Here is a 144,179-nt window from a genome sequence, read left to right as displayed (position 1 = left end):
TCTTTACCTGGAAAACTCAGCACCAAAAGATACTTAAAAACAACTTTAGGGGGAGGGAGAAAAAAAAAACAACTTTAATTGGGGCTCGGAGAGATAACATGGAGGTAGAGCGCTTGCTTTGCATGCAGAAGGATGATGGTTTGAATCCCGGCATCCCATATGATCCCCCGAGCCTGCTGGAGGCGATTTCTGAGCGTAGAGCCAGGAGTAACCCTGAGCACTGTCGGGTGACCCCCCCCAAAAAAAACTTTAATCCCCTGCAAGTTTAAGCAGACTACTATAAGATGAAAGGAATGTTTGCTTTGGGACATCTCTAAGAAACTCTTTACCGATGACCTCCTGCATGAAAGGCAAATGCCTTACCTCCATGCTATCTCTCCGGCCCCTCTAAGAAACTCTTGAGTGACTTGCTAACTAAATTTTACCTCAGAGTTAACATCCAAAGTTTGGCCTGGTAGTAATGGGCTATTAAGAAAACTTTTACCAGTATATATTTGCATATCTTTCATATAAGTTTGTCTCTTTTATTGCCCCTTCTGAAAACTATTTCTTAGTTAAACTTTAGGGAGTTAGTTATCTGTAATAGCCCCTAAAGCAAAAACCTGTTCCCTCAGGAAAAGGAAATTTGATAGGAAAACCTGGTTTCTTGCTAAATTCCTTAATCTACATCATAATTGACATTTTGGGTCTGGCCAGAAAGGAACTGCCTTAATATGTGAAAATTTAACTTATTTTTATCCTCTGGGCTCTTAATTGAAATACATCTATTCATAAGGTCTGCAAACCACCTAGAGGCATGTGAATTGTTTTGAAGATCAAATAGTCTATACTGATAAGGCTTCTGTTAACAAGAGAGATATGTTGTACTTTACAAAGAAACAAAATGTGAGCATTTTATTCAGACCATAAATAAAACTGTGATTGGCAAAAATTCCCCATATAACTCCAATTCTTCACAATAAATCAGAACACTGTTCTCCCACTTAACCTTGTGCAGCTCATCATATTTCATAATTTTCCATTCATGTATCCACTTTCCTAGACCAAGATAATTGGACCAAGATAATCACAATATCCCTTCACTATGGACTGCTGCTTGCTACCAGATTCGTTTCTGAGAAGCCCCAGCTCATGGACATTTCCTGATATGTAACTGCTGGGAACCATTTTCCAGACTCCACAAGACCATGTCACAGGATGAAGCTGTGCTCTAGATTTTATCACCCCCACCAAACTATTTCAAAAGACTTAAAGGGACATGTATATCTTCATTGAACATTTATTTAGATATATTTCCTTAATAAGTATAATTCTTATTGTCTCTCTTCTTATGTAGCAGCCATTTTCCCATTCCTTTTCTTGGATCTATTTAGTAGGAAATTCTAATAGATAAGTCCCTCTTGTGCTCCAAGTTCATGTTAGAACTAGTATATTGGGATTGTTTGGCTTGTTATTTTTACTCCAATATGCACCAGTAGTACCATGTGGCATTGTTCCTTTTTGCATAGGCACATTAAAATGGGAAAATCTCAATGTGTACAAAAAAGTTCTTGGGGCCTGGGGCCGGAGAGATAGCATAGAGATAAGATGTTTGCCTTTCATGCAGAAGGTCATCAGTTCAAATCCCAGCCTCCCATATGGTCTCCTGTGCAATTTCTGAGCATGAGCACTGCTGGGTATGACCCAAAAACCACACACACACACACACACACACACACACACACACACACACACACACACACACACAAGTTCTTGGGGCCTTACACTTTGAACACTTGTCATAGTTTAAAGGCTTAAGCTCCAGAGGATCAGATAATGGCCATTCATACCTGGTAGAAGACTAATTCCTGGTGATGGTTTAGAAAACCATCTGGTTCCATAAATGGGATCCAAGTCAAGGTTCAGTCCTGTTATATTTGTGGATTATTTCCTGTGGAATTGCAACCAGACTCAACCAGAATACATGTCCTTTTCAGAAGTCTCTTTCCTACCTGGGGATTGTGGAACACTCAACCTACAATTTCACAGTATAAGATGCAATCTGGGGCCATTGGTGGAGGAAGGTTGACACTAGTGGTAGGGAGGGCCCTGACTTACTGTATATTTCAAATCCAACTATGAAGAATTTTGTTGATCACAATTGTTTCAATAAAATAAGATGAAAAGGGCCTGGAGAGATAGCACAGTGGCATTTGCCTTGCAAGCAGCCGATTCAGAACCTAAAGTGGTTGGTTCAAATCCCGGTGTCCCATATGGTCCCCCGTGCCTGCCAGGAGCTATTTCTTTGAGGGGGGGGGGGTTGGGCCACTCCCGGCAGTGCTCAGGAGTCACTCCTAGCTATCTTCTCAGAAATCGCTCCTGGCAGGCACGGGGGACCATATGGGAGACCGGGATTTGAACCAACCACCTTAGGTTCTGGATCGGCTACTTGCAAGGCAAACGCCACTGTGCTATCTCTCCGGGCCCAGGAACTATTTCTGAGCAGACAGCCAGGAGTAACCCCTGAGCCCCTCCGGGTGTGGCCCCCCCAAAAATAAATAAAATAAATAAAATGAAAAGAAAGAAAAGAGGTGGGGAGGGGAGGGGAGGAGAGGGGAGAAGAGAAAGGGAGGGGAGGGAGGAGAACAGAGAGGAGGGGAGAGGAGAGGGCAGGGAGGGGAGGGAAAGGGAAGAGAGGAGAAGAGTGGGGAGGGGAGGGGTGGGGGAGTCGAGAGGGGATGAGAAGAGGGGAAGGGAGGGGAGAGGAGATTCCTGCCCTCACATGGTGCTTTTATGAACAATGGAATGGTCAAGAAAAAAATGTAATGTCAAAATGGTCAAATGGTCAAAATGGTCAAAAATAAAGTAATGTTTATGTAATACATATATACTATATGTGCATATATGAATATAAATGTTTGTGTTATAGGTTTTACATATCATTATTTATTTATAACACATGTAGTATATTCTACATGACCTATAGGGATGCTGCCAATATGGCTATTTGTCAAACTACCCAATAATTTATAAATGTATTGATCCACATCAGTAGAAAATAGAACTACTACATGACTAAGCGCTTGTGTAATTTGGTCATATGATTCTGCATCTGTATCTAGCCAAAGAACACAAAAACACTAATTTGAAAAGTCATAACCTCTGTTCACTGCAGTGCTGTTTATAAGAGCCAAACTCTAAAGCAACCCAAGTGTCCCATAACAGAGACAAATGAGTGAATAAAGAGGTGCTATAGACACAATAGAACAGACTATCAACCAATAACAAAAGACAAAAATCTTGGTTTTTGCTAAAGATAAATGGAGCTGAAGGTGGTCATGCAGAGCAAAGTAAGTCAGAAGGAGAAACATTGGTCGATCTCACTTATTTGTGGTATATAAATAAAATAGAAGAATCAACACTGTCTCATGAAGCCCTAAAATTGCATCCCAAACTTGAAAAGCAGGTGGAAAGTTTTCAAGTGTTTGTGGTGGAGAAATACCCTCCCAAAATAAAAATATGTTTATTGTTCTGAACTGAATAAAACAAAGTTTTTATTGATTAGAAACTTAAATAAATAAATAAAACTTAAGCTAAGAGCATAAAGTTAAACACTTTACATTGAACAGCCCTTAGACCAATTTGTGTAGCTCGCAGCAAAGTCAAATTCTTGGCTGGAATAAATGTGTGACAAGCATGTGCTAAGATAATGGTTTCCAAGCCAATCTTGTTTGTTTGGAAAGTCTTTTTGCCTCTAGATGAAAATGGGGCAAGTGTTTTTGCTCTGGCTCACAAGTAGGACTTCCGGGCTCCTCCCATTATTGTTTGCAGACCATATTATGGGTTCCCTCAGTGGTCCTGATATGCATAGTATCATGCATATCACCATGTCTCTTCTGACCCTAGTAAATGGCCTGTGTTGCTTGCTAGCTTGTCTTTTAAGTATCTATAAAGCTTATAGAGACTTACAGTGACCCATATGGAGGTAATGGAGTAGTGGACAGGTTTGGAAGTTCCTGATTTGAATGCAGTTATGCCAAGATGCAACAAAATCTCCACGGAAAATTAGTAACTCATCCTTTGATGAACAGATTTGGTGAAGGTAGTATTAGACAGTGTTTGTGTGTGTGTGTGTGTGTGTGTGAGAGAGAGAGAGAGAGAGAGAGAGAGAGAGAGAGAGAGAGAGAGAGAGAGAGAGAGAGAGAGCAGGCACGCACACTGCATGAGAGTGGGAAAAATAGGATGGGTTATCGGAAGAAGGGATAAGATGAAAACAATGGGATTTAAAAAGTACTCCTATGAACTAAAGAACCCCATCAGACATATATATATGGTTATCTTTTTTCCCTATTTTTTTAAATTACTTAAACACTGGTTACAAGGTTGTTCATAATACAGTTGTGGGTTTTTTCCTAGTTAACATAGTTTGTTCATGATTAAGTTTCAGTCATACAATGTCCAACATCCTTTACCAACGCACATTTCCTACCACCAGTGTTCCCAGTTTCCCTCCACCCCCCCCTTGTCTTCTCCTCAGACCACCTCCTCTTCTTCCTCCTCCTCTTTTTCCTCCTCCCCTTTCTTCTTCTTCTTCTTCTTCTTCTTCTTCTTCTTCTTCTTCTTCTTCTTCTTCTTCTTCTTCTTCATCTTCTTATCTTCTTCTTCATCCTCATCCTCTTCTCTCTTCCTTTTTTTAAGACACCATGATTTGCAATATTGTCACTGAAGGAGTATCAGGCATCATAGAATAATCACATACATGTGTGAGATCTAAAAATAGATAGCATGGTAATAATATCCAGAGACAAGAGACAAAAGCCAGGAGGCCTGGTCCAAGGTAGGACTCTGCTATGTGACTATTTGTGTTAGGGTGAAGGTCCTCTGCTGGGTTATTAGTACAGCATCTGAATCTGGCAGCAGGAGAGGGAGAGAGTCAGTGAGGACACCTCAAATTTCAAGGGTTGAAGGCCTGGAGGTCTGAACTGATTTCTTAGGAAAACAGAAAAAGCCAACAAGGTTATGCCTGATGACCTTTGACTAGAGAGGAATCTTCAGCCTCTGAGGTTGTGGGGTTTCTCAGTTGCAGAAGTATAAGGGGCCATCCCAATACAGGCCTGTGTGTGTGGAACCTCCTACTCTGGCCTGCCTCAGGGACTACAGGCTCAGGGTGCTGAGGCCATTAAGTGAGAGGCCCCGCCTTGAGGGTTCCTTTTAACTCCCACTTTCAGGCTCCTTATTAGAGATGAAAAGAGCCAGAAAGCCCATCTTGTGACTTGGAGTCTATAAAATGAAGGCTTGGAAGGAATTTAGGGCCCTATGACTGCCTGCTTCAAAACAGTGAATGTAATAGAAGGTCTAATCGTGCTGTATTTTATTTCCTTATTGTGGGGTTTCTCCAGGAGTGCTTCAAGGCCAGGGGTCACTCCAACAATGTTTGATTAGCTACCAGGGATACAACCAGTGGTGCTAGGGGAAGAATGGCAGGCCATGTGCTCCGCTTCTTATAAGCAATATCCCTCTCTTTAGTTTTTTGGTTTGTTTTTTTTTTTGTCTGTTTTGTTTTATTTTGTTTTGTTTTGAGTCCCACCTGGCAGAGCTCAGGGGTTCCTCCTGGCTCTGTGCTCAGAAATTGCCCCGGCAGGCTCAGGGAACCATATGGGATGCTGGGATTCGAACCACCATCCATCTGCATGCAAGGCAAACACCCTATCACTGTGCTATCTCTCCGGCCCACCCTCTCTTTTGTTTTAAAAGAAAAAATTTTGTTTTAAAAGACAAAATAATGGGGCTGGGCGGTGGCACTAGAGGTAAGGTGTCTGCCTTGCCTGCGCTAGCCTTGGACGGACCGCGGTTCGATCCCCCGGTGTCCCATATGGTCCCCCCCAAGCCAGGAGCGACTTCTGAGCGCATAGCCAGGAGTAACCCCTGAGCAGTACCGGGTGTGGCCCAAAAACCAAAAAAAAAAAAAGACAAAATAAGCAAAGATGTTTGCCTTGCACGCAGCTGACCCAGGACTTGGTTTCGATCCCTGGTGTCCCATGAGGTCCTCCAAGCCAGGAGCGATTTCTGAGCACATAGCCAAGAATAACCCCTGAGCGTCACTGGGTGTGGTCCAAAATCAAAACCAAAAAAAGAAAACAAAACAAAACAGAAAATTTAATTTATGGGCCAGAGAGATAGCCCAGTGGTAGGGTGTTTGCCTTGCATACAGCTGATCTAGGACGGACGGTGGATTGAATCCTGGCATCCCAATAGGTCCCTGTGCCTGCCAAGGATCGATTTCTGAGCACAGAGCCAGGAACAACCCCTTAGTGCCGCTGGATGTGACCAAAAAAAAAAAAAAACAAATAAACAAACAAACAAAAAGCAAGGCACTCGAGAGGGTTTGATTCCAGGTACCTCATGTGGTCCCCTGAGCTTCGTCAGGAGTGATCTCAGAGGGTAGAACCAGGATTAAAGGCATTCACAAAATAATCCCTATTCCCACTACTTAGATGAAAATCCTAATAACATTTTGCTATGTATATATACATATACATGTACTTGCAATCTTCCTTCCAGTTGCTTTTCCCTTATGAGATTCAAAGCTTGATGGTATTTGGCACTGTTGTTGCAAGGTGCAAGATTTGCTCAAGTTACCTTCAGTAATTAAGAAATGTGTGTTTGGGGTCGGAGAGAGAGCATGGAGTTAGGGCCTTTGCCTTGCATACAGAAGGATGGTGGTTCGAATCCCGGCATCCCATATGTTCCCCTGAGCCTGCCAGGAGTGATTTCTAAGCGTAGAGCCAGGAGTAACCCTGTGTGCTGCCAGGTATGACTCAAAAACAAAAACGAAAGCAAAAAACAACAAAAAAAGAAATGGGTGTTTATTGTAGAAATGCAGGCTTGGTCTCCCAGGAACACCCCCAAATCAGGGAGAGATGAGCCCCTCTAGTCCCTCTAAGCTCAGGTCATTCAGTGCCCAGCATACTTGAACAGCCAGGTTACTTATTATTCTCCTCTCACTCAGTTAACTCTAACCGTCCTTGGCAGATTCTTTTCCAAATAGGTCGTAACCATTTCTACCAGTTCACAGTCCTTTTGAACCTTGCTGTGTTTCCAAGAGTCTATGATCAATCTCTCCCTGTAGAAAATAATCTTTCTGGTCACCTTGGCTAAGAGAATCTGGCAAAGGTGAACTCTTTGATTTCTAAGGCTCAGTCACAAAAATGTCATGTGTTAAAAAGGGGGAGGGAAGAGCCATGGCCTTTAGTTTAGTCCTTGTGGAAGGAAGTCATATCGCTGTAAGAAAGTCCTTGAAAAGACCCAAGGCTCATAATGCACAGCCGGGAACCAGCCTGGATTCACAGCCATGTTAGGGAGCCATAGTAGAGCTGTACCTCCAGCCCAGTTCCGAAGTCATGAAACTGACTTCGCTGTGCCCTGCCAAGACATGGTCGATGTGTGAAAGCCAGGGGAGAGGCTCGTTTTAAAACGGTTTGAGCACCAAGATGCATTTCACCTCTGCGTCCAATTGCTTTAGGGCCACTCCGCTTGGTGTAGTCCCTGCTGCTCATTAGGTACCTCAGAGAGTCCCTAAACCACCATCAACCTGGTGTAAATGAGTGTATGGGTGACCAGGTATATTCATGAAGAAAAAAGAAAAAGCAGGGCTCCATTTCTGAAGAATTCGACAAAATGCCCAAGAAGTAAGGAAGATAGATAGTCCCATGTCAACATGAGTGTCTGGATGCCTTTTGCTGTGTCTTTCTCTAATGAGTCGCTGACAGAAATCTGCAACTAATCTTAGTCGATTGTGACGTTATCACCCCCAGATCAGTTTCCATCCAGGCCGTCACTCTCTGTCACTTAGCCTTAACTCTCCTAAAGAAACTTGGTGGTCCCTGGCCTAGATTTCCAGAGTCATGGAGGACAGAATGCTGAGTGTTTTTACCTATGTGCCTTCTCTTCTTCCTGTTGCCTTGCCTCCATCCAGCTATCCTTTCTCATTCCTTTCTGTCTGGGTTCCTCCCTGCTCAGAGACTCCATTTACCCTATTGAGCAATCAGGCAGACTAGTCCCTTGCCATAAACAATCACCATAGTAGCTATGTACATGGCATCCCTGGTGCCCATACTCTTAATGACCTATGGCAGCCAGCCAGAGTGCAGGCTTTGAAAAGATATGCAGCCCTGTACACTTGATAAGGTCAGATCTTTTTAGACATCCTAGAAGACACTTGAATTCACATGACTGCGCCGTCCAAGTTTATGGTCTCTGCACACATCAGGCCCAGCACTATTTTTATCTTTATGAAGCATACGTATAAGGGGTCTCTTATTAATCCTTGATAATACTTATTGTTTTCTTCCTCTCCAGATCAATCTTTTGGAATGTATCAGAAGGGAAAAGTTCTCCTTCTCCACATCACTAATCAGCAGGGAGATGCAAATCAAAACTACAATGAGGTACCACAGAGGCTGGCACACATCACAAAAAACAAGAACAATCAGTGCTGGCAGGGATGTGGGGAGAAAGGAACTCTCATTCACTGCTGGTGGGAATGCCATCTAGTCCAGCCTTTATGGAAAACAATATGGAGATTCCTCAAAAATCTGGAAATTGAACTGCCATATTTTCCAGCTATTCTACTCCTAGAGATTATTATAAGAATGCAAAAATACAATTAAAACCCCCCTTCCTCACACCTATATTCATTGCAGCACTATTTACAATAGCCAGACTCAGGAAACAACCAAGATGCCCTTCAACAGGTGAATGGCTAAAGGAACTGTGGTACATATACACAATGGAAAATTATGCAGCCGTCTGAAGAGATGAAGTCATGAAATTTTCCTATAAGTGGATATATATATGGAATCTATTATGTTGAGTGAAATAAGTCAGAGGAAGAGAGATAGACACAGAATAGTCTCAATCATCTATGCATTTTAAGAAAAATTAAAGACATTACTGTAATAAGGCCCTGAGTTAAGGGCTGGAAGAGCCGGAAGGACTGGCTCACAATTTGAAGCTCACCACAAGAGTGGTGAATGCTATTAGGGAAATAACTACACTAACAACTAGCATGACAATGTTAAAGAATGAGAGAAGTAGAATGCCTGTCGCGAATACAGGCAGAGATGAGGGAGGAAGGAGGGTATTGGTGGTGGGAATGTTGCACTGGTGAAGGGGGGTATTCTGTTTATGACTGAAACCCAACTACAAGCATGCTTGTAATCATGGTGCTTAAATAAAGATTTATATAAAAATTGATTTGACTAAATGGAAAACAGAAAAGTATTGAATGTTTTATTTCATGTATAAAGATGTATGTTTTCATTGTGTCATTTCTTAAAGATGTATATTTTATTTCAAGCATGAAGATGCATATATATAAAGATAAAACATTTTTGAACTCATATTCTTGGAATAAAAATGTTTTGTATTTAAAAAATTAAGAAAAGGTTCTCCTCCTTGCCCCCTCTTTATTTTTGGCTTTTTTTTTTTAAATAGGAAATCATACCCCAACAGCAATTTTCTTATCATTCAAATCAATAAGTGCTAGTCTTCATCTCTAACAGTTAAAAATAATAATAAAGGAAAACTTGCATCCAGCAAATGAATAATTATACCCCCTTTGAATTAAATGTAATTTAGAAATGTCTCCCAATGTGTGTTCCTTAGATTTTTTTTTTGCCCCTATTCCATTTCCTGTTTGCTCACTAAAACATTGATTCTAGGATCACAGATAGTCCAGACCTTGTCCATGGGACCTCTCCCTAGGAGACCAGCACTCAACAGTATAACCAGGGTTTACAGAACTGGGGCTTAGGAATCTTCAGCTGTTCGCCCCAATGACTTGGCTTTCTTTTGACTGATTCCATAAAAGCATGAAGATTCAAAGCATTGCTCTCTTTGTCCTCTTGACAAGAAAATTTAATACATTGAAATAAACACATTGCCCATGTACCGTTGAATACAAGGTCAATTGCTGGCTACTGCCCAGAGGAATTATTTGTGTCATAAAATCCAGTTTCATCAATTATTCCTGGGTATAGAGAAAGAACTAATAAGAGATACTACCAAAGAAGAGATTCAAGAATTTATTACACTTAATTCTATAATGCATTCAAGGGTACAGTATAGCTGGTGCACTTGGTCTCCCTTTATTCCTGGCACTGGGATCCCTTATAGAATTCCCTTATAGGAGCCTGGAGAGATAGCACAGTTGCGTTTGCCTTGCAAGCAGCCGATCCAGGACCAAAGGTGGTTGGTTCGAATCCCGGTGTCCCATATGGTCCCCCGTGCCTGCCAGGAGCTATTTCTGAGCAGACAGCCGGGAGTAATCCCTGAGCACTGCCGGTGTGACCCCCCCCCCCGCAAAAAAAAAAAAAAAAAAAAAAAGAATTCCCTAATAGAATCTATGGATAGAATAATGGTGTCATGGAAGAGTGAACTCTGGTCAAAGCAGGATTCTTCCAATTAACACTGCTAATATAGTACTTATGGCCTTAAGATCTTTTCATGTTCTCTCTTTTTTTTTTTTTAGATATTGGGATTAAAATGCCAGTCTCTAAACAGCCTTCAATTGACATTAAAATTTAAGATGCTATGTGTTTTGTGAGCTTATTTTGAACACCACAATAGTAAAGTTCAAGACTGTGAACTTCAGGCTCAGACAGAATGACTTCAAATTTAAACCTGGCAGGTTAATAATTGAAAGATTTGTCTTTCTTCTTCTTTGAGCTTTGAATTCCCAATTTTTCATTGAATTGAATACTTAGAATCTCATAGATTGACTAAGATCATTGAATGCAATAATGCCATGAAAGCAGCAAATGTAATTTCTGGCTCACCACTTAAGGTTGGTAAATGTCAGCTTCTGTTCACTTAAGAAGCCAGGGAAATTTCCACAGCTTAGCATTGTCTCTGCCAGCCAAAGGCAGTTAATCATTGACCAACAAAACCAGGCCACGGAAGATCTAGGAAACAATAACAGTGTTGTCCTGAGCTTGCTGTTTTCAAGCAGACTTTGGAGTTCATGGATGACTGCATGTTATAGATATTAAAAGAAATGGATTCGGAGCCATAGTACAGTGGGTAGAGTGCTTGTCTTGCAGATGACTGACGCAGGTTTCATCTCTGGCATCCCATACAGTCTTCCAAGTACTGCTGAGTGATCCATGAGTACGAAACCATGTGTAGGGGCCGGAGAGATGGTATGGAGGTAAGGCATTTGCCTTGAATGCAGAAGGACAGTGGTTCGAATCCTGGCATCCCATATGGTCCCCTGAGCCTGCCAGGAGCGATTTCTGAGTGTAGAGCCAGGAGTAACTCCTGAGCACTGCTGGGTGTGACCCAAAAACCAAAAAAAAACAAAAAACAGTAAACAAAACCACGAATAAACCTCAAAAGCCAAAAACAAATTTGCGGGTCATCCTTGCGCAGGGGCCATGCTAATATTCTCTGTCTCATTCCAATTTTAGTATATGTGCTGTTAAAGTGAGCACCCAAAAACAAATTTAACACCAAAAGATAAGGACTAACAACAATGTCTAAAAGAAGGAGAGAGAGAGAGAGAGAGAGAGAGAGAGAGAGAGGGAGAGAGAGAGAGAGAGAGAGAGAGAGAGAGAGAGAGAGAGAGAGAGAGAGAGGTAACTACTCTGTGGACCAGTCCATGGTCAGAAGCTGACTACCATACACAGACACAGACACAGACACACAGACACACAGACACACACACACACACACACACACATTTTGATTTTGGGCCCACACAAGGTGGCACTCAGGGGTTACTCCTGGCTCTCTGCTCAGAAATTACTCTTGATAGGCTCGGTGGGGAGGCATATGGGAAACCCGAGATCAAACCCAGGTTGGCTACTTGCAAGGCTAATGCCCTTCGTGCTGTGCTATTGCTCCAGCCCCAGATATATTTTTAATTGAAGAATTCCACTTCTAGGTGTGGTTCACCATGAGCCTTTCAGGGTGCAGCCTCTAAAACAACCAAACAATAGGCTTTGAGAATTCCAGTATGCACTGAGGAATGGAGTGGGGGAAATGGGAATGAAGAAATCAACCAATGAGGAAAGCTAAAACCCAGATGAGAAAAATGACTCAACTGATAAAATGAGATTCCAGTCCAGGGAACTTCTCAGTTTCCTAGGAATGGGGCCCAAGTGTTAGTGCCCCTGTCATTGTCTTTCTTCATCTGTTTTTACTGTGATGAAAAGGGGCCCACAGGCTTGGTGGTGGGTGCAGACCTGGGTTGTGGTGCCCAGGTTTCCACTAGAACTCTGTTTGGCACATGTGTTGGGGCAGGGGCTCAGACTCATTGCCTCATGCTAGCCAGACACAAACTTCTTTGTTGTTGTTGTTGTTGTTGTTGTTGTCGTTGTTATTTCTATTTTTGGGTCACACCTGGCAGCAGCACTCAGGGGCTACTCCTGGCTCTACACTCAGAAATAGGCCCTGGCAGGCTCGGGGGACCATATGGGATGCCGGGATTTGAACCACTGTCCTTCTGCATGCGAGGCAAATGCCTTACCTCCATGCTATCTCTTCGGCCCCAGGCACAAACTTCTTCCTGAATTCTGCTCTGTTCTCTTGTCTTTCAGACCATATGGGCTGTGTTCACCAACATATTTGCCCAAATGTATAATGAAATGCTTCGAAACCAACCAAGAAGTGATTTCACAGTGAGACAGCATCCTGTCACTGCCTTTGGGTCCGGAGGGTTGCTCGTGATAAATCTGCTGTAAATCTTAAGGATGCTTCTGTATATGTAATTTTTTTTTATCTTCCTGCTTTCAGTATTCTAGCTCTATCACTGGTTTCCATCATTGTAATTGGGATGTGCCATGCAGAGTTATTATTTGGGTCTCTTTTGGCTGGTACTCTTAAGCATTCAGGATGTGGGTGCATGTAGTATTCTGTTCTGGGAACTTCTTGGCAATGATGTCTTTGATTAATGTTCTCAGGACCCCAATGATTTTTTTTTTTGGTTTTTGGTTTTTGGGTCATACTTGGCAGTGCTCAAGGGTTCCTCCTGGCTCCACGGTCAGAAATCGCTCCTGGCTGGCTTCGGAGACCATATGGCATGCCAGGATTCGAACCAATGACCTTTTGCATGAAAGGCAAACGCCTTACCTCCATGCTATCTCTCTGTATTCTAGGAACTATTTCCTTTGAGGTGCAGAAGCTTCGCAGCTTAATATAGTCCCATCTGTTTATCTCTGTTTCCACTTGTATGGAGAGTTCTGTTTCCACCTTGAAGATGCCATTAGTCTTGATGTCATGGAGTGTTGTACCAACATGTTGTTCAATCTACTTTATAATTTTAGGTCTGATATCCAGGTCCTTAATTTATTTGGCTTTGACCTTTGTGCCTGGTGTAACATGGAGGTCTGAGTTCGCTTTATTGCAAGCAGCTGACCAGTTGTTCCAACCTCACTTGTTGAAGAGATTTTCCTTGCTCCATTTTGCCTTTCTTGCCCCTTTATCAAAGATTAATTGTATGTGTGGGGGACATTTTCTGAACACTAAAGTCTATTCCATTGATCTGAGGTCTGTCTTTATTCCAATACATGCTGTTTTAATAACTATAGTTTTATAATACAATTTAAAGCTGAGAAAGGTGATGCCTCTCATACTCGTTTTCCCAAGGGTTGTTCTAGCTATTCATTGGTGTTTATTGTTCCAAATGAATTTTGGGAATGTTTGATCCACTTCTTTGAAGAATGTCCTGGGTATTCTTAGAGAGATTGTATTTAATCTATATAATGCCATTATATCTGATGTTATTCCTACCAATCCATGAGCAGGTTATGTGTCTCAATTTCCTGTGTCCTCTTTTGTTTCTTGAAGCAATGTTTTGTAGTTTTTTTTTATAGGTCCTTCACATCTTTAGTTAAGTTGACTCCAAGATATTTTAGTTTGTGTGACACTAATGTGAATGGGTTGTTTTTTTTAATGTCCATTCCTTCTTTATCATTATTGATGTATAAAGAAATCCATTAATTTTTGTGCATTAATTTTGTAGCCTGCCACTTTGCTATATAAATCTATTGTTTCTAGAAGCTTTTTGGTAGAGTCTTTAGGGTTTTCTAGATATATTATTATTTATCTGCAAACAATGAGAGCTTGGCTTCTTCCTTTCCTATATGGATGCCCTTGATATCTTTTTACTATCCTAATATCCTAATTGCTATGGCAAAAACTTCCAGCAATATGTTGAATAGGAGTGGTGAAAGAGAGGGCAGTCTTGTCTTGTACCAGATTTAGAGGAACAGATTTTAGTTTATCACCATTAAGAATAATATTTGCCATTGTCTTGTGATAAATGGCCTTGACTATTATTAAGATATATTCCTTCTATTCCCATCTTGATGAGAGGTGGTTTGTTTGTTGGTTTGGTTTGGTTTGGTTTGGTTTATAGGCCACACCCAGTGACGCTCAGGGGTTACTATCGCTCCTGGCTTGGGGGACCATATGGGATGCCAGAGGATCGAACTGTGATCTTTCCTAGGCTAGCACAGGCAAGGCAGATGCCTTACCACTTGCGCCACTGCTCTGTCCCTTGATGAGAGTTTTTATCAAGAATGGGTGTTGGAACTTATTGAATGCTTTTCTGCATCTACTGATATGATCATATGGTTTTTATTTTTCTTTTTGATAATATGATGTACTATGTTGATTGATTTATGTATGTTAAACCATCCTTGCATTTCTTGAATGAATCCTACATTTTTGTGTTGTATGACCTTTTTGATAAGGCATTGGTTTCTATTTGCCAGAATTTTGTTGAGGATCTTTGCATCTGTGTACATCAGAGTTATTGGTCTGTAGTTTTCTTTACTTGAAACATCTCTGTCTGGTTTTGGTATCAGGGTAATGTTAGCTTCATAAAAAAATATTTCAGAGTGTTCCTGATTTTTCAATTTCATGAAAGAGCCTGAAAAGGGTTGGTAGTAGTTCATCTAGAAAAGTTTGAAAGAATTTGTTAGTGAATCCATCTGGACCTGGGCTTTTGTTTTTGGGAAAACTTTTGATTACTCTTTTAATTTCCTCAGTAATAATGGGTCTATTTAGATATGCTATCAGGGGTGGCGAACAGGATTTTTACCCTCACTCAAAATGGAAAAATGCTATATGTGTTTAATACATTATTGTTAAAATTATATGCTTTTGTGTGTTTGTTTTGACAGACCACTGCGTGGTGTGGTTCTCTGACTCTCACAGTTTAAAATTTTGGCTCTTTGTGTGGAACTTGTTCACCACTCCTGTGCTAGATCTTCCTGGTTTAACTGTAGAAAGTTGTAGGATTCTAAGAATTTATCCATTTCTTCCAGGTTCTCGTGTTTCATGGCATAGTTTCTCAAAGTAGTTTCTAATTACCTTTTGAATCTCTGCAATATCTCTAGTGATCTCCCCCTTTTCATTTCTTTTTGTTTGTTTGTTTGTTTTTGGGTTACACCCGGCATCCTCAGGACTTACTCCTGGCTCTATGCTCAGAAATCACTCCTGGCAGGCTCGGGGGACCATATGGAATGCCGGGATTCGAACCAATGACCTTCTGCATGAAAGGCAAACACCTTACCCTCCATGCTATCTCTCTGACCCCCCCTTTTCATTTCTAATCTGATTAATCAAGTTTCTCTCTTTCCCTTTCTTTATGAGTTTTACTAGTGGTTTATCAATCTTGTTTATTTTTTCAAAGAACCAACTTTTGCTTTTGTTGATCTTTTGAATTTTTTTTTATCCATTCCATTGATTTCTGCTCTAAGCTTTATTATTTCCTTTTGCCTACTTATTTTTAGCTCCTCTTGTTGGTTATTTTCTAATTTTAAAAGCTGTGTCATTGGGGCCGGAGGGATAGCATGGAGGTAAGGCATTTGCCTTGCATGCAGAAGGACTGTGGTTCAAATTCCAGCATCCCACATGGTCCTCTGAGCCTGCCAGGAGCGATTTCTAAGCTCAGAGCCAGGAGAAACCCTTGAGAGCTGCCTGGTGGACCCAACAACCAAAAAAAAAAAAAAATTAAGCTATTTGTGTAGGCCACTTTTCCTTTCTGATGTGTGCTTGTAAAGCTATGAATTTTCCACTTAGTGCTGCTTTTGTTGTGTGATAGTTTGTGTCTTCCTTGTCAATTTGTTCCAGTAATGTTTTGATTTCCTCTTTGATTTTACCTCTGACCCACTAGTTAGTCAGCAGTATGCCACTTAATTTCCAGTTGTTAAAGTTTTTCTTCTGTGACCCTTTGTAGTTCACTTCTGATTTTAGTGCCTTCTGATCTGAGAAGTTAGTCTGTACAATATCTATCCTCTTGATTTTATGGAGATATGTTTTATGGGCCAGCATGTCATCTATCCTGGAGAATGATCAAGGTGCATTGGAACAGAATGTGTATCCAGGTTTCTGGGGATGTAGTGCCCTATATATATCTACTATTCCACTTTCTTCATGTCTTTTTTCAGAACTAGTGTATTCTTGTTGGGTTTCAGCCTGGTTGACCTATCAAGGGGTGACAGGGCAGTGTTGAAGTCTCCTACTATTATTGTATTACTATTGATATCTTCTTTCAGATTTGTCAACAATTGTATAAATATTTCGCTGGTCCCTCATTGGGTGTGTATAACTTTTATAACTTTTCTGCATCTAAAGTTTGTGTCATCTGATATTAATATGGCCACTCCAGCTTTTTTGGGGGGAGTTGGGGGCCACACCCAGTGATGTTCAGAGGTTACTCCTGGTTATGTGCTCAGAAATTGCTCCTGACTTGAGAGACCATAGGGGACACTGGGGATTGAACCAAGGTTCATCCTGGGTCAGCCACATGCAAGGCAAATGCCCTACCACTGCACTATTGCTCTGGCCCCGACTTAGCTTTTTTAAGGGAATTGTTTGTTTGGATGATTTCATTCAGCCTTTTATTTTGAGTCTGTGTTTGTTCTGACTATTTAGATGTGTTTCTTGTAGGCAGCAGAATTTTGACTTCAGCTTTTTGATTCATTTTGCCACTCTGTGTCCCTTAACTGGTGTATTTAGTCCATTGACATTGAGAGAGATTATTGTCATGGGATTTGATGTCATCTTTGTGTAGAAGTTTATTGTGTCTGTTGGTCTGTCTTGTCTTTTTTTTGTTTGTTTGTTTTTGGGCCACACCCGGCGTTGCTCAGGGGTTACTCCTGGCTGTCTGCTCAGAAATAGCTCCTGGCAGGCTCGGGGGACCATATGGGACACTGGGATTCGAATCAACCACCTTTGGTCCTGGATCGGCTGCTTGCAAGGCAAACACCGCTGTGCTATCTCTCCGGGCCCTGGTCTGTCTTGTCTTAAAGAAGATCTTTTATTTTTCTTTTAAGGCTGGTTTTGAGTGTAAAGTTTCTGAACTGCTGTTTATCCCTGAAGCTATGTATATTTCCCTCAAACCTGAATGTGATTCTGGCTGGGCACAGTATTCTAGGCCAAGCATTCATTTCTTTGGGTTTTGTCACTATATCTCACCACTGCCTTCTGACCTTGAGGGTTTCTTGTGACAGGTCTGCTGTAAATCTTAAGGATACTCCTTTGAATGTAATTTCCTTTTTTGATCTTGCTGCTTCCAGTATTCTATCTCTTCTGTGGGATTCGTCATTGTGACTAGGATGTGTCTTGGGGTGGTTTTCTTCGGGTCTCTTCTAGCTGGTACTCTTTGGGCATACAGGATTTGGTTGCATGCCATCTTTAGCTCTGGGAGTTTTCTGTAATGAGGTCTTTGACTATTAATTCTATCTGGAGATTTTCTTTGGGTGCCTGGTGGTAAGATATTCTGTTGGAGAGGCTTTCCAATAAGTTTTTCATTTCATCTACTGAGTTTTTCAGTCCTGTTATTTCACTTTAGAATTTTCTGATTTCTAACGTTATGTTCTGTTCAGCTTGATCTATTCTTTCTTTGAGTTCTATGAGCATCCTCCATATAACTACTCTAAACTCCTTGTCTGAGAGGCTATGTGGTTGATACTTTCTGGGTCATCAAAGCTGCCATCTTTATTCTCTATGCATGTTGTTGTCTTGCATTGTTTCCCCATTGACATGCTTGTAGTGTGGCTTTTACTGTGTGTTGTGGTAGGGTTCATGGGCTAGGAGATGTGTGCAGCATGTAGCAAAGCAGAGCCCCATGCTCCTCCCTGCTTCTCTGAAGCCAAAAATGGAGGAATGCAGAGACTTTATAAAAGCACCGGGCAGGAGTCTGGTACCATCTTGTGGACTGGGACTGCCTACCTGGCTGCAAACCTTGATGGGATTAAGTTAGCTGGGATCTTCTTTAGCAGTCTCATGCAGGGGATCAGGAACCGCCCCCCCCCCCTCAATGATTCTTATGGTGTTTCTGTTAGATTTATTCCAAAGTTCTATTGTAATCTATTCATTTATTTTGAGGATTTTTTCCATCTTCTATCTTCTGTTATTTTCTGGAGGTATTATGCAGTATCTTCCAGCTCACTGATTCTGTCCTTAGAAGCTCTTTCTCTGCTAGGGAGGCCTTCCAGGAAGGTTTTCATTTTGCTTACCAAGTCTTTCAGTTCTGTCATTTCAATTTGAAGTTTCTCATTTCTACTCTCATTCGCTTAAGTCTTATTGGCTGTGTGTTCCATGGTTTCTTTGAGTTCCTTAAAGATCTTCAACATTTTCTCTCTAAAGTCCTTATCAGAGAGGCTATATAGGTGGCTGGTACTTGTTGGGTCTTCAGAACTACCAATTTCATGCACTAAGCATGGTGGGGATCTACATTGCTTTCCAATTATGACCTTTGTGGTGGTGTTTTTTATGTATTGTGGTGGGGCTCACTGACTAGTAGAAATGCAGGGCCAATCTGCTTTGCTCTGTGGCCGTGCTTTTCTCGGGGTGGACTACCTGGGATAAAAATATCTCTTCTGAGTCAAAGAGATACCCACCAGTCTCTCTGTTTGCCTCAGTTTTTTGGGACCATTGCTATTGGAGTTCAGCTGAGGTGTCTGGAATCTCCTTTCCTTTGTCCTGGAGCTTCTCTTTCCTTTGGAGCACATTGATCTTGGGTAAAAATGGTTCTTCTGAGTCAAAGAGGACCTCACTGCCAGTCTGTTTGTCTGTCTCAGTTTTCTGAGAAGTATACAGCATACTTAAAGAAGTGAAATTCATAACATGCATTATTATATCCATCAAAAAACTTGAATAGAATCTGGGATCTTTTTTTTCCTTTAAATTGATAAACTAAATGTACTATGATATACAGTGTTTGTTAATTTAAGGAATGAGAGAAAAGATGAAGTTAGGTAAAGTTAGGCAAATAGATGATTTCACTTCAGTGAGAGATTATGTTAAAAAAAGAAACTAAAAATCATAAATTGTTTTTACAGTGCTGGAATTAACACTCAGGGCCTCATACATACAAGGACCTACCACTGAACTTTGCACCCTTAGATCTAAAAACAGAATTTTGATGTCAAAACAAAAAAAAATCTATACACAATTGGATCATCAGAATTAGTAACATCTTGGCTTAACCATATCTTTTAAAAGCCATAAAGAACATCAAAGAGAATGCATGAAAAGCATTTTGTTGAGAGTCTGTGCATATGGGTGAGCATTGGGAGAGCTTCTAACACACACTTGGCATAATGCTGTCTCTATGGCAACCCGAGCAAGTGACTGGCTAGGAAACAATCCCCTATGATGCAGACATTTATAAGGCTCCATGTATTGAACGCTATGAAACTGAAAGAAAATTTATTCTCATATTTTTGAGATGACCCCCAAGAGTTCAAACAACCATCACAGTACCCCCCCCCCCCAGTCCTTGTCTCATGCAGGATCTATCACAATCTTCAAGCTTTGGAACATCTGCCACTCCACATGCAAATCCATCCCAGAAAGAGCCTCAGTCTCTGCAGCCCTTAATTGCCTTTAGGCAAGGGCAAAGGCCTCCTTATCATTGCTCCCAGAAACAAGTCAAGAAATTGAAAAACTAAATGTATTGTGATATATAGTCTATGTTAATTTAAGGAAGAAGAGAAAAGATGAAGCTAAGGAAAGGGTCAATGAAAAGATAATTTCACTTAGTGAGAGAGTATGCTAAAGAAAAACTAAAAATCATACATTTTTCAAAGATCTTTTCCTTAGGAAAGTGTGATGTACATGTATCTACATGCATACACATCAGAATGCATGCTTGAGTGCGTGTGCTGTGTTTAGTCATAGGATTATTAAGGGATCTTTACACCCAATTCCAAATGAGTGTAGGGAAAACTCCTACCAGTTCTCAGAAACCAGTGGGGTGTGGGATAATCCATCTCAATTCTGACACTATCTACCTGGATATATCAGCAAGTTCCACAAGTGCAGGGCTTGATTATCCTAGACCATCCTCCTCTTGAGATATAAGCTCCAACTATCTGTGTTTATGATCTACTAGCTTTAAACCAGCCGTCCTGGTAACCTCCACCTCTCCTTCTTTTGCTACAGTTGCTCCCAGAATTTAGGAACCAGTTGACTCACTCGATCACTGGTTTATCACAAAATCTATGGCTCAGAAACAGTCAACTGAAAGGTATGTAGAACAAAGTACAGGGAAAGATGTAGAGCGCAAGTAGCTCAGGCAGGCCCTCCCCGAACACCTCCATGAGTTCCCCCTCCCCAAAGGTCTCTAAAGTCTCTCTTTGCCGGTTTTTATAGAGGTGCCATTGCCATCTTTGGCCATTGACTATTGTACTAAACCTTTCACACCTCTCTCCTCTCCCAGGAAGTCAGGAGGAGGAGGTAGGGGAACCCTCTTCTCCGAATATGTCTCCCTGGCATCCAATGCTTCTGTTTTGATATTTTTCAACTCATTAATATTTCAAGGGACACTTTCTCACCACTGTCAGCACAGGCAATTCCAAAGCTTTAGGGAGCTATGAAGCAGAACTGTGAACCAAACCTAATATATGTGATAAACACTAATTTGTTCATAAATTATCAGAATGTATATAAATTACAATATCATAGGAGTGCGTAGAATCATGGGTTTAGTATTTTTAATGGGAGAAATTTTATTGTATAGGCATTATTCTTTTGGGGCCACACCGTTTGATGCTCAGGGGTTACTCCTGGCTAAGCACTCAGAAATTGCCCCTGGCTTAGGGGGGCTCATATGGGATGCCGGGGGATAGAACCGTGGACCTTCCATGGCTATTGCTTGCAAGGCAGACACCTTACCTCTAGCGCCACCTCGCTGGCCCCAAGCCATTATTCTTATATCAGTAACCTATGGTCTGATTTCCTTTTGGCCAAACAGCATAGCACAAGGACTAATCCCAGCTTAGTGCTTTAAAGTTCTCTCTGGCAGTATTCAGGAGACCATGTGGTATCCAACATTGAACTTGGGTTTCCTGCAAGCAAAATATATGTTCTACCCATAAAGAACCTCCCCAGTCCTTGATTACTGTTTATTCATATCATATGATCAGAAAATAAAGGTGTTTTTATTTTCAAATCTTACTTTTCTTTTTGAACTTGGAGGTTTTCACAGGAAGGGAAAATATTTTTCCCTTCTGATCTCACTTTGTATATAGAAGAAATGTGATGTATAAACAAATGTCCCATTTACCTTAAATCAGCAACTAGGTGAGGATCTGCCTTAGAAGGAGTTGATTTTTGTTTTGTTTTGTTTTGGTTTTTTTTTTGGGGGGGTCACACCCGGCAGCACTCAGGGGTTCCTCCTGGCTCTATGCTCAGAAATCGCTCCTGGCAGGCACAGGGGACCCCATGGGATGCTGTGATTCGAACCACTGACCTTCTGCATGCAAGACAAAATGCTTTACCACCATGCTATCTCTCCAGCCCCATTAGAAGGAGTTGAATTGCTGAGTTTGTTTTGGTTTGGTTTGGTTTTTTGTTTTGGGGCCGTACCCGGTGACACTCAGGAATTACTCCTGGCTATGCGCTCAGAAATAGCTCCTGGCTTTGGGAGACATATGAGATGCCAGGTATCAAACCCAAGTCCATCCTGGGTCAGCCACATGCAAGGCAAACAACCTACCACTGCACTATCACTCTGGCCCCTGAATTTCTGAGTTTTTTTTTTTTTTATCAGACATACAAATGATTCCCAGCAGTGGCTCCTTATTAACTTTCATTTCTATTTCATTTCACAAATTAGAAAAGGTGATATTATTTTATTTTAGTATCATTTAGTGGCTAGAAATTTCAAAGGCAGCAACTCTAATAGTAAGAATGTCTCAACTGTTTACATATATTTTAAAGAGAATAAGCTTGTGCTGAAGAAATAGTACAGCAGGAAGGTAAGTTGCCTTGCAAGACCTAGGTTTGGTCTGTAGCACCTTATATGGTCCCCAAGCACAACCAGGAGTGATCCCTGAGCACAGTTGTGTGTGACCAAGTAAACAAACACATAAATACATAAATAAAAACTAATGCATAGTAATCTCCATAGTAAACACCACAGTAATCTTCTCATGAAAGTTGGCATCATGTGTATTCACTGATCATATTGATGTCACCACCAGGAAGGAGAAGAATATAAATCTTCCAGTGAGTGTCTACTTGTTTTTTAGTAGTTTTATTGCGTCCAAGTATTTCACAGTTATGTGTAAGGTACATAGTGGCAGTGAATTGGGGTAATTCTCATCACCGGAGTGACCTCCCTCCTCTCTTGTTCCCAGCATGCATCCCATACCTCCACCCTCAGACCCCTAAGGTCTAAGACTTAGACCTTAGACTTAGGTCTTAGACTGCTGGTGTAACAGGTCCCTTTTGTGTATAGTTTGTTGTAGTTTGGGTCTCGTAATTCTATTGTCATTGACTTTGAGTTGGGTATTTAGATCTGATCATTTTCTATTTCCACTCAATGTTCGTGAGACTGCTTGCCCCCGGTACCATCTACTTACCCCCCCCCCTAATTTATGAGGCAGAACAAGATGATTCAAGTTCTATGGTTCTGTTGAAAGAAAAAAAAAATAGCAGGAAGGAGGCCCTGTCTAGAAGCTATGAATATAAATTTGAAAGAAGGGAAAAAAAAAAAACAAAACAAGACCAAAAAATTAAAAAAAAAAAAAAAGAGGGGACTGGTGTGGCAAGGTTTAGGTTTTGTTTGTTTGTTTTTCTTTTGTTTGGTTGGTTATTTGCAGAGGCACCATAAGTTTTGGGGAAATTAGAAAGAAAATTTTCTTGGCCTAAGAGATATAGGGTTTCTCCACCCTTAAAGCATTAGTGTCCACTTTTTTTTTTCCTTGTATTTTTGGGCCACACCCAGAGATGCTCAGAGATTACTCCTGGCTATGCTCTCAGAAATAGCTCCTGGCTTGGGAGATCATATGGAACTCTGAGGGATAGAACTGTGATCTGGGGCCCGGAGAGATAGCACAGCAGCATTAGAGTTGCAAGCAGCCGATCCAGGACCAAAGGTAGTTGGTTCGAATCCCAGTGTCCCATATGGTCCCCCGTGCCTGCCAGAAGCTATTTCTGAGCAGACAGCCAGGAGTAACCCCTGAGCATTGCCGGGTGTGGCAAAAAAAAAAAAAAAAAGAAAAAGAAAAAAGAACTGTGATCTGTCCTGGGTCAGCCATGTGCAAGGCAAAAGTTCTACCACTGTGCCATCGCTCTGGCCCCAATTAGTGTCCAATTTTAAAAGTGAGTTCTATTGAAGAAAATTAAGCATCCTTCTTAAAGCATTGTATAGATTTGATGCAATGCCTCTCAAAATACCAATGACATCTTCCAGGAAAGAAAGGAAACATTATTGAAAATAAAACCACAAAAGGCTCAGAATAGTCAAAACAATTCTGAAAGGAACAAAAATAAAATTATTATGCTCCCTGATACAAAGCAATAATGCAAAACAATAATAATCAACATTATGTTATTGGAATAAAAGTAGACATGTGCATAAACTTAGAAAACAAAATTAAGAAGCCAAAATTAAATCCTCACATATATGGACAGGAAATTTATGGACAAAGAGTCACTAACATAAAGTTAAAAAAGGAAAGATTTTAATAATAGTTTTGGGAAAACTGAATAGTCACAGGCAAGAAAACAAAAATTTGGCACTACCTCAAATCATTATAAAATCTAATTCATTGTGACTTAAGATTTGTATGTCAGAGTTAAAACCATAAAACACAATCAAACACAGTTGTCATGTCTGCATTTAGCCAGCCTCATAGACTCACTCTGTTCTCAAAAGATGTAAACCAGCTGTGAAAAATTATGTGTGCACCGACCACACAGATGAAAGCTGGCTTTCTTGGAAGGAGAGGGTGGGCCAACTCCCCATCCTGCTGAAGCCATGACAGATTCACCCACCATCCACAGATGCCACTTTCCCTATGGCCCTGCTTCACCACCCCTCTACAACTTTCTGTAGAGTCACCAATCTGACCAAACTCCAGGTTTGCCAGTATTAGGGTGCTAGTACCAGGACTTTTTTGGAGTAAGTGTGGGCATCCTCCCCCTCACCTTCTTGTACTTCTAAAAGCCCTGGTAGTTGAAAAAGTACCCCACAAAAGCCACAGTATCAGCAATAATGCTTGGAATTATTAAACTGCTTGGCCCCATTCATGGCCACATGAAAACTCCAATTTTTTAAATACTTTTATCCCATCATACACCAATTTAGATGCCAACGTGTATGTGAAAATACCTAACATGCAAAAACAAAAGAGTAACAACATGATCAACATCAATAAGAGCTTACTACACCTACTACTGACAATGACTTAATGACCTCATTGTAAAATACAATAATTTTCACAAATTTTCTTGTATTTTTCTTCTTTTCTTTCTTTATTTCTCTTCTATTTCTTTCATTTTAACTGTTTTCTAGTCCATTTACATGGAAACAAAAATACTATGATCAACTGTGTCAACTATGTGATACATGTTCTTTAAATAAAGTAATTTAGGGGCCGGAGTGATAGTTCAGCAGTAGGGCATTTGCCATGCATGTGGCCAACCCAGGACAAACATGGGTTTGATTGCTGGCATCTAATATGGTCCCCCAAGCCTGCCAGGAGCTATTTCTGAGGGCAGAGCTAGGAGTAACCGATGAGCACCAATGAAGCCACCGGGTATGGCCCAATACAAACAAACAAACAATAAATAAATATAAATGAATAATTTATATTACAAAAGCATCAAATACATTAAAGAAGACCTGGACAAAACACTCCATTCTACTGGCTTCTGTGTGATGTCTTTGAGATTTGACTAGATCAGGAGAACAGAAACAAACAAATGCAAATAGGATTATATCAAACTAAAAGGCTTCTGCACAGCAAAAGAGGCAGAGTTGTGTTATAATGTATTGTATCAGACCATGTTTCCGTAGCAAGCAAGGAACTTAGTTCATTGGGACCAGGGATATTGTGAGCACCTCTGAAGGACAGTTCAGTTTATAAGATTAAGATTTAGCTCCTTGAAAATCTCATAGCTTGATGCCTCCTCCTCTTTGCTGTGGCTAGGCTGGGTGCTAGATAATGATAAGAACAGCTTTGTGAAGTTCCCTGAGTTTTCTTTCTGCCCTCTGTCCATGACCCTCACCACAAGTCTGTGAGGGCAACAGGTTTGTTTTCTTTCTTTTATAAAAAAAATTGCTGGGGGCCAGAGAGATAGCACTGCTGCAGATGCCTTGCATCCCTAAGCAAAACCTTAGTGGGTCAGATAATTCTCACTGGAAGAAAAGCGGGTACACGAGGCGGATGAATATGAAATATGAAATAAATTGAGACCACACAAAATGCATCGTATGGGGATCCATGTCCATGAGACGAGAGACAGATTTTACTGTTCAGCCGATGACATTTTAAGCACAAACTCTGGTATGCAAGGTGTCTTCAGGGAAAACAAAGAGCAGAGAATCATTAGGAGGGACAACACAATGGTACTGGACTCTAGAATCTACATATCAAATAACTACCCGATGTAGGTGAGAAAGAGCCCTGCTAGAGGTAATGTGAGACATGAGCTGAAGATGTTTTTGGGTAAGCAAAAAAACAGGTCTTTCAAGGAAACAGGAGGAGAGAGACAGGTTTTGGAAGAAATGTTTTTGCAGTGGCTGGAAATTGGATTTTTGGGGGGACAGAAATAATTGTTTACCATATGGAGCTAGACTCAAAAAAGCAAGCTGCTGGCGCCAGGTTATACTTGAAGTAAGAGTTACAAATAAACTAGCCAGCGGGGAGCTTTTGGCGGGCTTTCTTTTGTACCAAAATTTCTTTGTGAGTGCAGAAAGGCTAAGGCAAAATTTCTGTAGTAGAAAAGGAGACAAAAATCAAATAAAAGGAAAAGAGAAAATGTAATGTCACAGCCGTGTCAGAATTATAGCCAGTAATCCATGCAAGGGTCAATGATTGACTTCTCTAACGGGTCTTCTGGCAGAAAGCCAAAAGTCATGTCTGGTGCGTGCTTCTCTAATAAAAAGAGAAATGCATGCTGCATGCCTTGACATAGCACAATGGCGTTTGCCTTGCAAGCAGCCGACCCAGGACCTAAAGTGGTTGGTTTGAATCCCGGCGTCCCATATGGTTTCCCATGCCTGCCAGGAGCTGTTTCTGAGCAGATAGCCAGGAGTAACCCCTGTGTATGGCCCAGAAACAACAACAACAAAAAAAATTGCTCAGGAAATTTGTTACTGTGAATTATCTAAAAAGTCATATCTCCCATTCATATCCAGAATATGAAAATTTTAATCCCAGCATGGTTGCCAAGAAAAGCAGGAAGGCAAAAATCCATAGTGGGAGTCAGCTAAAAGTTCCTAGTCCAACCCCATCTTACTCCCTTATTATACAAAATGGGCAGATGAGAGGCAAGTAAGAAGAGAAGGGACCCCCAAATGCAATGTGTTCTTGGTACGTAATTTTCCTGTCTGCTTCAATATCGTATGTAGCTCCTGGGGTCCGCAAAGGGCCTAAGAAACCTGTTGAACCACATTCTGAACTCATTAAGAAGCAAGTTGAAGTGTCTAATGGACGGGACCCCCGATATTATATCTTTGATAGCTAATAAAGGTGAAGTGGGCACATAAGACTCTGGGGCAAGTTTGGGGAATGTGGGGGAGATAAATGAGTCTATGAATTGAAACCTCAATTTGGCCACATCCTACATGAGCCCATTTCTGGTTTGCTGCCTGCTGTGGGGAGAGGCACAAAGACAAGACAGTCAGGGAGAATGGGGAGCTGCTAGGCAGAACCTTTACTCCCAGCACCCAGTTGTTCCCCTAAATTTAGCTCTTTGGCAAGACACAGCAGAGTAGCCCAAGGCAGACAGTGGTGGGATGGAGGGCTGGTCCACACAGGTTTGTGGAATCATACAACATGATAAAACCCCTGAATGACTCATTTGTCCAAATTGCATCCTTGCCAGTAGGAGTATAGGACTGGGCTCTGGTTAGCAGCATGCTCTTCATTTTTCTTTTTTTACTTTTCTTTCTTTTTTTTCTTTCTTTTTTTTGGGGGGGGGGGGGGTTTGGGTCACACCCAGCAGCACTCAGGGGTTACTCCTGGCTCTACGCTCAGAAATAGCTCCTGGCAGGCTCAGGGGACCATATGGGATGCCAGGATTTGAACCACCATCCTTCTGCATGCAAGGCAAACACCTTATCTTCATGCTATCTTTCCGGCCCCATGATCTTCATTTTTAACATTACTTTGATGTAAAAAATAAACACAAGAACCAAAGAATAACTATATATGGGGCCAGAGAGATAGTTCAGAGTGTAAAGTGCTTGTCTTGCAAATAGCTCATCCAGGTTCAATTCCCAGCATCTCCTACGGTCCCCCAAACTTTCCAGGAATGATCCTTAGTTCAGAACCAAGAATAACTCGTGAGCACTGCTGGGTGTGGCCCCCAAATAGAAACAAAACAAAAGCCAACAATTTGGTCCTCAGGATCACAACAATGATAACATAAGAATGTTATTTTAGGAATTACGATGTTGCTACACAATACCCAGCCCTAAGCATTGCCAGGTGTGACCCCCAACCCACCCAGCAGTGGTGGGAAACTGAGGTTGGGGCACCACTGCCTAGGATAAGAAGTGGGAAGGAAAATGTGTGAATGCAGGTTGAGGGAGTACAGAGATGCTGCAGGGAAGATTTAGGTAACTGAGGCCCAGTGCATGGTGGGGCAGAATCCATTCTGCAGAAAGGAACCAGATTTCTGGCCTGACGTGTGTGTGTGTGTGTGTGTGTGTGTGTGTGTGTGTGTGTGTGTGTGTGTGTGTGTGTGTGTGTGTGTGTGTGTGTTTGTGTGTGTGTGTGTGTGTTTTCAAGATCAAGAACAAGGCCTCTCCCATGCAAGGCGCACACTCTGCCCTGAACCACAGTCCCATCAGTGGATAAATTTTTGCTCCAGGTTATGTCAGAGTCATTTGGGGAGGCAGAGGGAAGCCCCTTCACCTGGGAGGCTGTGAAGCCTGGAAAGACAGAGGGATAGGGACAGAAAGGAGGTTGCACTGTCCCTCTCTGTAGGTGTCCCTGTCGGATGTCCCTCCCATTTCACCTAGCTTTGAGTGATACCCACACATTCTTGTCTTCTTGTCTCTCCTTTCGAGTTTTGGCAAACTGGGGAATGCTAGGAATTTGGTGTTGGTGTCATTCTGATCCCAGCAATGGGGCCAGTGTGATACCTGGCAAGGCTGCGTTATGTCCTCTCCAGCTTGTCTTGGCCCCTGAGAGACCAGCATTTGCTGCTTTAAGTTTAAGGTGAAGCCACCATCACTTCGAGCAAGAAATAACAGAGGTAGCAAGACTAGTAGGACCAGTCTGATGACACAATTCTGAGCAAAGGGATTGTGGGAACTTTGAGGCCTTGTTGCCTCACTGCTTGCCTCATTGTAAGTCCTGAGTCAACATGCACAGCTGTATGACCATGAAAGCGTTGGGGACTTTTTCTGAGCTGTAAACTGGAACAGAAGATGTGGCTCATAATTTCTCCCTTCTAGGGACCATTGATACAATGAAAGCTGAAAATGATCACTCTGGACAAGAACTGGGTGCTGAAAAGAAAGAAAGTGATAAGTATGATACTCCTTCAGTAGCAGTATTGCAGTGTTTAAAATTAGGGGGAAGTCAGGTATGGGTTAGGGGACACCCCATGCCGAATGGCATTCTCCCTATCTTGGGGGGTGCTGGGAGGCTTGGCAGGCCTCCAACCATTCCTCTATTTCCCCCCTGGACTCTAGGCCTGGCCTGAGTGCCACCTCGGGTGGCCTGCTGTGGGTTCCAGGTGGACTCTATTAGGGGTCTCCAAGCTTCCCCCCTTCCCTACTCTAAGGAGGTGGAGCAGAGGGAGGGGCCGGGCAGATAGCTGGCTTCTGGCGCCTTGATCCTGGAGGCCAGCTCTTCCCAGGTATGGGGTTAGAGGACACCCCATGTCAGATGGCATTCTCCCTAGCTTGGGGGTGCTGGGAGGCTTGGCAGGCCTCCAGCCGTTTCCCTATTTCCCCACCCTACTCCAGGCCTTCTCTGGTTGCTGGCCCAGGTGGACTCTATCGTGTTCCTCAGGCTTTCCCCCTCTCTCTCCCGACACTAAGGGGGGACACATGGGGTGGATGGCGGGCCGATGCAGCGCTGGTGTATGTCGGGACATCACGTCGTGACATTCACTGGTATTTTTTTTTCTTCTCATTGGTCTCCATTTCAAAAACCGCATGGGGGCATACCATATATATTTAAAATAAAAATGGGAGGACTGACTCTCAGTTTGGGAAGAGACTAGTTTGGATGGGGGTACCATATATTTTCAAAATAAAAATGAGAGGATGGACTCTCAGGCTGGGAAGAGGCCAGTACTTATTTCCTATTTGTTTACTCTCAGCAGCCTCTTGGCCTCTTCCTTCTTTCATTGTGTAACTGTGTTTGCTACCATACTAGGTTTGTAATTAGTTCCCATGAACGGTGACAATTGAGTCCACTGTCTTAAGTTAGATTGTTTATTTTCCCCACTTTTCATCTTTTCTCCTCTTTGTGAACTGTTCAATAAGGTATTTTGGTGAAAGAGTCCCTCTCTATCTTTCCTTCCCTTTGTTATTTGTTAAATAAGGAAGTTTGTAGAAGTGTTCCTCCATTTAATGTTTATATAAGAATTGGATTGTTGGACTTGTTCTAGCATCCCCATAGGCACCAATCTCGCTGTGACTTGTTCAATAACGAATTTTGGTGAGAGTTCCTCAATTTAATGCTTATGTTTGAACCAGGTCACGGGGATTGTTGGACTTGTTCTTTCGGCCCCCTTATGAACTGATAGCGTCAGGTGGCATTATTCCTTGTTTGCATGGGCACATTAAAATGGAAAATACTATACATACAAATAAGTTCTTATCTAATAGAGATAGGAACACACAAATCTTGTGGTGCAATGGAACCTTACAAATCCTGAACATTGACATGATGACCTGGCACAGGCCTCAGAGATTTGGGCATTTTCCAGTCACCCCTGAACCAGGGAAGCCATCTATGAAACATCCAACATTGTTTATGACATCATCTGGAAGCAATCCTCTACCAGGGAAGACCCTACTGCTGCTCTGACATCGATTTACTCAAAAGAGTCTCCCTTAACACTGAGAAGATTTAAACAACAACAACAACCTGCTTACTGGACAGGGCTTTCTGCATTGCCCGTTAATTGTGAGTTGAAATTAGATGCCGCTCCACACCATCCTGACTTCAATGTAGGATATATAAATTCCAGTACCTCAACACAGAAACGTGGGATCAACAACAGAGACTGTGAAGAATATAACTGTATGGGCACTACAGACAATGACCGGGATTGGACAAACTAGTTTGCCTGGAGTCTAGAATTGGTCTTCTGTCAGGAAACTCCAGGGGTACGGTCTCCTTGTACTTAGGCCAAAGTTTTTCCTTTCTATGACCCCCATACTTTGGTTGGCCCATGCAAACGATAATTGCCACACTAACATTGTTTTTACAGTGCTCCTTTGACTCCAAACCTTTAAGAAACCACTAGTAAAAATATCTGGAACTGCAAAAAAAAAAATGGTTTACATTAGTGTTAACATATATGCTTTTAGTTACACTAGCATTCTGGGGGATAAAGGAGGGAGATAAGGGATATATGCTTGGGAACAGGGATGAAGGGAGGACAACACTGGTGGTGGAAAGGCCCTCATTTATTGTCACTGTGTACCTTTAATATCACTGTGTAAGATTTGTAATTCACTTTGGCCACAATAATAATAAAAAAATTAGGGGGAAGAAAGGGACTGAGGGGGGGAGAAAGAGAGAAAAAAATGTCTGACCCATAGGCAGGTAGTGGGTAGGGTGGGAGGGAAACTGGGGGCATTAATGGTAGGAAATGTACACTGGTGAGGTGGGAGGGAAACTGGGGGCATTAATGGTAGGAAATGTACACTGGTGAAGAGTATTATTTGGTGTATTACTAAAATTCAATCACAAATAATCCAGGTCATACTGAGCACTATTGGTAAATCTCCAGGCTGCCTCTGACTTCGAATTTGGTCCCTGAAGCCTTGGGCCACCACCATGTACTGTTGTGTCCTGGCACCTCCAAATGTGCTATGGAAGTTGGCGAGTGACACCAAGCAGACCCCCACATTCCTAGCTCTGTCCACGGCACCTGAGACTTGGCAGGAAGTGGCCAGTTGGCAGTGAGGAAGCCAGGGCCACCTGGAATCAGAGAGGGAATCCTAGTAGCTACTCAGAAGCAAAAGGAGGGACAGAGCAATAGGACAGCAGGGAGAGTATTTGCCTTGCTCATGGCTGACCCGAGCTCCATCCTTGGCAGAATATATGGCCTTACCCAAGCACTGCAGGCATAGCCCCTGAGCATCTCTGAGTGGGTCCCCACCTCATAAAAAGAAGCAAAAGGAAGCAAGCCATTCATGTCTTGGCAGTCCTGACGCTGACGGGCCCATGGTTGATGCTGATGGAATTGTCCCTGAGTGTCTGAACGGGGCTGTGGAGCAGGGAGACAGCCATGGGGAACAATACCATGACATGAGTTAGGCATCAAGGTTTCTGTACCCAGCAGCAGGCCTTCCCTTGATCCAAGATCTGAAGGGCTCCGACAGTCCTTTCCTGATGCACTGCTGGCCCCTAGAGGTTCTTAATCACAATGCATCCTGCATTACACCCCGATTTTCCAGGAGAAAATATATTTCTGCTCTTCTTGCAAAATGGTTTTGATGTTTGGATGTTTGAATTGACTTGGAGATTATTATGCTGAGTGAAATGAATCAGAGCGTGAGGTATATACATAGTAAAATCTCACTTGTATGTGGGATGTAAGGAAAATAAAAGAGAGTGTGTGAATGATGTACAGAGACAATAGAAATAAGGATGTGGATGACTAGTCTACAGTACGAAGCGTCATTCAATATTCAAACACATTCAAACATTCAAACACTTCAAGCAACATTCAAACACCTGGCAGTGCTCATGGGATCCCACGTGGTGCCAGGAGCAAATGCAGGTCAGCTGCATGGAACAGTCTTGCTATACCATCTCGGGCACAGCTTTAACTTGACCCACTAGAAGATTCTTGGGTTATTGATTACCTTTTGCCCAGATTCATATATATATATATATACATATATAAATCACATATTCATATATACAAGTCATATAATTCATATATATGATTATATATCTTATTTCTGCTCCGAAGAGGTAAAAAGGGAAGTCAAAGATTCCTGGGGGAGCCGGAGAGAAGGCATGGAGGTAGGGCATTTGCCTTGCATGCAGAAGGACAATGGTTTGAATCCCGGCATCCCATATGGTCCCCCGAGCTTGCCAAGAGAGATTTCTGAGTGTGGAGTCAGGGGTAACCCCTGAGTGCTGCCAGGTGTGACCCCCCCAAAGAAAAATATTCTAAAGGTTCTCTTCTAATTTCTCACCCTTCATTTCTGATCCTCTTTAAAATTTTTTAAATTTAAACACCGTGACTATAAGGTTGTTTTGTTTTTTCACAGAAAAGTTGTTAATAATTGAATTACAGCCATACAATGTACAACAACATTTAGTAGGTCGATATTTCCCCCCCACCAATGTCTCCTGTTTCCCCCTTACCCTTCCTGATGCTCTTTTACCTCCCACTCACCTTCTCCCACCTGCTTCTGATGAGGCATTTTACTTTACACACACTCTCAGTCTCTTTTCGTTTTTTGACCCATGTGGTTTGCACTCCTGTTGATGAAGGGGTGTCATGCATGTCCCTGTATCCCCTTTCAGACACAGTTCTTGTCTGGAGTGATCAACTCTATCACTTTCATAGTAGACTCTTGTTTACTCTAACTGCACTCTCTACTCTTTGTGGGAAGCTTCCTACTGTAGACTGGCCATCCACATGCTTATCTCTATTGTCTCTGTATATCATTCACACACTCTCTTTTATTTTCCTTAGTTCCCACGTATGAGTGAGATTATTCTATGTCTATCCCTCTCCCTCCAACTCATTTCACTCAGCATCATATACTCCATGTCCATCCATATATAAGCAAATTTCTTGACTCCATTTTTTCCTAATGGCTGCATAGTATTCCATTATGCAAATGTATCACTATTTCTTTTTTTTTTTTTTTTAGATTTAAACTACTGGTTTCTACATTTCAATTTTTCAGTTACATTTTAATTTTTAATTGCTGTATTTAAGCACTGTGGTTACAAAATTGTTCGTTCTTGGGTTTAAGTCATACAGTGTGCACGCTTCCTATCACTATCACGGATGCCTCCCATTTTCCTTCCACCCATCTCCACCCCTGCCTTGCTCTAGGGCAGGCAAATTGCTTCTCTCTCTTTTTCCTTCTTTGACACTGGATGTACTAGAGTTCTTTAGGAATACAAAAATAATAACTGTATTATTATATCTTTAAGATATAGCACTATCTGCTGGGCTATCTATCACTAAGGTCCAGCCACCTCATTTTGGGGGGTTAATTTCTATCCCAGTGGTATTATGGTCTGATGGAATGCTTGGTATGATTTTCAATTTGTGAATTTATTTAAGTTAGGCCTATGTCCTAAAATGTTATCTATCCTGGAGAATATTCCATGTACACTAGAGAAGAATGTATCCTTAGCTTTTTGATGGAAGGCTCTGTATAAATGAAATAGTCACAGCTCATCATTTAAGGGCTTTACTTATGTCTTTACTGATACTCTGTCTAGAACAGCGATCCTCAGACTTTTTAAACAGAAGGCCAGTTCACTGTCCCTCAGATTATTGGAGGGCCAGACTATAGTAAAAACAAAAATTATGAACAAATTTCTCTGAACACTGCATATATCTTATTTTGAAGTGAAGAAACAAAACAGGAACAAAAACAATATTTAAAATAAAGTAAAATTAAATCAACAAACACTAGTATTTCAATGGTAACTATGGGCCTTCTTTTGGCTAATGAAATTATTAATAATGAAATGGTTCCATATTTGTCACTGTTAGTAGTAACAAATGACGCAAGTGTGCATCTGTTAGTCTTGATCTGGTGGGATATTTCAAATGTTTCATTCTACAAAAAGTCTGTTCACAGACATAAGTACTGCCAAAGATAGTTGTCATTTTGAGTGCATTGTTCCTGAGATGAGGATATGTCTCAGAGGGGAGAGATGCATAAAAATTAAGAAGGCTGCTTGACTTGAATTCGTCTTTCAGAGAGCCACAATTCTGCAGTTCAGCCAATTCCATTTGGTAAATTGTATTCACATTTTCAGTGTTAATAGAAAATGGGTTACAGAAAAGCTGTATGTTTTGTTCATGGAGATGAAGCTCTTTAAATCTAATTTGGAACTCCTTTTGCAATATTTCCAGTGAATCCACACATGTTTTGTTTGGAAATGCAACCAATGGTATTTGTGCTAACAGATTTTGAGTTGTGAGGTGATGGCAGAAGTTTTCCTCCTTCACTTGTTTATTGAGGAGGGCTAATTTTACTTCAAATGCTTTGACATGTGATTGCATTTCACAGATGAGCTCCCCCTTTCCTTGAAGTTGCACACTAAAATTATTGAGTAGCTCTGCTACATCTGTCAGAAAGACAAGGTGCCATTTCCATTCTGCATCACTGAGCTCTGGTACTTCTTTGTTTTTTGAAAGCAGAAAAGTTGTAAACTGTAGAAGTAACTCTTAGAAACGTTTCAACTCTCCCTCAACTCAGCCAACAGACTTCTGTGTGATACAGAGCATCTTTGTCGTCAACATTTAGCTCAGACAAAAATTCCTGAAATTGTCCATGGTTTTGTGCCTGAGCTCTAATGAAGTCAACACAAGATACCACAATTTAAATAACAGAGTCCCACTTCAGTGATTTACAACACAGCACTTGTTGGCAGATGAGGCAGTTTATGGCTATTGGATGAGAATGATTATTTTTGTCCATCTCCTGGTTCATGCAAGCAATTACTCCTTTCTTAGACCCAACCATGCTAGGAGCACCAACAATTGTCATGCTGGCTATTTTAGCCAATTCCAGCTCCAAACCATTCACAGTTTGGCCAAAACTTTTCATAGATATCCTCATCTGTAGTTGTTCTTTTGGTGTTTTGCAGTGCAGCAAGCTCTTCTGAGACTTTGAATTAATCATTCATTCCACGAATAAAAATTAGAAGTTGTACAAAATCACGAACATCATTGCTTTCTTCAAGTACCAAGGAAAAATATGAAAGTTTTTTGGTATAGAGTTTTACAAATGCTGATGCAAATTGTCTTCCATATCTTCAATCCTAAAGACTCACTGTACTAAATAGATTGGCCTTCTCTGGACACATCTCTTTGGCAACAGAAAGAAGGCAATCTTTAACAAATTCTCCCTCCACGAATGGTTTGCAAGTGTGTGCTATTAGCTTGGCAACTTGAAAACTTGCTTGCAGTGATGAAATATTTAGCTGCTTCTGCATAACGAAAGTATTTTGCTGAGTTGTCAATGTAGTTTTCAGTTTTAATATTTTATCTTTTCTCACTTCTCTGGCCAAACAATCATATTTATCTTTATGTTGAGTGTCATAGTGTCGACACAAATTGTATTCTTTTAACACAGATACTATCTTTTGGCATATTAGACACACAGCTCTTTGCTTGTACTGCATGAAAAAGTAATCAAAAGTCCACTGTTCTTTGAATATCCTACACTCAGAGTCAATTTTTCTATTTCTTGACATCATATATATGTATATATATATAACTACAAAAACAATATACCAACAATAACTTTGCCCACACAGAGACATACAGGCTGCAATGCAGTTTCACCAATCAGACTGCAGTCCACTTTTACCTCAGGCTCACACAAGTCAGGTGCCACTAACCACTTGACATCTGCAGTATTCTGCCTCCTTAATATCTAGGCCCCTATAAGAAATTTTGCGCTCTGCAACTTTAAGGACTTGTTGCACAAACATACCAGATAGTACAAGCAATCAGGTCAATGCACTTTCCCCATTACATCTAGAGCTTGCATTTAAGACTATTTGATCACTTCTGCAAGTTCTATATTTTTTGTAAATTAACAAAAATGTACAGTAACTGTTAATTTTTTTTATTATCATTTTTACAATATGGTGGTCCCTAAGCAGTGAAAAAGTTAATTATATCTGCAGGTTTGTTCATAGATCACAACAGTATAAACCGGGGTTTACACAACATACAACATATAACATTACACAACTGAATATAAATGGACTTATTGTGTTTTAAATTGGGTTTTGCTACCCCTCAGCTGTTTGTCACTGACCAGCAGGGGAGAACAATAGATCAAGAGATCAGAGAACACTCTGTTACCCCCCATCCAGCTTAACATCTTTCCTTCTCTCCTTTTTTCCACCTTTCCTCCTTTCCTGCTTTTCCCCCTTTTTTTCTGTTCCACCTTACTTTTTTCCTTATTTACACCATAACTTCTTTCCTCCTTTCTACCTTTCCTTCTGTCCATCTTTTTAATGTTTTCCTTCTTTTCACCCTTAACTACATTTCTTCTTATCCACAATTCCTTCTATTCCTTCTGGTAGTGACCATGGGACTCACCTCTTAATAATGCTGCCAACTTCCTCCCAGCTGCCTCTGCACTGCGCTTCTGTCTACTGTGCTCTTTCTCTCCTGCTCTCTGCCCTTCACTGTCTATAAGTCACCATGTAAGCCGTCCGCCCAAATGATTCCTCTGAATTCTGGATAGGTATAGTCCGGCTGCAATGTTCGGATCCTCTCACCACCTGAAGACTGGACATCAATTCTCATAATTTCCCACCCCCTTCTCCCACTGATGCAGATAAATGTCGTCAGTGGCTGCATGTGGCCAGTGGGCCGTGGTTTGAGGACCCTGGTCAAGTGTATCTAGCTAGTTGTGTGAGTAGCATGTTGAAGTTCTCACATGATTGTGTTTCTCAATGTGAGTAAAGCTTTCAAAACTTTGCTTTTTGAGAGGGCTCTATTGGCTTATATAATTGTTTTTTCAACCTTTTACTCGGAGCCTGTGCCTATTCCGTGTTTCCTGTAGGCAGCAAATGTATTGGGTTTGTTCCCTGATCCGTCCAGCCACTGTGTGTCTTTTGATGGGGAACCTTAGTCAATTGACATTTAGGGATATTATTAATATAAAGAGTTGTGTTGTCATTTTGCTGTGTAGAGTTGCTGTTTCTACACCGGCTATTTGATTTATACAATTGGCCTTTCAGTCATCATTCATGGCCTGTTTGCTTAACATAAATATCACCAACTTTAGTTTGTCTGAGAATGTTTTTATCCCTCCCTTCTACCTAAATGAGAGCAAGGTACTGTACTCTAGGTTGAAAGTTTCTTTCATTCAGTAATTTGAATATCAAATTAGTCCCCACACTTTCCTCTTTTCCTCACCATTTTTATATGAGATCTGTTATGAGTCTTATATTATTTCCCTTATAGTTAAGGTTTCTCTTCTCTTTCACTGTCTTAAGAAGTTTATCTCTCTACTTTGTAGTTTGGAATCTATTTATTTATTTTTGCCATTTTGGTTACTGTGCATCTTGGTATTGTTCTGTTTGAGAGTCTATTTTATTTATTTATTTGGCCTCTTGAATTTGCACAACTGCTTCCCTCTAGAGAGTGGGGAGGTTCTCAGCTATTATCTCCCCCATCACTCATCTTTCCCTTCCTCTTTTTCCTCATCTGGAATGCCTATAATTCAGAGATTATTCTTCTTATCTTCCTGTTAAGTGCCTTAAGTTTTCTTCCAACTTTTTGTTTTGTCTTTTGTTTGTTTTTAAGTTTTTGAGCCATACCTGTAGGCACTTGGGAGTTACTCCTGACTCTATGCTTAGGAATCAGTCCTGGCTGGCTCAGGAGATCGTATGGTATGGGATTCTGGGGATTGAACCCCGGTTGGCCATGTACAAGGCAAATAGCCTTCCCACTGTGCTCTCACTCCAGCTTCTCTTCCAACCTTTTGTTTCTTTTTCCTTTTATGAATTACTGATCAATGCTGGTTTGTGTTTTGTCTTCAAGTTCATTTAGACTGATCCCCCCCACTACCACCACCACCATCAGATTCTGCTACTATGTCCTATGTTTTTTAACTCCTTCAATTCCATTTGTATGGGCTCTCATCCTCTGAAAAATTCTTTGAGTTGGTTGAATTTCTCATCTCTTGATTGATTTTACTGGCTAGTCCTTCCTTAATTTCTTTTGCCAATGCAGTGTGTTGCCTTCAGGTCAACCAGGCTTAAGCATTTTGATGGGCTTCCAGATTTCTCTAAGTTTCTGTCCTGATCTATAACTGCAACTGAGTTCCTTAGCTCCACCCTCAAGTTTTGTGGGTGTGAATAGAAGTTTAGATTCCCAGTTACTTGATAAATAATTTGCTGAATTTTTTTAATTCTGGATGGCTATAAAGACTGTGTGTGCTGTTCAGATTTTCCCTTATCCTGCATTGCTATTTGAGTGTGCCCAGAAAACCAGCTACAAGCTACTCTGTTGGGTTAACTGAGACTTAAGGCTGTATTCTGACTGAGAAATAGGAGTACCACAGCCCACCTGCCCCCAATATAAGATGCATGTTGTAATGCTTCTGTGAGAATGCATCAGAGTCCACATGCTTTAGGGTTTAGAAGGTAGTTGGACTGAAAAGCAGGCCAGTTCCTGACCTAGGGATGGGATGTAGCAGCATAGGAGAAAGGATAAAGGTCCCTGGGCTTGCAGAAGTGTGGGTGTTTGGAATTTTAGGGTTTGGGAAGGGCAAGACTGGACCTTTATCCCTAAGTAAAGCAGTCCCAATCTATTAGTTTGTTGTAATTAATTTTTTTAATAGTTTAGGTAATAAGGTTACAATAGTGTTCAAGTTTCTTGTGTTGATGTACAAAGTTAAGGCCCAATCTCACCACTGAAGTGTACTTGAACCCTAGCCCACCCCTAATCATCTCTGGTCTGACCTTCCTTGTCATTATGTTTATTTGTTTGAGGGCCACACCTGACAATACTCAGGGATAATTATTTCTTGCTCTGCATTCAAGAAGCACTTCTGGTGAGCTCAGGGTAACATACGGGGTCCCAAGAATTGAATCTGAAGGGGTCATGTGCAAGGTCATGTCCTATCTGCTGAAACATTGCCATAACTTACCTTTATTTCTTATTCCACACTGTTTATCAGAGAGAGCAGGGAAGTGAAAGCACTCAACTTTTTTCTCCACTGGGCTCATTCTTTCCAGAGGAATCCTGGGAAGGAAGAGTCTAAAGCCGGAAAACTCTTTTCACCTGAATGAGCCTCGGAGGCCTGGTGCTGGGTGCCGGCATATCCCTGGCAAATACTGATTCCCTCCCCTGCTCCACGAGGCTGGACCAGGTTCAGGTCCATACATCAGTGCCTGGGAACCTGGTGTCTCTGTCCACATCCATCTCATTTTCTGGGACAAGAGAACTATGATGGGGTTCTTAGAGGGGACAGAGGACCCTGGGATCAAATTTTCTTCCTAGCAAGCGATTTCAAAATGATTTCCCTCTTCTGAGGAATTCTAGGCCTAGTACCTTGCCTTATGTTTAGATAAAGGAACCAATAGGCAAGTTTAAAACTATGTGTTGAGAAGATCTAAATAACTGTGATCCTGGAATTCTCCACAAAAGGATGGTTGAGTGTGGGGAAACTCTTGGTCTAAGCAGCCAGCCTAAGGTTTATAATCCCTCTTCACAGCCTGCACCTCCCTTTAGCAAATTGACAACTGCCAGAGAAGAGCCATAAATTAAGATCCTCAAGATCTACATACCAGCCTCCATGTTGTGCCTCTTAGAACCAACTCAATTCAGTTTCATGATCCGATTCATGAGGTTGATTCTGATGAGGAAAGACACGGGCTTTAAACCCAGTAAAGGGGGGCCCGGAGAGATAGCACAGCGGCGTTTGCCTTGCAAGCAGCCAATCCAGGACCAAAGGTGGTTGGTTCGAATCCTGGTGTCCCATCATATGGTCCCCAGTGCCTGCCAGGAGCTATTTCTGAGCAGACAGCCAGGAGTAACCCCTGAGCACCGCCGGGTGTGGCCCAAAAACCAAACAAAAAAAAAACAAAAAAAAACAAAAACAAAAATAAACAAACAAACAGTAAAGGGACTTAGCCCCAATTTCTAGATTGATTTTTTTTAATGCCACAGTTAACTGCCTGGGTGGCAGGAAACTGTGGGAAAATGGGACCAAGGGTCAGAAAAAAACACAGAATTCACATGATGCCATAAAGGGTATTATTCACTGGGAAATGAAACAAAATAAGATGCTTGCCTGTAAACCTCAAGAAGGACTTCTGAGGAAGAGTGGGAAAAAGCACGATTCAGAACAGAGCCACGCCCCCCAAACCCTCACTATGACCATTTGTCTCAAAGATCAGAATGGCATGTGACCATTTCTAGCCTCTGGGTCCAACACACTGTGACTAGAACTCCACACATGTCCATGTTCCTTGGTCCTTGATAACTGACCACACTGGGTGTCTTCCCAGGCCACACTTCCTGTCAGGAGTCAAGAAGAACACATGTGCCAGAGTTTGGAAGGGCTTTTAATAGCAAGCATATGGACATCACGTTGGGAGGAGAGAGGCAGGAGCAGATGTGGATAGAGGGATACAGGATTTATACTGCAGAAGCATCTAACAAAAGGCAATAATTGTTGGCAACAGTCTTGTCATTTACAGGATATTTTCTTGGAAAAGAAAGAGAAAGGCAAAGAAAGCACAGTTTGCATGATTTCATGCTTTGAAACCAAAACCAAAACCCCACCCCAATTGTTCACTGCTGCTGCCTTTCATCAAGGTGGCAAAATTTTGCACTTGTACACAAATGAAACTAGGTCACTGATAACTTAACTATATGTGTCCCTTAACAATTTGCCATTGGTTCTCTCTCCTAAAAGGCTAACATTTCTACAGAGGACTGTTCCGTATGTTACACCTTCCTAGATATTAGAAGGTCCTTCAGAAAAAAATGGAACTTTTCAAAACCTGTGAAAAGGAAGCCTGTGAGGAGCAGACCCCTGGGTATGTTCTCTGGGACACAGCTACCTAATTTCAGGTCTGCTTTTATGCATTGCAACGCAATGGTGTGTGTGCGGCACCCTCAGCTGGCTTTCTAAAGCACACCAGAGATCCAAGTGCAGAGAAAAATATCCAATAAAACATACTGTTTAACTACTTGACCCCTAGACATCAGCTCTTGCTATTTTATCTGGCACAGTGTAGCCATGAACATGACTGGCATTCCTGCAAGTTTGAGTTATCTTGTGTAAAATCTCTGGGGCATTAGCAACCTGGTACCACTATCTGAGGGAAGACTGTTTCTTTAGGGAAAGAGGCCTTGTTCCTAAATGCTAAAGATATGTAGCTTCTGGGGCTGGAGAGATAGCACAGTGTAGGGTGTTGGCCTAGGAAGCAGCCAATCCAGGATGGAAAGTGGTTCGAATCCCAGCATCCCATATGGTCCCCGGTTCCTGCTAGGATTTCTGAGCACAGAGCCAGGAGTAACCCCTGAGCACAGCCAGGTGTGACCCCAAAAAACAAAAAAAGAAATGTAGCTTCTCTGTTCTGCTCAGGATTAGCATTGGCACAGGACTGGAGTTGAGGCTTTGGCACAGGATTGGATCTTCATGACTCTTCGTTGAGCTCTTTCAATAGTCCCAAAGGCTGGCCCAGAGGGATTGGGCCCTGCCCTGACCCACAGCCTCTTCTGTCACCACAGCCATCACCAAGACTCCAACTGATTGCCTCTTGTCTGAGACCTAGGGCCCGGTCTGCACTTTCCAATCTGCGACAAGTGCTCTCTGGCAATAGCCAGATCCATGGCTTTCGACCTTTCTAAACCTACTGAGCCAAGGCTGCTCTGCCATTGCTCTGGTATCTGTGGGCAGCGAGAAATTCCTCTACTGAGCAGTTTTGTTTTTGTTTTTTTGCTTTTTTACTCAGAAAAAGAACTACAGCAGATTTTCAGGATGCCTCTGTCCCTGTGGCTGGGGTATTTTTAAAGCCACAAAGCCACCCCCAGCCAGGCCCTGCTTTTCTATGGGCAATCAGTGCAGGGAAAGTTCTGGAAGGTTCCCTGCCCCCAACCCACCCACATAGGGCCTTGCCTGTTCTTACAATCTTCTAGAATACAGGCGGAGCAAGGTGACCATGATACTTTAGCCACCTATGAGATTGACCCTTTCAGGCAGCATCCTGGAGGATAAGCCCCTGGTGTTCTGCAGAGCCTCCATTCTCCCTCATAGAACAGAAACCAGGTTCTGGGATGGGAACTTCAAGAAACCAATTCCTCTTTGAGATGAGAAAGAAAGAACCTGGTCCACCGGATAAGAAAGGTCTGCCCTCCAAACACAGCGTTCTGGGGCAACAGAACATAAGATCTGTAAAGAAAAGACTTACGTACCAGCCACATAGAAGCTCTGAGCCTGGGTTCAGACACGGTGTACGTGTGGGTCTCACTAAGCCCAGACCCTGACCTTCCCTGGCACTGCAATGCTCCCTTGATCCCTCGAAAACCAAGGTTCGTGATTATCAGGCAGGAAGAAGTAATAAGGCAGCCATGAGAGAAAAGTCTGTGGGTCACTCAAAGCCAGGTTTTACAAATGCCACCTGAGGCAGATGCCATGGATGTATATCCTCAGTGATCACTTCTTTTTGTTTCCTCTCAGATACATACCTCTCCATTCTTGCCGTCTAGGAGCTGACTAGCAGGTACACCTAGCCCTCAGCAGAGCTGAGCCTGTCCAGTGTGTTGGCCTTAGAGTAGCTGCCTAATCTGGGGCAGAGAAAAGCCAAATCCCCACTTCCCCTTTCCCTAAGGAACAAAGCGTCATCGGGTCAAGGGTCACACATCTGGACAGACATGTACTCCATCCTCCCACAGACTAAGATTTAGCAAGAGCCATATGGTCCCTTTCTCTTGGCTCCTTATACACAGTGGCCCCAGAAGGTAGGAGTTAGTGGAAAAGTGGAGCTCAAGAGGGAGAGGGGGCCAGTTTTGGGTTGGTGAGGTACCCTATCATGTTGTTGCGGATCCAAAGTTTGGGCCACCTGCCTAGCGCATCAGCAGGTGCAGGAATATCAAAACTTTGTGCAGACACCAGTGAGACAGAAGCCATGGGCAGCCCGACTGGTGGCCACCCTATGAGATGAGAGGGGGCTGTGGGGACAAACTCACGGAGGAGCAGAAGGCTAATGTCTTTGGAGGGGGGGGGGTTGGCATGGAAAAAAGGGATTCAGCATCGCCCCCTCTACATCTGGAGCAGAAAATTCAGCCTGTCTCACTCATGTTCATAATCAAGAACATGAGCAGGTGAATGCCCAGAAGTCTAAAGGGTTTCATGAGATAAATGAAGTTTGAATGAAGCTTCGTGTAAAATGAAGCTTGATGCAAAGCCCTTGGGTTCACAATCAATCTTGGTTTATTTGAAAATGGAACAAATCAAAGTGTTCCCTTCCAGCTCAGCCCACCTTAGCCTTGCTGGCCCAAGGGGCAGTACTAAAGAAGCTCTCTTCCACTGAGCCCAAACACCCCTACCAACCCCTCAAGAATAGTGCTGAGGAAACACTCTCCTGCTGAGTCCACTCTGCCAGTCCTCAGGGACAGTGCTGACAGAGCATTCTGCCACTGAGCCCAAATACTCCACCAGCTCTGTTAACAGCCCAACTTTCCTGTACTTAAAATTAGCCTTTTGTGTATTTTTCCAAGAAAAGAAGAGCCCAGAGGACTGGGGGGGAGGCCTAAAGTCCCTAATTTCATGATTGAGGACTGAAGTGCCCCCACTTAGACCATGAGCATCCACTGCTCCCCAACATTTCTCCATCCAGCAGACAATGCTGAGACCAACCAGTTTGAGCAACAGGCCTGGGAGATAAACAAGATTCCTTCCAGCTCTGTTACTTATTTTGTTAGCGCTGGATTAGTAAACCCAACAGGCAGGTTATCACCATTCCATCCCAGATGCTACATTTAGCTGTGTAGCACGAGAGAAAGCATTTCACACCCATGGTTACTGGAACCAGGGATGGAGAAGGGATGTGACTGTCTTCAATTATTCCATGTTAGCGTTACAAAGATTCCCCTGTAAGCACGCCCTGGGAGCAGCATCTCCAGTCAGTACAGCTATTTATTTAAGTTTCCGAAAGATGACAATCATCAGAACTTCTTCTTGGAGTCAGACTAGCCCATGATGAAGAGAATCCCATTTTCACATTGCTTTAAAAATGACTGGAACCCATTCCCCAAAGTATGTGATTACTATTTTGAAATAAGTTGTTCAGTGGCATCCTTCATTTGACTTTAAAAAGGAAAAAAAGAATAAGAAGATAAAAAGTAAGAAAGATTCCATCTCTCTTTTTTAAGTGTCCTGGTTTATTTTCCTATTCAATTTTTCGATGGCTTCAAAGCTTAAGTGGCACTTGGATTATGGGTGTTTCATGATTTAATCAGTTGCCATGTTGGTATCAACAGTGTCTCCTTTCATGTGTGGGAATGAGTAAGTTGTCTCTTACTCCATCCATGTTTTGGAGACTTTGAAACAATGACTTGGGGTGAGTTTGTCTAAAACAACTGAACAGACCCGTCAAGTCTCCACTGAACCCCGAGCCAGTTGCTGCATGTCCAGGGCTCTTGGGCAATCTGAACCCCTAAGCCACTGAGCTTCCCACCTTCAAGCCTCTCAACCCGAAGCTAAGCTATTCATCATCCTTCCCTGCCCCTGGTCTTGCCCTTGTGCAGTTTAATGACTAGATATTAAAACTCATCATGCTTTATAAGCAAAAGCCTTCACATACAGACACTGAAAAGGGGGACATTGAAAAAGTGCGAACCATGTTTCTTCTCTTCCGTGCTTGTCCTCCAAAGACACCCTTAATGCTGTTAGAGCCTTCCATATACACTCCAGTGGGTGATCATTCCTGATATGACATCAACTCAAGAGAGAACAGTCAAGCAGTGGCATGGACTCTAAACTCAAAGGGTCATACAACTCCATTGAAACCCACCGACATGGGAGTGAGGTTCAGGGTACTAAGCCAAAATGCAACCCAGATGCTGGGTAGTCACCAGGAAGGTGCTTCACTTGACTCAGGGTGCTGGGAGGACATCCTGCTCTGAGTGCTAATGTGAAACACTAACCCAGGACCTCATGAAGCCCTCCTGGGGGACCCAGCTGCACTCTCCTTCTGAGTCAGGGCCCCTGAAGGTCACTGCTGACTGACCCCCATCTGGGGGTGGTCCGTCTCTGGTTCCTCCTCTTCTACGTCCGCGTTGTACTCTTCGAAGGCTGCATCATCAGCATCTGGGAGTCCCAGTAACTGCAGGGCAGAGAAGAGAAGTAGCTGTGAACACTGACTGGCCCAAAGCCCTGGTGTAACTCAAAATCCAACAACACTGGATGGGAAAGTGTTAAAGATTTTCCATGCTAGCCAACTAGCCCAACAACTGTATTTCTAAAAATTCCTAGATGGAGAATCCCATCCTTCAAGGGGCCAGTGACCAGAATGTCTCACTGGAGAACATGATGTTCTCTGCTTCTAAGTACCAAAACTCAGAAATGCTGCAAGTGCCCACGCACAACAGCATGTACCTGAATGTAAGTAGTAATGGCAGCAATTCTGATTCTACCATCAAGGCAGCTGGATTTCATTCCCTTCTTTATTGGCATCACCCAAGAAGAAGGCCTATTATTTACACACATGCAGAAACAATCAAAGTGTCCATCAATAACATTAAATCATGATACATTTGTCACACACACATCCACTGAAGAGTAGAGTTTAGGGCCACACCTGGCAGATTCTGAACTAAGGGTTCACTCCTGGCAGGTTCAGGAGACAATCTGGGGTACTGAGAATTAAAGCCATGTCTGTCACATTCGAGGCAAGTGCCCAACCTGCTATACTATCTCTATGTCCCCTAAGACTACCTTTTTATTTTGATGTGTTTTTTTTTAAGCCACATCTGGTAATGTTCAGTGTTTACTCCTGGCTCTATGCTCAGGAATCACTCCTTGAGGGCTCGGGGGACCATATAGGATTCCAGAAATTGAACCTGGGTTGGCTGCATGCAAGGCAAATGTCATATCTGCTGTGCTATCGTTCTAGCCCTGAAGATTGTTTTTTAATTTGATAAGTTTAAATAAGAGGAAAAACATGATAAAAATGATTTTTCACTGTGACATAGATGTGCTTAAATATTTATGCCTCACTATCTAAAAGAGTGATATCTAGGAAAGGAAGAAGAAAGGAAAATGGGAGGTAGAATGCTACTTTCATGTTTGATTCCCTGGTCCCCAGTATCACTAGGGCTGACTGCTCCTCCCAGAAGGCGGGGCTGGAGAGACAGTGCTTGCCTTGCACTCAGCTGACCTGTGTTTGATCCCCAGTACTACATAGGTCCCCATGAGCCAGGCCAGGAATCATTCCTGAACACAGAGTCAGAAGTAAACCCTGAGCACCGCTGGGTATGGACCCAAACCAACCAAACAAAAAGAAATAACTTTAATGAAATCTACCTGCATTTTGCCATTATTGTTTTCAACAGTAGGATTGTGGGTACATATTTTTCCTCTATTTTCCTGTATTTTCCACATACTCAGTAATTGTCACTGGGGACGTTCACAATGAATTGGCAGTGCTATTTGCTGGGCCCAGCCAATAGGGAAGTAGGCTCAATGTGGGTAGGAAGCTGTGGCTATGGGTACCTGTGTCTGCCACCCACAACATCTCTAAGTAGTGGCCTGTGCATCGTCAAAAGGACTCTGCTTGTCCAAGGATGCAAAGGTAGTCAGCTCTTGAGGTCAATCAAGAGATTGACTTTGTCTTTCTGGAGAGCTTGAGTAGCACAAGTGGGGTTGTTGGGGCTGCTGGAAGGGAGCGTGAGAGAACAGTGATGGGCACTGACCTTGCATACACCAGATGCCAGGTTGATCCTTGGTACCCCCTAGGGTCCCTTGAGCCCACCCACTGGGAGTGATTGCTGAGCACAGAGCCAGGAGCAAGCTCTGAGCGCCCAAAGTGAAGAATGGCTAAGGGAAAGTGACAATCCTGTGGTGTTCCCAGTAGTCACTGATGGCCACTGCAGGGCTAGGTAACATTAGTACATACTGTCCCAGAATGAGAAGCCAAGTAGCTGCACGCACTGCTAGAGTTGGTTTTACATTTGTTCTTGCCAGGACCTGGCAGCCAGAGAGATAGGACAGTGGACCCCATTCCAGACCCCAGGTTCCCCATGTGGTCCCCCAAGCCCCATAGGAGGAAGCCCTGAATGCAAAGACAGGAGGAAACCCTGAACACTGGCAGGTGTGGTCCCCAAACCAAACAGACCAAAGAGACCTCCTCTGGGTATGGAGGAAGGTGCCCTCTTCTTAGGCTTTGAGGTGAGATTGGAAACTTAAATATGAAGAAACAAGCTCTGGGTCTGAGAAACAGTACAACAGGCTTAGAAACACAAAGATGCTGGAAGTGCTAATCAAACAGACATGCTAGCAACCCAACCAGCTAATAGACAACCGAAGAAAAGTGCGAAAATGCCAGCACACACCACAAAGATACTCATTGGAATATACAACCTTTAAAAATATAGTATTTCGCCAGCATCTCACACCTTGTCAGTGATGCTCAGGGCCAGGAATGTCACCGCCCCGCTTTGAGCTCTCCCCCATTTGGAGCTGAAGATCACTGAAAAGAATTTTGCAAAAGAGAGAGAGAGAGAGACAGAGACAGAAACAGAGAGAAAGAAAGAGAGAAAGAGGGAGAGAGAGAGAGAGCACGCTCCTGTGTGCAGTGGTGTAAGGAAAGGGCCTGACACTGGCCATGAAGTTGGGCACCTTCCGACTGGCTCGTGATATGAATCTCACCACAAAGAGCGGTGAGTGCAGTTAGAGAAATAACTACATCAACAACTATCATGACATGACAATATATGACAATGAATGAGTGAGAGAAGTAGAATGTCTGTCTCGAATACAGGAGGCCAGGGTTGGGGGAGGAGGGAAATGAGGGGCATTGGTGGTGGGAATGTTGCATTGGTGAAGGGGGTTGTTCTTTTTCACTGAAACCCAACTACAAACATTTTTGTAATCAGATGCTCAAATAAAGATATTATTCTAAAGAAAAAAAAACAGGCACCTCCCAAGTCCAGAGGAACATTCATTTGACAGATCTATTAGTTAGAAAAATAATAAATTGTCAAGTGGCCAGAGATACACGGATCCTAATACCAAAAGAAAAAAACAAGGTTGGGAGCAGTGAGAAAGCGAGGTCTCTACTGAAGCGAGACAAGGCAGGAGCAGTACCCTATTTCCCTACACTGATGCGGGGTGGGGTGTACACTCTTTCTAGGCCTTCCAACAAATCCCACAATCCAGGCCTCACTGTGTAGTTAGAGAATCTCTCTAACACTTCTCCACACTCTGCCTTTGAGCATGCCGGCTGGGTGAGGAGTACTGGGTTGGCTCCTCAAGACTCAGTCTGCGTCCTACCCTATCAGAGGCTCTTAACTCAAGTGATACTAGAAATAACCAGCACCCCAGCACCCAACAACTGCGTCATAGCCCCGCTCCCGCCTGCCCCCTGCCTCCCTCCAGGAACTGCTATCTTTAAGCCACTGGGGCAGACAAAAGACAAACAATTAGTCATCCGCTGTTTGTACCAGCTCTCCCTGCACCCCTGCTATTCAAAAACCAGATGGCTTTAGAAGCCAACAGGGTACCTACTGGTCGGAAAGACTTAAAGACTTTTTCCAAGACTTCCTGGAGGGTTTTCTTGCCGCAGGAGGAGATGTAGTCCTGGGCCAGCTGCAAGAAGGGCAAGCAGTCCTCGCTCTCACTCCAAACGTGCTGTGCATCGGCCAGGGAAGGGAGGAAACAAAGACACACAGCATTACACATGGGCCAAGGCTGGCTTCTTGGTGAGGTGATTTTGTTTATTTGTTTGGTTGGTTTTTGGGCCACACCTGGTGGCGCTCAGGAGTCACTCCTGCCTCTGAACTCAGAATCACTCTTGACAGGGTTGGGGAACCATATGGAATACTGAGGATTGAACCAGGGTCAGCCAGGTACAAGGCAAAGGCCCCCCCAACTGTGCTATCGCTCTGGCCTCACTAGGTGCATTTCTAAGGATGTGAAGGGAAAATGGTTTCCCGAGTCAAATTCACAGACTCATTCTTGAGCAGTCTGCATGGGCCCTGAGGCTCTAGGCTCCCTCATCTGCAGGATTCTCCATGGGGTCTGCTCATCCATTTGGATATGAATTCTGCTGGAATTTCTGTGTGTGTGTGTGTGGGGGGGGTAATCTAAATATGAGCAAGGGGGAGGTTTTTTAATGGGAAGGAGGAGCAACTAGAAACCTGCAAGATCCCTCACTTCACCATCATCGATGGCTTAAGGATTACTTAAGCAGAGTTTGTAACCACTCATCTGGAACAAGACATTCTTTACTCAGATGGGGCCTTGGGAAGGGGCCTTGGGGAAACTGACTTTAAAATGAAATGGATTTAGGAGAAGGCACCCAATGGTCGGTAAGTTACTGGGGAAACCAGAGCTCCCTGTGGGTCTGGCTTCCCTGTCCCACAATGTTAGCACCTCACAATGTTAGTCCTTTGCAATGTTGGTTCCTCACAACACAAGACTGGGCTTTTGCATCTTTTCCTTTGAAAATGAAGCAAGCAGTATTTTATCCCCCTCCCACAAGAGGATCATCACTGGAGCACTTTCTCTTTGTGCTGAAGCATCTCTCCCCCACTTTTGTTCATGGATCAGGTTTGCGTTCCAGTGCAGAAGCCGTGGTTCTGCCTTAAACTTTGAACAGAACAAAGCGCTGTAGGTGGCCACAGCAAGACCAGGGGCTATGCTGGGCACCCAAGTTGCCGTTCAGAGGCAACTGACAGTAACAAAACCAAAGTCATAGTCACGAGGTGTGGAGGCCTGGGAGGGAGGTAGATGATGACCAGAGGTGGGACAAGACAGCAGAGAGGAGGTAGGCTTGGAGGATGGTCAGGTGCCAACATGTGCTTTCTATTCATGCTGCTGGCTGTGGGTATCGCTCCCCTTATCAGACTGTCCCCCACCCCACCCTTCATAGCACATACTTGCTTCTTTCCTTCTCACTGAAGGACTTCCAGGAACTAGGTCGACAGCCTATAGTACTGTCCATCAAGAGAAATGACTAGGAGTTCGTGTGTCATCTTGACACCGATGACATGAGCTTCATGGATGTAAAGGCCCTGTTCAAACACCAACTGCTCTCACTCCACCACCTCTGCAGGAATTTCCTCCTGGCCTGAATAAAGATGACTTATGGACTCTCAAATCTCACCAAAGAGCCAAAGCACCAACTCTGGTGAGAGTTGAAAAGTTGCCAAGCCACTGTGATGTCATTTGCCAATCAATTACTGTTGAGATGCCATTGTGTACCAGCACAGAGCATTTTTCTACCTGTTTCATCAAAGGTTCAGACAGGCTCAGAGGTGAGAGGGACTTTATGTCCCACTTTTAGTCAGCCTCCATTTTCCCAGGCCATTTTTAAAATGTGCTGGCGGAGTGGCAAGCCTTACCCAGGTCAAAGATAGGTCTAAGAGCAACCTTTGGGGACTAGAGAAATAGCACAGTAGGTCAGGCATTTGTCTTGCAGCAACCGACCCGAGTTCAATCCCAGATTATTAGGAGTAATCTCTAAGTGCAGAACCAGGATTAACCCCTGAGAGATGCTGAGTGTGACCCCAAAACTAAAACACAAACAATCCCCCCCCAAAAAAAAACTGAAAAAGAATTTGACTTCTTCCAAAACTTAATAACAGTATCAGGAGTTGAAGACTCTGGGCAGCATCCCAGGCGCCACCATCTACCATCTTTTCTCTATCACTGGCACCTGAACAGCAACCTAGAACCCAGGGACTCTATAAGAAAGCAACAATGGTGAGTGACAACTCTCTGGTAGATAATCATCATGACGGCCCTCTCGAGCTGGACTGAATGTGCTGTGCCTTTCACTGGAACATCAGTGAACATTGCTCCTGTTCTGAATGGCTTCATGTTGCGCTGGTCCATCTACCTGCATTTCTCACTCTGGACTCTACGTGCCAGGCCTTCTCGAGATTCACCTGCACACATACCACAAGAGGGGAAGAGAGCCTTCCCAGTGGTGACGAGTTCTCGATCTAAAGGCCTTCCCAGGGATGATGATTTATCGTTGACTACTGACACTAAACCAGAGAGACTCCCATCTCCCAAGAATGATAAACCAGTTATCATCTCTACAGAGGCAGAGTTTGAAAACGGCTCAACCAGAGAAATGTCAGTGTCCCAAGCACTGAGTCAGGTAGGTAAGCCAGTGCTGGCAATCCAAGTCCTGGGCACTGTCAAATGGTTCAATGTCCGGAATGGTTATGGATTTATCGACAGAAATGACACCAAAGAAGATGTCTTTGTTCACTGGACAGTTATTAAGAGAAATAATCCCAGGAAGTTTCAGTGTAGTGTTGGAGATGGGGAGATTGTGGAGTTTGATGTCCTGAAAAGAGAGAGGGGACCAAAACCTGCTAATGTATCCAGACCAGGCAGAATATCAGTAAAAGGCAGCAGATATGCTCCCAATCCACATAGGTCCTGCCAATTTATCCCCTGGCCTCACTCACCTGCCCCATCATCTGTGGTGGCAGAGGCCCCCTCAGGTGTGTCAGAAGCAGGCAGAGAAGGGGAGAGGCGTGAAGACTCTGGGCAGCCTCCCAGACACAGATGACTACCATCTTTCCTTTCTGGGAGGTGCTTTTTACCAAGACCATGACACCCAGACCTGCAGCAACATATCAAGGAGACCCCAGTAGCCACCACAGAAGATGGAGAATCCAAGCCCAGCCAAAGCACAACAGAGGAGAAGCTGCTTTCAGAACCGTTTGTAACTTTCTCCTAGGCTAAGCTCTTGACCCTATTTGCAATGCTCACTATATTTCTGGTTAAATTGTGTTTTATCTGTATGGGTCTTATTGTTTTTGTTTAATGTCTCACTGCAAACAGAAAATTTTGTATTCAACTTTAGTACTTTCATATTAGTTTGCACAATTCCATGGAAATGCATAATTTGTTAGTTTTAAAAATTCTTAGCTATCCTAATGGATGTCTTCCCAATTGCTATATTTTATTGTGTACTTTATGCAGCAATTTATTCTCAAATATGTCTGAAAAACTGTTGTCATCTCTTTGTCCACAGAAGTCAATGGAAAAGGAACTTGGATATTACAGAGTCTTATTAACAGTGCTCATTGTAAGAATGTCTTAGCAAACTTATTTTCAAACTGTATATATCTATGGAAATGTTCTTGTGATTTTTTTTAACAAAGTTTATGAAAAGGAACTCAAATGTTCTAGACTTGTATTACAGGGATTGGTGTAAAAAATGTTTAAGAATTTTCTAATTAAGTGTATCTGCAGAAGGTTCTAATGTTTATGTTCAGAGAAGTCTATGAACGTGTTGTGAGATGTATAGAGCCTGAGAGATAGTATAGCAGTAGGGGTTTTGCCTTGCACACAGCCAATCCATGACAAAATGGTGGCTCGAATCCCAGCATCCCATATGGTCCCCCAAGCCTGCCAGGAGTGATTTCTGAACACAGAGCCAGGAGTAACCCCCGAGAGCCACTGGGTGTGACCTAAAAACAAAAACAAAAATAAATAAATAAATAAATAAATAAATAAATAAATAAATAAAAGTGTTGTCAGATGTATGAAAAGATGTCTGAATCAGATGTCTGAATCAGGGTCACACAACAAATAATCCAAACCAGGCTGAGGATGAAATAGGGACTCTGGCAGTTTTCTCCCTAGTATGGAGACCACTGCCTGCCAGAACTGTAGAATCAAATAATTAGTGATGGTGCTGGATGGCGATGGATGGCGATGGATTCCTTTCTGCCACCCCAGGCCACATGGCTCTGCAACTCCATCCAGCCGGCCGGGTCCCAGGCCCAGGTGAAATCACTCACTCACACGCAGGCTTCAGGAAGAATCATCTTTATTCAAGCCCTAGCCACCACGTGTGTGTGGCCTATTCATAACCTTTCAAGCACAGCATTATTTTGCTAGCCCTGCATCTTATCTCCTGTTAGCCATCTTTCCTTTGGGCTCCATGCGGCCCCAAAATCCAAAAGCCAGGGAGCCGAGCCGGGCCAAGAGAGGAACGGCCAAAGGGCTGAAATAATTAACGATGGGGCTGGATGGCGATGGATGGAGGCCTTTGTGCTTAGGCCCCAGCCACGTGGCTTCATCCCCATCCAGCTGGCAAATTCCAGGCCCAGGTAATCGGCGTAATCAAGACTCACTCACAGGCAGGCTTCAGGAAGAATCATCTTTATTTAAGCCCTATCCACCACGTATGCGTGGCCTATCTCATAACCTTTTAAGCACTAGTTATTCTTGGCCCTGCATCTAAACTCCTTTCAGCCATCTTTCCTTTGGGCTCCATGCGGCCCCATGATCCAAAAGCCAGGGAGCCGAGCCAGGCCAAGAGAGAAACGGCCAAAGGGCAAAGAGCCAAAAGGGCCCAATTCCCTTGGTCCCAGCCTTATCTACCTTTTTCCAAACCCCTCCCAGGAATGGGAGGGGCTTGCAGGTAAAGTTACACCTACTATCCGGTTCCCAAGACCCCTCCCAGAAATGGGAGGGTCTAGGGTCTCAAATGGGTACACCCACACAGAACTACTACTTTTACTGAGTACAGGGACCACCCCTGGGTGGGGCAGTAAATCCACAAGGTTTATAAGAAAGACAATCTCTATTTGGGGGTAAGTCCAAATTGTAAGCAAACATACAAAGAAACCAGGGATGATCTTTGTTTTGGGTAAAATAAGGTGTGACCCCCCCAAAAAAAAACCCAAAAAGTAATCCTTGGGGGGATCACCTCATCCTGGATTCCTACTCCAAGACCAAGTGCCTTGCGGTAGGTACCCTGAGTGTCCTGGATTTTCTCATCAATGACAAGGGACCTGGGATCTACAGTGAATATCAGGGGTCCCTCTGCCTGGGCAAGTCTGTAAAGTGAACTGGGGGGAGTAGGAGGCACAGTGCTAATAATGAGAACAGCAATTGACCTACCACTCCCTGGGAATCAAACCCTTCCACTCCCCTCACCAGCAGACTCCAGAGTTTGGTCACGACCCCATCTGCTTCCACTTTTTTTTTTTCTTTTGGTTTTTGGGCCACACCCGGTGACGCTCAGGAGTTACTCCTGGCTATGAGCTCAGAAATCACTCCTGGCTTGGGGGACCATATGGAATGCAGGGATCGAACATAGGTCCATCTTGAGCAGCTGCTTGCAAGGCAAATGCCCTACCGCTGTACCATCTCTCTGGCCCCTGCATCCACTTCTAGTCATGGCTACGAATGTACCTCTGAGAAGTAAAGCTTAACAACACTCAACCACACACCTTCTCTCCAATGTGCCTGGACTTCTTCCATCAGCTCTATATCTGCTGGGTATTCTACAGTGTGGATTTTGTAGCTTTTTAACCAGTTCTAACTGACACCCTGCCCACAAACAACTTGAGGGAGCAGGGGATTGGAAACCAGGCAGATCCAGTCATAGTCACTTAAAAGGCCTCTCTTATTAACTGCTTACTGTCGCATGTTCATCATCTCCCCAAACAGAAAGTATACCACTTGATGGATTGAAATAGTTTCCTTCCAAAATTAACCAAGCAAAGAACTACAGAAAATAAGATGGCGGGGGGGGGGGGGGGGGGGAGAGAGACTGGAGAGATAGCACAGCGGTAGGGCATTTGCCTTGCATGCAGCAGATCAGGATGGATGGGGGTTTAAATTCATGGTCCCCATGCTTGCCAGGAGCCCTGATCGCCCCATCTGTGTCTAATCTGTTCAAGGCACATTGTAACCTGCTTACAACTGTCAGACTCTGTTGTCTGTCCTTACCTCACTTGTTTGCTCTTATATTTTTGCCATGATTTCACTTTTCTCCTTCTTTTTCCCAACTGCAAACAGCTTTTTTTTTTTTTGAAGGGGGGTCCACACCCGGTGATGCTCAGGGGTTACTCCTGGCTATGCACTCAGAAATCACTTCTGGCTTGAAGGACCATAATGGGATGCCTGGGGATCGAACCATGGTCTGTCCTAGGTTAGCGAGTGCAAGGAAAGCACCCTTCTGCTGCACCACCACTCTGACCCCTGCAAACAGTTCTTTCAGGCCATCTTTTTTTGTTTTGTTTTGTTTTTTGGGTCACACCCAGCAGCATTCAGGTGTTACTCCTGGCTCTGTACTCAGAAATTGCTCCTGGCCCCTCACTTAGTAGGAGCCCAAGAGCTGTGAGTTCTCACCTGCCTGGAATTCCCATAATATAACCTGATCCCCTCAGTACTGACCGCCTGGACACACTAAAGTGCTTGACAGGCCCTAAACTAAGGGCTTCTCACAGGGATGCACCATCGCCATGGAGACCTTCATTCTCACACGCCTCCTCACTGGCTGCAGGTAATGCGGATCTCTGTGGAATGCCGTGGATAGACTCCATGGACTGCAGCAGGAGGCCTGGATCCATGTCATGCAAAGGGGAGAATTTGATGTGATGCAGATCAGAGAGGACTCCGTGGAATGCAGCGATGCAGCGAGAGGACTCTGTGTAATGCAGTGAAAAGGAAGACTTCGTGTAATGAAGCAGGAGGATTCCACAAAATGAGGGTCAGTGGGAAGACTCCATGTCACACAGCAGGAAGACTCCGTTCAATACAGATCAGCAAGAGTATTCCATAGAATGAAGCAAGAAGACTCCTTGTAACGCAGATCAGTGGAAAGGGTCCGCGTAATACAGACCAGCAGGAAGACTGAATTGCAGCAGGAAGACTTCATGTAATGCAGCAAGGGGATTTTGTATAATGCAGTGGGAGGATTCCGTGGACTGCAGCAGAAAGACCCTGTGTAATGCATTGTGAAGACTCTGTAGGTGCAGTTCTACACTCCGGGCTCACTAACGGCAGGCTCTGGGACCAGATGTGGTGCTGGGGATGAAATCCAGTTCAACCAGATGCCAGGCTGTTGAATTAAATAATAAAGATGGCCCTTTGGATGGGCTTGGATGGTGGTGGATGGTGATAGGGGACTTTCTCCTCCAGCCCAGGCCACGTGGCTCCAATCCCCTTTAGCTGGCGGGATTACCAGTTCAGGGTGGCAGCGAGGAGAAAATCCACTCACATGCAGGCTTCAGGAAATATCAACTTTATTCATGCCCTATCCACCACATGTGTGGTCTACCATAACCATTTACCCTGGATACTTATTCAGCCCTGCATTCTAAATTGTCCCTCAGCCGTCTCCTTCTCTGGTTTCCTCCTTCCTTCTCCATCCAGGCAAAAATCCCTTTTGCCCCTCATGCAAAACCTTTTATAACCTCCCCAAAACTCCTCCCAGAAATGGGAGGGTCTTTCATATAGGTAAAGTTACACAAAGAATAGGTGTAGGGTTCACCAGGCAAACATCAGACCTATAGTACTGGCCATATAGAACCACCTAGTCCACATAGTACTGGCCCTTCTCTCTCACCGCATGAAGGTCTTCTTGAAATAGGGCTTCTCTCTCTTACATGAGACAGTCATCATTCGTTCATTCTTCCCACTGTGGGTTAAGCACCCCTTGCCTGTCAGGCACGGCTACCTCGGTGCGCGAGACAAGTTTCTTTGACTGAAGGAGTGGAAAAGCAACAAAGAGCTACTCAAGCCACTGAGTTTGATGACAAGAGTCAGAGGCTAAGGTGAGGGAGGATGCAGCAGTCAAAACTGTGGCCTCATTGGGAGAGTGCCTAGGCAGAGGGATGGGCAGTGAAGAACTGTGCTGAAGAGCAGTGAGTCAGGAGGACGGTGAGTGGGAAGAAGGGCCCAGGGGGGAGGCAGAAAGGAGACCCACCTTGTAACGTTTCCTGCTGGGGGCAGAGTGGGCAGAGCAGGCTGTGCTGGATCCTGGTGGAGGGAAGGGCACCCTCTGCAGGTGAAGAAGGTGGGTTGGACAGATGTCTGTACGAAACTATCACTAGATTACAGTGCCTCAATTTAAAAACAATGGGGGGAGGGTTAATCATATTAGGGAACGAAGCGTGGATTCTACTGTCCATACGGCCAGGGTCATAGCGCTAGGGGATAAATTAGGTCAGGACGGAGTTACACAGCAAGAAGACATCATGGAAACTAAAATGAAAACAAAATGCTAGCAGGGGCTGGAGAAAAGTCAGTGGGTACCAAGGATATCTTGGAGGTAAACAGGGGCAGAATGAGGCCCTGGGTGCAGGTGCAGCAAAAGAGGAGTGAAGAATTTACCTGATTTCATGTTCTGGCCTGAATGAGATGGTTCTGTAACTGGCCCTTATTAGAAATAGTATTTCTCCAATAAGCCTTTTCTCCAATAAGCTCCTTTGAAGCAGAGAGTTTATAGACCACCTGTTCTGTAAGAGCTTCCCAGGGAGATCTGGGGTAAGCAAATCCCAGGGGCTGAGATCTTATCCTTTCTTTTTTGTTTTGTTTTGTTTTGGGGCCACACCCGGTGATGCTCAGGGGTTACTCCTGGCTATGCGCTCAGAAATCACTCCTGGCTGGGGGAAAATAAGGGATGCAGGAGGATGGAACAGCTGTCCGTCCTAAATTACCTGTGTGCAAGGCAAACGCCCTACCGCTTGCACCCCAAAGATCTTATCCATTCTAAAGGTAGCTAGAAACTTTTAGAAATGCCTGCCCTACCCCAGGAATCACTTTACCCTCCATGACTCCTCCCCGTTACCTATTTCGTTTAATCATCAGCAAATGAATTCTTCCAAGCATGTTACTCTTACAGGTGGGAAAATGTATCCAACGTAGTATGGGCAGTTTTGCACACATCCTTAATATATTATTTCCGATCACATGCAGAGGCCGGAGAAGAGACACTTTTCTGCCCACATGTTCTCCTTGGTGTCTGTTCTGCCTAAGAACTTGGAAGGAGGCTTTGCTGATCATCATCCTACAGGCAGGCCCTATCTCCGGGACTTTAACAAAGGGAGGGGCCGGAGAGATAGCATGGAGGTAAGGCGTTTGCCTTTCATGCAGGAGGTCATCAGTTCGAATCCCGGCGTCCCATATGGTCCCCCGTGCCTGCCAGGAGCAATTTCTGAGCATGGAGACAGGAATAACCCCTGAGCAGTGCCGTGTGTGACCCAAAAACCAAAAAAAAAAAACAAAGGGACCGGCTCTCAGCCATGGGAAACCAGTTTGGGTGCGGGACATCCGTGATGCATAAATGGGGTGTGTGTGTGTGCGTGTGCAAACTGGACTGCAGGGAAAGTGTCTGACCAGTCCACTGGCTAGTGTGTGTGTGTGTGTGTACGCGTGAGTGCATGCAAACTGGACTGCAGGGAAAGCGTCTGACCAGTCCACTGGCTAGTGTGTGTGTGTGTGTATGTGTGTGTGTGTGTGTGAATGCAAACTGGACTGCAGGGAAAGTGTCTGACCAGTCCACTGGCTAGTGTGTGTGTGTGCGCGTGCGTGCAAACTGGACAGCAGGGAAAGCGTCTGACCAGTCCACTGGCTAGTGTGTGTGTGTGTTTGTGTGTGCGCGCGCGCGTGCAAAGTGGACTGCAGGGAAAGCGTCTGACCAGTCCACTGGCTAGTGTGTGTGTGTGTGTGTGCGTGTGTGCGCGCAAACTGGACTGCAGGGAAAGCGTCTGCCCAGTCCACTGGCTTGCCAGATTGCAACTTGGATGCCACCAAGGCCCGGGTTCCAGGTCCCATGGGTGGACCCCAGAGTTTTCTTCCTTTCCCACCTGCCTAGGAAGGGTAGGTGGGGGGCGGTGCCTTCATTCCAGGCAAGTCCAGCCTTCACCTGTCCGCGCTCAAGTAGCCGCTGCCTCGTGTGCCCCAGCTTCCCAGGGAGCGGACCCCAAGAGTCAGAGCCAGGCCCCCATCTGGATGCCGCCCCACCTCGGCTCGGACTCAGGCTACACCACACGGTCCACGGCCGCCTCCATCTTACATTTGGGGACCATGATGCGCTGCCCGCGTCCAAGCAGCGCCCGACTCGGCCGCTCACTCTCTGCAGCCCCAAGTTGCCCGACCCCCACTCGCCCTGCTCGGGGACCCCCCGAGGGCCTGCCGTCGCTCTGCCCCTGCCTCGCGAGATGTGCGCCTGCAAGATCCGGGGTGCAGCCGCGCCAAGACGGTCCCCGGGCCGTGGCCTCGCGGGCGTGGACGGGCAGGCTTTGTGTGCAAAGTGGCGGCGCGGGCGGCCCTCCGGGGCGGGGCCCGGGGTTCCCTCCGCACCCGGGATCGGGCGTGATTGCTCCGGCTGCAGCAGGGCGGGTCGCACCCCCGGGTGCTCCGAGCCCCTGGGGCCCCGCGCGGAGATCTCGGGCCGGGCAGCGTCGCCCCAACGCGCGGGAGCCCCGACCCTCCCTCCGTCCGTCTCCCCGGGCACGGCACTCACGAAAGGGTCCCCGCAGCCGCCGTGCGGGCACAGCACGTAGAAGGACACGCCCGGGTCGGCGTAGAAATCCAGCCTGCGCTCCGTCTCCTCGGCCGCGATGAGCTGGAAGGGCGTGCGGCCGCACCAGCGCTCCGCCGCCTCGGCCAGCTCGGGGAAGTCCATCGCGGCCCGCCGGCCTGCCGCCACTGCGGACCCGGGGAGGGACCGCGCGGCCCGAACTGACAGATGGAGGCGCCCGGGATCGCCCCGCCCACCGAGCCCCGGGGCCACGCCCCACTGGTCACGCCCATCCAAGCCCCGCCCTCCCGTGGCCCCGCCCCTCCCAAGCTAGCTCGGCGGGGCTTGGCTCCGGGAGGGGCGGGGCCTTGGTGCGGGGGGCGGGGCTAGGGGCGGGCGGGGCCTGGCGAGGAGCTCAGAGGCCGGGCGGGCGGGGACTCAGTGGGCGGGTGGGGCGGGTCCTGAGACGTGGTGGGCGGGGCCTAGCGCGGAGCTCATGGGCCGGTGGACGGGGCCATGGAGGACGCGGGGCGGGGACTCAGTGGGCGGGGCTTCTGGGTGGGCGGGGCGGGGCTTGGGAAGTGGTGAGCGGGTTCAGGGGCGGGGCCGAGAGCGGAGCTCAGAGACCGGCTGGGCGGGGACTGAGTGGGCGGGGCTTCTGGGTGGGCGGGCGTGGCCAGGGGCCCTGAGAGGCGGAGCCCTGCTCAGTGGGCGGGGCTTCCGAAGCGGCGGCTACGGTAAGGGCCGGGCTCGGAGCTCAGAGGCCGGTGGGCGGGACCAGGGTCCTTGAGGGGCGGGGCGGTGGGCGTGGCCTGAAGTGTTTGCATTTGCATCTTCTGCACACCAACAGAGACGCTCTCGCGGAGGAGGCATTTTTGGTTTTGCTTTAGGTTCAAGCTGAACACATCTTTAAAAATGCAAACTGTCTCCTAAGGTTGATGTTAGCACCCTTTAGCTTTATTCCCACTGCGCCACCTGGAAGGCTTTTGGGTTCCTTTGGGTTCCTTTTGGGTTCCTTTTGGGACTGTCTGAGGCGACAGTCCGGCTCCCAGCCATTGCATTTAATTGGAGTGCTCCCAGACTGCCATAGGCCAGGCTGGCATTGCTGGGTTGCAGGAAATGCCCTTGCTGGCAGCAATGGAACCATCTCCAGTGTAGTATTAATTGATGATGGTTGCTGGATTGAGGTGGATGGTGAAGGATGGATGGAGGTATCTTTCTCTGCCATCCCAGGCCACGTGGTTCCGCAATCCCCATCCAGCTGGCGGGTCCCAGGTTAGGTGAAAGGCGGAATCAGACTCATCCAGAGACAGGCATCAGGAAGCATCGACTTTATTCACGCCCTATCCACCACATGTGTGTGACCTATATCATAACCTTTTAAGCATTCAGCCATTCTTAGCTAGCCCTGGATCTTAACTCCTGTCAGCCATCTTCCCTTTCACCTCCATGCTGGCCAAAGACCAAAAAGGGCCAATCCCCTCTGGTCCATACCTTATCTACCTTTTCCAAGACCCCTCCCAGGAATGGGCGGGGTCTTGCAGGTAAGGTCAAGTTACCTAGGAAGAATGGAGGGATGAGGCTTCACTCCAGCAGGGCACATTAAGTAGTACTCACCCGACAAACATGCACTCAACTTGCATCTGGCACGTTTGTCTTCAGAACCTGGAGCGACTGTGCTGCTAAGAGCTGAAATGTGAGGACCGCCTGGTCCACTCTGAAAAGATGGTACATGCATGAGAAGCACTCTTGACTCGATGGGATTGATAGTTCCACACGCACCCCTCTAATGACTCCAAGAGGCAGAGACCAAGCAAGGGTTTTATTAGACAAGCACATGCAGGGGTTCTCAACGTGGCCTAACATAAGCCAGAGGACGAGAGAGCCTCGAATCAGATTTAACAAGTCTTGATATAGCTTAAAGTAGGATGGTTCATTTCAGGAAGTAAGTGACACTTGACATTTGCTCAGTTGCATTTTTGAAAGATTTAGATAACTACAAGTCACAAGGTGTGCAACAGTTAAAATGCATCTTTTGGTCAAGGACAAGTTCTTGGGATTTTGGAAGGGGTGGGGTTCAGGGCATGAAGGGCAACGCTTCTCGGGAAGCTGCAGAGAAAAATTATTTTATTTCTTTTACCTTTTCAGGATGATGTGAATGTCTGGAATGTCTGCCTGCACATTTCTGGAGCCAAGATTCCTTACCGTTGCATTTCCCTTGATAAACAAACAAGGCTGCATTCCACAGTAAGACACAAAGCACCGCCTTCAACCCAAGGGTCATTGGAGGAACCTACTTCCTGATAAATGTTGTCCCTCCTTACCTGGAACATGATATGATGCCCCTGTGATTTCCTGTTTTGCAAGTTCCCATATTCCTTTAATTCAGTGACTATTTATGGAACATCTTTCTGCATCCCCAAAGCTTCAGCTTTTGAGAAGTCCAGTCAGGAGTGGAATTGTTGGATCATGAAATAATTCTATGTTAAACTGATTGTGTGACTCCCCGACTATTTTCCACAAGAACTACACGGCTTGTCAGCATGCAGCGGCCTCCGCTTCTACCGACTCTGGCCAACCCACACTTTCCCTTTGTGACTAACACCATGCCAGTGAGCTTGAAGAGCTAACGCCCAGTCTGGGACTCACATTTCCCTAATAACAGTTCCTGGTTTTTTTTTGACGGACACAGCAGACCGCTTGCTTTCAGAGGCATATGTTAAATCTTTCTTCCAAAAGGATTTCTGCAGGCTGAGGATCTGGTAGATGAGGTTCGTGTACAAAGCTCTCATTCAGCAGACATTTGCAAAGGCAGCCTGAGTGGGCCACATGGGCTCAGTTCCAGAGTATATTTAGCTGCAGAAGGGAAGACCAGAGCACATGCATGGCAAATCCCTGTGACGAGTGACTGGAGCCGGCCAGTGCACACCTGCACAGGTGGGAGCTTCCAAAGCTCTCTAAAGACTGTGCCCAGTGACTGAAAGTCAGTTCCAGTTAAACCAGGTAGTGGCTGCTGATCTCTTGTTCTTCTCCATCAAAGAGAATCTTGGCAGAAACCTAGTAAGGCATATGGCGCCACTTCCCTGAGCTAATTGCTAAGTCCTGTGAATGAAACACGCCACAGAAATAGCGCTGCTGCTGTAATGGGAGTCTCAGGTGTGCTTATTAGTAAGACTTTTCAACTTGCACAATTCCTCCATGTGAAAGACTTTTATTAATCACCGATACGGAGCACAGTTTTCAGAGTTTATCCAACTTGATAATAGCTCTTACACAGCTTCTGTCTGGGTGCACATCTGAGCTGTTACCAGCTAGTAAATAAGATTTAACCTTGAGCATTATTTTCCTTATTTATGAAAGTGAGAATGGAAATGCCCTTTCCTTAGCTGTTCTCAAAATGAGTTTAGATACCTGGTTAATGGACCATCGCAGCTACAGAGAGATCCATCACCTGTGTTCATTTGCTTTCTCTTTCCTTAAAAATAGGGATGTTCCTGGTATTCTTCCTCTGTCAGTGGAAAAAGTGAGGCCCAAGATTACAGTGAATGATCGATCATCTTTTACTGTCTCTTCAGCTAACAACCATTTCTCAATTCCTGGGTAGTGGGAAAGGTGGGTCTAAGTAACTGAGCATATGCCACGAGACACGGCTCCTTGACTGAACTGAATGACACATCAAAGCAAGTCAAATAGAGTCTTGCTCAAGAATAAGAAACTGAGGGCCAGAGTGATAGTACAGTGGGTAGGGTATTTGACTTGCACCTGGCTGATCCAGGTTCAATCCTCAGCATCCCCGCTAGTCCCCCAAGCCTGCCAGGAGTAATTTCTGAGCACAGAGCCAGAAAGTAACACCTGAGCACTACTGGATGTAGTCCCAAAGCAAAAACAAAAACCTCAAGAATTTGGAATTGAGAGCAAAAGAAAGTTGGCATCTGTCTGTGGTTAGGATGGTATCACATAGTTGACATGGTTGACCGTAATACATTTGTTTCCAGGTAAGTGGGAGTAAACTTATTTTAAAAAGAAAAGAAAAAAAGAAAGAGTACAGAGACAAGAAAATTGGGAAAAGCATGTTATCTTGTTGCTAGCTGATCATTCTGTTCATTGCTGCTGAACATTTGGTGGTTTCAAATACATATTGGCATCTAAATTGGTATGTTTATATGGGAGTGACTGTATTAAAAATGGAGTCGTCATGATCATATGGTCTAGGAATTCCAAGCACTACTGATGATACTGTGGCTTCTGTAGGGAGTGTTTTGGGCTACAATACTAGAAGATACACTTACTCCAAAAAGGTCCTGGTGATATCAGCCCAAATACAGACATACCTGTAGTTTGGTCAGATTGGTGTCTGTGTGAAGAGCCATGGAGGAGTTGTGAAGCAGCGTCACTGGAAAAACAGCAACTCTGGGCAATGGGTGCAGCAAGTGTGGATTCGGCAGAGGGACGACTTGGTTCACTCTCTGCTCCTGAGATTGCCAGCTTTCAGCTGTATAGCAGTGTGCCCATAGTATTTTCATGACTTGGCTTGCATCTCTTTCAAGAATAGAGTGAATCTATGAAGTTGGCTGTATTTGTCTGTTTAAACAACATAACACTGTACTTTTGTCTTCTGTTTTGTTTTATTTTGTTTTGGGGGCCACACGCTGTTATACTCAAGACTTACGCCGGCATCTGCACTCAGCAATCATTCCTGGTGGGGTGCCAAGGATCTAAAGTGCTACGGTTGGCCACACTATAGTACCAAATCAGCAACCTCCGTACCTTTGTACTTTATAAAGGTCAGAATTTTGAAACATAAAATTCCGGTATTTTTTCCCCACAGAAATTCTGCCTGTTGTAACCCAAAATGTCCAATTTCCAAAGTAGCTTTTCCACTGTAAGATTTAAGAAACTCATTTGGGTGAACTTGTGTTTCAGGGACTTAACTTAGAAATTAATCCATTTAGGTGATAAATTGTGAAGTGCTAATTTAATTGGGAAGAACAGGGTATAACAATAAAGTTATTATATAGTAACAATATATAACATATATAGAGTGTACATATACCGCATTTCCTCAAGTTTGAGTCGATTTCTTGATTAATGGCAACTGAAAACTTGGTTTCCCTAAAATGTGTTTCATCTTCTTTATTTATTATTTTTTGGGGGGGTCACACCTGGCAGCGCTGAGGAACTACTTTTGGCTCTATGCTCAGAAATTGCCCCCGGCAGGCTCGGGGGACCATATGGGACACTGGAATTTGAACCACCGTCCTTCTGCATGCAAGGCAAACGCCTTACCACTGTGCTATCTCTCCGGCCCCTCATCTTCTTTCTACCATTCTCACCTCTTTCAATATCCACTCCCTGATGTTCAATCTGCTCTTTGCATTTCCTTTTTTGTTCTTTCTTTTTTTTTTTTTTTTTTGGTTTTTGGGTCACACATAGAGGCGCCAAGGGTTACTCCTAGCAGGCTTGGGGAGCTATATGGGATGCTGGGAATTGAACCACCACTAGGCCTGGGTTGGCCACATGTAAGGCAAACGCCCTATCACTGTGCTATCTCTCCGGCCCCTGCTTTCTGCATTTCTTACAAGCATCTACCAGGACAAGGGCCCAGACAAAGGCCATACTAGAGTCAGACAAAGGAAAACACACTACTTGTTGCCACTCTTACAAGGGCACAAGAGGAAATGTCATTCCATTAAGCATACTTATCATTCCCCACATTGGTTTCAGATCAAGCTCATACCCTGGCCCATGCGGAAGCATATTAAGAAATTCTTTTCCCTCTCAATCCTAGTCTAATAACTTCTGTTTAGCTTGGCCACTTTAGACATTCCAATACTGAATAAGACAAATTTCTAACAAGAGCTACTTTCCATAAGGTAGAATTGAAGAGCATCTAAGTTGTCTTTTCCAGCAGATTGGACACCAGATATGTTCAAAATCGAATTAGTTATTAAAATGTAATTAGTTTTTCAGTATAGTAAATGGCAATCAGATCTACGATAGAGGCACAACATTGTTTCACTTGAAATGTAAGATATCAAAAAAAATGTAAGATATCTACCACAACCACCACTTAGGAGTAGGCCCAGAGATGACTATTTCCCTTTACAAATTCTTTTGTTACACAGTCCAGGTAAATCATTTCACAAGCGACTCCTGTAATTTGTTTTTTGGTTTTTTTTAGGGGAGGGGTTGGGTCACACCTGGCAGCACTCAGGGGTTCCTCCTGGCCCTACGCTCAGAAATCGCTCCTGGCAGGCTCAGGGGACCATATAGGATGCTGGGATTCGAACCACCGACCTTCTGCATGCAAGGCAAACACCTTACCTCCATGCTATCTCTCCGACCCTGAGACTCCTGTAATTTGTGCATAAAACTGCCTCTCTCGGGCCAGAGAGCACAGCGGTAGGGCATTTGCTTTGCATGCAGAAGGACGTTGGTTCGAATCCCGGCATCCCATTTGGTTGCCCCAGCCTGCCGGGGGTGATTTCTGAGCATAGAGCCAGGAGTAGCACCTGAGTGCTGCCAGGTGTGACCCCCCCAAAAAAGAAAGAAACTGCCTCTCTCACTCCTCATCATCTCTCCTTTCTCCATAGTCATATTGGCTCATGGCTTCACGTTTTCTCTGCCTGAGCACCTACAACAGTCACATTCCTTTTCTTCCTTCACCTTGCTCCTAATTTTTAGAGACTCACATTATAAAATAAAGAGATGGCTGGAGAGGACAGTCAATAAATGGGAATACATTCACAAGAAGGTGTGGACAAGTAGCACCCGAACAGCAGCCTCCATATTTATCCACACACATAACTTAAACTCCAACAACAAGTGTGTGTAACAGAAAATGCCAAGTCCAATACTACTTTGGCATCAAGTGATTTAAGTAAAAAAAGATCTATACCAATAGAGCCATTTAAACACATACAGTAAATTCATCAATCTGTTCTGTTTGTGGGTTCCTCTGAGAAGGTAATTAAACAAATCAATATAGTTTGCTTGTAGAAGGGATTATTACTGTTTTTAGAGAGTGCTTTTAACACCCATGACAATTCTATTCCAGAAGGCACATAGTGTTTCAAGATCTCCCCCACCACCCCAAGGGGAGGTTAGGTTTTATTTTTATAAAAAAATATTGGGAACATGGGGCTGGAGAGATAGCACTGCAGTAGGGTATTTCATGCAGCCAACTCAGGACAGACCATGGTTCAATTCCCCGCATCCTATATGGTCCCTTGAGCCTGACAGGAGTGATATCTGAGTGCAGAGCCAGGAATAACTCCCGAGCCCAGCAAGGTGTGACCCAAAAACCAAACCCCCTCAAAAAAATTTGGGGAACATTTATAAAAATGTTGGTCTTACAATATATGAGGCTCGGTTTGATCCCCGGTGCTTAAGTCAGAAACTTGGTTCACCTCCTCAGTAACTAGGCTGTTAGGCAAGAGGCTTCCTCAGTTTATACTTCAGTTTTCTTGCCTGTAACTTGGTAACTAACAATGGTGCTGATCAGTTAAGACTGGTTAGAAGGATTAAATGTGCACCTATCTGTAACTGGCTTCAAATGATACCTCGTTAATAGTATGTGTTCTACAAGTGATGCTTATTATTGGCATATTCAATTAAGCACAAACTCAAATATTTAGAGCAAGTATATGACAAGATCCTTTAAAAATAACTTTATTATAGCTAATGAATATAAAATCTGACAAGATGCTTTAAAATGTTTTCGTGAAAAAGTAAAATCCACCTTTGTTCCCTGTCCTCACAAGATAAAGACTCAAAAACATTTTACATGAAACTAAACATGAAATTCTCAGTTCCAACTATTATATTCTCCACAATGAATATAAATTAAGACAGTGGCCAACCACGGACACTTGCTTTCTACTGTTATGAGTCTCTTTCAAAATGCTAAAGGACAAGGGGGAAATAAAAAAAATGCTAAAGGATAAATAAGTACAGATAACACAAGACCATGTGTGACAGAATCGAAGTGCATAGGTTTAGGGGCCAGAGCAACAGCATAGAGGCTGTTTGCCTTGTGTGTGGCTAGCCTGCCAGGAGCAATTTCTGAGTGGAGAGCCAGGAGTAATCCCTGAGCGCCACCAGGCATGACCCCAAACTAAAAAAAGTGCATGGGTATAAAAAAAAAAAACACAAATGTTTGTGATAAGAATCCTGGCTTGGGCCCAGAGAGATAGCACAGCGGTGTTTGCCTTGCAAGCAGCCGATCCAGGACCTAAGGTGGTTGGTTCAAATCCCGGTGTCCCATATGGTCCCCCGTGCCTGCCAGGAGCTATTTCTGAGCAGACAGCCAGGAGTAACCCCTGAGCACCGCTGGGTGTGGCCCCAAAACAAAAACAAACAAACAAAAAAAACAAAAGAATCCTGGCTTAAAAAAATTAATCCAAGGACATCTATATACACCGTAACCTTTGGCATCTGATCTCATGTGTTTCTTCTTCATAGAGATCCCTTTGTGTGATCTATAACTCAGATTCAGCCAACATGAACATGTCTTATCTAACACAGATTGTCCACAGCCAATTTCACATGAGGTAGTAGGGCTGTTTACTGACACTGTAGGAAAATTGTCATGATACAGGGGAGCTCACCCATCAAACATGAATGTGACTGCCTCAGCAACCTTCTAGGTCACACTTCTTGTTCTTCCTTATCCTGCACACACTTATGGACACACACAAAGGGGTCTGTGTGGATGAGAAACAGGTGCTTTGAAACAGGTACCAAGGATCCCAGAGTGGTTTCTATGTACGGTCCAGGAAAGAAATACTGACCATATTTCCAAATATATACCCAATAGAAGGATGTGCTTAGAACGAATATACACAATATATACACACAATATACTCAATAGAATATGCAATATACACAATATATCTGCAATATATGCAATAGGATACATAATAGAAAGATGGTGCTTAGAACACACAGGATCTCTTCCCATCTCTCACAGAGTTTAACCAAAATCATTTGTTCCTAAGAAAGAGAAATGATTAAAACAGAGCAACCAAAGATTTATGGAAACGTTTGCATTTGCCGTGTGAGAAGGTATGTTTTTTTTTTTTTTCTCTTAACAATAGTTGAGGATAAAGATCTAAAACATGCAGCAACTGTCTCATCACCAACAATCACTTAACCATGCCCTGGACACAGCAACTCAATGCAAATGTACATGGGGCTGCAGAGGGTAATTGGATGGGAACTGGGGGCAACTATAGAGAAAGTCTAGTGAAGAGTGTTGGGTTATACTTATTTTACCTAAAACAAAGTTTATCCCTGGTTTCGTCCAAAATAAAGATTGCCTTACCTGTAAACCTGGTGGGTTTACTGCCCCACCCAGGGGTGGTCCCTGTACTCAATAAAAGTAGTTGTTCTGGCAGGCAGCTGTCTCCAGAGTAGGGAGAAGACTGCCAGAGTACCTGTTTCACCCTCAGCCTGGTTTGGATTGCTTCTTGTGTGACCCTGATTCAGACTTGGTCACCTGGGCTCAGAGATATGGTGTGTGGGGTAATTTTACAAAGAGTACGTTCAGGGCCCGGAGAGATAGCACAGCGGCATTTGCCTTGCAAACAGCCGATCCAGGACCAAAGGTGGTTGGTTCGAATCCTGATGCCTGCCAGGAGCTATTTCTGAGCAGACAGCCAGGAGTAACCCCTGAGCATCGCTGGGTGTGGCCCAAAACAAAAAACAAAAACAAAGAGTACGTTCAAGAACAGTTGAAAGGATCCCAAATGACCTGTCAGAAAGAAGCAAATTACCACCACAGTTAGTGGATTTCTTTATGCCATTATGATGAAGTCCTGGAGGTAAACAGCTACAGATTACAAAGGAACACCCTGCAGCACTCCCTACACTCTTCAGGGACACAAGTTTGCTGTACACAATGAAGTCTAGAAGCCTGGACCAAATCCCAAAGAACATCTGAAAGGCTGGAATTATAGAATAGCGGGAAGGGGGCTTCCCTTGCATGTGGCTGACCCAGGTTCAATCCCCAGCAGCCATGTGGTCTCCTGTACTCCCTGAGTGCAGAGCCAGGAGTAACCCCTAAGCACCACTGAATACCAAAAAATATAAAATAAAATAACTAAGAATATCTGAAGTCTGACCCTCTATAACCAAAGGGGGGAAAAAGTGAGTTAAAAAATACTTAAACAATTTTAAAATAAAACTCACAAACCTGAGAGGCTGGAGATCACAGTGGGATTACAGTGCACATCTATGTGCTGGAACTATTTAGGTCGTCAGCTCCACATGTAGCATCACTGGGTATGGCCTTGGAGATCCCCAGGCACTGCCAGGGCAGCATGTGCTGGAGGAACCAGAGGGCCAACAAGAACTTCAGCTTGGGCCTCACGCTGATTTGTAGCCTGATATGACAGAGAATGCTTAAAGAGACCTCTCCCTCCCAAGTTCCTCAAAACAAAGAACAAAGATGGCAAAGAAATGGAATAGTTGTAAAATCTATGACTGAGATCAGAAACAACTGATTTTAATCGGTGATTCAAATACGCACCACTAATAACCAACTTCTTGGGGTTTTTCTAAAATAGCAAATAAAGGGTAATTTCTTCCTTGAAGTTTCAGGATGCCTCAAATCATCTTACATTGGCTATAACTCTAACTTTTTCAGCTGCCTTAAATGACATGTTTAGATAGATAGGATTTTCAGCACTAGAGTACATTTTCTTAGTAAGACATCTTTTACTTTAGTCCTTTTGTTTCCTTCAAATTTAATAAAGTATACTTTGCTGGTTCCTAATTTTTCTTAAGTACACTTTTTGGGGCCTGGAGAGATAGCACAGTGGCGTTTGCCTTGCAAGCAGCCAATCCAGGACCAAAGGTGGCTGGTTCGAATCCCAGTGTCCCATATGGTCCCCGTGCCTGCCAGGAGCTATTTCTGAGCAGACAGTCAGGAGTAACCCCTGAGCAATGCCGGGTGTGGCCCACAAACAAACAAACAAAAAAGTACACTTTTTGAATACATACATATGCAATGAAGCATTGCTTCATACAGCTAAGGACCCTGACTCCACCCAGCATGATAGGCAAGGCCAATGATGAAGCCCAGGACCACTAACTGCGGTACTGGACACCTAGGAAACTTCATGTGCAGAGATCAGGCAGGCAGGCAGGAAGGACAATGAGTTCTTGGAATAAAACCAGCCAGCGAGTCTAACAAATGACTAGTGATCAAGGCCTGAGAAGATCTTTAATTGGAGACAGAACAGATCCTCACCCTCCTCTACCTCAATACCTCTGAATAAAATCCATTTTAAGGGGTCAAAGTAATATCACAGTGGGTACGGTGTTTGCTTTGCACACAGTCAACCTGTGTTTGATTCCCAGCATCCCATATGGCCTCCAAGCTCGCCAGGAGTAATTTCTAAGAGCAGAACTAAGAGTAAACTCTGCTGCCAGATGAGGCCTAAAAATCCAAAAAAAGAAAAAAATAAATTACACTCCTCAGCCCCCATTCTTACATTATTGCTCATCTACTCCTGAAATTTTCTTCTATGAGGGAAAGCAATGGACCTGAAAGACCCAGGTTAGGTCTAAGACTGACTCCCTTTCTGGTAAAGAGCTCCATGGCTCACCAAGAAATCGGTGGCCAAGTGGACATCAAAGTGTGGCTTAATGGCTGCTTAGTGGGGCTGGTAGAACTTGTGGTCGATGCCATGCAGGGGCTCATCACAGACTTTTTTAGATCTCCCAGCCATTCCCAAGTGGCCAAGGTAGAGAAAGAGAAAGCTTGGGCTGCTACCTCTCTTCTCCCTCACTTTATATAAGTTACCTGGCACTAGTAACACACAATGATGACAAAGTCAATTCCTTAGGAAGATTTCAAGAGACCTGCTTCTGGAACTCGCTGCAGAGTTGTATCAAAAGCTGATGAACAAATCCCTGCTTCCTTGTGGTCACCAGTGGGTTATGGCTCCAAAGAGTGAAAAGGATCCCTTCAACTTACCATTCCTCAGCAGGATGAGCTGGGATGAATATCTGGCAGCATCTTATTCTAGAAGGTAGCCTGCTTCTTTTTTCACCTAAGTTCTCTTGCAAGAATTCTCTAGAAAAGGACACCTTTAAATGCTTCAAGTACAGGTGGCCTATTCTCTCAGAAGGTGATAAAGTTCACATGTTCCAGAAGCCTTGGAAGGTAATGGAGAACACCTTACAGTAAGTTAAATTAGCACAAATCAGAACTTTAAAACAGAAAGCTCCAACTCTGCCAATCATGTCCCGGCAAGCTGACTTTATTGTTTCCATTTCTAGTCATTGTAAAGGAGGTATCTTCAGAGCTTTCCATATCCTAGGCAAAACTGCAGAAGTTCCATGAGGCAAGTACCAAAAATAGGAATGGACTGGAAAAGGGGTGAATCTAAAACATCACCTCAAATTATTCAAGACGACCTAGGTTTCTGCCCTTGGACACTGAGTTACTGCACCAGGCTGTGGGGATGCCCAGCTGGGTGGACCTAGAATTTTGGGGTTCAGCCAACACCTGAGGGGAGAGATATCAGACACGGGAAGTGGCTGTGCATACTCTGGCTTCACAAAACACACTCCTGTGTCCCTTTCCCAATGACATACGACTGAAAACCTCTATGCAGGGTAAAAACATGAGTTGGCTGTCTTCTTGTTCCCTGGTAGGAGGTTCTATTAAAGGGAAGCACTAAAGTTCTTCCCAGTCCACCATGATGTTCACACATGCAGAGAGGCATGACAAACACGTGGCTGCTGCCTCCAGAAAGTGCTAAAACGCCAAAGAAATGTCCTTTCAGCATCCTTCCTCCACCCAGCCTTTGAAAATCTGATTTTTCTTTCTAAGTTTAAGTATTTCCCAGAAGGTCTGATGTGAACAGAATTCTGGATTCACAAGCATGAGCAAAAGAAATGCTTATTTGCTTAAAGACAGTAGAATGATACCAACACTCTCACTTGCAGCTCTAAAAGAGGCATTTGCCCTGTCCAGGAGCTCTGCAGTTGGAATCATGGCATCACCTGGACCCTATCAAAGCCCTACCTTCTGCCCCGAGGACACTGTGATATTGGGACTTGTGTTCTGGCTACTAGAAAGCCATGGCATCAAGTGATGGTGTCTGTATGTGGCTGGGGGAGAGGAGAAGGGGACCTTTGGCTTCTCAACCACACATACCCTTGACAGCCTGTCCCTCCTGAGAAACCAGCGATACAGTCCGGACATCACACTTTTCAGGATGTGGACCCAGAGCATTTTGGGGGGTGGGGGCCCATACTCAGTGACACTCAGGGGTCACTCCTGGCTATGCGCTCAGTAATAACTTCTGGCTTGGGGGACCATATGGAACAGCAGGGAACCGAACCATGGTCCATCCTAGGCTAGTGCGTGCAAGGCAGACGCCTTATGCCATGTGCCACTGCTCCGGCCCCCAGAGCATTGTTTTATGAGCTATTTACAGCCCACTGGATGTGGCTCTAAAGCTGCTGAAACAAGCCAGCAGCAGCATTCAGCTTCCTCTGAATTCCTGGTGACTCAGCTCAGCTCACTCATGGAGCCCTGCAGGAACCCTAGGGCTGCCCACAGTGCTGACGGTAGTTCACTGGGTCAACATGTTCCCCATCTTATTTCCCTTGAATTATTTGTTTAAGTGGCAGCCTTTCCTCGAAAACAAGGCACATCCTTTAGTGGAGGCCCCGAGACTAGGCATCTTGGAAACTGTTATTCAATCTAGGGCTCTTTCTTCCATCCCTGAACACATAAAAATCGTTGGGACCTTTATGCATGTGAGCCTCACCGCCCCGGTGCTCATTCTCTGGGTGAGGGCAGGCTCTGAATTTGCCTTTTGAAAGCAGCATTCCAGGTGATTTACAGGCCAAGTTATTCAAAGCACACCTATAAGCAACCTGATTCTGTTTCTTCGGTTTAATTCTACTCAACCTCTAAACCAGCATTTCTTAACCAAGAGCCAGAGGGACCTCCGAGGGCTTCGGGGATAGTCCAAGGGGGTACAAGTGAAAACTATTTAGGATGGGTGGGAAAGGGTTGTTGGGGCATCACAGGAAAAAAATATGCTGAAAAGGGACTTATGGTTGGAAAATGACTGAGGCATACTGCTCCCTATACCTCTCTTTTGACATTGGACATTAAGTTCTGGATGTCAGGTTTCTGCTAGGATGTCCAACTCTGCTCAAACATGGAGAGCACACTAGCTGAGGAAGGGGTTTGGGGAGGGGTCACTTCAGATCTCTTCCAACTCCCTGCACATATCAAAAGGGGATGACATGTTTCATTTGTGTCCCAGCTGCCCACATCACTGTGATCACCCCAGCACCCCAATAACTGGACTACACGAGCTCTTTTTGTCCACAGTGCCATGGACAAGGATCCTTGTAAAAACATATGGGATTCACTGATGTTACATTCCAAGAGCTCAAAAGAGGGGCCTAGTGCCCTCCAAAATTTTTTTGAGTTACTTCTCAGTTGGCGGCAACGCTGGTTAGGAGTTGTAGAGATGGAATCTGCTCATCTTCTGTTGAAGTTTGAGTGATCCATTAAATAAAAAGCTCATAAACCAAAGCAAAACAAACACCAACAAATTCATTTGTCAAATCTGTTCTCAGAGCTTGCTCTACAAGTCTATAGAACAGCTATGATTTGGTTTCCAAGAGGCCCTTTCAATGGAAATTTATAGCACCTTGATTTTTAAATACATAAAACATTAAAAAAAAATTAACGATCAAAGCACTAGGTTTTTGCCTCCATCTCTCTCTCCCCTCCTTAACCTGGAGGGGGTTGCTGCTAGAAATGAAGTAGGGCAACAGAACACTTGGGGGACAAACTAGATTCCCTGAAGTTGGAAGGCGGTACTGGCCACAGATGTCACACCACCTCGTCTGACTCCAGCCCGTGCATCTCATACAAAGTGTCCAGGATCATCAGCTGCTTCTCCATGGCAGGGAGGTAAAGGCTGAGGTCCTTTTGCATCCCAGCACTGAAAGCTGCTTTCTGGTGGTCGCCTTCCTTTATGGTCAACGCAGCCACAAAATCTTCGTAAGATGGAGCTGCCCTCAGAGCTAACTGCAAGAAGAATCACCAGCGAGAGTGTTGTCAATATTGCCCACTCCGACCCCACATGCATGCTTGCGCACACACACAGAGGAACACAGCCTCTCAACCCACAGATGCTGAAAGTATGCTTTAAGCACCAAACCAGATAATTTCGAGGCTACAAGTGGCATGCGTATCTATAGGCCAAGAAAAAGAACCTGGGGAAATCTCCTGGACACAGTGATCCAGACTATTCCCTTGAAAACCTAGAATTTCTTGTATATGTTACTACTGCAGTCTGGGCACCACTTGCCAGCTTTCCTAAGCACCTCACTTTGATTTGTGGGTGACCTCCACTGACAGTTCTTTGTATAGCTCTTTTTTCTCCCTACCTGGGTGGGTACTATTTACTTTGCATTCTAAATATTGCCTCAAAAGGGTGGGCACTAATATTTGGGGTTTGCTTGGGCACTAACACTTCAGTTTAGCTTTGTTAATCTCAGAGTTGATACAAGCCAAGCCAAGCCAAGCCACTGGAATTCCTCGAGTGTGCAGTCATGTATGCATATTCCACAACACTGACAGCTCAGTAGGAGCACAGCAAATTAGATGGGAAAGGAACAAAGAAGCCAACCAAGTTCAGTAAATTAAAAAACAATAACATAGAAGGCTCTGTTAGCAATAGACAGCTCAATAAATCCTCAGACAATGACTTTAATGACCCCAGTGTGAGATCTAACAATTTTCACAAATTTTCTTTTACTGAAGTTTTGTTCTATTAATTCCATTAGCTACCATATTTTGTTGTAACAAGCAATATAAAATTAATTATTTTGTGCTTGTGAAGGACATAGGATTAGAGGTTGGGTGGGAAACTGGAGATAATGGTGGAGGGAAGGTCACATTGGTAGTGGGATTTGTACTGGAACATTAAATAACAAAAATAACTACATTATGAACATCTTATAAACCATAGTGTTTAAATAAAGTTATATAAAAAGGGGGGGGGAAGTCGCCAACAAAAAGAAACCCCTAAGAAAAGGTTATTAAGTTCAGAATAATGGTGAACTGAGATCATGCATACAAGGTAAAATATAAAGCTGCCCAAGCAAAAAAAAATCTTGTGGGGCCGGAGAGATAGCATGGAGGTAAGGCATTTGCCTTTCATGCAGGAGGTCATCGGTTCGAATCCCGGCGCCCCATATGGTCCCCCGTGCCTGCCAGGAGCAATTTCTGAGCCTGGAGCCAGGAATAACCCCTGAGCACTGCCGGGTGTGACCCAAAAACCACAAAAAACAAACAAACAAAAAAAAAAAATCTTGTATAAGAAGAAAAAGTACGAGCCAGGGACATAGCTTAAAGAACTAAGCACATGCTTTGCAATGTACTCAGGGTTTGAACCCCCTCCTTTGGGAGCCCATGGTCCTTGAATACCACTAGGTATACCCCATCAGCTCCATTGCCTCAAAAAAAAAAAAAAAAACAAGTCAGAATGTTGGATGATCATGACATTAAAACACTGATATAACCATATAGGAAAGTATTTGAGGGAATAAGGGCAGACAGAAATCAACTATAATAAATATACAAAAAATCAAAACCAATGACTAAGGGCCAGAAAGATAGTACAGTGGATAGGGTGCCAGCAATGCATGCAGTCTACCTCGGTTTGATCCTTGGTACTATATCTGGTATGTATACCATATACTCTGAGCCTGCCACGAGTAAATCAGTTATGTCATCTATGTAATGCATTTTCTTTAAATAAATTAATTTAAAAATTTAAAAAAATCACAATATAAATTAATATATTATATATAAGTCATATATTGTATAATATATAATGTGTAAAATACAGATGATTTTATGTATATAACACAAACAAGATGTAAAGATAGAAACATTCATAATCAGTAAAATATTAAAACTAAACAGAATATCAAAAAAGGCAAAATTAAAATATTTAGAATGTTATGGAGTTGTCAGAATAAAGATGACTTTAATTTTTCCCTTTCTACTGTGCCATGAGTTCTAAAAATTCTTATAGGACTAAAATACTGCAAAGTGAAGAAAATTTAATCATTTTATAAAGTTCATTTAGAGACTCGAGCTTGAAAAAATACACTTCTTACTACAGTACTATTCTTTTTTTTTTTAATTTTTTCCTTTTAAATCACTGTGAGCAAAAAGTTGTTGATAGTTGAGTTTCAGCTGTACACTGTTTCAACACCCATCTCTTCACCAATGCTCATTTCCTGCCACCAATTTCTCCGGTTACCCTCCCTTTCCCCAGCCCCAGCCTGGCTCTATGGCAGACACTTATTCTTCCTTTTTTTCCTTTATTGCTTTTAGATACTGAGGTTTGCAATACTGTTACTGAAGGGGGTATCATGCATTTTATTTTACTTACTTACTTTCAGTTCTTGCCCAGCATGATCATTTCCAACTATCATTGTCAGAGTGGTCCTTTCCTTGTCTTATCTGCACTCCCCTCATCACTTCTATTGTCTTCAGGTATTATTCTCATTGTATGGTTGCTGGTGGTTGTTGTTGTTTTACCCCACAGATGAATGTATTCATTCTATGTCTGTCCTCTGACTCATTTCACTCAGCATAATTCTCTCCATGTCTATCCATGGATAAATAAATTTCATGACTTCATTTTTCCCATACACTGCATAGTATTATACTTTGTAGATGTATCATCATTTTTTTTATCTATTCATTTGCTTTTGGGTACTTGGGTTGTTTCCAGATTATGGCTATTTGAACAGTGCTGCAATGAAAATAGCAGTGCATATGCCTTTTCTGCATAGTATTCTGGGGCCCCTAGTGTACATTCCCTAGAGTGGTACTGCTGAGTCAAATGGAAGTTCAACTGCTAGCTTTTGTAGGAATGTACATACTGTTTTCCAAAAAGGCCGGACCAGGGGCCGGGAAGGTGGCGCTAGAGGTAAGGTGTCTGCCTTGCAAGCGCTAGCGTAGGACAACCAGTCAACATTCCCACCAACAGTGAATGAAAGTCCCTTTCTCCTTGCACCAGCACTGGTTGTTCTTGTTCTTTTTGATGTATGCCAGTCCCTGTGGTGTGAGATGATATCTCATTGTTGTTTTTTTTGCATATCCCTGATGATTAATGATGTGAAGTACATCATTAATATGTTATCATGTGGGGCCGGGCGGTGGCGCTAGAGGTAAGGTGCCTGCCTTGTCTGCGCTAGCCTTGGACGGACCTTGGTTCGATCCCCCGGCGTCCCATATGGTCGTCCTCCAAGCCAGGAGCAACTTCTGAGCACATAGCCAGGAGTAACCCCTGAGCGTTACTGGGTGTGGCCCAAAAACCAAAAAAAAAAAAAAAATGTTATCATGTGCCTCTGGTCATCTGTATTTCTTCTTTAAGAAAATTTCTACACATCTCTTCTTCCCATTTTTGATGCGGTTGGGTGGTTTTATTTGTTAAGTTCAACCAGTGCTTTATATAAAAAAATCCTTATCAGGTGGGTATTGGGTAAATTATTTCTCCCATTCATTGTTTCCTTTGAAGTGCAGAAGCTTCTTAGTTTAAATGTAGTCCCATTTGTTTAACTTTACTTCTACTTTAAAGCACTATAATTTTGGTGGGGAGTTGGGTTGGAATTTGGGTTACACCTGACAGTACTCAGGAAACAATTATGGTGGTACTTGACAGAACTCTATGGGATACTGGAGATTGAACCAGGGTCATTTATGTGCAAGAGCCTTAATCCTGATACTATCCAGCTTCTAGCTGTATGTGCAATACCAACAATGTTTAGATCATTGATATTTCAGGATTAAACTTAGTTGTCTAGACTGAAAAAAATCCATCATGTTTGTTTGTCCTTTCACCAAATGAACCAGATGTCTGGCTCTTACACGTAATCAAAGGATTTCCTGAAGAGAAGAGGTTGAGAATGTAGCATCACCCACTACCAATGTACTCACTGTTTCTCAATTATCCTGCTTATGCAGCAGAGCTGCTACATGGGAAAGATAGCTAGACTTGAAGGCTTATATGACTGACTCTTGGGACATGAGCTTTAGCCTTGGAGAAAGAAGCTCATCTGGGTTGGGACTCTGTAGGACACGAGTGTCAGCCAATGAGAAGCTCATCTAGGCTGAGACTTTGGCTGCCTGACTTTGGGTCTGGGGGTAAGTTTAACAAGGTCATGTACAAGACTATGCCTGGTACAAAATAGGTTCCCAACAGTCACAGAGCAGTGGTCCCTGTACATATTACACATGCACTAAAAGTAGTTGTGAAGTGTGAGGCTGCAACTGGCCTGGCTCCTAAGCCAGAGAATGGCAGGATATGGAGTTAGTCATCATCGTGTTCTCAAAATAGACTTCATTTTCCCTAAAAAGATCTCATCTCTTCCACCAGAAATTCTATCTCCTTTCCTTACCTGCCAGTGCTTCCCTTAGACAACAGAGTAGAAGGGCAGTTTTATGTCCTGGCCTTCCAAGAACACTCATGTTCCCAGACATCTGGGGGAACACGGGCCATTGCTTCTTCACGACAGGTCAGCCTGAGGCTGATGTCTCCCTGGCTAGGAGAACCACAGGATAATGGCATTGACATTAAAGGGGTCTCAGTGGCTGCAATTCTACAAAGCAGGCTAGCAGAGACCTGTCCAGGTCTAACAGCCCTGTCAGACTCCTGTGTTCTTTCCTATTCAACATGCAAGGAAGAAAGTAGTTGTTGTAACTGAAACCAAAATAACAGGATACAAACAGCTATTCCAAGATACAGTTTAACAAGAAGAAATGCTAGCCCCATCCTTTGGAACAACTGCAATCCAGCCAAAATTCATAAAATTTCAACCAAGAGGGGAAAAATCCACAGCTTAAATCAGAGAACTTAAGTATATATAAATTAATATATATTTCTGTTTATATAACTATTTAAATATTTCCATATCCATATATTTAAATATGCCATTTCAATTTCATGTATTCCATCTATGCTTCTACAGGACACAGCAGGTGGCAGAGGGAGCTATGAGCTTACAGGCAATGTCTGAGCCGCATCAGTTGTGTGTATCTGGTAGGTCCCATCTCACCCACACTGATTTTTTTCATTCCTCCTTTTTCAGAGAAGTCACCCCTCGTGGAGAAAAGCTCATCAAAACTCTGGGGAAAGCACAACCTTTAACAATTGACCTCTTTACTGCCAATGTTTCCAAATGGAGACATAGATGAGGCACACTATGCTTTGTTCTTTTCAAAAACACAAAACCGGCAAAACCAAACCCTGTTATGTCCATGAGATTTTAGGAGACAGAAGGATTTACTTACCGCAAAAACCCCTCGGACAACCCAGCCGTGATGTTGCCGTAACGTTTTACCATACGCGTTGTCTTAAAAAGAAAAAAGACAACATTAGGAACAAGTGAACTGAAATCAGTGTCTTTGTCTCAGATCCTTCCTAACTTAGGCATAGCATGATCTAACTAGTATTCCAACTGATGGGAAAAGTTTGATTGTAAGATGATGGTCTCCAAAAGGCTTGAATTTTACAAAGCTTTAAAACAAAAACAGCACTTTCATATTTCCCTGTGTCAATATATCTGAACTTCAACTTACCCTGGAGAGAAAAATTCAATAGACAGATGGAAATGAAGTAGGAAAAAAGACACTGGAAAATAAAGACTAAATGCAAGTAGAAACATGCTGCAAAAACATCAGAATGTAATGGGAAATGTTTTTTTTTGAAAGATGTGACCTTCAACTAGAACCCAAGTTTCCCTTTAAGACCATCTGCTTCTTCCATTGTTCCTTTCCACTGCAGCACTGATATTGGCCCTAAATATCTCTGGGACACTCTATGTCATGAAAGCAAGAAATCATTAAAAATATTATGATGGGGGGGGGGGCCAGAAAAATAACACAGAAGTAAGGCATTTTGCCTTGTATGCAACCAACACAGGATAGATGGCGGTTTGAATTCTGGCATTCCATATGGTCCCCCGAGTCTTCCAGGGGCTATTTCTGAGCACAGAGCCAGGAGTAACCCCTGAGGGCTGCCAGGTGTTACTCAAAAACCAAAAACCAAAAAAAAAAAAAAATTATGATGGGCCAGAGAAGTATCTCAAGGACATGTTTTGCATGAAGGAGGCCTGAGTTTAATCTCTGGCATGACTTGGTAGACTCTGTCAGAAGAGAACTCCTAAGTACTGCTGAGTGTGACCCCAAAAAACAAACTTACCAACCATCAAAAAGGAAAAAAGCCTAGTTGTAAGGTTCTACTAAAAAATTTTTTTCTAGCCAAAACTTTAAAGATAAACTATTATTTTTGCCTCAATATGAAAATTTAAAAACTGGTATAATTTTGGGGCTGGAAAGATAGCATGAAGGTAGAGAATTTGCCTTGCATGCAGAAGAACAGTGGTTCAAATCCCAGCATCCCATATGGTCCCCCGAGCCTGCCAGGAGCGATTTCTGAGTGTGGAGACAGGAGTGACCCCTGTTTTTGGGGGGTGACCCCAAAAACAAGAAGATTGTGTTTTATGCAAGGATGTGTTCCTAAAGGCTTTGAATAATTCAGTATATGCAAAATCAATTCAAAACTATTTTTTCCATAGAAATAAATATATTCTTGGGAATTTCAAATCTATATCATCGTAGGACATTTTTATTATCCATACATGAGCTTACATAGTACTCACTTTTAACTTAGCAAAATCTCAGACACTTACTCAAGGCTATCTGGATGTCCCTTTCTCCATTGTTCACTTCTGTCAAAAACCCCTTCAAAAACTTGAGACCTCTAAAAAAGTAAAAGAAGGGATTATTTCAAACTTGACAGGTCTTGTACTTGTACAGGGACAGAGCAAACACCAACTTATTTACAAGAATCTAGGCATTGTCAAGAGCCAAGTTCAGGGGAGGCATCTTGTTCTCTGGACCCTTCTTAGCTGACATACACAAACCCTTATTTTCTTTTTTTTTTTTTTTTTTTTTTTTTTTTTTTGGTTTTCTGGGGGATATTTGGGTCACAGCCAGAGCTACTCAGGGATCACCCCTGGGGATACTCAATGAGGTGCTGGTGGTTGAAACATGTTTATCCTTCAGCGAGGGAAGAGCCTCAATTCTGAGCTATCTCTTGGGCCCACAAGCATTTGTCTTTAAAGTGACTCCCAGCAGGCCAACTTTAACACCATCCAGGAACTGGTTAGAAATGTATATTCTGGAAAGACTGAGATCAGAACCTGAATCAGAAATGCTGGGACTAGGCTTGGAGCAATCTGTGTCCTTAGCACACTCGCCCCATGACTCAAATGCCACTGCACTGTCAGATCCACTGAGTGAAGGAAAGTCCAGCCAACATGATCATCTTTTTAGAGCCGTATCAAACACATGTAACAAGTAGCAATTTTTTGTTGTTGTTGTTGTTGTTTTTGGGTCACACCCAGCGGTGCTCAGGGGTTACTCCTGGCTGTCTGCTCAGAAATAGCTCCTGGCAGGCACGGGGGACCATATGGGACACCGGGATTCGAACCAACCACCTTTGGTCCTGGATTGGCTGCTTACAAGGCAAACGCCGCTGTACTATCTCTCCAGGCCCCACAAGTAGCAATTATTTATCAACAGCAAACGGTAAGCAACAACAACAACTGTGTGTGCAGTTGGCCAAGGGCCTTCTTCGATTCAGAAGCAGCACTGAAGACCGGAGAGATAGCATGGAGGTAAGGCGTTTGCCTTGCATACACAAGGTTGGTGGTTCGAATCCCAGCATCCCATACGGTCCCTCAAGCCTGCCAGGAGTGATTTCTTAGCGTAGAGGCAGGTAACCTCTAAGCACTGCCGGGTGTGACCCAAAAACCAAAAACCAAAAAAAATCCAGAAGCAGCACTGAATGTCAATACCAGACTGCTTACCTCTTCAGCCACAAGAGGGCTTCTGTGGCCGAGTTCCTAAGCTGAGCCACCCCCGCCTCCACCTCATGGAGCACTATCTTCTGCAGGGTGCTGAACTCCTCCCTGTTGGTGATGAACTTCTGGTTGACTTTCTGCAGGACACACAGGGAAAGTGTCTGAGTGGAAAATATAAAGGCTCAAGCAAACCAGAACAATCCTGATGCCTCTAAGTTCAGCCAAAGAGCTCTAAGAAATTAATATAAAAATTTCATCTCTGGGCCAGAGAGATAGCATGGAGTTATGTAAAACATTTCCCTTGCATGCAGAAGATTGGTGGTTCGAATCCCGGCATCCCATATGGTCCCCTGAGCCTGCCAGGAGCAAATTCTGAGCGTAGAGCCAGGAGTGATCCCTGAGCACTGACGGGTGTGACCCCCCCCCCAAATTTTTTTCATCTCTATGACACTGTTCCTATGTTTTTAAGGGCATGTGATTTATTTTGAGGGGGGAGGTCTGAGAATTCACAGAGGCTCAAGCAAGAAATGACTAGTTTTAAGGCACAAAAGTATTTAGTATGTTTTTCTACTTCAGAATCTTTCTCACACCCGGAAGACACTTTTCAGTTTGAGAATCAAAGTTTGAGGAAAATATCGTGGGTCTCTGAATTAGACTTCATGCAACTATTCCTTCCAAACATACAGTTTCCAAAAAGAGAGAAGCCGACATACTCACTTTAATGTTCCCAACAAGATCCATCTTAACAGGAGCAAACACAGTAGAACCAAGTTTGTCTAGGATAAAAGGTTAAAAACATTTTGAAAAGTGGAAAATAGTTTTGTTATGTCTTGTTTTTAAAAAAAATATGGAACGCTTCACGAATTTGCATGTCATCCTTGCACAGAGGCCATGCTAATCTTCTCTGTAACGTTCCCATTTTAGTATATGTGCTGCCAAAGCGAGCACGGAAAATAGTTTTTATATTAACATACATTTGGCAGCTATTTCTCTCCAAACTTCTTTGGTACTCTTGAAAACGTAAATCATCTGGAACTGCAACTTTCAAGGCGCCTGAAATACTATCATGCCACTTTTCTATCCACTGCTATTAGTTGAATGAATATAATAAGATTCTAAGATGAAGACTTTTTTTTTTTAATTCCTGTTTTGGGGGTCACACCTGGTGGTGCTCAGGGCTTAATCCTAAATCAGCACTTACTAAGGTATCTTTCCTGGCACTCCAAAATGCTCAGGGGACCATTTGGGATTCTAGGGACTAAAGCTGGGTCAAACCCATGCAGACACCCAACCCACTGTACAATCACTCCAGCTACAGAAGGCATCGCTGGCCATTCCTAGGCATCCCTGGTCATTCCACAATACTGCCTGATATGGAAGTCATCAGACATAAAACTACTTAGAATAGACCAGATAGCCATTTCAAACTCAAAGGTGCCATGAGTGTAAAATATATACCAAGTTCCCAAGACTAGTTCCAAACAGAATACAAATATCTTATTGCTTATTCTTTTTACTCTGATCAAGAAGGTCATACATCATGACCAAGTAGGTTTCATTCCAGGAATGCAAGGATGGTTTAAAATCCATAAATCAATCAACATAATATACTTTTATCAACAAAAGGAAAAATAAAACCATATGATCATATCAATAGATGCAAAGAAAGCATTTGATAAGATCCAATACCCATTTATGATAAAAACTCAAAAAAAAAAACCAAAAAAAAACCCTCTCAACAAGATAGGAATGGAAGGAACATTTCTCAATATAGTCAAAGCCATTTACCACAAGCCCATAGCAACTATTATACTCAATAGAGAAAAATGCAAAACCTTTCCCCTAAGATCTGGCACAAGGCAAGGGTGCCCCCTCTCGCCACTACTAAAATAGTAGTGTACAAAATAGTACTAGAAGTACTTGCCATAGCAATTAGGCAAGAAAAAGATATCAAGGTCATCCAGATAGGAAAGGAAGAAGTCAAGCTCTCACTGTTTGCAAATGACATGATACTATATTCACAAAACCTAAAGACTATCAAAAAGCCTTTAGAAACAATAGAATTGTATAGGAAAACGGCAAGCTACAAAATTAACAAGCAAAAATCAATGGCCTCCTTATACACAAATAATGATAGAGAAGAAATGAACATTAAAATCAATCCCATTCACAATAGTTCCACAGAAACTCAAACACCTTGGAGTCAATGTATCTAAAAAAGTGAAGGGGGGCCGGAGAGATAGCACAGTGGTGTTTGCCTTGCAAGCAGCTGACCCAGGACCTAACCTAAGGTGGTTGGTTTGAATCCCGGCATCCCATATGGTCCCCCGTGCCTGACAGGAGCTATTTCTGAACAGATAAACAGGAGTAACCCCTGAGCATAGCTAGTTGTGGCCCAAAAACAAACAAACAAACAAACAAAAAAAGTGAAGGACCTGGAACTGGAGAGATAGAATGGAGGTAAGACATTTGCCTTGCATGCAAAAGGACGGTGGTTCAAATCCAGGCATCCCATATGGTCCCCCGTGCCTGCCAGCAGTAATTTTTGAGCACAGAGCCGGGAGTAACTCCTGAATGCTGCCAAGTGTGATCAAAAAATTAAAAAAAAAAAAAAAAGAAAAGAAAAGGACCTATACAAAGAAAACTTAAAAAAAAATTGCCTCAAGAAGTAAAAAAGGGGGCCGGGCGGTGGCGCTAGCGGTAAGGTGCCTGCCTTGCCTGCGCTATCCTAGGACGGACCTCGGTTCGATCCCCGGCGTCCCATATGGTCCCCCAAGCCAGGAGCGACTTCTGAGCGCATAGCCAGGAGTAACCCCTGAGCGTCACCGGGTGTGGCCCAAAAAAACAAAAAAAAAAAAAAAAAAAAAAAAAAAGAAGTAAAAAAGGACACAGAAAAATGGAGACACATACCCTGTTCATGAATTGGGAGGATTAACATCATTAATATGGCAATATGCCCCAAAGCATTGTACAGATTTAATGCAATCCCTCTAAGGCAGGGGTCTCAAACTCAATTTACCTGGGGGCTACAGGAGGCAAAGTCGGGGTGAGGCAGGGCTGCATAAGGGATTTCACAAAAAAAAAAAGTCCTCAAACGTCATTATTAACAGTTTTAATTATTTCTTCTGAACATGAATAGAACATTGAGTGAAGATCATGAACAGTTCTTCTGAACATGGCATCTTTTGCCTATTCCTTGCTGCTAGAGACTTAACAGCACTTCTTCTCACAAATCTGAACCACATTTGGCTTTAGAGAGGAAGCAGTTAAGACCCTCAGTATGGCCTGAAGATGATCATCATTAAGTCTAGACCTGTACTGACTTATTGAAGTTCAATGTGGAGAATAACTTTTCACACAAATATGTGCTCCCAAAAAGGCACATGGTGCGCTTGAACATTCGGGAAAGCTCAGGGAAGCTGGGGGGCAATTCTCTCAACAATTGCCCATGCATGTCTGCTTTTCCACTAATCTCCCTAAACTTGGCTTTGAGATCAAAGTTGCATTGCAGGTCAATGAGCTCCATCTGAAGCACAGGAGGGGCATCTTGCACATCAACGGAAAAGGGGTACACAAAATTTTGGGAAGTGGCTCTGTGCTTTTTGAAGTCTGCAAATCTGTGATCAAATTCCTTCTCTAGCTTAAAAATAGCATCAACATATTTCTCACCACTGAATGGTATGCCTGCATCCACAAGTTCCTTGCATGCTGGGAAATGGCAAAGGTTTGTCTGAGAGCTGGGATTTGCATAATACAAGTTTTGTGGAGAATGCTCTCACATTGTCATAGGCAGCACTGATAAGCTGCCCCAGGCCTTGTAACATCTTGTTTAGTATATGTAGCTTATGTGTAATGTCAACAAGAAAAGCTAAGTCCATGAGCCATATGTGATCACTCATCTCAGAAACAGAATTCCCATCCTTCTCCATGAAGACTTTCACTTCTCCTCTCAACTCAAAAAATCTTTTCAGGACATTTTCCCTGCTAAGCCAACATACCTCGGTGAAATAAAGCACATCTCCATATTCTGACTCCATTTCCTCTAAACAAGCATGGAACCTCCTGTGCTTTAAGCCCTGAATATGATTTGGTTGATGCATTTCACAACAGACATCACATTGTCATACGGCAGGCATTTACTGCAAAGGGCCTGCTGATGGATAATGCAGTGAAGAGCAATGGCCTTCTCTACACCCTCCTCTTCAAGTTTTTTTTTAACAAGTGCCATCAGTCCATTTTTCCTCCTGTCATCAATGGCGCTCCATCGGTTATTATTCCAACAAACCTCTTCCATGGCAAACCTGCATTCTCAATGGCATCACACACATGCTGAAATATCTCATTAGTGGTGGTCTAGCCATGCATTGGAATTATTGTGAGCAGCTCCTCTGTCAATTCAAAATTGCAAACAACACCATGGACATAAATTGTGAGCTGCGCAGTGTCTGTTATATCTGTGCCCTCATCAAGAGCAACTGAGTATGCATCAAAACATTTGGCTTTCTCACACAGTTGATGATAAATGTCACTTGACATGTCAGAAATGTGGTCTGCCACAGTGTTGGCAGAAAGGTTGATTTTGCTAAACTGACCTTTCTTTTCCGGACAGATAATACTTGCAGCCTGTAACATTTTTTTTTTTTTAATAAACTCTTCTTCTGTGAATGGTTTCCTTACCTTAGCAATCATCTCAATAACCATGTAACTAGCTTCAACTGATGCAACATTCTCTTTGGTTGCTTTCTTGAAGAAATCTTGTTGCCTCATTAGACATGCTTTAAGACTGGCAACCCACTTGGTTCTCTCATTTCCTTGATATTTTGCACATTCCTTGGCATGTTTAGCTGAATAATGACGTTTCAAGTTGTATTCCTTGTGCACTGCAACTTTCTTTGAGCAAATAAGATATGTGGGGATGCTCCTGTGCTCAACAAAGAAATACTGCATCTCCCACTTTCCTGAAATTGTCTGTGCTCGTCATCAATCTTTCTCTTTACTGCAGGCTTTGATGAAGTCATGATGAAGGTATGACAAAATCTAATTCTGTAATAAACTTCTCTCCCTTAGGTCTCCGATAATGCAAGGGACAGTGGGAAGGAGCAGCGGAAATGACGTCTGCGCTAGGCGCAAAGTATTCACAATTATTCACTTACCAAATATTTGCAATAAAAAATCGCATTAGTAAGAAAAAAAATCGCAAAAAAATCTAATTAAACATTTGTATATCCCTAACAGAACTGCTTGGGGTATGCAAATATTTAATGCGATTTTTTTCTTACTAATGTGATTTTTATTGCGATTATTCGGTAAGCGAATAATCACGAATACTGTGATATTTGAAGGCTGGCCGCGGGCCACAAAATGTTGTATGGAGGGCCGCGAGTTTGAGACCCCTGCTCTAAGGATACCCATGACAGTCTTCAGAAGAATGGATCAAACACTCCTGAAATTCATTAGGAACAATAAACACCCACGAATAGCTAAAGCAACCCTTAGACAAAGAAGATGGGAGGCATCACTTTCCCCAACTTTAAATTGTATTACAAAGCAATAGTCATTAATAGTCAGCACAGTATGGAATAAAGACAAACCCTCAGATCAATGGAATAGACTTGATATTCAGAGAATATTCCCCAGACACAAAATCAATTAATCTTTGATAAATGGGCAAGAAAGGCAAAATGGAGCAAGGAAAGCCTCTTCAAAAAGTGATGTTGGGATAACTGGTCAGCCACATGCAAAAATCTTGGACCTCTATTTAATATCATGCACAAAGATCAAATCCAAATGAATTAAAGACCTTGATATTGGACTCGGAACCATAGGTATATAGAACACGTTGGTAAAACACTCCCTGACATTCCAACTAATGGCATCTACAAGGAAAAATCACTACTGTCCAAACAAGTGGAAGCATAGATAAACAAATGGACTACATTAAACTCAGAAGCTTCTGCACCTCAAAGGAAACAGTGAATAGGAAACAAAGGCCACCCATGGAATGGAAGAAACTCTTCATCCAATACCCATTAGATAGATAAGGGTCTAACATCTAAGATACAAAAGGTACTGACAGAACTTAACAAGAAAAAAAAATTAACCCCATCAAAAAATGGGGAGAAGAAATGAACAGACACTTCCTCAATGAAGAAATACAGATGGCCAAAAGGCACATGAAAAAATGCTTCACATCACTGATGATCAGAAAGATGCAAATCAAAACAACTATGAGGTACCATTTCATACTACAGTGACTGGAACACATCACAAAGAACAAGAATGGTTATTATAGTGCTGGTGTGGATGCAAGGAGAAAGCAACTCTCATTCACTACTGCTCATGAATTGGGAGAATTAATATAATTAAAATGGCAATAATCCCTAGAGCAGGGTTCTCAAACTCAATTTACCTGCGGGCCACAGGAGGCAAAGTCAGGGTGATCCTTGAGTGCAAAGTCAATAGTAGGCCTTGAACATTGGGGGGTGTGACCCAAAAAACTAAAACAAAACAAAATGAAAAACGATTCCTCTAGGGCAGGGCCACAAAATGTTGTACGGAGAGCCGCAAACGGCCTGCGGGCCGTGAGTTTGAGACCCCTGCCCTAGAGTATTGTATAATTCAATGCCGTTTCTATATAGATATCATGATGTTTTTCAAAGAAATAGATCAAACATTTCTGAAATTCATATGGAACAATAAACTTCCAAGAACAACTAAAGTGATTCTTGAGAAGAAGAAAAAAAAAGGTATCACCTTTCTCAACTTCAACCTATTCTATAAAGTGGTAATAATAAAAACTACAGGTCCTCATATCAATGTAATAGACTTGAATATCCTGAGACAGTTCCTCAGATATATGATCAATTAATCTTTGAATAAAGGAGCAAACAATATGAAGTGGAGCAAGGAAAGCCTCTTCAACAACTGGTGCTGGGATAACTGGTCAACTTGCCAAAAAATGAACGCAGGCCTCTTCTTAATGCCATGCACAAATATCAAATCAAAATGGATTAAAGATCTTGATACCAGATCTGAAACCATAACAGAGGAAAACGTAGGCAGAACTCTCCATGATATTGAAGGTAAAGGCATCTTCAAGGATAAAACACTACTGGCCAAGCAAGTGGAAGTAAAGATAAATAAATGACTATATTAAATTGAGAATTGCTGGCAGGCACCTTGCTGCTGAAGGCAGGGGTGCCAAGGCCATTCAGGATGTGTTTCACCCTCTCTTGTTTTTTATTTGTTTGTTTGTTTTAACTGTATAGGTTTATTATTTTAAAAATTTTTTGTTTAAGCACCATGATTATAAAATCAATCATAGTTGGGTTCCGGTGCAACTTACCCACCACCAATGTCCCCCATTTCTCCCCCCCCCCCCAACCTGTCTCTGGAGCAGACATTTTGCTTCTCTCTCTCCCCCTCCCTTTATTCCGCCCCCCCCAACCTTCGTTTCCTTTTTTTGACACTGTGGTTTGTACTATTGTTGATGAAGGATCGACATACTTGTCACTTTATCCCCTTTCAGCACCCAGTTCTTGTCCAGACTCATCAGTTCCAACTATCACTGTCATAATGATCCCTTCTCTAACTGTACTCAACAATCTTTATAGCAAGCTTCCTACCATGCACTGGTCCTCCTGAACTTCATCTCCATAACCACACTAGGATGGTAGGTCACTGGGGAGTGCTCCACCCACCTCTGAGCAGAGGCACTGAGTTGAGCCGGGTGTTAAGAGATAATTGCCAGGAGCATGGCACCCAGCTGACAGGCCAACCTGGGCATCCCATACTCCAGCTGTGATCCTCCCAGAGCTTGGCCAGTTCTGCTATGATCTCTTGCTGACCCCTTGCAAAATGGAGGCAACAGATGCCATGAATCCTCCCTCTAGAATCATCCCTGCAAGGGTCCCACCTCTGTGAGCACAAAGGAAAAGGGCTGCAGGGAACAGGACACCTCAAATCCTGCTTTCACCTGCTCCCCGTTGACACTATAGTACCTGGGAACATGCCAAAAATATGTGAAGATGACCTAGCACATATATGTCATGGAACAGAGCTCACCAGCAGAAAGGATAAGAGCTTGCTATCTGATACACAGAGGGAGTGGCAGAAGGTGTGTGTGTGTGTGTGTGTGTGTGTGTGTGTGTGTGTGTGTGTGTGTGTGTGTGTGTAAGAGAGAAAGAGAGACCAAGCAAAGCATCTTAGTTATATGTAGAGTACATTAAAACACACAAGAACAAAACCAAAACCAGTGTACACAGAGGGAGTGGCATAAGGTGTGTGTGTGTGTGTGTGTGTGTGTGTTAGAGAGAAAGAGAGAGAGACCAAGCAAAGCATCTTAGTTATATGTAGAGAGAGACCAAGCAAATCATCTTAGTTATATGTAGAGTACATTAAAACACACAAGAACAAAACCAAAAACAGTGTACAACTAAAGCAAACCCTTAGACTTGACTGCATAACCGAATTTACCAAATGTAGGGGGATGTAGGGGAGGGAGCTGAAGAGTCTAATGGACTGCAGACATGGATGCTGGCATTTCAGTGGGTGAACATGGCATGGCTCTGCTGTACTCCTAAAACCAAAACCTTTTCTTTATAGTACCAACTGTTTTGGAGGTCCATTCCTCAACTTTTCATCACTTGTGCTAAAACCATTGTGATGGTTTTAAGTATATAGAACTGCAAATATGTAGTCATGTTAAGGTCCTAGGGCTGCATCTGGTTAGACAGAGAGCTCTCACGAAACATCCAGCTCAGGATATTGCTCTTGTAAAACACCTCCAATGAGGAGATTTTAGGAAGAGGAAGAGACCCAGGGGTCCTAGGCATCTTACCTAATACTGGAACCACTGCATAACATGAAGATAAAAAGGCTTCAGTGGGGATGCCACTGTCTTCCAGAAGTTCAATGTCACTAAAGCTAAAGCATGAGGCATGAGAAGAAAAAACAGATCAGAGATACAACATGAGTGGTGTGAAGTTCATGTGTTGTCAAAGAATAGTTAATAAAATGGTTAAACCATGGGATTGGAAAAATAATATATTTATAAGTATAAGAAAGGGGCTGGAGATATAATACAGTGGGGTCACTTGCAACCCAGGTTCAATCCCCAGCATCCTCTAAAATCCCCTCCAGTGCACCAAGAATAATCTTGAGCATGGAGCCAGGAGTCAGTCCTGAACACTGCTGGATGGGACAAAGAAATAGACAAACAAAGCATGGAGCTCGGACGTTTGCCTTGCATGCGGAAGGACAGTGGTTCGAATCCTGGCATCCCATGTGGTCCACCAAGCCTGCCAGGAGCGATTTCTGAGTGTAGAGCCAGAAGTAACCCCTGAGCACTGCCAGGTGTGAGCCCCCCCAAAAAGGGTGGAGGCAAACTACTTGGTCTGATTCCACAGATAAGTTCTAGTGATGATTACTGGGGGTCGGGAGTTGTTTATTTGTTTTTAATTATAATATGGTCTAATGAAATAATTTGACAAAAGTCATTCATCAAAGTAAACTAAAAATCTGTTCACAGAATATATTCTCACAATCCTGTTTCTTCCTGTCACTGTTTCTGACAAGGCATAGTAAATATTAAAGCAGAAATCTTGGTCTACTATGGTATCTGTCCTATTAGGACATGTTCCTTGGCATGAACACCACGCCTAATCTTCCAAAAGGGAAAATGATACCTGCTGTGGGGACCCCTAGCGAGTGAGTCGGTTCACCTGGTGTTCATGACACTGAAGAAGGTTGGGATGACTTCTTGGTCTTCTCCCCAGTAGGACTCTGGAGACTGACCTGTGCGGTCAGAGTCAGGCTGTGTCGGGCTGCTGACAAGAACCCCCAGGTTTTCCTCTTCGTTGTTCTTCATTACTTCACCTTGGACTGTAAAGTATAAGAAATTCATGACTGAGTTCATCCATCTCATCGGGCAATTCAACATATATTGTTGAGCATTTCTGGAACAGGATAGTCAGAAATACAACCAGTGAAATATTGCACACATAAACAAACATGTATCTCCAACAACTGGGTCACATCACATACATTTAAACTAACTACATTAGTTCAGTAGAATTTGACCATTTTCATTAGCGTTCAGTACAGCTCACCCATAATTTCTGAATGATGGAATACTGCATCATGCTTAGGGAGAGGTATTAATAGGTGGGTTAAAAGAGTTGAGTAGAGGGGCCGGGTAGGTGGCGCTGGAGGTAAGGTGTCTGCCTTGCAAGCGCTAGCCAAGGAAGGACCGCGGTTCGATCCCCCGGCGTCCCATATGGTCCCCCCAAGCTAGGGTCGATTTCTGATCACATAGCCAGGAGTAACCCCTGAGCGTCAAACGGGTGTGGCCCAAAAAAAAAAAAAAGAGTTGAGTAGAGTTACAGTTGATTTTCCTCATTCATCTTGTCTTCATTAGTCTTTGTTTGCCTCCTTACTAAAATTGTTATTATAAAGTCACTTCTCATGCCTATTCACTTTCATTTGTGGCTATGTGCGACTGATAACACATGGTCACCTAACCTATCCTTCTAACTACACCCACATAGTTGGCACTGCATCTTGTTTCCTGCTCTCCCACAGTGAACAGGAGTCTTCACAGAATCTGTGTTCTTTGCATTTTTTTTTCATTTTAGTTGATTTTAATTTAGCATCAATACAAAAAAAAATCTTTGTTCTTACACAGCTCCATTCCCTTCTCTTATATTGTCTTTGCATTTTTTTTTAATGCATTATGTGATTCCCTGCTTCAAAGGGCCCATACGCCTAGTGCTGACTAATGTTTCTCATGCTAGAAGGCTAGAAAAAGATTCAATAAGCTTCACTCAGATATGGGCTATGGTACAGCTGATATTGTTTGATGTTATAATGAATTTAAAATATTAATAATACAGTGCTCACTTTGGCAGCATATATACTAAAATTGGAACAATACAGAGATGAATAGCATGGCCCCTGCGCAAGGATGACACGCAAATTCGTGAAGCGTTCCATATTTAAAAAAATTAATAATATACTATTTATCTATATTTTCAGTGTCAAGGATTAAATTCAGTGCCTTGTTCATACTAGGTATGTATATAGTACACTGTATTAAGATGTTAAATTATGCATTTATTTATTATATAATGAATCAATAATATATCAATTGGGGTTTTTAAAACAGAAACACACAAAACAAGGATTAAAATGCTCAAATTCAAAAACAGCTGACAACATATTTTCAGGAACCTACCCCTGCATTTACCTTGCTATGGAGCTAATATATTAGGATTTACTAATTCAACATTTGAAAGAAAACTGCATGACTTTACTTACATACAGACTTTATATATAGACCATAACTAACACCAAAAAAAAAAAAGAGAAATGATCAATGTCATTAAAAAAAAAAAACTTTTGTCCCACCACTCCTATTCAACATAGCACTGGAAGTACTTGCTATAGCGATTAGGCAAGAAAAGGATATCAAGGGAATCCAGATAGGAAAGGAAGAAGTCAAGTTCTCACTGTTTGCAGATGACATGATACTCTACTTAGAAAACCCTAAAGACTCTATCAAAAAGCTTCTAGAAACAATAGACTCATATAGCAAGGTGGCAGGCTACAAAATTAACACACAAAAATCAATGGCCTTTCTATATACCAATAGTAATAAGGATGAAATGGACATTAAGAAAACAACCCCATTCACAATAGTGCCACACAAACTCAAATATCTTGGAATCAACTTGACTAAATATGTGAAGGACCTATACAAAGAAAACTATAAACTCTGCTCCAAGAAATAAGAGAGGACACACGGAAATGGAAACACATACCCTGCTCATGGATTGGCAGGATTAACATCATCAAAATGTCAATACTCCCCAAGGCATTATACAGATTTAATGCCATCCCTCTAAAGATACCCATGACATTCTTCAAAGAAGTGGATCAGACACTTTTAAAATTCATTTGGAACAATAAACACCCTCGAATAGCTAAAGCAATCATTGGGAAAAAGAATATGGGAGGAATTACTTTTCCCAACTTTAAACTGTACTACAAAGCAACAGTTATCAAAACAGCATGGTATTGGAATAAGGATAGGTCCTCAGATCAGTGGAATAGGCTTGAATACTCAGAAAATGTTCCCCAGAGATACAACCATCTAATTTTTGATAAAGGAGCAGGAAATCCTAAATGGAGCAGGGAAAGCCTCTTCAACAAGTGGTGTTGGCACAATTGGATAGCCACTTGCAAAAAATTAAACTTAGACCCCCAGCTAACATCATGTACAAAGGTAAAATCCAAATGGATTAAAGACCTCGATATCAGCCCCAAAACCATAAGATATATAGAACAGCACATAGGCAAAACACTCCAGGACATTACAGGCATCTTCAAGGAGGAAACTGCACTCTCCAAGCAAGTGAAAGCAGAGATTAACAGATGGGAATATATTAAGCTGAGAAGCTTCTGCACCTCAAAGGAAATAGTGCCCAGGATACAAGAGCCACCCACTGAATGGGAGAAACTATTCACCCAATACCCATCAGATAAGGGGCTAATCTCCAAAATATACAAGGCACTGACAGAACTCTACAAGAAAAAAACATCTAACCCCATCAAAAAATGGGGAGAAGAAATGAACAGACACTTTGACAAAGAAGAAATACACATGGCCAAAAGACACATGAAAAAATGTTCCACATCACTAATCATCAGGGAGATGCAAATCAAAACAACGATGAGATACCACCTCACACCCCAGAGAATGGCACACATCACAAAGAATGAGAATAAACAGTGTTGGCGGGGATGTGGAGAGAAAGGAACTCTTATCCACTGCTGGTGGGAATGCCGTCAAGTTCAACCTTTATGGAAAGCAATATGGAGATTCCTCCAAAAACTGGAAATCGAGCTCCCATACGATCCAGCTATACCACTCCTAGGAATATACCCTAGGAACACAAAAATACAATACAAAAACCCCTTCCTTACACCTATATTCATTGCAGCTCTATTTACCATAGCAAGACTCTGGAAACAACCAAGATGCCCTTCAACAGACGAATGGCTAAAGAAACTGTGGTACATATACACAATGGAATATTATGCAGCTGTCAGGAGAGATGAAGTCATGAAATTTTCCTATACATGGATGTACATGGAATCTATTATGCTGAGTGAAATAAGTCAGAGAGAGAGAGAAAAACGCAGAATGGTCTCACTCATCTATGGGTTTTAAGAAAAATGAAAGACACCCTTGTAATAATAATTTTCAGACACAAAAGAGAAAAGAGTTGGAAGTTCCAGCTCACCTCAGGAAGCTCACCACAAAGAGTGATGAGTTTAGTTAGAGAAATAACTACATTTTGAACTGTCCTAATATTGAGAATGTACGAGGGAAATGTAGAGCCTGTTTAGGGTACAGGCAGGGGTTGGGTGGGGAGGAGGGAGATTTGGGACTTGGGTGATGGGAATGTTGCACTGGTGATGGGTGGTGTTCCTTTTATGACTGAAACCCAAACACAATCATGTATGTAATCAAGGTGTTTAAATAAAAAAAAAATATGCAAAAAAAAAAAAAAAAACTTTTGTCCACAGATATTTGTCCCTATATGTGGTCATTTCCTGAGGATGTTTCTAGAAATAAATTATTAAGTGAAATAAATCACTAATACCGATTTTTTGTTTGTTTGTTTGTTTGTTTGTTTTGGTTTTTTTGGGTCCCACCTGGCAGCGCTCAGGGGTTCCTCCTGGCTCTACGCTCAGAAATTGCTCCTGACAGGCTCGAGGGACCATATGGGATACCGGGATTCAAACCATCGGCCTTCTGCATGAAAGGCAAACACCTTACCTCTATGCTATCTCTCCGGCCCGACTAATACCATTTTGATCAAAATTCTCCTTTCTTTCTTATTAACTCAAAAGATTAAAACTTCAGTAATGAGGGGCTGGAGAAATATCATGGAGGTAAGGCATTTGCCTTGCATGCAGAAATCATGAGACCCAAACTTGAATAACCAAAACTTAAAAAGGTGTCTGTTATGATGGCAGGCTGAGGCAGGAATTGATGATGTGGGATGGATCCTGGGGATATTGGTGGAGGAAAGCTGACACTGCTGGTGAGATTGGTGCTGAAATATTCCATAGCTAAAATCCAATTATGAAGAACTTTGTAAATCACGATGGTTAAAAAAAGAAAAAGCCCACAGCTCAGATAGCGAACCATACCCCCGATTCTCTCGGGGGATTTGCTGCCAATTTGGTCTCTGCTGTTTACCTGTTAGAGCATTATTCGTATTTTCTGCTCTTGCTCGATGGCGATCTTTCTCTGCAGATTTCAAATATAAGGGGCTCTGATTTTTCATCAGTGTTTCCTCATCACCATTGATTTCCATAATTAAAGATCCATTTTCACAATTGTTTAACTCCATTTGTCTGCGTAAGAAAAATTTCAAGGAAAAATACCAACAAGTTCAATTATTTTGTCCTAAAGCGACTGCCCAGAAAGACTGTATACTTTAGGATGGGGTAAAACTTTGCCATATAAGCTTCTTTGAAACAGCTCTGTTCAGTCAAACCAGATCGCTCCCCCTCCCAGAAGGCCTGAAATCAGAAAATGGCTCTGTGTTCTTCAAGTGACCCTGATCTTCCTGTACCCCACAATCCCTGATAAGTCACCATCAATAGAGTCTTCAACCACCTCTGCAGGCATAACAGTGAAGACTTCTCTCACTTTCTCCCCTTCCCCCAGGAGACTTTTGATCTCTCCTCAGCTTTCACACCACCAGCCACCTTTAGTGGTAGTTGATTGTGTATAGAGGCCAGAAGCTGTGACATAAAGTGTGTCTGAGCTACAGGATGGGCCTGACTGAGAAGGGTAACTGTCAGACCCGACTAGTTCCTGAGGCCCTACTAGGCTCCTAGGAACCAAGAACACAGCAGCAAGTGGAACAGCTAGTTTTACTTAAGGCATATTCATACCATCTTATTCAAACTGAGCAGTTGCAGTGAAATTAAAACAAAACAACTTTCTTCTAATAAAAATTCAAATGTAAAGCTCTTTGATGATTTAAAGAAAAGAACTTAGTTCTAAAAGAATAATGTATTTCACTAGCGATTTAAAAATGTAAAGAAATGTATGGAGAAAATCTACTCCCACCAATCGATGAAGATTTGTCTAATAAAAATCTTTAGAGCAGAAGAGGCATCTAACACTATTTAAAACATAAAAACAAATCAACAAAAAAGAACACAAGACCCAAACAGTGTCACTTAGAGTGAGCGCTTACCCCCAAGATAGAACTTCTGACTGAACCGAATTGCCTCAGTCTCTCCCAGTAACATGATCTTTTGGGGTTTTGTTTCCATTTTCTGGTTCTGAGTTACTGTTGTTCTGGCTGTGCTCAGGGCTTACTCCAGGTTCTGTGCTGAGGGGGTCACACCTGGCGGGCCAGATGCAGTGCTGACACTATACCCATCTAAGTAGCTCTCCAGCCAGAAATGTGGCGGTCATCCAGGGACTCTGAAATGTTCCAATCCTGGGATCTGGCCCATAGCCTCTAGAGGGGACAGCAGAAATCCTCCCTGCCCCTGGGTTCCTCTACAGCTAAAAGAGTAAGCAAACAAGATGAGCAGGAGAAAAAGAACAAATGCAATGAGACAGGGATGAAGCTGGATGTGCTTGGAAAGGTGGGAGGACTGGGCGGAGTGAGGGTTCGGTTCTGAGGCAAGAAGTGGGGTCAAGGAGAGAGAAAGGGGTCTATGTCTTGGGTCAAAGAGAGGTAGTTCACGTGCTAAAACTAGATGTCCAGATCAGAGGTTCCCAAACTTACCTAGACTCCTATTTCCTTTCCAGAAAGACCTACTGGGCGCCCTCCTGACATAGTATGAATGTAGGTGAAAAACACCGCACCTCCCGTTGAACTGGAAGCTGCGACTCCTCCTGAATGGTCTAGCCTGGAAGTGGGTGGGGCTACCCAAGAAACCATTCTCTCTAGATGTTTACTCCTTTCTCTTGGGTTTTTTTTTGGGGGGGACTAGGGGGTTGTGTTGGGGGATACTGTGCCACATCTGGCTGTCCTCAAGGCTTACTCTTAGTTCTGTGCTCAGGCATCACTCCTGGGAGTGCTCAGAGAACCATTCTGCAGTGCCATGTGCAAAGCAGACACCTTACCCACTGAGCTATCCCTCAGGCCCCCTAGGTTGCTGGGGCCTACCCTTTAACTCTTCTGCAAAACTTCTGAAACTGGTCCTTCTTCACTGATACGCAACCTCAAGATCAGGATATAGAGCAAACACTGGTTGCTAATGAATCATAAATTTATTTTATTTTATTTGAGCCACACCCAGCAGTGCCCAGGGGTTACTTATTCCTGGCTCTGTACTCAGGAATCACTCCTGGCAATGCTCAAGGATGCATAGAGGATGCCAGAGAATGTACCTGGGTCAGCCATGTCCAAGACAAACACCCTATCCACTATGTTATCTCTCTGGCCCCTCATCAATTTATTTTAAAACAATTCTAAGAGATTCCATGTGGAGTCTCTACCCGCAGTTTAAAATGTCCTAAAGGAAGGCAAGCTGGTCAGAAACAGAGAACTCTTTGCCAGTAACTTCCTTCTCTTGCTCCCTTCTAAGAAAAGCCTTTCCATTCTCATAAAGCTCTTCAAAGGTCTACTCTGTCTGGTAAGATGCGATGCTGAATTTCACAGAACTGAAGTGGGAACAAGAAGCAAATACATGTACTGAATGAACTACTCCTCATTTGAAAGGGCAAATACATGGACTATGTCAAAACGTGGGAATAGCTGGTTATATGAACAGTTGAGTAATATATATCCAAAATGATATTTTTAAAAAGAATGCTATGAACATGTATGATTAAAGGAAGAAATCATTTCAATTTTAGTAGTATGTGTTTTTTCTTAACTTGTGAAAGCTACCGAAGCTTTTTTTTTAACACTTATTTTTAAGTTGTTTTCTAGACAAAACAAAGTAAACTATCTTTGCTATGTAAAACCATATTTAAATCAATAATTAGCTTCTCCACAAGGAAGGACACTGAATGCTCAGTACACTGGAAAGATGAAAAAAATACTGGTCTGATGGGGGAGGTCTCTCTACTAGGGAACAAGTCCCTTACCTAGTTGCTGAAGATAAAATTAGATAATGGTTTCTATCTGGTATTACTGAGATCATGAGATAGATCACTGCACAATGAAGATATCCTTATTGTTTTAGTTTTATAAAGAAGAAAGAAAAACAAAAAATAGTTACTGTACCTTTCCCATGAATTATGAATCGGTACAATAGGATGTTTCATCTTTAAAAGAAGCAAAGAAAGGAAAGTTTACACGTTGTACTTCTAGTAGAGCATATTAACATCTTATTACGTATAAAGAGGGCAAACACAACTATATCACACCTGTCCTACCTGGTAGAAATGACTGTGATCCCTTCAAAAGGAGTCACAGATTCTAAGCAGTCTTTTTACTTAATTCAAATAAGTTACCCACATTTTCAATTTGCATTTGTCTGGGGCCTACACCGGCAATGCTCAGGGGTTACTCCTGGCTCTGCACTCAGGGATCATTCCTGGAGGGTTCAGGGGACCAAGGAGGCAGGGGATCCTCAGGTGCTGGGGATCAAATCCAGGTTGGCTGTGTGAAAGGGAAGAGTCCTCCCCACTGTACTGTCTGACACCCAGGTGGCCTTTAGAAGAGCTTTATAATCCTTGCAGAAATCTTATAAGTGTTGGGATGTCTATGGCTCCTTGAACATTAATAAATACCATGCTGTGATGTGACAGTGACAAAGAGTAGGAAAGAGTATTGTGGATGGGTGTGTTTCGACATCTAACAGGGATTCAATAGGAGTCCACAGGTGGAGTTGGAGCTCCAGTCTGGGACTGATGGAAGGAGATGAAATCCTGAGCATAAACAGAACTGAGGGAAAGACAAGCAAGAGGGCATTCTGGGCACAAGGATATGGCATCCAAATGTGGGGCAACAAGGAACATGTAATAATCAAGCTAGGTTATGAGAGAGGAAAAGACCTGGGAAGGGTCTAGGAAGTTCTGACTTTAACCTGCAGGTACCGAGAGAGCCAAGACAGGTGCAGGCCAGAGTCCAGTTACAACGTGTGAAAAGAAGCACTGTTGGCCTCAAAGGGCTGGGTGAAGGGCCAAGTTCACAGACCACGCAGAGATTTACCGGACAAGTAGGTCAAAGGAGAGACACCGTAGAGACACTGTTAGGTGATAATAAAGCTAAAAAAAATAAAATAAAATAGGGGCTGGAGAGGTGGCAGAAGCAGTAAGTTGTCTGCCTTGCCGGTGCTAGTTTGATTCCCTAGCGTCCCATATGGTCCCCCAAGCCAGGAACAATTTCTGAGCGCATAGCCAGGAGTTAAAAAAAAAAAAGCTAAAAAAATAAATGGAGATAGGGGGGTTAAGGGCAGGTGTGGATAGAGGCCTTCTTTAAAGGCCATCAAAATATCCTTATGGTTAGCAAAGAGCGACAGAAAATGAAGCTTGGTCTATCTTTTTTTTTTTTTGGTTTGTTATGGCACCACATCCAGTTGGCTCTATGTTCAAAAATGACACTTGAAGTGTGGGTGGGAAAGCTGTATGTGGTGTTGGGGATCCAGCTAGGGTTGGCCATGTGGAAGGCACAAGTCTGGTCCCCATAACAGCTGTCCCTACCTGCTATTACTTAACTTAGCAACATTCCATCATGCCCTGCCCAGCCAAGCTAAACAGGGCCGTTACCTTGTTGGACTTGAGCATGGCCAGCTGTGGCGACCCTGGCGGGCTATGGTGGAGCAGCTCGGAGGTGAGGGTGGCATTGGCGATCTGCATACATTCCTCCAGGGTCTTCAGGAAGGTATTGCAGGTGCATTTCAACAGCGTCCCCACGTGGAGTCCATCCTACGGAACCAAAAGGGAAAAAACCGCCTGCACTTTGCCCAACCAAGAAAATGAGCCCAGTGGCAGAATGTCCTTAAGGAATTTCAATCTTAATATTAACCTGTTTCCATAAACAAATAGAAAGACTGAAACTGCCAATTTAGCTCTCAACTAAACATTCGCCTGACCCTTTGCTATCTGGCCCCGTTGCAGGTGACAATATTAAAGAATTAAAGTATTAAAGTACTAAGGAACCCGGTTCCCTCTGAGTGTTCTGAGTATGGAAGACACAACAGGCAAGAAACTGGGCATCACTCAGACTGCACATTGGCAAGGTCCATAAAGTACAAATGAGATTCTGAAAAAGCAGCCTTGGAAGCCACAAGTTGCCAACCATTTGCTTTCAGGAGGGAGATTTTTGGTTTTCAGCACACATGAGCTTAAGGGGATTTTATTTTCTTTAATATTTCTTAAGTAGTTTATCTAACATTTATATTTCTTTTCCTCCCAGTTTTTTTGACTTGCTCCCAAAACTTTTCCTCTGAAGTGCAATAGGCACTCTATATAAACCCAATACTTCATCAATCATTGGCATTGATAAGCTAGCCGTCCAGGAGACTGAAGCTACCCCTACAAGAAGATACCCGCCACATCGTAGTGGTACTAAGAGACCAGACTGCTTCAAGACAGTCAGTGAGGCCCAGAAACTGTACTGTGAGTAGGACCTTGCACGACTCTGACCTCGGTTTGTTCCCAGCACCCAACAGGGCAGAACGCACACCGACTGCTCCAGCCTGCAGACCTGCCAACAAATGGCACACATGTCCCCTGACTCTCCTCCTTACCCTTCAAGCACTGCCATCCACATAACTGGCATATGTTGAAGACAGAGTCCCAAGGAAAGGAATAAAAACGAGTGAAGTTGTCTTTATTAGAAAAACAAAAGTGGGGCCAGAGAGATAAAATGGAGGTAAGGCGTTTGCCTTCCATGCAGAAGGTCATTGGTTCAAATCCTGGCATCCCATATGGTCCCCCGTGCCTGTCAGGAACGATTTCTGAGTGTGGAGCCAGAAGTAACCCCTGAGCACTGCCGGGTGTGACCCAAAAAAAAAAAAAAAAAAAAAAAGAAAAAAAAAAAAAAAGTATTCACGCTATTTTATAGCAGTGCAAAGTTTCGACCTGCCACATTTGGGCTGGATCAAGGGTCAAAGTCATGGCCTCCCTTCTGCTGCACTGTTTCTTCAAGTTTTTGTCTTTGAGCCATACACAGTGGTGCTTAGAGATAACTTCCATCCTGTGCTCAGGGATGACGCCTGTCTTTGTGCTCCTGGACCACACAGAGGTGGGTGGTGTGAAAGACAAATACCTTAATGATATCTCTGACCCCTGTCACTTTTCTATCTGAAAACAAGACCCCGGCTCTTCACCTGCTAAAACGACACCCAAATTTTGTAATAACACTACAAGAATTGTGTTCTTTCACTGCCTAAGAAAAGTAAATTGAAGTTACTCATTATAATCTGCGGATTTTTCTGAAATCAGTTTTGTATTGTTTTTGTTGTTGCTTTGGGTTTGGGGTCACGCCCAGCTGTACTCAGACTTCCTCCTGGCTCTGTACTCAGGGATATCTGGGATTGAACCAGGTCTCCTTTGTCTCATCTCTCCAGCCCCTACGTTTGTCAAACTTTTTGTTTGTTTGTTTTGGGGCCCCACCCAGCAGTGCTCTGGGGTTACTCCTGGCTCTGTGCTCAGAAATTACTCATGGTAGGCTCAGGGGACCATACGGGATTCCAAGGATCAAACCCAGATTGACCACGTGCAAGGCAAACATGCTTCCTGCTATGCTATTGCTCTAGCCCCCTTTTGTCAAACCTTGAGAGCAGAGAAGAAGTGGCACTGGTTACTGTGAGCTATTCCATACAAAATTGAATACCAGCCAGCTCACTTCATACAGGCTACAAAAAGTAAATGACAAATTTAATTTAAAAAAAAAAGCACCTACTTTTCTTGCCAGTAATGGAGAAAATGAAACATGTCTGTCTCTGTGCACATGTTATGCTCAAAGAATCAGGCTGGTGAGATAAAATTCTATTAGCAGCTCATCCAGCATTAGACACAGATAGCCGATACAGTCATACACTGAGTCTTAGTAGCCAAACCTAAAGCAGGGCTCAGTGAGACAGGTAAGTCTGAATTTTAAAAGTGATGCAATGGGGGGGGGGGGACAGATTTAGAATATAAGTACTACAATTCATAATTTCAATTTTGGTGAATGAATTCATTTGGAGTTGATTCCAGGATGGAAAAACAGGTGCTTTCACAGACGGGAACACACAACATTCCTTCATTCTGGCCAATGCTGTGACTTGCACTCCAAAAAGACAACCCCTGAAAGGTGGCCCAGGATGCAGGGAATATGAACACTGGTCATGGGATGGAACTGGTGCCCTGGCTAATGGACATACTCACCTGGGGGCTGGGCCCCCCGGCTGCACTCGCTTCCTTGGTTTTAGCCACTTGCTGGACAAGGAGGTCACAGTAGAGTCTCAGCTCTGACATTTTGGTTTTCAAGTTCTCTGTGTTTTCGGCAAACTCTGAAAAACAGAATGACAACGATGTGTATGTAGCTGAGTCCAAGTCTCACACCTGGCAGCTAATGGCTCCAGACCCAGAGGCACAGGGTCCATGGAGGTAAAGGTGGGAGAACGGGAAGATAAGAGAAAGATCCCCAGGCTTTTCAGGGATTCTACAAGCAGCCAACACACTGAGTGTCCCAAGGGGTGGGCCAGAGGCACCTCATCGTGGACCCAGCTAAGTGGGAGCTGTTGCCAGAGCCAAGGCTTTAGGGCAATGGTCCTCAAACTATGGCCCGCGGGCCACATATTATATTTGTATCTGTTTTGTTTCTTCATTGCAAAATAAGATTATATGCAGTGTGCATAAGAATTCGTTCATAAGTCTTGTTTTTACCAACGCTCTGAGGGACAGTGAACTGGCCCCCTGTTTAAAAAGTTTGAGGACCCCTGCAAGTTTAGGGGTTTCTGCCCCAGTCTCTGCTCCCTGAGAAAGGGTGGGGCAGTCCTACACAGAGCTCAGATCTGGGAGCCTTCAGTGACATGCAGCCCTCACTGGCCAGGCCTGCAGGTAGAGCTGTGGCTTCTCACCCTTCCCGCATCACTGCTACCCGGGTCACTGCCTGCCATCTTCTCTGTGCAAAGCTGCTCTGTGATGCCCAATCTGTGGAAACGCTTAAGAGTCAGAAGGGCAGAGAATTTGCTCCCAATCTCACATCACGATAGGGGTAGAGAACATGCCTCACGCCTTGGAAAAGGGGTCAAGTCCCGGAACCCAATGAACTAGAAATTAAAGACAAAGGTCAATGGGGGAGGTTCTCTCCCAACATCTATGTGGACAGTTAAGATATCAGGAGAAAGGACTGCCCCCCCCCCAAAAAAAAAACACTTTTTCCCAGAGGCCCAGCCACAATGGGTACCAGCTTAGCCCATATCCCAGGGAGCCAGGTAGTTGCAAAGTAGGACCATAAGTACCTGCACTTCTGACCCAATCCAAGTATAAAGCAAGGGCCACGGTTCTCAGGACACTTAGGGACCAAATGGCTAAGTACCAAGTGGCCACTACCTACTGTCAAGGCTCATCCGGCCCCAGGGAGAAGAGAGGAGAGAGATCTGACTGCAGGAGGTACTGAGCCCAAGTTTGGTTCTTCTCTGCCCAACCTGAATTTCGTACCAGGCTCGGTGCCAGGCAATTCCCCTCACTAAACTCCACACTATTTCCCATTGGAGTTGGTTTCAATGGCACTTTTGGGCCTAAAAGCAAAACTCAACTTTTTAGAGCAAAAGGTGATAGGACAGTGCTTTTCACAGCACAAGTGTAGATTCCAGTTCTACACAGAAAACCAATTTGGTGAAGTTCCTTTCCCATGTCGGTTACTACCTCTTTGGTGGGGGTGGGACGGGGCCACACTCAGTGGTACTCAGGTGTTATTCCTGACTCTGCACTCAGGAATCATTCCTGGCAGGCTCAGGGGACTTTAGGGGATGCCAGGGATCAGACCTGGGTCGGCTGCATGTAAGGTAAACGCCCTTCCTGCTGTGCTATCCCTACTGCCTTTTCTTGAAGCGTGTAAAACCAAGGTCACAAAGCTATGATGTGGAGCCAGGCACACCTGGTTCCAACGTCCTCACCTGTACAACTGAGACATTCTGGAAAGATCTCCCTGAAATGGACATCTCCATGCTGTCCAGACAGCAACATCTGCATGAGCCAACACTGGCAAGATGGCTGGGAGCAAGTTCGCAGACCCAGAACCTCCGCAATGATAAGGTGAGCCCCCTGCCAGAGCAAAGTCAGTACTTGCCTTTCTCCTTCCGTGTCCGACTATCTGTCAGGCAAGCCTTGGCGGAGCCCAGGGCAACCAGCCACTGCTGCCTCTCAGCCACGCTTCTGGCCTTCAAGTAGAAATACTGTTCACCAGGAATGATCAGGTCCAGGCGAGTGTTATCTACAGAGTGAACTAAAGCAAGGTAGAGACATGTTAAAGACCAAGGCTGGACACCGGGCACTGTTCACTCCAAGGGCAGGTCAGGCACCCTCACTTTCTTTCTAACGCCTTTACGCTACCCACACACCTCTGTTGATGAAGAGGGAAAGAGGGGTTCTGAGGTATCATCAAGAATTTTATATAATGGAGCCAAAGAAATAGCACAGTGGATAGGACTTACATGCAGCCAATCAGGGTTTGATGCCTGGCATCCAGAAGTAATTTCTGAGTGCAGAGTCAGGAGTAACCCAGAGTCAGGAGTAACCCGAGCACCGCTGGGTGTGACAATAAAAATAAACAAATAACTAAAACCAGAATCATGGGGCCGGAGCGGTGGCACAGCGGTAGGGCGTCTGCCTTGCATGTGCTAACCTAGGTCCGAACCCGGTTCGACCCCCCTGGCGTCCCATATGGTCCCCCAAGCCAGGGGCGATTTCTGAGTGCATAGCCAGGAGTAACCCCTGAGCATCACCAGGTGTGGCCCCAAAACAAACAAACAAAAAACAGAATCATGGGACCAGAGTATAGTACAGTGGGGACGGCACAGGTCTTGCAAGTGGCCAACCTGGGTTTTATCCCCTGTACCCCTTACAGTCTCCTGTGTACTGCCAGGAGTGATTCCTGCGCAGTCACAAGTAAGCCCTGAGGACTGGTGGGTTTAGCCCCAAAACCATCCTCTCCTTTGCAAAAAAGAATCATCCAGGGGCCAGAACGAAAGCACAGTAGTAGGGCATTTGCCTTGCACACAGCTGACCCAGGACGGACAACGGGTTTAATCCCTGGCATCCCATATGGTCCCCAAGCCAGGAGCAATTTTTGAGCTCAGAGCCATAAGTAACCCCTGAGCACCGCTGGGTGTGGCCCCAACCTTCCCCCCCCCCCAAAAGAATCACCCAGTTCTCCTTTCTTAGGATCTTTTATCAGAATATAGGAAATAATTTTGTTAACACACAAGAATGTGGTATGTGTATGTGTTATGTTGTTTAAGGGCCAAAAGACGTGGGAGGTTTGTTTTGTTTAAATACTACACCAGGGCTTATTCTTGGCTCTTTGCTCAGGAATCACTCCTGATGGTGTTCAGGGGGCCGTATGAGATGCTGGAGATTGAATTCGGGTCAGCTGTGTGCAAGACAAATGTCCTCCCTGCTATAAGATTGCTCTAGCTCATGTAGTACGCATTTTTATGACAAATAAGGAACACGCCCAAAATATATCTTTGGACTTCCTACAAAATAGTAATAAAATAAAAACCGTATGATTTAAGGTTTATATGACTGTGAGTTTATCTCTTTGGACTTACTGAAAAATAAAATAAGCAGCTACTGCCTCTTCTTCTTCCCCTTTCTCCACCTCCTTTTCTTCCTTATCCTTTTTCTGCATCTCTTCTTCCCCCTCATGTACCACCATCACCACCACCAACTCCATTTTTTTCTTGGCAAGTCTGCTCAGAACAGTGAGAATTCCTTTCCCTTCAGGGTCCAAAACAAGTCAACCATCCTTGCCCCCTTGCTAAAATTCCTTCTGAATGCTTCTTCAGCATGCTTCAAGAGTCTCCAAACCAGGGCCAAAGCGGTGGCGCAAATGGTAAGGCGTTTGTTTGCCTTGCAGGCAGCTAACCTAGGACGGCCCGTGGTTTGATTCCTCGATGTCCCATTTGGTCCCTCAAGCCGGGGGTGATTTCTGAGCGCATAGCCAGGAGTAACCCCCCGAGCATTACCAGGTGTGGCCCCAAAAACCCAAACCAAAAACAAACCAAAAAAAAAAAAAAAACACTGCAAACCAAAAAGTAAATGCTTATTTGCAGACACAGCACATGTGTGCTTTGATGTCGATGAAGAGTGTTTGGAGCCACAGTAAAGCACATTTAGTAAGCATTGCAGATTCGCGCCCAGCTCTAGATGAGCAGGCAACTATGGGAAAAGAGTGCTAGACTGTGTCTGGGCACTCAGCCATCAGCTGTGATGGTCCCCGAACATGTCACCTGGTGTTTACTGGCTGGAGTATTAGGGTTCCTACCCCAGATGTTCTTTGGGGGCAGAAAACTAAGAGTCTTTAAGACTGCCTGGGAGAAATGCCCAGAGGCCAGTTTTGTGTTTGTTTTTGAGAAGGCAGGAAGGAACATAAACTCTGCAAGCGCCTCACTGTCTCACCTTGAATTTCACAGACGGCCATCTGGATGCTCCCTTTGCAGCCCTTCCAGGCATCTTCAGGGGAATCATAATAGGATAAGATGCCCCCACACAGAAGGAACCAGCGCGGCTGCCAACCTGCAGGCAAACAGCAGAGCATGTTACAACTGAGGGAACTCCTGGGACGGAGGGCTAAGACTGACGAAAGTAGCCCAGCGCCTGCTCCCAGGAGAAATGAGGGTTACTGAGGGAATCTGATGCCACCAAAAGCAGGGTCCTTCGGGGAAACCATCAGCCACAAATGCAATCAGGATGATGTGCTAGATAATGGTCTTCCCTACCTCCTTCCTCCCGCGTTTCCTACTCACTAGGAACTTATGCTCTTTACGTTTTCCAAGTAAAAGGACTCTTGTTTCCCAAAGCATCTCATTATCGCTTCCTCGCTCTCCTCCTCTCTCTGGTAAGAAAAACTACTCAACAGGGCTGAGATAGCACAGAGGCAGGCAGGACAGTCGCATTTGGTATGGCTGACCCAGGTTCAATCCCTGGTACCTCATATGGGCCAGGAGTAATCCCAAAGTGCAAAACCAGAAGTAAGCCCTGGGAACAGCAGGTGTGGCCCCCAAAAAAGAAAGGAAAATTTTTTTAAAAAATGAAAATGACACGACCCTTAGAAATGAGATCAAATAGCACCTTTCTGTACACAGGGCTGCGTGATAAGTCTGTGAGGGCCCTGTGGTCCCAAGGGAAAGGTACGCGGACAAAGCACCGAGCCGTCAACGTGAGTCATCTCCGACATTCAAGAGCACAACGAGTTTTACTTCCACTTCAAGGGTCAGAGTACATACTAGAAACATGTGTTGACCTTTCCCCTCACACACCCTCTGCACCTCTCAGCTAGGCACAGTGCTCTTGAGGAGGCTGGATCTTCTTCCTCAGGGGCCCCTGAATATCCTGGCAGTGCTCTACCTGGGCTGGAATGGTTTCTTCTATTCAACCACGACCCTGACCAGTGCCTTCCTGAGCTGGACTTGTCTCTTCTGACCACCCACAGACCCCTCAGTGCCCTCCTGGGGCTAGACTGGTCTCCCCAGACACCCACAACCCCCTCATTTCTCCAATGGGCTCTTTGAGGGCCTTGGCAGCTGGAGAAGATTGGGGGTGGGCCTCGAGCAGTATCTGATGATCCCTTTGACAAGTGAGTCACAAAAACCAAATATGAGGGCCAGAGAGGTAGCACAGCTGTAGAGCATTTGCCTTGCACGTGGCCAATCGGACCTGAGTTCGATTCCTGGCATCCCATATAGTCCCCCCCTGAGCCTGCCAGCACATATGTCTGAGCGCAGAGCCAGGAGTACCCCCTGAGTACCACCAGATGTGGTCAAACCTCCCCCCAAAAAACCCAAATGTGAAAAATGATGCCAATCTAGTGAGTCATTTTGTTTCTTGGAGGCTGGGGGTTGGTCTCCCAAGGAATGCTCAGGAGACCCAGGGGCTTCATATGTTGGCAATTCCAGAGCAGCCAGACTGGGTCAGGGTCTGAGGACACATTGCTCATGCCCTGCAATGCCAGAGATCACCCAGGACACCCTGTACTGAGGGGGGAGGCTCCTGGGTCACAGGGAAGAATGGGGCCTCTGGCGTTATATCCATGATGCGTCAGGGACCATGTAACATTAGGGATCAAATCAGAATTGGCTGCGTATTAAAGCAAATGCCTTACGCCCTGTGTTATGTCTCTGGCCCCAAATTAAGTTGTAGTGAGATTACAATTTACAAATTACAACAATACTTGTAATTTGGGGGTACAAGAACCACCACAAAATCTGAGCTTAAACCCAGGAGCAAGGTGGCAGCTGACCCACTATACTTATCATCCAATGTATCGGGTCCCTTTTCTCAGGTCCTAGCACAGAGCTGGGCCAAATCTCACACACCTCAATACTTGGCAGAATTATCTGGCAGGACCATTCAAGCCTTTCTTGCAAAAGACAACTCATTCTCGAAAACAGAACCTGAGCCTGCCAAGAGCGATTTCTGAGCACAGAGTACTGCTGGATGTGGCCCCAAAACAAACAAACAAACAAAAAATGAAAAGAAATGGAAGAGACCTGGGAATCACCACATCCAATGCTAGTTTTACAGACAAGGTAGACTCTAGAAGTAACCTGAGGTAATGGGGGAAGGATGGAACAAAGCTGTGGAAAAATCTTCAGTCTTTCTACACAGTCACTCTAGGCATGACAATCCTTGAGGTCTAGCTATCCCTTTCCAGAAAGTGATTCCGAGACAGCCAAGTGCATCTTTTTTTTCCTCTTATAGCTCAGTGTCCTTTCTCCCCAAATTCAAATGGTATGAAAATTTCCCAAATCCAGTAGTACTTTGGGGTATAAAGAACTCAGGGTCCTTGCCCTTACTCCATTTTGTTCCATTTCAGTTGAGTTCTCTAGAGAAAGAAGAATGAATGGCATGTTTGCACATCACACATACATGCCACGTCTGTATCAGTACATACATTCACAATAAGCTCATAGAAATCACACAGAACGAGGTATCTCTAAGCCAATGCCCAATGCCAGCTTATGTTTCCACCCCAGTTTAAACACAGGGCCAGGCCATTGCTCTGGTCCCTACAGCTTTTTTCACCAGCCTTATTGTGCAACTAGGCTCTTGGATAGGGCGAAACCCGCTCTAGTAGTGAGACCCGCTCCTGGTAGGAAACATTACAGACTTGACTCAGTCCAGCAGCTAAATTTAATACCCTCAACGTCACAGTCACAGTCATACCCAGAATGATGCCATTATCAATGGGTGAAATTTTCCAAGCAAGTTAACATATAAAATTAATAACATGGGCCAGAGAGATAGGACAGAAGGTAGGGCACTTTCCTTGCACATGGCCAATCCAAATTCAATCCCCAGCACCCCATACAGTCCCCTGAGGCCCACCAGAAGTGATCCCTGAGCACTGAAGAGTGTGTCAAAAACAACAACAAAACAAAACAAATAAAAACAAATTATCCATCAGGCCAGAGAGATCATCCAAATTCCTGGCCCCACATACGGTCCTACCAAGGGTTATTCCTGAGCCCAGAGCCAGGAATACACCCTAAGTATTACCAGGTTGGTTTCCCAAACAAAACAAACACATTCTATTTTAAGACATATTATAAGGGGCCGGCGAGATGGCGCTAGAAGTAAGGTGTCTGCCTTGCAAGCACTAGCCAAGGAAGGACCTCGGTTCGATCCCCCAGCGTCCCATATGGTCCCCCAAGCCAGGGGCAATTTCTTAGCGCTTAGCCAGGAGAAACCCCTGAGCATCAAATGGGTGTGGCCCGAAAACAAACAAACAAAAAAGACATATTATAATCTCATAAAGCACAATGGGAAAATAGAACCTGTTCAGTAAGTAATGATGGAGCACTGATTCTACGATGCTTCCTGACTTCAGTTTTTGAAGAAGAGGGGCCCGAGCTGTGGTGCAAGTAAGGCATTTGCCTTGCGCGCGCTAGCCTAGGATGAACTGCGTTCTGATCCCCCAGCGTCCCATATGGTCCCCCAAGCCAAGGAGCGATTTCTGAGAGCATAGCCAGGAGTAACCCCTGAGCATTACCAGGAGTGGCCGAAAAACAAAACAAACAAACAAACAATATATATATATATAAAACCCCTGAGCGACATCGAGTGTGACCCAAAACCCAAAAAATAAATAAATAAATAAATAAATCTCTGATGGATTATCTCTTCATTTTTTTGTTTTGGTTTGCTTTTTGGGTCACACCTGGCAGCACTCAGGGGTTACTCCTGGCTCTACACTCAGAAACCACTCCTGGTAGATTCAGGGGGCCATATGGGATGCTGGGATTCGAACCACCATCCTTCTGCATGCAAGGCAAACATAATACTTCCATACTATCTCTCCAGCCCCTCTTCTATTTTATTTTTTTTAACTTTGTTGATTGATTGGTTTCTGGGCCACACCCAGCAGCATTCATAAATCACCCCTGGCAGGTTGAGGGACCATATGGGATGCCAGGAATCGAATCAGGTCCCTCCCGGGTTGGCCGTATGCAGGGCAAACATCCCACCACTATGCTATCTCTCCAGCCCCTGTATCTTCTATTTTAATACTTTATAATACCCTAGCTTCTGAAAGGACAGCCAAGTAACTCAAAATCCATAAACACAGTGTTACAGCTTGAGTTGAATTGGTCTAGCAGGCCTCTGGAAAGCCCTCTTACTAAAAAATTAAAATAAAAATAAATAGGGGGAGGGAGTGATCACACAGCAGTAGAGTTTGCCTTGCACGAAGCCAACCCAGGACGAACCCAGGTTCAATTCCCAGCATCCCACATGGTCCCCTGAGCTTGCCAGAAGTGATTTCTGAGCACAGAGTCAGGAGTGATCCCTGAGTGCCACCAGTGTTGCCCAAAAATCAAATAAATAAATAAATAAATAAAACCCATATACTCCGCTAAACCATGAGAAGAGGCATTTTTCACAGAAAAAAATAAATAAAACCCTTAACAGTGACTACATTTTTCTGGCATCCTTAATCAAAACAGCTCTGGAGGGCCGGGAAGGTGGCGTTAGAGATAAGGTGTCTGCCTTGTAAGCGCTACCAAGGAACGGACCGCGGTTCGATCCCCCGGTGTCCCATATGGTCCCCCCAAGCCAGGGGCGATTTCTGAGCACATAGCCAGGAGTAACCCCTGAGCGTCAAACGGGTGTGGCCCAAAAACAAAAACAAACAAACAAACAGCTCTGGAGAGCTAACAGGGGGAGGTGTTCACCCTCCGGGTGGCTAAACCCACTTTGATTCTACTTTGATGCTCTAGTACTGCAGGGTTGGTTGAGTTCCATTCCCAATACCCACACTAATACTCCAATATCCTAATACCCACCGGCCAGGACACAGACATGGAGAAATAGATCTCATAAGTGTTTTAAAGGACACAGAGGTTGAACAGTGAAGGGGGTCCATACTCACCACGCAGGTGCTGCCCAGGGACACAGACACAGACAAGAGTCTGGGCAAGAGCCACCTTTCTCTCCCCCTGACGGGGACAGGCAGCTGTTCCGTCATCAGGACTGGGCTCCACATAAGGCCAGTTCCTATGATGTTTGCACTGCAATGTGCTGTGTCCTACCTCCTGGTGCAGAGGTGGGAGCTGGCTGGGGTCTGAGCAACAGTGGCCCCACTCGTGTGCTGAGAGGGAGAGCAGAAAGCCCACAACCCCACAACTCTGCGCGTGCACACACACGCACACACACACACACACACACACACATACACACACACACACACACTGCCCTGCTTCACTCACACGGAGCACCAGTGAATGCCTCTCTCACTTTCACACCGACTTGTAAATCTAATGTCCCAGAAGGGAGGCCCTTTAAATGTATTCCCGATAATGCATATACTGGGAAGTGGCATGAAATATTATACTCATGGCTCCACCTTTGAGGCTCTGAGAAATGAAAATAAAGGGTGTGTCTCCCCCCAAAAAATACTGAACGTGAATTCTGGACACCAAATATCCTATACATTTGGGGGTTTGTTTATTTGGAGGGTTGCACCCAGGGATGCTCAGGATTACTCCTAGCTCAGCGCTTAAGAATTACTCCTGGCAGTGCTTGGAGGACCATACTGAATGCTGAGGACTGAACAGCATTGGCAGCATTGGCAGCATGCAAGGCTGTATACTTTACCTCCTGAACTACTACTCTAGCTACTCTAGCTAGTTGTGTACATCCTTTAAGAAAAATATTCAGAATGAGCAAAAACTTGGTCTGGGCGCACGTGCAAAACAGTACATTTTCACATAGCTTGTCTTTAATACTCAGAGTGTGCTCTTTAGAGGAGATAGTGCCTAGGAGGTAAAAAGGTACAAGAATGAGCAATGGCAGTGGCACAGTGGTAAGGAATTTGCCTTGCACATGGCCAACACAGGACGGACCCCAGTTCAAAATACCAGCATCCCATATGATCCCCCAAGAGTGCCAGAAGTAACCCCTGAGCACCACCAGGTGTGACCCAAAAACAGAAAGAAAAAAATAAAAAGGAAGAGCTGGAGTAATAGCACAGTGGAGAGGGCATTTGCCTTGCATGCAGCCAAGCTGGGTTCAATTCTGAGCATCCCACATGGCCTTCCGAGCCAGCCACGAGTGATTCCTGAGCACAGAGCCAGGAGTAATCCCTGAGCACTGCTGGGTGTGGTCCAAAACACCACCAACAGCAACAACAAAAAAAGGTACAAAAATAAATTTATCTCTCCTAGGCTATTCCTGCTCCTTCCCAAGTAAACTGATCTCCTAACCAAAGGGATGACGCCTAATTCTAGGCCTCTGCTGAAAAGCCCCCCCATGACATGAGGGGTTTCCAAGAACGGTGTGCCCACGGAGAAGGCCTGAGAGCCCAGAAAACAAATAACACAACAGAGGGACAGCTGCCTCCTGCCACAGGGCCAACATTCCGACAGGGAGCCCCACCCTCCCAGAGCCCACTCACAGAAATAACTTCTACTTGTGGAAGAAAAGAGCCCACTATTTCTCAGCACAACATCCAGCTCCCTCACGAATCACATGATGAAGATCTTGAGATCCTTCTAGAGAAGTTGTCCATGATATACAGAGAGGCAGAGGGGGGTGACTTCATGACCAGAAAGTAGGACTGTAGGGAGAAACTGAAGTTGCTTTGTGGAGTGGAGAAGAAAGAGGGAGAGAGGGTGGACAGCAAGAAGGATGGGAGCAGCTAGCTAGCAGTGCCTCCAGGGAGAGCCCAGATCTTCGAGGTGCCCACAAAGGCAACTCTGTGGGGCTTGGGCTTTTGTCCTGGAGGCGACCAGCTAGCTGCTGCCTGGTTTTGACTCAAACTCCTAGAGGTAGCACAGCTCTGCAGGGGGGGGGGGGGGCACAGCATGTGGGGTCCCTAAAGCCCAACACAAAACTCCAGGATCTCAGGACAAATGGGCAGAGCGATTCTTTCTGCATGTCCCATCAGGTGCATCTGAGGTTGCGCCCTGTCACTGCAGCCAAGTCATCCTGCCAGACACACCCCAACTACCATTACCACACCAACCTCTTGCCAACGGCATCTATGAAAGGTCAGGAGGGGCCTCACCCATGGGCCCAGCTCACTCCACTTGTCCCCCACAAAAACTTAGGTGTCAGGGGCAGGAGAGAGAGCATGGAAGTAAGGCGTTTGCTTTGCATGCAGAAGGTCGGTGGTTCCAATCCAGGCATCCCATAGGGTCCCTTGAGCCTGCCAGGAGCAACCCCTGAGTGCTGCTGGGGGTGACCCAACCCCCCTAAAAAAGGGGTGTGTGTCAGCAAGTAGCCCTCCCCAGTGCAGCCTGAGAACTGCTTGGGATGATCCTGGTCGCAGGTGCCAAGCTGTCAGTTTCCCTGCACACACTTTGGGGTGACAGGAGGTGCCCCAGCGATGTGCAGCACAGAGTAGGCTCTTCGCAGTCCCCCCCAGAATTACCTCCAGAGTCAGTGGAGAGAGGGTGCACTTTCCCCAAGGGCAAGGACAGGGGCCTGGAGGGAGAGAAGTGGGTTCTGCAGGGACATCTGCACCTGCCAAGAGGCCCCCCAAAGCCCTGGGACTCCCCCAAAGGGCCTGCCTGCCGGGGAGCACAGACAGAGGCCTCATCAGGGCCGGGACGTGCAGCAGGAGCACCGTGGAGCTCTGCCCCGGACAGACGTGGCCCCAGGCCCGCACTCACCGCTCAGGTAGTTGGTCCACTTGTACAGCGGCCCCTCCATGGCCCCGCGCTGCAGCTCCCCGGACACCGACCCGGCGTCACGGCGCGCCCCGGGGGCGCTCGCGCCTGCGCACTGTGCGCCCGCGGCCCAGGAGGCGGGGCGTGGGCGGTCCTGGATAGGCGGGGCTTGGATGGTGGGCGTGGTTTAAGGCGGAAGAGGCGGGTCGGTCTTTCAGAAGGCGGGTGTGGGTGGGCGGGGCTAGAGAGATGATGGGCGGGGTTTAAAGGGAATGGGCGTGGCCTAATGCCCAGGCGGTTGGTGGGCGGGGCGTGGGAGGGAGGGACGAGGCGAGGTCAGCCTGGGATGCGCACCTCCTGGCCTGGGCCACTGTCAGAACTGCACACGTCCACTCCCAGCTGGTCCCCTTCCATCAAAGCATGCTTTGGTGATAGCATATTGGATTATTCCTTACTTAGTATTCTGCTCCCACCCTAGGGTGGGTACAATAACTGATTAGGGTAGGATCAGTAAGATAATAATCTTATGGAAATATTTTCATAGATTTTCCTTTTCATATATATTTTTTCATATATATCCTTCATACATTTTCATATATATTTCCATAAGATTATTATCTTACATATATATATAGAGAGAGAGACAGAGAGACAGAGAGACAGAGAGAGAGAGAGAGGAGAGAGAGAGGAGAGAGAGAGACAGACAGACAGACAGACAGACAGAGAGAGACAGAGGATTCCTATAGATACCAAAGTGAAAGAACGTTCTGTGCAGAGGGGATTCGGCCAAGGGGAATGTTAGCTAGAAGAGTTAACTAGAAGCAGGGTGTGAAACAAAGGAAGTAAACGACCTGATGTGTATTGTTTTAGGCCTAGGTAGCAGAAGGCACCAGAAGTGTTAAACAAGCATTTGTGGATCATTTTACTGTGGGTTGTCTCTTTATAGACATCTTCTCTTTTCCTTCTTTTGGTTGCCAGATTCATTCAGTAAAAACTCACCATTAATTCATAATCAGAAATTCAAAGTCAAATGCATGACTGAAACCCAACTACAATCATATTTGTAATCAAGCTGTTTAAATTAAGATATATATTTTTAATAAAGAGTGATTTCTGGCTGCTCTTCAGGAATAATAAAAAAAAGGAATTCAAATTAATTCAGCTCCTGTATTTTAACTAGAAGCCCTATTTCAGCGCTTTCGTTCTTCCAAATTGACAATGAACGTGTATTTCATTTGAAAATAGGAGTGAGGGGCTAGAGCGGTAACACAGCAGTAGAACTTTTGCCTTGCACTCGGCTAACCCGTGATGGACGCAGGTTCGATCCCTTCCCTTCAGCCATTATGGTCCCCCAAGCCAGGAGCGATTTCTGAGTGCAGAGCCAGGAGTAACCCCTGAGCTTCACCAGGTGTGATCCCCCCCCCCCCAAAAATAAGGGTGAAAATGTAAAATTAAAAGTTTTAAACTAAGACGAGCCTGTGTACTTCGTAACCATTCCTTTAAAGAGAAAGTCTGCACGTCCCAGATAGGGGTGCATTGACCTAAAATTTAAAGAATTGATTAGCACTTGCATCTTTCATTATGAAGTCTCAGAAAAATCAGAAAACTTGGTTTGACCGCGGAGCTCAAGCGCTTTGTGGGTGAAAAACCTGAAGCATCTCGCCTAAAATATGTTCATCTTTTTAAATTGTTGTTGTTGTTGTTGTTACTACTACTACTTTTTATTTGAACACCGTAGTTACAAAACTGTTCATGATTGATTTTCAGTAATGTGATGTACATCGCCCTTCATCAGTGCTGTTCCTCTTTTTTTTTTCTTGAACATTGAGATATTTGTTTTAAAACAGGAAACTTAATCAGAAAATTTACTCTTATTTGAATACACTAACACCTGTATTCATTACTACTGCTACCATAAAATACTGGTATTGACGCTGTAATTTCTCTGGTTATGTCAATTTGAAGAAATAAAAACGAGGTACGTTTTGTAGTTGAGATGCCATTATTTTGTTTGAATTGGGGAGGTTTGGTTTATTTTCTGTCGTTTATTTTTGCTCATGATTTCCCTTGACTTTTAAACTCCTAAGAAAGATCATCTTTTGCTTAACCTCTATGAATACTTAATTAAAATAAAGCGGGTTAATTAATTTAGATTTGTTTTTGTTGGCTGTTCCTCTTTTAAGCGGGATCAAAATCACGGTTCTTACCTCTGAGCTTTGTGAATCCCAAAACACCTTTAAAATTTGTCTCTTGCAATGAATTAAATAAGGTTAAGTTCATTAAATAAGACAGCTAATGTCTCCGGCCCAATGTGGCCCAATGTGAGGACTGTCTCTCACCCCAACTGAGACTCTCAATGCAGCTTTCCAGAACCCGCTACCATCAGCTGGGGTTTGGGACTATCCTTCCCACCCCTGGAGGAACCCCGATCGTCTCCAGCTGTCAATCCGCGCCCTTTTAAAGGCCAGCGGTTCCCAGCCACGAACTTCTTCCATCCTCCAGATGAGGAGCGCCCCTCTCCTCGCCGGGATGTAAATTACAGGTCGCCGTAGCGCCATTGGCTGAGAGCCGTTTGATGGACAGTCCCGAAGACCAATAGAAGGAGAGGATTTCCCTCAGAGCCAATCAGAGCCGAGCATGGGTTGGACTCTTGGGCCTGGGTTTCTCCTGGTCCTGGGAAAGCTGCAACTAGCAAGGATGCCACGTCTGCTAGCAGTTCCTCGCCTTGGGCTTGTCCCGGGCCGCTATCCTTAAACTTTCCTCTGCATTCCTAACCCTGTGAAGTGGGGGGCCCCTCTCCTGGTTCTCTGTTTCTTTTCTGCTCCCGAAACCATGAGGCTTTTCTTGCAGAACGCGCTCCTGACCCTGCTAGTCTCTGCCCTGCGCGGGGCTCTGATCCCAGAGCCAGAAGTGAAGATCGAAGTTCTCCAGAAGCCCTTCCTCTGCCATCGCAGGACCAAGGGGGGAGACCTGATGTTGGTGCACTACGAAGGCTACTTGGAGAAGGACGGGTCCCTCTTTCACTCCACGTAAGTGATTGTGTCCCCCGGGCAGAGCGGGGAACCTGCTCTGGTGGAGATGAGTGTTGGACGCGACGCCTGCAACGCAACCAGGAGCACTTCGTCATTGTGGATGACAGGGAATGGAGCCATGACGGGATCACGATTGGTTTCATTCTAGATATTCAAATACTTCGTGGAAGAGTGTAGGTGTCGATGTAGATGGATGAAAGTTTCATCCAAAATATAAGGGAAGGTCTTGACACTATCATCATTTCTATCCTGTAAACAAAAGAGAGTTTTGCTGGGAAGTTTTACACTTTCAGTCAGTGATTCGTAAATAAGGCTTTGTTACCTTCAGCCCATCCCAAACATATTTATTGAGTATTTTCTTGATGTTCCATACTCACAAGCATTGGCTTTTCTTCATTGTTATTCATTTAATTCATTTTTCTATTACTCTACTCATTGCCATTTATTCTGCAACACACAGGAGGGAGAAGGAAGGCAAATAGGTAACAGGACACTGAGTATGGAATGGTCGATTTGCTCACAAGTAGAATGCAGTCGAGATGCCGTTATGCTTTGTGAGGTGAGGAAAGCAACATTTCCCAGAGGTCATAATTGAGGTGGGCTTGAGTAGGTACAGAGGGAGAGGGAAGACAGTCCAGGTAGCGAGAGTGGTAGGAACTAACGATTTATAGCCTTAGGCCTGTGTAATGTGTATACTCAATTTATTATTAAATTTATATTAGTAAATGTTATTATTGCCATTTATGTCTTATTAAGGGTGTAGTATGATTTGCATTTCATTTTGTATTGCCTATAGTTAGGCAATAAGTAGGTATAGATAGATAAAGGAAACACTTAATCGTAGTTTGATATTTTATTGTTGGTTTGGTAGGTTTGGGGGGCCCACCTCACAGTGCTCAGGGCTGACTCCTGGCTCTGAATGAACTAATTGCTTGCAGGTGGGAAAAATAAAAATCAGTCAAGAAAACTCAATTTCTAAAGAGGTCTCATTTGTTTTCTCTCTCACAGTCACAAACACAACAATGGGCAGCCCATCTGGTTTACACTGGGCATCCTGGAGGTCCTGAAAGGATGGGACAAGGGCTTGAAGGGAATGTGTGTAGGAGAGAAAAGGAAGCTCACCATCCCTCCCTCCCTAGGCTATGGAAAAGAAGGAAAAGGTAATCATTTGGCTTTTTCTTTTTCTTTTTTCTTTTTTTTTTTATTTAAACACCTTGATTACATACATGATTGTGTTTGGGTTTCAGTCATGTAAAGAACACCACCCATCACCAGTGCAACATTCCCATCACCAATGTCTTTTTTTTTTTTTAAACTCTATCAGTAGACTTCTCTTCTGGGTTAGGATCAGCAGTGAGTGTAATTATATTTTTCTCTTCCTAAAAGTAAACAGAGAATTTTTGTTGGATTTTTTTTTTTAGTAAAGGTTTTATTTTAATTATCCTCTGAAATAGCCAAATCAATGGCCTATTATTTAAGTGGCCAACGTAGTTAACAATGAAAACAAGATCCTGGGGCCGGAGAGATAGCATGGAGGTAAGGTATTTGCCTCTCATGCAAAAGGTCAGTGGTTCGAATCCCCGCATCCCATATGGTCCCCTGAGCCTGCCAGGAGCGATTTCTGAGCGTAGAGCCAGGAGTAACCCCTGAGCACTGCCGGGTGTGACGCCCCCCCCCCCAAAAAAAAAAAACAAAACAAGAAAACAAGATTCTGTAATGTAACTCTACTATTATTATCATTGTTAACCAATACGGTAAGCTTTCTAAATTGTGATGTTATACACACAGCATGTAGACCATATTTTAAATGACAGTTCCAGCACAGTCACCTTGTTGTACAGCATCATAACTCTTAATACTACCCTTTGTGGCCACTCCAGGCTAGAAATTGTTCTAATCATGTGTTCTAATCATGAAAACTGGAAGATTGCAGGAAAACTGTATTTTAGATGAATGAAATATGTATAGTTGATAAAGACATTGCGAGTGTATGTGAGGCCTATGTGTGATGCACAATTGAAGTTCTCCACAGAACTCTTGCTGGAGGTTATTTGCTTTGGGCTACTCTGGGACAGGTGCTCACATTCACCATATCTGGGGACTCTTCGGTGTCCGGAATGATCAAACTGGGGTATGTGCTCCAGGCCTTGAACTCAACTCCCTATCCAGTGGTCAGCAAGCCGCTATTCCGTTTGCCGGACGGCTATTCCAAATGGCTATTCCATTTGCCGGGCAGCTGCTCCAGGAGTCGAGACTCTGCTCCTAGCCTCTGTCAGTGCGCACCCAGTGTGGCTCTCAAAATAAATTTCAATCATGGTTTTGGCGAGATTTTGGCTCAGTTGATAAAAAAAAAAAAAAAGGTTGCCCACCACTGCCCTATGCCATAGGTTCCTTTTTCTTTATTTTTTTAAAATTTATTTATTGGTCTGGGGGCCACACCCACTGCAACTCAAGCTTACTCCTGGCTCTGCACTTGGGCATCATTCCTGGCAGTACTTAGGGGACCATATAAAGTACCAGGGATTGAACGTGGGTTAACAGCATGCAAAGCCAGTCCTTTGCCTGAGCTATGTTCCTTGTGGGGTTTCAGCTTGCAGTTTCGCACAAGAAACAAAGTCATGGAAAAAGGTGCATTTTGGCCAGTGGGTATTGATAAGGTCGGGAATTCCACTAGCACCCCTCTAATGACTCCAAGAGACAGAGACCATGCAAAAGCAAGGGGTTTTATTTGTTTACAAGCATGCAGGGGCTCCCCCAGAGGATGAGAGAGAGCCTCGAACCAGATCTAACAAACCTTTATATAGCCTACAGTAGGGTGGTCCGTTTCAGGGAGTACTTGACACTTGGCATTTGCTCAGTTACGTTTCTGCAAGATTTAGATAACCACAAGTCATAAGGTTCCCAATAGTTAACATGTCAAGGGCAAGTCCTTAGGATTTAGGAAGGGGTTAAAATGTATCTTTTGGTCAAGGGCAAGTTCTTAGGATTTAGGAAGGGGTGGGATCTAGGGCGTTAAGGGTGAGTTCTCAGGAAGCTGCAGAGAAAAATTATTTTATTTCTTTTACCTTCCAGTATTAAGCCGCTCCTTGGATATTACTGAGCCAGCCAAACTTCTCCTTCTTTTCTGCTGCTTTCCCTGACACTTTCATTAGACAGAGTTTAACATAAATCAACTGAGGTTCAGGGTTGATATAATTAAGGGTACTTGTACTAATTAATTCAGAAAAGGTGAAAAGTGATATTACTGGAGTATGACAACAATTCCCCCTCTTCTCTTTCTTAAAAAGACCTATGGGTAGGGGAAATATCAGGTAGTAAGCTGTCATTAGCAGATATCAGTTAAATCAGAAGAAATCTGTCGGTGAAGAGTAGTCAGGGAGATGATGACCTGATGCAGTTGCTGATCAGAATCACAAAGATCCACTTTAAGAAGCCACTTAATGTGGTCAGCTTGGTTGCAAGCCATCACTCTACCTGTGAAGATACAGGAGAGGAGCACTCCGAGGCCAACATAGAAGGTGTGAGAGGGATAGAGAAAAGGTTCTGCTTACAGCATGGACAGACACATACACTTTCACACGTGATAGGCTGCAGATGTTTGAGGGCCTCAGGCCTCTCACAAAGTGCCTTCTGTGGAAGGGTGGTGAGCACCGGCATCTGGAACACTGTTCTGAGTCTTCAGCTGGTTCCCCCTTCACTGCCTAGTTCTGACCCACCTGACGGGCCTCAGTTGGGCAAGGCCAAAGGTTGAATTAGTGGAACCTACCAATTGGGAGCATAGCAGCTGCCTTGCACTGGTATTCCCCTTGGCCTAGTTACATTTGGCTCCTTTCTGTCCTTTCACAATATCAAACTCCACAATCTTCCCATCTCCAAAGCTGCACAAAGACTTCCTGGGGTTGTTTCTCTTAATAACTCTCCAGTGAACAAAGACATCCTGCTTTATCATTCTGATGTTGGTATTATGACAAATGTCATTTGTTTTTTTTTTGGTGGGGGGGGTTTAAGTTTTTTTGTTTGTTTGTTTGGGTTTTTTTTTGGGGGGGGTGGTTTTTGGAACACACCCGGCAGCACGCAGGAGTTATTTCTGGCTTTGTGCTTAGAAGTCGCTCCTGGAAGGTGTGGGGACCATGTGGGATGCCAGGACTCGAACCGGTGTCTGTCCTGTGTTGGCTGCATGCAACACTTTACTGCTGTGCTATTGCTCCGGCCCCCACAAATCTCATTTGCTATTGTCAAATAAGTGTCATTTCTGCTAATAAATCCATAGCCATTTCAAACATTGAACCATTTCATAGTACCTAAGACTTGGGTGGCCAGCACTGGCTTATCCATCTTTATATCACTAATTTCACTGGGTCCTGGGTCCTGAACCAACCTTGGGAGAGTCTTTTGAGGGAGAACTCTTAACCGTTGTATCCTGTACACATTTGTCAGACATCTCTATCCTACAGGGTCCACTACCGGTCTATGGAAAGTCTTGAGTAAGCACTCTTCTCTTCTTGGGGCATGTGCCTGGGAGAATTTTTGAAGGATATACCACTTTCAGTTTGTCTTGAAAAATGTTGATGAATAACCCATAGCAGTGTGAGGCAACTTGGAGGTGTGGGGTATTGAAGCTAATACTGCAATAGAGGGTATTGCACATTTAGTGCAGCAAGAGTGAGCTGACATGTTGATACCTGAAGTTTGTTTCGTCTTTTGGGCCACACCTGGTGACGCTCAGGGGTTACTCCCCATAAGGTCGGGAATTACACACACACACACACACACACACACACACACACACACACACACACACCCCTCTAATGACTCCAAGAGGCAGAGACCATGCAAAAGCAAGGGGCTCCCAACAGTTAACATGTCAAGGGCAAGTTCTTGGGATTTAGGAAGGGGTGGGGTCTTCATGAAGCTCAACAGTTAAAAATGTGTCTTTTGGTCAAGGGCGAGTCCTAGGAAGCTGCAGAGAAAAATTATTTTACTTCTTTTACCTTTCACTTCTGGCTATGTGCTCAGAAATTACTCCTGGCTCTGGGGGAGGGGGGAACATATGGGACTCCGGGGATCAAACCCAGGTCTGTCCTGGGTCAGCTGCATGCAAGGCAAACACCCTACTGGCTCCAGCCCCTGTTTTGAAGTTTTAAGTCCCAGTTTAGGTACCTTTCTGTGGGGGTAATTCTGTGGGTTCTCCACTTGCAGTTTCACATAAGTAATCATACCTTGTTACCGAAAAGGGTGCATTTGTCAAAGGGGGGTTGAGCAGCTGTTACCCTCCCCCAAGACCAAATGCTAAACTCACCTGCCTGGTGAGACCCTCCCACAGCTGGGAATGGTAATTAAGCTGTGATCAGTAATTAAGAGTTGCCTGGGGGGAGAGAAGAAAGGCAAGTGCAGGAAGGAGAGAGAAGAGACTGGATGGAGGCAGAGCAGCAGGAAGAAGGCTGCTTAGCTTAGAGGCCATGTGAGGTATGCACATGGCATTTAGGGCCTTGTAATAAAGCTGGATGTCTCCTGAAACTTTATTTGACTGGTGTGAATCATTTCTTCACCATTATCCTGAACCTACAGACCAGCTGGCCCAAGGGGCTGCAGGCACTGGGGCGGGCCAAGAAAGTCCACACCATCCATCCACACACTAGGATTCATTCATTTTTTGGATTTTTGGGTTTTTTTTGTTTTTGTTTTTGTGTTTTGCTTTTTCAGCCGCACCCAGTGACGCTCAGGGGTTACGCCTGACTATGCACTCAGAAATCACTCCTGGGGGCCGGCGAGGTGGCGCTAGAGGTAAGGTGTCCTGCCTTGCAAGCGCTAGCCAAGGAAGGACCGTGGTTCGATGCCCCCGGCGTCCCATATGGTCCCCCTAAGCCAGGGGCGATTTCTGAGCACTTAATCAGGAGGAACCCCTGAGCATCAAAGGGTGTGGCCCGAAAAACCAAAAAAAAAATAAATAAAAGAAATCACTCCTGGCTTGGGGGACCATATGAGATGCTGGGGGATTGAACCGTTGTTCGACCAAGGTTAGCCATGTGCAAGACGAACACCCTACCGCTTGTGCCACCACTCCGGCCCCAATGATTCCTTAATTTATATATAATACAACAAGCAGCTCCTTGTATATTACTAAACCAGCCAAGCTTTTCCTTTTCTGCTGCTTTCCCTGCCACTCTTATTAGCCAGAGTTTTACATAAACCATCTGAGGGTCAAGGTTGACATGATTACGGATACTTGTGCTAATTAATTCAGAAATGGTGAGAGGAAAATGTAAGGTGATTTTATGAAGTGAAAGACTCATGCCCCGATCCCAGACGATTGGGAAAATGCTGGTCTGGAAGCAAAGGCCAACTCAGGAAATAGTCTACTTACAGTTAAGGACTAAACAGGTCTAGGGACTTCTACTACAAGCCTTCTCTGCTCCTAGCAAGAAAATAGCTCAGTTGTGGAAAATTGAAACCTTTAGCTGTTTCTCCCTGAGACCCAGAGGCTTTATTGGGAGCCCAAAGACATCATGCTTGAGTGGAGAACAGGTATTTTGGGGTACCAATCCAAAGGTGCTTCCATCTAATGAGTAACAAGAAATATCCTAAATAGAATGGTAACTGGTTAATCCCACACTTTTACATGTGTATGGCAACAGTTCCTGTTCATTCTGAAAGCCAGTCTATGAGATTTTTTTTTAGTTTTTTGGGTCACACCCAGCAGCGCTCAGAGGTTCCTCCTGGCTCTACGCTCAGAAATCACTTCTGGCAGGCTCGGGGGGACCAGACCATATGGGATTTGAACCACCATCCTTCTGCATGTAAGGCAGACACCCTGCCTTCATGCTATCTCTCCGGCCCCAGCTTATGAGATTTTTTTTAAGTTGATTCTTTTTTTTTTTTTTTTTTGGTCAAACTCAGAGCCGCTCAGGGGTTCCTCCTGGCTCTACACTCAGAAATCGCTCCTGTCAGGCACAGGAAGCATATGGGGTGCCGGGATTTGAACCACCGCCCTTCTGCAGGCAAGGCAAATGCATTACCTCCATGCTCTCTATCTCTCTGGCCCCAGCTTATGAGATTTTTGATGAAATGTTTTATTTCTTTTATTTGTTTTGGGAAGCCACACTGGGTGGTGCTCAGGGCTCACTCTTGGCTCTGTTCTCAGGGTTATGCAGAACTGGGGCTTGAAACAGGCTGAGGTTCTAAGTAAAGGGCGGATACCTCTAATTAAAAAATAAAAGAGGTGGGCCATGGGGCCAGAAAGATAGCATGGAGAAAAAAAAAAGATAGCATGGAGATAAGGCGTTTGCCTTGCCTGCAGAAGGGCGGTGGTTCGAATCCCGGCACCCCATATGCTTCCTGTGCCTGACAGGAGCGATTTCTGAGTGTAGAGCCAGGAGGAACCCCTGAGCGGCTCTGAGTTTGACCAAAAAAAAAAAAAAAAAGAATCAACTTAAAAAAAATCTCATAAGCTGGGGCCGGAGAGATAGCATGAAGGCAGGGTGTCTGCCTTACATGCAGAAGGATGGTGGTTCAAATCCCATATGGTCTGGTCCCCCCTAGCCTGCTAGAAGTGATTTCTGAGCGTAGAGCCAGGAGGAACCCCTGAGCGCTGCTGAGTGTGACCCAAAAAACCAAAAAAAAGAAAAGAAAAGAAACGGGCCGAGCATGCAAGACAAGCACCTTGACCCCCCCACTATATGCAAAAGATTTTTGTGCTATATATGAAAGAAAAAAAAACTCAGGGTGTATGTATATACATATATATATATATATATATATATATATATATAAAATTTATTTTACTGTGTGGAGCTCTCTCTGGAGAAGTCTGCATTCTCTCATGAACACATTTCTTTGTCTCTTTCTCCCTTTTTATTAAAATTACTTCAAAAGTCAAACAGTTGCCTATATACTCAAGTATAAACTGAGGTTTTCGGCACAAAACTTGTGCCGAAAACTCCAAATTCGGTTTGTACTCGGATCATGCAGGTTGTTTGATTCAGTACTCCCACACTGAATCAAATGCAGTCTCCAGTGGTCTTCTGCTGTCCGCTGGAGGGGGCAGTGCTCCGGCTCAGGCCACAAAGCGATGCTGAGCTGAAGAGGTAGGCAGCTGAACTGACCTACATGTCATTGCACTATTTAACCCACAATGTTCTTCACTTTATATGAGACCGACAGCAGTGATGATGATATTGCGAACTCAGTGATGGTGACAATGTCAATGCTGAAACCCTTACATCCGATACAGTTGAAGCTCTGTTTGGACATACAGATGATTAGGAGGAGGAAGCCAGTTTTGAAGGATTTTAACCTTTGTGATTTAGCTGGATTACCTGTTAAGCTATGGTTTTCTGCACTTTATTTAAAGTTTCAAAGTTATTGTTGCTAGCTTACCATTTTTCTTTAGCAATAAATATTGAAAAACATTTAACCTACTGATTCCTCAGTTATTGTAATTGTCTTGGGTGTATATATTTATTTTTGAAATTTACCAGTGGCTGCTGCATTTTCCACCTTGGCTTATACTCGAGCCACTATGTTTTCCCATTTTTTAGGGTAAAAATGGGGGAGTCGGCTTATACTGGGGTCAGCTTATACTCGAGTATATACAGTATTTGTTTTGCGCCTGAAAATATTCACCTACATGGTAGAGCAATTTCTACCACTAGGCGGCAGTATGGACTCGCAGGAGCCTGGGGCCTGTCCTATGATTAACACTAACTTTGGCCCCACTTGAAGTCTCAGTTTCCTCGTCTGTTCAGTTAGAATGACTTGCTTCAGGTAATGCTGAGGAGAGGGACAAAGGGAAATACTTAACACAATGCTTGATTAAAAGTCAGCTTTCAGTGTGACAAAAAGGAAATTCTCTTCAAGGCCTTAAAAACCTTAAGCAAGATTGGGGCAAGAGCTGCAGCCTAGCATGTGGTCAACCCGGGTTTGACCCCTGACATTCCATATGATTCCCTGAGTACTGCCAGGAGTGATCCCTGAACATCGCCGGGTGTGGCCCCAAAACCAAAACTAAACTATAATTTAATATATTTAAGACTGGAGTAATAACACAGTGGGAAGGGCATTTGCTTTGCATGTGGCCGACCCAAGTTCGATCCCTGACATCCCATATGGTTCCCAATCCTACCAGGAGTGATTCCTCAGTGCCTCCTAGCCAATAAGCTCTGAGTGTTGCCACCCAAATTAAAAAAAAAAAAAAGGTAATATATTTAATTGCTACTTATATAAAAAAAACCTATACAGTTAAGATAAATAAGCAAGACAATGAAGATAGATTGAGAGAATACATATAAATATGATAGACATGTTTCCTAGAAACTTGATTTTCTTCTCTAATGAGAGCCATGATTAATATAAAAACTGAAGGGCTAGGCAAATCATTCAGCAGGTTGGGCACTTGTCTTGTACAAGGCGGACCTAGATTCCATCTCTGGCTCGCAGAGGGTGCCACCAGGAGTCATTTCTCAGTGAAGAGTCAAAAATTACCTTTGAGCACTGCCAGGTGTGACCCCAAGCCCCAAAATCAATCAAGTAAAAACATTTTTCTTAGTAAATAGATATAATGTTTTACACAATGTTTACATGTTTTTTTTTTCTCAAAAAACGGAGGGGATTGAAATTCCAACTCATGCCTAGTGAATGGCTCAGTTTAGGCCTAAGGATGCTGTGATGTCTATATTCTCATTCTCATAGAATTATCATGTCTTGGGTAAGATTTGTACCTTCATTATGTAAGAATTCATGCTCATGGTGGACAATTTGGAAGAGAGAAAACCAAAGGAAACACTAATTATCAGCCTCTGGGGCCAGATAAAATGCAGTAGGTAGGACATTTTTTTGTTTGGGGTCAAGCTGAGTTCCCCAGAACCTCTATCTAGTCCCCAGAGTCCCTTAGCACAGACCCAGTAGTAAGGCCAGGCAGAAGCCCTAAACATCATTGTGTGTGGCCTAAAAACCAAAACCAAAACTACAACAAAAATATAATTCCCTGCCATACTGTTCATTGTTATTACTTTTATTTATTTTCTTCAGATTCATTTCCATGGAGATACTATATTTGAAGTATTTTCACAATACTGACTACCACAATATATACACTGCAGTTTTCTTTCTTTTTGATTTTGAACCACATCTGGTGATATTTGGGTTACTCCTGGCTATTTGCTCAGAAATCACTCCTGGCTTGGGGGACCATATGGGCTGCTGGGGATTAAACTGAGGTCCATCCTGGGTCAGCTGTGTGCAAAGCAAACACCCTAGAGCTATGCTATTGCTCCAGCCCCTGCAGTTTTCTTTTTACCAGTAATATAATTAACTTTGCATTACCTAAATTCCAGTAAGGCATTTTTGGTGTGTAATATATAATAACTGAGTTATAGTTTAAATATAATATCAGGTTGTTCATCCCGGTTCTTTGTATAAATGTATGAAGCCATCTTTTATTACAGTCAGAAAACAGACTACTTTTTGTTTGTTTGTTTGTTTGGTTTTTGGTTTTTGGATCACACCTGGCAGCGCTCAGGGATTACTCCTGGCTCTGTGGTCAGAAATTACTCCTGGCAGGTTCAGGAGACCATATGGGATGCCGGGATTCAAACCACTGACCTTCTGCATGAAAGGCAAATGCCTTACCTCTGTGCTATCTCTTCGGCCCCCAGACTACATTTTTTTTAATAATTTTTATTTTGACCAAAGTGGATTACAAATCTTTCACAGTAATATTTTAGGTACATAGTGACATTGAATCAGGGCATTTCCACCACAATGTTGTCCTCCCTCCACCCCTGTTCCCAGCATGCATCCCATATCCTTCTCCTTTGCCCCAAAGGCTGCTAGTATAAGTGGTCCCCTCTGTGTTTAACTTGTTTGTAGATTGGGTATCCATTCTGTTGTCATTGGCTTTGGATTTGGTGTTTAAGTCTGATCATTTTTTATTTCTACTTGATGTTCATACAACTGTTTGGTCTTGGTACCCTCCATTATTTCTCCCTCAATTTGTGAGGCAGAACAAGAGGTTCAAGTTATGTGGTTCTGTTAAAGGAAATATAAAAGGGGGGGGGCAAAATCAAACAAGCAAAAAAAAAAACCCAGAGAAGTCCTTCTAGAGGCTATAAATATCAATTTAAGAGAAAGAAGGGAAAAAGGAAGAAAAACATAACAAGAATACAAAAAATATATCAAACAAACAAAAAAAAAACCAACACAACAGTAAGTACCACAGTAATAAAGACAACAACAAAACAATAGCCATGGGTCCAAGATAAAAACAAAACAAAGCTCACACACACACACACACACACACACACACACACACACACACAAAAAAAAATAAAAACTAAAACAAGCAACAACAAAATAACAAAAAATTAATTTGTGCTTTTTTTGTATAGACACAGTAAATATTGGGGAGATTAGAAAGGAAATTACCTTGGTTTAAGAGATAGAGTGTTTCTCCATCCTTGAAATATACTGTTATTGGGAATAGCTACAGGCTCTGTACATGCTCTTATTCTCTCCCCTAGATCCTTTTGTGATGTCTGGAAACTTTCCGCTCAGTAGTGGATGATAAAATCAGGCCTCTGTACCTAGAGATCTTGGTATTTGCCCAGGTCATAGGATGGAGTCTTTCTTTACAGTTCTAGAAGTTCTGTTCCATCCCTGTTGTTTTAATCAGTCTTCTGTAGTTGGTGGTCTTGGTTTTTGCACCAATCCTAGGCTGAAGCCTAGGATAGAGTCTTTCATTATGTTTCCAGAAGTTCTGTTCAGTTGCAGTTGTCTCAGTTAAACCTCTGGAATTAGAGATCTTGGTTGTTATACAGATCATAGGCCACAGCCTAGACTAGGGGTCTTTTTTACTGGTCTCAGGATAAGTTCTGCCCAGTCATGGTTGTCACAGTCAGTCTTCTGTAGATAGCGATCTTGGCTTTTGCACAGATCAAAGGATGACATGTCTTCTGATTTCATCTTATCGCTAGGTGGTGAGGTAAGACAATCTGCTCTGGGACTAAGTCATTGCCATTTCCTCATTGTCAGAATGTTATATCAAAACTGGCGTTTGTTGGTGTCAGAGCAGTACTAAGAATGTCCCAGAGGGAGTTTGTTCCTGGAGCAGTTGCGGAGAACTGTGTCAGTTCTATGTCTGAGATCTAGGGTTCGGGGTTGGACGGTCACTGTCTAATCACATGGAGTCCAAGTCGGGACCACATGACATATGTTCAAGGTAGGAGATGCCCCATATTGTAAAATATATGAGTTCTTATCCCTAGTAGATAAGAGCTTGTTTCTATACATAAAATTTCCCAGAAAAAAAGACTATTTTTGATCTACTAGTTTGAGTTATTATTCTTTAATTCTTTGTGTTTAAATAAAACATAATGAAGAGCCATTTTCATTATCTTGGGGAGGCTTAGATCTTATTCAAATCAAAATCATTTTATTTGGTACTCTAAGCACCTTACTGTTACAACTTGGGTATCTTTTCAATGACAACTAAACCCTGTGTCTCCTCATGAAAAACAGGTAAAATTCCCCCAGAGAGTACATTGATATTCAACATTGATCTCCTGGAGATTCGAAATGGACCCAGGTCCCATGAATCATTCCAAGAAATGGATCTTAATGATGACTGGAGACTCTCCAAAGAAGAGGTGACCCTCCTTCCTCTTTCCTTTTCTTCCTTGTTTATTAGTTTGTAAATAAAATATATTGTTAGTTAGAATAAGATTATGTTTCCTGGGCCAGACAGATAGCATGAATGTAAGGTGTTTGCCTTGCATGAAGAAGGATGGTGGTTCAAATCCTGGCATCCCATGTTGCCCCGTGCCTACCAGGGGCGATTTCTGAGCATAGAGCCAGGAGTAACTCCTGAGCACTGCCAGGTGTGACCCAAAAACCAAAAAAAAAAAAAGATCATGCTTCCTTAGAGTACAATTGTTTTGAAAATGAGCTTTTTGATATTGCACTACAAAACATCATTGTATGGGGCCGGAGCTGTGGCTCAAGCGGTAAGATGTCATGTCTGCCTTGCCCACGCTAGTCTTGGACTGACCGCGGTTCAATCCCCAGGTATCCCATGTGGTCCCTCAAGCCAGGAGCGATTTCTGAGCAGATAGCCAGGAGTAAGCCCTGAGTGTCACCAGGTGTGGCCCAAAAACAAACAAAAAAAACCCACCATTGTCTTTGAATTTTGCTTTCTCCTAATGTTCAAGGTTGATTGTAACTGACCCTTCCATGAGCTTTTGTAAGATTCTTTTCACCAATGTATTTTTTTCCCCATCTTTGAGTGCATGTATAATGATGTAAATATCTTGGAACCAGAAAGACAATCAAAGTCTGGAGCTGTTGATCGCTGACACCACAGAAATACTGTCCCCAAAATACTGCCCTGAGTGAACCCCAAAATAGAGCTGGGAATAATTCCAGGTACTGCTGGAAGTTTTCCTTGCCTTTCCACACCAAATAAAAGTATCAAAAAGAAATATTAAAAAGAAATTTTGACATGTATCTCATGTGACAGTTTCTATTTGAAACTGCAGGATGGCTGCTAAATATATTTTCGAGGGATTTCTGAGCAACTGATTACAGGTAACCACATACTTTGTTTCTTTTACCAGCTAGAGAGAGGAGAAAGCAGAATGAGTTTTCTTTTTTCTTTTTTTATTTTTTTTTTGGTTTTTGGTTTTTGGGTCACACCCGGCAGCGTTCAGGGGTTACTCCTGGCTCCATGCTCAGAAATCGCTCCTGGCAGGCATGGGGGACTATATGGGATGCTGGGGTTTGAACCAATGACCTTCTGTACGAAAGGCAAACGCCTTACCTCCATGCTATTCTCCAGCCCCCAGAATGAGTTTTCTATAGCAGGAAACTTCCCCTCCTAAAACATGCTCAAGTTTGGGGTCACAAGAAGGAAAAAGTCATCTCCCCAGAATTGAAGCTGTCTGCACCATGCTTCACGTGCTAGAATGAGCTGGAAGAAGGAGCAGCAGATGTTTATCCTCTTCTTTTGTGTCTGCCTTGAGAAAGATATCAGGCCCTTTCAGGTTTTCCCAATTCTTCTACTGAACAAAAAAGAATTAAGTATCTCAGGAGCTAAGCTTCTTAGAGCCTCTAGATCATGGGTTCATAGCCACTGCATTGATAATATCTAAGAGTTGTAATACCAGTTTTATAACTTTTTTCTATCCAAGATTAATTCTAATTCCCTTTTATTAAAAAAATACAATATGGGGAGAGTATAACTGTCCTTGCATGTGGCTGACCCAGGTTCAATCAGAAGCATCTCATATGGTCCCCCTGACCTGTCTGGAATGATCCCTGAGCACCAAGCCAGGAGTAACCACAGATGGTATGACCCCAAAGCAATGATAAATAAATAAATAAATAAATAAATAAATAAATAAATAAGATAAAAACTGGGGCTGAAGCGATAGCACAGTGGTAGGCATTTGCACTGCACACAGCTGACCCAGGACAGACCTGGGTTCGATCCCAGTTGTCCCCCAAGCCAGGAGCGATTTTTGAGCACATAGCCAGGAGTAACCCCTAAGCATCACCGGATGTGGCCCAAAAACAAACAAACAAACAAACAAATAAAGATGAAAACTCATTCACTTGGCTATTTTTAAAATATCCAGTTTTGAAGTATATTTAATAAGAATATTTTTTTCTATTTCCCCTTCATAGTTTTTATTAGTTCCTAATGCAAACTCCCAAGTGTTCCTTCATGCAAATAGAAGCATTATGTATGTATATTTTATGTACAAAAAGGAACTTACTATCCATGTTGCTAGCATCTTGCTTATTTATACAATATGCCATAGTAATAACATCAAAATTAATTGGAATAATTTTTAATCCCTTTTATTTTAGAATCACAAAATTCATGGCCTGAGCAATAGAACAACAGGTAGGGTGCTTGCCTTGCATGCAGCCAACTCAGGTTCAATTCCTGGCATCTCATATGGTCCCCTGAGCCTGTCAGAAGCAGATCCTAAGCACAGAGCCAGGAGTAAGAACTAAAAAGTAAATAAGTAAAAAAAAAAAAAAAAAAAGACTAAAAAGTAAATAAGTAAAACCACAGAATTCAGCTGCTTCAGTTTTAAAAATAATTGCACACTGTACTTTCATGATGGTGACAGGGAAAGGAGAGAGAATTTAGCACTGGTGATTTAATAGAAAGATTTATAAAGATACGTTTAAAACTGAAAATGTAGCTTCAGTTGCATGATGTGGAATCTATAGAATAAGTAGCAGAATTCTGTTTAGATTTTGTTAACATCTAAATGAAATGGAAAATTTTTATTTAAGCACTTATTACTTTGATATTTTCTCAGATTGGATGACCCTAGTTAATAATAGGGGGTAGATATTTAAGACAAATATTTAAATATAAATTGTTCTCAAATGATTTGAATTTAAGAGAAATACCTAGAATTCTTATCTTTGTTAGAAATCAAGATCTGAATAATTCAACAACTTCAAAGATAGAAGTCTTTTAAATATTTGCATAATAAAAACATTATCAAATATTTATTAAAACTCAGGGGCCAGAGAGATAGCGTGAAGGTAGGGTGTTTGACTCGCATGCAGAAGGGCAGTGGTTCAAATCCCAGCATCCCATATGGTCCCCTGAGCCTGCCAGGAGCGATTTCTGAGCGTAGAGCCAGGAGTAACCCCTGAGCGCTGCTGAGTGTGACTCAAAAACCAAAAATTATATATATATTTATTAAAACTCAGCTTAAACATGGCTTTCAGTGTTTTTTCAGATATAACAGAAAGGATTAGTCTTTGTCTCTGAGCAATGCTCCATATGTCCATATAGCAGCATACTAATAGTTTTTAAGGGAAGAGATTCTTTATCCGTCTTTCACTGTCATTCAAAATGTATCAAAGATACTTGTTTGCACACCACTGACCTGATATCATTATTGGCACCCCAGGTGGTTCCCCAAACTCTGTCAGGAATGATTCCTGAGTACAGAACCAGGAATAAGCCTTGAGCATTAATGGGTATGGCCCCAAAAATGCATCCAAGTGAATGTTTAGTAGTTATATCTGGCTGAATGATGTCTATATCTTTTGAATTAGAATTACTAATGAAACCAATTATTTTGCAGGTTAAAATATACTTAAAGAAGGAGTTTGAGAAGCATGGTGCAGTGGTCAATGAAAGTCATCATGATGTTTTGGTTGAGGATATTTTTGATAAAGAAGATGAAGACAAAGACGGATACATATCTGCTAGAGAGTTTACATACGTGCATGATGAGTTATAAAGATGCATCTGCCCATGTGACGTAGAACCCATCCTTAAAGACAAAGTGGCATCTATAAGAAACATCATTTTAGGGCCCGGAGAGATAGCACAGCGGCGTTTGCCTTGCAAGCAGCCGATCCAGGACCAAAGGTGGTTGGTTCGAATCCCGGTGTCCCATATGGTCCCCCTTGCCTGCCAGGCGCTATTTCTGAGCAGACAGCCAGGAGTAACCCCTGAGCACTGCCGGGTGTGGCCCAAAAACCAAAAAAAAAAAAAAAAAAAGAAACATCATTTTATCAAGGTTACATTATTTTTTGTTTTCATTTATATTTTTCCTGAAGATTATTTAAAGAATCCCTTAGTTTTCTTACGCACTATTCTATTTTTAGTAAGTTATTGGGAAGAGCAAATTAACTTGTCTTCAAGCAAAGACTTCTGGACCATTTCCTACTTGCAGTTGTGAAATTTCCTGTTTCACTTGCTTACCTGTAATTTTAATATATTGTAACCATGAACATGCCACAACATGAGACCAGGTAACAGTACAATAATACTCTTGATTTGAGTTTCCCTCTTTTTTCTCCAAGTTAGATTCTAATATTTGAAAAGCCTTTTTCAGTAGCACGGTGCTTTACTATTGCAGGTTGCCTTTGCTACTCAAAACTGCAGCATCTCTAGAAAACATTTTGTAGTCAATTCCCTGACTACTCTGAGTACCATCCAGAATGATCAAGAACACAATGAAGAGTGAGTAAGACCTGGGCAGGTCCAAGTGTGACCCAAACCCATATTCTTCTCTCCCCCACCATGATATTACAAATGAAAATGATAGTAAAAGAAGAAATAGTTGTCCTTAATTTATTATGGGGAAAAATATCATGCTCACAAACTCAAAAATTAAAGTGCCAAATCATACCAAAGGATCTGATATAATAAAGCTAAACTAACTCACAGCTCAAAGCAGGGATGGGCAGGTAAACACACAGCTTCTCTTGAGTAGTTCTGGAAACAGAGCTCATGGAACCACACTTACAGCCTAGAGTTCTCACTTTTTTCTGCAATGGCCACTACAAAAAATGAATTGGATGCTTGTTGCGCTCTCTGACCTGGTCATGAAAGCGAGGGGTTCTTTGGATTCTAAAAACATTGAAAACAGGTACAAAGTCAGGTGTTTCATAAAACCTAAGTGGCCTCACATGAACATTCAAAAAGCAGAAGATACCTAAATGGAGGTTTACAGTTGCCTTTTTTGTTTGTTTGTTTTGGTTTTTTGGGCCACATCCCATGATGCTCAAGGATTACTCCTGGCTATGTGTTCAGAAATCACTCCTGGCTTGGGGGACCATATGGGACATCGGGGATCCAACCGAGGTTCCTCCTGGGTCAGCTACTTGCAAGGCAAACGCCATACGACTGTGCTATCTCTCCGCTCTACAGTTGCCTTTGAATTTCTGCTGAAGGGAAAGAGGAGAATGTTGGCTTCTACTTGTTAGCATTTACTGCAGTGCTGGCGTTAGTAGCAACTTTAAGAACTTATGCATCTTTAGACCATGAAGGATACATTTCACACAGTACTTTACGCTATAGAAGGCTTGGTTCCCAGTGACTAATGATGTGTTATAAACAGAATAAATTATTTATATTTTGATTTCTTTATAATAAAATATTGTCCAAATATTTTATAGTAGTAGAGTTTGGGAGTTGTATTTACTCACTACTTATTTTAAAAACTATCAGATTGCCCTTTTAATTGTTTTTTTGTCTGACATATGCATTTTTTAATCACTGAAGGTTAACATGTCTATTCAATAAGCAAAAGGGCCTGCATTATGCATGTAACAGCACAATAAATTCTAATTCATTCTAATTTCAGAACTTCAGTTTGAGGTTTGAGAGGTACCAACTTTTTTTTTTTTATATGGCAAAAGGAAATGTCTTTGACATTTCGAGCTTGGACAAAAATTCCATAGCTTTAGTCTTTCTCATTCAGATGAAGCTTCAACTCCACCCTTGAGAGAAGACATTTCTGCTCATCCACATCTCATCCACCAGGAGAATATTGGTAGGAATCACAGTGTAGGATCGAAGAAACCATTTGCTTACAGAATAGTTACCCCATATGCCCACTTCTACTGTTTTCATTGACTCACCTGAGTTCAAGTTCACATCCACAAGTTGATCAGCCTCTGAATGTTATGCTTCTACTTTAGTGTTTCTTGAAGGTCAAAACCAGAAGGTCTAAGCAAGAACCTTGAGAATAATGAATTCCAAGTTGGGCTCTGTGTTCAGCTTAGCCAACACTGGTTTCACAGCCCAGTCCTGAAATCCAGTGAGAAGTGTACTCTGTTTCCCAAACATTACAGGAAGGCAGCACTGATTTACATGTTCTTATGCAGCCATATCTCATAGAATGTCTGTAAAAGTTCAAATTCCTGAAACCTGTGCCTGAATATAACACTTAGGGTGCTTGTCTTGCACATGGCCTACTGGGATTTGATCCCAGCATCTTTTCAGATTTCTTGAGCACACCAGAGGTAATTCCTGAGTGCTGAGTCAAGAGTAACCCCTGAAAATCAGATGGGGCTCAAAAGTCAAAAACCAAAGAAACTAACAAAAGAATTTAAGAAAACCCAGTTTGCTATTTCTTCAATTATTCGGGCTTCTCCTATTCCCAATGCCCAGGTTCTTTACATTGATGGATCTTCAAAATAGGAAAGGAGGGATAACCAGGGATAAAATTAATATGACTATACATACTAAATACGAGTCAGCACAGCAAATAGAATTAGCAACACTGAACTACTTATTAGCACATGTAACAGGACCCTGTAACATTGTAAGTAACCCTGCTTATGTGGTAGGTCTGTGCCCTGCCATAGCCACCTCCTTTATTAAGGCCAATAACCCAATAATACAGAATTTACTTAAACAATTACATCAGCTTCTTCAGAAATGGACTGAGCCCATCTTCATCACTCGTATTAGAGCCCACTCTGGATTACCAGGACTGATGGCTCAGGGAAATAAAACTGCTGACTTATTAGCAATGCCTATTTTAAAACCCCTTAGAAGAACATTCAGCTCTACATACAAATGCATGCCATCTACATGTGAGTTATCAGATTCCATGGAGGCAGGCCAGAGAAATTATAGAGAACTGCAACATGTGTGCACCATTAACAAAGAAAACTCACAAGTAACAAAGATTTAACACTTGTGCCCACAACTTGAAATTGATAATGGTACAAGCCCCTTACATTGCAGGATACAACAGAAAAGACAGGAACCTGTCCTAACTGGGCTCCAAAATGTAGGAAATTCTTGCTACATGAACTCAATATTGCAATGCCTGAAGAATATTTCAGACTTGACTCAGTATTTTTATCAAGATTATTATAAAAAGGATGTTCAAAGGAAAAATTATCTGGGACATGAAGGTAATTTAGCAGAAGAATTTGGTCAGATCATCAAAACCATGAGAAATGGATATCATAGATATATTAACCCTGGAAGATTCAAAAGAACAATTGGCCTCCTTAATGGCCAGTTTGCTGGACACGATCAGCAGGATCCTTGTGAACTGTTGATGTTTCTCAGAGATGGCCTACACCAGGATTTGTTAAAAGAAAGTTCTGCAACAGAAAAAACTAATCACCTTATGGACACTGAAAATTATAAACAATCTGGACAAGAACACAAAAGAGCTCATGAGTCTGTTATTTATGCTCTCTTTCAAGGACAGTTCAAATCTATATTTCATTGTCTCATATGCCACCAAAAGTCTGAGGTTTATGAGATGTATGTTCATTTGTCCCTGTGTCACGTCTACAGATAAATGTACATTACAGGAATGCCTTATCAAATTTTTCAAAGAAGAAGAGTTGAGAGACGACAACAAAGTGCATTGCAACTTCTGCGATACTAGATGGATTTTTTGAAAGAAAGCACATATATGGAAATTGTCACCAGTACAGATAATACATTTGAAATGCTTTGTTTTTAATGGCAAGCAAATAAAAACAAAAACTGCAAGTCTATGTGGATTTTCTTTTAGAAGACCTCAATTTAGCAGAATTCACTCCTGGGTATAAAGACAAGATTGAGAAATACAACTTATCATCAGTTTCAAACCATTATTAAAGCTCACTACGGACACTGTACATCATATTGTAAAATTGCTGCAAGACAACATTGGATCAATTTTGATGACAAGATGATCAAAAAAGTTCACAACATGTCAGTGAAATCCACAGCAGCATACGTTCTTTTTTACACTGTTCAGAGACCTACAATGAATGATGTGATTTTTTTCCAGCTAATCATTTTCCTTCTTTTTCCGTTTTTATTAATGCTCTATGGTTTTCTCCACGGGTACAATTGTAGAAAGGGTTTGAAAATGCTGATCCTTATGATGAATCTTGTTGTCTTGCTTTTATTACTCTCCAAGATTGTAGCTACTTATAAATTTTATATAATCATTTCTTTCTTTTTACACAGGGGTTTTCCAAGACTTCCATATTTTTAATATAATATTTATTTTAATCATAGTGGCTTACATATCATTCCATCCAGCCTTGAACTCTGAATCACAGACATAGAAATGACAGTTCTTCACAACATCCACAAGAAACAAATCCCATTTGGGACATCCTTACTACTGCTCAGACACCAACAAGTGCCAGCTCTAATATGATATCCTGACAACGAGGAAACTGGGAACAACTTGACCTAAGAGCAGGTTATCCTACCTCACCAGCTAACAATAAGACAAAATCAGAAGACTTGTCACATTTTGGTCTGTCCAAATACCAATATCGTGATTTACAGATAACTGGCTGATAGAACCATGACTGGATTGTATCTATTCTGGGACCAATAAAAAAGGCCTAGTCTAGGGATTGAGCTATGACCTGCACAACAACCATGACCTCTAGTTCCAGAGGTCTGTCTGAGACAATTTACAACAGAATGGGTCTTCTGGAAACATAATGAAAGACGCTATCCCAGGCCCCATCCTAGGATCAGCACAAAGACCAAGACCACCAACCACAGAAGAAGGATTAAAATGACACTGAGGGAACAGAACTTCTAGAACCACAAAGAAAGACTTCATCCTAAGTTCCAATCCCTGACCTGTGCAGACACCATGATCTCTAGATACAGAGATCTGATTTTATCACCCAGGACTTCCATATTTTATTAATGTTTTTCGCTATCATTTTGTTAAGGTATATTTTTCTAACAAATTTTTAGTTTTATTTTCTAATACTGCTTTATTTTCCTCAGTTTAGTTCTCAGGATGGAATTCGAACGCATAATTTTGGCAAAATGATACTTTTTCATGTGGACTCCCTTTCAGTGCTTCTCATCTTTGCTCAATATATTAAAGTTACTGTTCATTATTTGTAGTAGAGTTCTCCATGCTTGTATTGTACATGGAATTCTCTTTTACATGTAAATACTAGACACTTGGAAGACATTTTTGTGAGTTTGAACTTTTTCTCCTACCTAGGTTGCTGGCTATTTCAGCTGATTCTTCTTTTGTTTCATTTTGGATCCATTCCATTGGATTTTTGGTTAACCTATTATGTGAGTGTGAGTGTATGTGGTGGCCACCTCTGTGTTTAATGTTTGTCCATATTATATGTAATGTCTGTCCATATTATATTTAGTCTTTCCTTCTTGTATATGACCATTTCTTTTTCCCAGGAAGAATATGATGCCACTGCTGCCACAGTGGTCATGCTGGTGCTTACGGTACTGATCCAGTAAAAGTTTGAAGGATCTGCATCAATCAACCCAGCTGAACTTACTGAAGACCACCCACTGCATGAAATGGGGGCTCAGGCAGCACCAATGGCATGCGAACTGCTCATGATCCTCTTCGTGGTTCATTAGACATGAAGGTCTCCTGTCTGTCATCACTCTGTCTGCTGCTGCTGCTGCCGCCTTTGGAGTTACTTGAGTTCTTCAACACTACTGAGATATCTTCAGATCGAAGATATTTCCTGATCTGTGAAAGCTGTGAGCCATTTTCCAGACTCCACAAGATATCAACAGCCTGCTGCCCTGGTAACCATTAGCCAACGCCCTCTTAAGAGGAGCTTGACATATTTGGGCAAAAGAATGGATTTCTGCTGGCCCCTCCTAAGATTCTCGCCTTATTTGAAAAAGGACTAGCTCACCATCTGATTGGACATTGTGTTTGAACCTGAACTAGGGATTTGTGCATTCTACAAGCCCTACTTTCCATATCGACCCTCCTCCTAAGGTTCCTTAAACCTATAAAAAGACACTTCCCTAAATTGCCCGGGGCTTCCGGCTTCAGTCTGCATGACAGATCCCCACACCCTAGATAGCTGGAATCAATAAACCTGTTTGCTGTTGCATTCTCTGAAGATTCATGGTCTTTATTTGAGGCGGTAGGCTTTCTACAACTTAACACTTGTTGTATAGCATCTTTGGTCCCTAAAACGTTTCTTAATTTAGTTGTAAATTATGACAAAAACTAAAGTGGGAAAACTGTCAACATTTAGTTCTGACAGGTCTATAAAGTGTTAGAATTGTATAGAATTCTTCCTAGGTTCCCCCTCCCATTTAAATTACTATTAAATGATTTCATGAATTTCTAGTTATTCTAGTTATTCACAGCCCAATAAATTCTTAGATCATGACTTTAGTAACACCATTGAGATGTAACAATTATTTTCAAATTGACGTTTATTGAAGTTTTTGTTCTGTTTTTTGTTTGTTTGTTTTGTTTTTTGGGGGTCACACCCAGCAATGCTTAGGGGTTACTTCTGACTCTGCACTCAGGAATCACTGCTGACAGGCTCCAGAGACCATTTATGATACCAGGAATTGAACTTGGGCAGTCCACATGCAAAGCAAACACCCTACCCACTGAACTAGAGCTCCGGTCCCTGATGTGTGTTTTGATCATTTCATTTGCTCTGTGTTGTAACAAACAATATGAAGTAAATTTGTTTGTGTCTGCAAGGGGATAGGTGGGGGTATTGGTGTTCGAGCAATGCCTGACATTGTTATATTATGACTAATTTGGTAAATCATGGTGTTATAATAATTTTTTTAAATTTTTCTAGTTACTGTGTTGTATTCTGAGCATGAGTTGGCTTGGATGGTAAAGATCACCTCAAAATATAACATCAAAATATCTGGGAGGGGCCAGTATGGTGGCACTAGAGGTAAGGTGCCTGCGCTAGCCTAAGACGAACCTAGGTTCGATCCCCCGGTGTCCCATATGGGCCCCCAAGCCAGGCGCGATTTCTGAGCTCATAGCCAGGAATAACCCCTGAGCGTCACCGGATGTGGCCCAAAAACAAACAAACAAAATATATCTGGAGCCTTGAATGCTGCAATAACCAGCATCCCATAGGATCACCCCAGCCCTTTCCACAAATGATTCTGAGAGCAAAGAAGAGTAAGCCCTGAGTACTGCCTGATGTATCCACAAACCCTTCCCTTCCTTCTTCCAAAAAAACGTTTACATAGTTAGGAAACTTGGTCAGCTACATGCAGAAAATTAAACTCAGCTCTTTCCTGACACAATGCCCAAAAGTCAGGTCAAAATGGATTAAGGACCTTGATAGCAGAGCTGAAACCATAGGGTAAATAGAGGGAAACATGGGCAGATAAGCAAGCGAGCGACCACATCTGTGTCCCCAAATCATTTGAGAGCAGCTGAGGGACTAGTGGCACTTCACATATAAAATGACCTGGAATGGTTTTAGGAAGCATTTGTGAAGGAGATTTGCTTTTCAGGTAGTTTCAGTTGAGTTTTGAGTGTCCTTAGTTTAAGCATTTAAGCCAGGGGCTCTCAGACTTGAACAGGCAGAATGAACCAATGCCTGGCCGACCCCCAGACTCTCAATTCAGTAAATCTGGGCTAGGGACCAAGAATGGGGCCTCTAGGAATTTTGAATATTGATTATTTAGACTCATTAGGCTACAGTTTCCTTGATTCCACTAAATGCACAATAGGGTCCTTTGTACTCCAAGAGGACCAGGCTCCGTTCTGTAATATCAGCACAGATAGCCTTGCAGTCTTCAGTGGCTCAGCTCAGAGGAGGCAGAACAAGCCCTGGCATTAACATTCCAAAGAGAGGACAAAGTTTCTCCCTTGAGCCCCCACTTGCCAGCCTACTCCCCATTAGTTATTCTGTGGCCTTCCAGAGATATCCAGTGCACCTCAAATAAGTATGACAAATTGTTTTCCTATCCCCAAGTAATTACGCAAATGTTCTGCAGGCAGCTTCCTCTGCTTGGTAGAGTGGAAACCTCTTCTATTAGTACATAGGCGTAGGACATCATTTTGGGAAGTTTATTTTTTGTGTGTGGGGTTGAGGGGAGCAATCTGGCAGCATTCAGGGGTTATTCCTGGCTCTGTGCTCAGGAATAACTCCTGGCAGATCTGGGGGGACCATATGGGATGCCGGGGATCGAACCCAGATGGGTCGTGTGCAAGGCAAACATCCTATCACTGTGCTATCACTCCAGCCCCATAGCCATCTTATTTGTTAACAGGAGGGCAGAAATCCATGGAACTGGGAGTCATGATTTTTAGGACATTTGCTGCCACCCAAACAGCGATGAATGGCTTTGTGCTTATTCTCTTTCCCACCCATGTCTGTGTGTAGGATGAATTTCAGAAGAGGAATTCTTGCCCGTGTCTGCATGTCTACTCTGGTTGACTTTGACAAGAGCTCCTTTCTTTCCGGCTATAAGAATTTCTAGTTTATCTGAGAAGCAGAAACTGCCACCTTGGATTTTTCTTGG

At 43.5% G+C, this 144,179-nt stretch overlaps 3 protein-coding genes and 3 non-coding genes across 7 annotated transcripts; 2 read left to right on the top strand and 4 right to left on the bottom strand.

Moving 5' to 3' along the window:
* Positions 1 to 11,362: 11,362 nt before the first annotated feature.
* Positions 11,363 to 11,471, bottom strand: LOC126026830 (U6 spliceosomal RNA). Its single transcript, XR_007502045.1, has one exon. It is a non-coding gene; the product is annotated as a U6 spliceosomal RNA (small nuclear RNA).
* Positions 11,472 to 44,518: 33,047 nt separating this feature from the next.
* On the bottom strand, positions 44,519 to 60,055 carry MTURN (maturin, neural progenitor differentiation regulator homolog). Its single transcript, XM_049785319.1, has 3 exons — positions 59,853 to 60,055; positions 49,127 to 49,249; positions 44,519 to 45,725 (listed from the first exon to the last, which is right to left on the bottom strand). Exons 1-3 carry the CDS (start codon positions 60,012 to 60,014, stop codon positions 45,615 to 45,617), a joined length of 396 nt encoding a protein of 131 aa, XP_049641276.1. The 5' UTR covers positions 60,015 to 60,055; the 3' UTR covers positions 44,519 to 45,614.
* A 14,183-nt stretch (positions 60,056 to 74,238) lies between these two features.
* On the bottom strand, positions 74,239 to 116,146 carry PLEKHA8 (pleckstrin homology domain containing A8). 2 transcript variants are annotated; one of them, XM_049785309.1, is made up of 14 exons: positions 116,106 to 116,146; positions 108,394 to 108,510; positions 106,061 to 106,216; positions 104,152 to 104,276; positions 101,545 to 101,703; positions 100,058 to 100,098; positions 97,054 to 97,211; positions 92,507 to 92,660; positions 91,624 to 91,709; positions 83,502 to 83,560; positions 82,791 to 82,921; positions 81,609 to 81,679; positions 80,209 to 80,270; positions 74,239 to 74,922 (listed from the first exon to the last, which is right to left on the bottom strand). In XM_049785309.1, exons 1-14 carry the CDS (start codon positions 116,143 to 116,145, stop codon positions 74,725 to 74,727), a joined length of 1,557 nt encoding a protein of 518 aa, XP_049641266.1. In that variant the 5' UTR covers position 116,146; the 3' UTR covers positions 74,239 to 74,724. The 2 variants fall into 2 exon arrangements, with proteins under 2 accessions (XP_049641266.1, XP_049641265.1); XM_049785308.1 differs by lacking the exons at positions 101,545 to 101,703; positions 104,152 to 104,276; positions 106,061 to 106,216; positions 108,394 to 108,510; positions 116,106 to 116,146 and having other exon boundaries at positions 74,848 to 74,918.
* On the bottom strand, positions 83,626 to 83,732 carry LOC126026684 (U6 spliceosomal RNA). The gene has a single exon (XR_007501908.1). It is a non-coding gene; the product is annotated as a U6 spliceosomal RNA (small nuclear RNA).
* LOC126026692 (U6 spliceosomal RNA) lies at positions 93,676 to 93,782 on the top strand. The gene has a single exon (XR_007501915.1). It is a non-coding gene; the product is annotated as a U6 spliceosomal RNA (small nuclear RNA).
* A 2,645-nt stretch (positions 116,147 to 118,791) lies between the features above and the next one.
* On the top strand, positions 118,792 to 135,446 carry FKBP14 (FKBP prolyl isomerase 14). Its single transcript, XM_049785313.1, has 4 exons — positions 118,792 to 119,131; positions 120,143 to 120,294; positions 131,648 to 131,775; positions 135,244 to 135,446. The coding sequence occupies exons 1-4, from the start codon at positions 118,935 to 118,937 to the stop codon at positions 135,400 to 135,402; spliced, it is 636 nt and encodes a 211-aa protein (XP_049641270.1). The 5' UTR covers positions 118,792 to 118,934; the 3' UTR covers positions 135,403 to 135,446.
* Positions 135,447 to 144,179: the final 8,733 nt, after the last annotated feature.

Source organism: Suncus etruscus, chromosome 13 (assembly GCF_024139225.1).
Source record: "Suncus etruscus isolate mSunEtr1 chromosome 13, mSunEtr1.pri.cur, whole genome shotgun sequence".
Taxonomy (NCBI): domain Eukaryota; kingdom Metazoa; phylum Chordata; class Mammalia; order Eulipotyphla; family Soricidae; genus Suncus; species Suncus etruscus.
This window is presented reverse-complemented; position numbering and strand designations above follow the sequence as displayed.

Coding starts and splice junctions, on each gene's coding strand:
- FKBP14 (XM_049785313.1), top strand. CDS start 118,935: ATGAGGCTTTTCTTGCAGAACGCGCTCCTGACCCTGCTAGTCTCTGCC. Junction 119,132..120,142: donor GGGTCCCTCTTTCACTCCAC/GTAAGTGATTGT, acceptor TCTCTCTCACAG/TCACAAACACAACAATGGGC. Junction 120,295..131,647: donor CTATGGAAAAGAAGGAAAAG/GTAATCATTTGG, acceptor CATGAAAAACAG/GTAAAATTCCCCCAGAGAGT.
- PLEKHA8 (XM_049785309.1), bottom strand. CDS start 116,145: ATGGAGGGGCCGCTGTACAAGTGGACCAACTACCTGAGCG. Junction 101,704..104,151: donor CCGGGGGGCCCAGCCCCCAG/GTGAGTATGTCC, acceptor TTGGTTCCGTAG/GATGGACTCCACGTGGGGAC. Junction 100,099..101,544: donor CCATGCTCAAGTCCAACAAG/GTAACGGCCCTG, acceptor CTTCTTTTAAAG/ATGAAACATCCTATTGTACC.
- MTURN (XM_049785319.1), bottom strand. CDS start 60,014: ATGGACTTCCCCGAGCTGGCCGAGGCGGCGGAGCGCTGGTGCGGCCGC. Junction 49,250..59,852: donor GCGGCTGCGGGGACCCTTTC/GTGAGTGCCGTG, acceptor GCCGATGCACAG/CACGTTTGGAGTGAGAGCGA. Junction 45,726..49,126: donor TCTTTAAGTCTTTCCGACCA/GTAGGTACCCTG, acceptor TCTGCCCTGCAG/TTACTGGGACTCCCAGATGC.